This window comes from Panulirus ornatus, chromosome 1, assembly GCF_036320965.1.
Source record: "Panulirus ornatus isolate Po-2019 chromosome 1, ASM3632096v1, whole genome shotgun sequence".
NCBI lineage: Eukaryota > Metazoa > Arthropoda > Malacostraca > Decapoda > Palinuridae > Panulirus > Panulirus ornatus.
Window position 1 is genome coordinate 75435217 of NC_092224.1, and position 144179 is coordinate 75579395.

The window sequence follows — 144179 nt, forward strand, 5'->3', positions numbered from 1 at the left end:
ACCATCAATATCTACACAAACTCTTCCTCAAAAAACTTTATATGAAAATCTAATCTTCAGGTGAACATTGACGTATTACACCTGAGTAGGAGGCAAGTGCAGCACGGGAGTGGCAAACTGTCGGCTGTACACACTGTGGACATTGGCAGATCAGTAAGCCAACCTGCTTCACACAGGTGCCATGTTAGTTACGGTTGTGTTGTCAGAGTCGTCAGACGTGCGCCTGGCATGGGACCTTGTCTGACGATCGTTGTGTCTGTTCTTCATTCTCGTGAGTTATTCATGAACTACGTATATACCAGAGTTGTAAAATATTTTATGAGACAGTTATGCTTACACTGTCAATGATCTTTGATAAATTTCATTTTCAAATACAAATATGATAAAGAATAACTTATTAACGAGCGACTTATTCTTGTTCAGGTTGAGGACAGGAGACTGACTGGGTCAAGCGTCATTCCTGACTAGCCCGTGTCACCCCCCAGACTGTAGCTGTTCCTGAGCCACCTGGGTACAGTCACTTGCTTCAACCCAATCATTACTTATGTAATCTGGATCTAAGAATTCTGCACGGCTGTGAATGTAATCTACGCTGTGGTCATGATATAAGTAAATGCTACACTAATTCCTCATGATTTCTTCCATACAGATAAGAAATGTGTTGTCATGATGGTAACTGTTGTGATGGACAGAATGAAGAACAGAGAGAGAGTCGTGACCAGGAGTAAGAGATCCACACACAGGGAGGAGGAAAGAGAAAGACGAAATATTCCATCATGCCGAACACGAAGGCATCATGGAGACGAGAACGTCTCGTCGACGAGATAAGGTGATGATATGAAGACTGCACAGGACTGTGGTCACCTGCTGGTCTGGACACACACACACACACACACACACACACACACACACACACACACACACACACACACACACACACACACACACACACTACCGAGGAAAGTTATAGACGGCTGACAATAGTTTAAACCTCTTGCCTCAGTATATGTCAGGTGGAACAGACATAAGACAAACAGCTGCTGTCACCACTGATGAGACAGTGTCTTCTCGTCACGGAGGGAGTGACAGATGACCAGGTTGTACACTGCGGAACAAACTAGGTACAACGTCTTTCAGAAGTCTAGACTCACAGATGAAATAAACTATTTACTTACTGTACAACTCATGTTCACACTACATGACAAACCCGCATACATATATACCCATGGATCCGTAGGAAACAAGGGCATGTGTGACCGAGTTTGTGTGTCACACAGTTTCTAGATTTGAAAGGAAAACAACGAATGGTCTGAGCCAGAACTCATGTGACACCTTGTAGACTCTCTCTGTCACTGGTAAACAGAGGGAAACCTCGGGCCGGCAGACACAGCCTACCTACTGTCGCTTGACGAGGAAGGTTGTCACGTTCCCCGACCACCAGCCCGACAACAACACCACACAACAACCTTCATGATCACTGGAGATATGACACACACGAGTCCAGGTTGTGGGGAGACCTTTTGGTCCTCAGACATTCAAGATCTTGGCTGATGTCTGTCAGCAGATCATAAACTAATATCTTCAGTTGAACGGAGCAAGAGATGTAGAGGACTACCAGTAACAGGAAATTGATCAAATATGTTATCATCAAGTGATGAGTTGGAGTGGATGTAGACATCAGATGAAGCACCAGTAAGTAGAAAATGTGTTGACTGGCCAGACTTGTAAAATATCCCTGATGTTATTACTGAAGGAACAGCTGTTGACAGAGGTACCAACAGGGAACAAAGGGCCACACTTAGGAAGATGAGTAACCTGTGTGTCACGCCTCTGAATCAAATACCGTCACTGATCTCCGTGCCATCTCCCACTTCACTAATCTACAACTATTTACACTAACGAGATTACTTATCGTTTCTCCGAGCCAAACATCATCATCTCCGGAGCTTAGCGTCTTATTCAGTGGTTCCCCAGTTACTTTCACTCATTCATCTCTAACGTTCTACACCTGCAATAATCCACTGTCGTTCTCGACCCTCAGCTCCCTTTAATATTTTCTCTGAGATTGTATCTACAGTTCTGTTAATCTCTCCACCGCCTGATACTTCTGTACACTCTCTCACTGCTCAGCCCGCTCCACCCTGTCCTCAACTGCGTTACTCGTGACCCACCTTTCTGTGGGATGAATCCTCTCCATCTCCTGACCTTAGCACTTCATGGCTCAGTTCTCTTGGCTATCAAGTCTACCTTTAGGCATCATGATATCCCCTCATGTTCCTCTCTCTCTCTCTCTCTCTCTCTCTCTCTCTCTCTCTCTCTCTCTCTCTCTCTCTCTCTCTCTCTCTCTCTCTCTCTCTCTCTCTCTCTCTCTCTCTCCTCTAAGTTCCACTCACAGCGTCGTCGATCCAGAGATCAAGTTCCATCCAGTCTGCCACTCGTCCATCAACCTCTGCAACCCATGATGCACGGTTATGTGTGACGACTTGCCAACATAGTATGCACTATGACTTTACCCTCCCAGCCAGAGCTCACACCTCAGCCTCCCATGTGGAGGGTGAGGATACATACCACTGTACCGCCGGAGGCCCCTCATCCCCTGCTGGTGCAGGTTAGGGAAGGGGCAATTTCACGCTCGTGCGGCGGGCTGTCTGCGAGAAACTGAAGCTGCTGTTCGCATCCAGGTATAACTGACTGTCCTGATCTGCGCTGATGTGCTGCATGACGCCGATGATCTACTCTGATATACTGCATGACGCTGATGATCTGCTCTGATATACTGCATGACGCCGATGATCTGCTCTGATATACTGCATGGCGCTGATGATCTGCTCTGATATACTGCATGACGCTGATGATCTGCTCTGATATACTGCATGACGCTGATGATCTGCTCTGATATACTGCATGACGCCGATGATCTGCTCTGATATACTGCATGGCGCTGATGATCTGCTCTGATATACTGCATGGCGCTGATGATCTGCTCTGATATACTGCATGGCGCTGATGATCTACTACGAAGTGCTGCATGACGCTGATGTGACATTATCTACCATACAAGCCGCTGTAATCAACATCTATGCTGATGCTATGATAACCCTGTCGTTATAGCACACGTGACGAAGCTTAATAACATCCACTGAATGTCTATATAAGGTGTTCCATGATGTGTCACCCAGTCTAACTGAGGCAAGACAAAGGTATATAGCTGTCCTTATCAGTAGGATGTAACCAAGTTTTTTGGCAGTCTGGTCCTCTTCACTCCCATCGGCTGCCACACCTAGCTTACCGTAATCAACAGTATGATGACATCATGATGTAAACCACAACAAACTATATAACTTCAGGAAGTACGACACAAGTACACCGTAAAGTTATCTTGTCATTCAGAGAATATGAAGTGGAGACAGTTGACTATTTCTTCAGCAGACATAAGACTATGGCTAACACGTCGTCATAACCGAGACACTGTAATATTGATAGACTGAGTGATATCATAACGAGAAGGAATGAGTCCTTTTTATGAGTCTGCAACATCATAGCGCTTCACAGTATACGTCCTAGTCTGCCTCAGATATACGAAACATGTTAGGATCATTTCCATGCGACAACGACTGGTGTAAGAATGTGATAAGCTTAATGGCGAGCATTTCAAACTCAGGCGGCACGCACAGAATGCGCTTGTTTGTCACAGTGAACGCACACGCAGATTTAGCCGCTACGACACACGTTCCTCACACCTTCCCTGAGCCATTCCGTTCCACAGCGGAATTCCTGGCTCCCCGCCCGCTGCGCCTGTGGCGGGGAATTTCCTCGCCACTGGCGCGAGCGATGTACGTTTTCCCCCCAGGATGATCAACGTCACGATAACTGATCACCATTTCTAAAAGTACCCAGACAAACCGACCTTCATCCAGGGCAGGATTCACCAAGCGTGGTATTAAAGTATTAAGTATTAAGTACGCTTAAGCAATGGCTTGCTGTTGTAGAGTTTTAACTTCTATAAATATGTTTTGTCTTGGCATTGCATCATGTCTTCGCTTGTGCGGGAAACAATGAGAGCGAAGCGTTGGTCATCTCGGGGTATATACGTTCACACAGTATGTACTGCTCGACCTTGGCAGCATCCTGCAAACACGACCCTTGAGGGTAAAGTCAATGGCTAGGTCATCACACATATAGGTCGTACCATCGTGGCCAAGGGTAGTGTATATATATATATATATATATATATATATATATATATATATATATATATATATATATATATATATATATATTCAGAAACACCACTTGGAAAAGAAAAGAGGAAAATCCTGAGCACTTTCGTGTATTACCACATCTTCAGAGGACTATTTACAGACAGAGAATATAGATACAATACATGTTATATATGAAGAACTGGAGGAAACATGCAATGGCGTCAGGTGACCTTGTAATCACTGAGCGGTGAGGTTGGCACAAGCGTCTGTGTGACCCAACCTCAGTGCTTGCTAACCTAGACCTGACAACTCCAGGATAACCTCATTCGGGTAAAACTGGACACAAGGTTGACTTGCGTAATGCAACTTATACTCAAGACGGTTGATAAAATTTTGTACAATTTACGCTAAATGGATCTGATTTGTACATGTCTTGACTGATATTCAATGCATTATCATCATAGTGTTTAATGATGCTGGATTCTGTTGAATTTCTTTCACCCTTATCGCTACACTTAACAATAACCTCGGTATTTTTCCAATCAACTGAGTGATTATTTCACAAAGATGCACAAACAAAGCACTGGATTACTGACGAGGACGTATACTGTACTTAGGCTGTTTTATTCTAGTATCCGGTCTCTTGCCTGTTTCACCTCTGTAAAATTTGTTGCAATTTCTAAAATGGGATTTGATAAATACAACCAGTGACTGTAACAGGAGAATTATCGACTGGTATTTCACTAATCAATAGAGATTAGTACAAAATCACACTGAAATGAATTGAAAAGTATTCGACAACATCCACCCCCACCCGCTAGCCAAATCTCAAACTTCACTCTATATGACATACATGCATTGGAAACTGCACTTCCCAGACACATACGAGTCACACTATCTCGTCTGTGTTGCGGATATTATCCATTTCTCCAGCAGCACTTCAATATGTTACACACAAAAGCTTTTCATGCCCTAGACGCAGCTTCCTCACTGCCGAACACTGAACACCCGCCCCTCAGCTGTCCTGCACCCACCCGGCGGTGAAGACGAACACACAACACCACACTTCTTGACCGATGGTCTCGCTCGGGGGAAGACAGTTAGCTTCCGAGGCGATGCGACAGCTCCATAGACGAGGTGTTCTGGATCACACACACACAGACACACACACACACACACACACACACACACACAGACACACACACACAGACACACACACACAGACACACACACACACACACACACACACACACACACACACACACACACACATGAGGGAGCAACAGGAGTGTAGATCTCCCTCCTCATAATCCCACCCTCATACTGATATATAAATAAGACGCTAAGGTCACACTATCAAGCCACAAGTAGTCAAGCCAGGCTGGGTGAGCAGGTGGCAACCCCCAGCTGGAGGAGCTGCTCAGCAGCGCACAAATGTTGAACTTAACCACTGAGGAATGTACGGCTGGGACCACGGCCAGGTTGTGTTGACAACGACGCCGAGAAAAAGTGGTGGTGTGAGGGTGGTGGTGGCGGCGTGGTGCTGGGGATGTCGTCGTAGTCTAGTGATGGTGTGGTGGTAGTATGGTGATGGTGATGGTGATGGAGTGGTAGGTGGTGGTGTGGTGGTGGTGATGGAGTGGTGGTGATGATGGAGTGGTGGTGGTGATGATGGTGTGATGGTGATGATGGAGTGGTGGTGCTGATGGAGTGGTGGTGGTGATGATGGTGTGATGGTGATGATGGAGTGGTGGTGCTGATGGAGTGGTGGTGGTGATGATGGTGTGATGGTGATGATGGAGTGGTGGTGCTGATGGAGTGGTGGTGGTGATGATGGTGTGGTGTTGGTGTGCTGCAAATGGAAGGAAACCAGACGTGTATAGTGTATGTGTTCGTGCCTTCCTGTGTGGGTTTACATACATATATACTGGGGTCAGTACAGGGTAAGCTAGTATGTTGTCTACACACACTGGCTGAGTCCTGATTAACTTCCATTTTCTCTTTAACGTTTTCCTCTCCACCGAGATGGTCCTGCCTGAGGCATGTTGTCTGCACGTACCATGTTCATCACAATAATAAAACTGAATGTTGTCTCTGGAGTTGATGTGTAGCATATAATGTAACACGTTCATCCTGAATGCCGTATAACCTCACATACTGACTGACTCCTCACGCCTCACTCCGGGAACGCGAGAATCCCTGCCCACACAGCCTTGTTACCTCATCATTAGATCAATTAAGGATAAACCAGAATCTATCTTATGATCCACAAAATGTGAAAAAAAAAAAAACAGATTTTACCAGAGCATGGGATGTGGGTGCCCAGTGCCGGCCCCTAGCTTGTATGGGACCCGAGGCAAAACACTCACTGCCCTACACACACACACACACACACACACACACATACACACACACACACACACACACACACACACACACACGCCCTAAATTCCTTAACATACGTACATAATTTTTGTACGAACACACAGCGTCCGAGATTACTGCCTCAAAGGTCTTTTTATGATAACATTAATAGAATCAGCCACACACATGGTTGAAGCTATGCAGAGAACGTAAACACTCTACAAACAGCGGTGATGTAAGAAGTGGATGTGAAGAAAACTGTGTAGATGTTCTTCTGTTCAGGTGTAGGAGGACGCTACAGTCGACGCAGAATGTGTGGAGAGGACAGCTGGGGGAGGTGTAGCTGACACGTGTGTTCCTCCCAGGTGAATCTTCTGAAGAGGGACACCCAGAGGGTTGGTGGACCGATCAACCTGGAGGGGAATGTGACCCAGAGCCAAGGTTGGATGTAAGGTTGACCTCCACAACTGACGGAGGACAAGGTAAGCCCAGACGTCCGTGGGACACGGATGATGCAACACACACGAACTGTGCAACACCAACAGTAAACAAACCAGCCACAACAACGTTTGATACAGCACCACAGAACACACAACACTATTGGCAGACGACTTCGTTACGACAATCACAAAAAATGACGAAATACGAATGGAATATTGGCAAGCCTGAATGGACAATAGATAGGTCAAGAGGTTTCAATTCTACTTTCTTTATAGTGGGTAAGTATGGATTAGAACATTCTTTTTAAACAAACAGTTAAATAGAATGGACAAATTATTGGATGACGAAGAGAGCAATTTAACTGGCTGATTAGCCTCTGCGACATCTACAAACAAACAAAAGTTATAAGCAAACACATCAGAATCGATCACGCAATTATAAGCAAACAAACAAGAAATGATAATGAAAGTCATCTGATTTCTACAAATAGTACACATTTAATCACAGACGCCGAGGTCACAAGAACATGTATTTAGAACCATGATATATACTGAAGTGTTTACTAACTAAAGCGCTGAAATGTTTACGGGCAGACAGGATGAAATAAAAGATGTATGCTCGTATAACTCAAGGAACTTATACTCTAAAATAAATGTGTACCTAGATGGATAATTTAAGAGAGAATTTACGGTTGTTGGAGAGCGTGAGCAACGGTAGTACGACAACAAACATTGTACTCGTCTACCAGACCGTAGATGACACGGCCAGTAAACTTGTGCCAAGCTGAGGATACTTCAGGAGAATGGACGAGAAGCTAAGATGTGCAACAAGCAAAGATAAAATGGAAGAATTGCGCGGCAAAATGAAGAATGCAGACAAGGAATTAATGGAATCACATTGAAGAAAACAGAATTAAATAAGTAAAAGTAATAGAGTGAAGGGAACAAACTCTAAAAGTCCAATTTGCTAACATGAACAGAGAAAAGAACAAAATTCAGAGATCTGAACATTCATTGAAGGTGACATTTACGTAAATGACCCCAAACCAATACGTCAGACCTTAAACGAATATGTTAAATGTCAGTTAACTAATATAAGTCAAAGTTTAGTACAAGAGGGAACAATGAAATAGTTAATCGAATGTTTAATGATAAAAATGAACATACAATCACAGGTATAAACATATTAGAATATGATAAACTTGGAGCAGTTGATCAACTTAAATAACACTCCGCTCCAGATGCAATCTCAGTAATCTTTCTAAATAAGACGTGATAGACAACGGCCACACCTCATACAACGCCGCTGAGGCAAAGCATTAACCAAGCAACAACCATAACAGATACACACAAAGTGGCGGCGAACCGCAAGCAACAGTTCAGACCACAGGAAATCTTTGTTGTCACGATGGCAGTAAGAGAGAGAGAGAGAGAGAGAGAGAGAGAGAGAGAGAGAGAGAGAGAGAGAGAGAGAGAGAGAGAGAGTGTGTGTGTGTGTGTGTGTGTGTGTAGTGTGGTCCTTGGATGATGATGACACGAGATTAAGCCAAGCAACAGAGAGTGTGGAAGATCAAGGCAAACAAACTTCAAAGAGACGTGGATAACATCTACGTAAAGATGAGCAGGTGAGAACTAAATGCAATTTCGTGAAGAGAAGTTTGAACATATTAGTTTATGGAGAGCTAACGCTGTTGCACCGCCTGTATACAGAGGATTAGAGGGAAATGAAGTAAAGAGAGAAGCAAATGTCAGACAATTTGGAGTAATTCTCAATGAAAGAATTAGCATTCAAGGAACAACAAAAGACAGATAAATGAAATTTATATATAATATATATATATATATATATATATATATATATATATATATATATATATATATATATATATATATAGTGGAAAGGATCATAATTTTGCTCGTGATGGAGTATATTCTTATGAGTCCACGGGGGAAATGAAATACGGTAAGTTCCCAAGTGCACTTTCGTGTAATAATCACATCAGGGGAGACACAAGAGAGAAATATAACGGTCAGTTGATATACAACGAAGAGACGTAGCTAGGACGCCATTTGGTAAACATATATACATATATATATATATATATATATATATATATATATATATATATATATATATATATATATATATATGAGGAAAAAGAAGCAAATCTGAATACTACTCTGTTGTACGGTCAACAGTAAATGACACTCAAATAAACAAGATAGCGAGAATCAAGAAACATTCAAAAGAAAATGAGACAATGGCTGAAGACAATACCAGAGGACCCTATGCCAGAGGAGTATAACAGATGCTGCAGGAAAATAACATCACACATCACGTGGGACGAGTGAGGGGGACGAGGCCAGGCCGTCGAGAGAAAACGTTGTTCGTCATCACAGAAGTCAAGTGGAGAGCACAGCGTGCCAGCCGTCCTACCATGGTAAACACTCGTTGAAGTTACTCGTAGACAGGTAGGTCCTCCAGCCCTGATCCCTCTCCTCTGGTTATGATCTCCCCTCCCCTTACCCATTCCATCCCTGACCCCTGGCCTCACCCTTCTGTAGCCCTGACCGTCCCCTCCCACTCACCGTGCCTTGACCCTGACCCGTGGGTGGTGTTGTGGGTGGCAGGTGTCAAACGAGGCAGGTGGAGCCGCCTGGGTGGGGTGTGCCAGCTGAAGGGTGGGGGAGGGGGGGGTAGTGAGGGGTGCCAGCTTAGACCTTCCCAACGAGCGACCAAATTAGCCTGTGTGTGTGTGTGTGCACCACCAGTGAGGCCCTCGGTTAACGTACACAACACTGACATGATAAACGAGGGAGTAGAGGCGAAGTCATACACATAAGTTCCTCCTTGAAGGTTCCTCTTGGCTACAGGATACAGGGTTAATGGCCTCGTCTATTGAGGTCCTGATCCGTCTCGAAGGAAGTTCCCCTCCCTCCCTAACATGTCAGTCGGGGAAACACCACACTGCCTCCGACGATCCCTGGACCTCTGACTTACCGCTTGTGGTACCGGTTCCCTCTCAACCGGTACGTCAGAGTAACCAGCAGCCTGTGCGCGAGGCACTTTCGCTTCCTACACTGATCCCCAGAGACGAGAGCAAGGCTTGTCCTTACCCCCACACCCCACACACGAGGTAATTGGGGGACCTTACCTACGAGAAGCTTCATATAATGTTCAGATGCCTGCCATTCACTGCACACATTACACCTTTATGTTCCGCTACAAGATCACTGTTGATGATCTAATTCATAACATGTTGCACAACATTTTGGGGAGGCTGTGAAGTTCCCCACTGGATGGGGGCGATAAACGGGCACAAATTTCACCTTCGTGGCTTGGGATTTTACCCGTTCGCCCTTCGCAGTGTACTTACTTGACACTGTTCGTTACTTCCCCACATACAGCGTCGTGCCCACTGTACTTGTTCCTGTACACACAGGCAGAAATGGATGGTGGGGTCTTAATGATACATTTGATCCGTTGCTCCTACAGCTGGTCAGCAGATGAGCTTTACTTCATTGTACTCTCTTCAACAAGTCTAACTGTCAGTGAGTGATCCCTCAGCGTTAGGTACGGGGATCCTCCACCCTCAAAGTGTGATCTCGTGCTCAGACAACACGGACTCATGTGGACACAGCAGGCGACGCAGCAGTTCCCAGCAGGTACAGGTGTCTGTCTCCTCAGGCACGTGGTCCGCGAGACCCCTGCTTCCATTCACTCACCTCATGCACTATTCTCCTAGGTTCGACTCCTGACATGAACAGTTCACTGGATCCTCCTGTGGTGCGAGGAAAAAGAAAAAGCATCGTCCAAGATGTCAGATAACTCCATATCCTGAGAGCAACGCTATCCTCATGCTTCTCTCCTTTACCAGATGCTTGTTCATCACACGCAAGTTCTCGTCGTTCCTCTCCAACAGAGGCAAAGACTCAGGGATACCTACAATGCCCATTACCATGCCAGCCATCACTCACAACCAAGAAAATCAAATACGTGTCTTTAACGTCTTATTTGCACAGCTCGCTTTACGGTTGCATCGTAACCTACCAAAATCCCCTGGGGTCAACCCTCCGGTGAACTGCATCACCCGTCTACCCCGTGGGTCGTGAGGTGGTCGTGCCGGACACCGTGGGAGAGCCTCACTCGTGTCACAGAGCAGAGTGTCCATCCTTGTGGCACCCCGAGCTACTGACCCTCATCGTCTGATGGTCTCTGCCGTGTTGCTATGCTCGTGATGCCCACCCCGCCAGGTGACGACAAGCACTCTAGAGGCAACACGGCAGGTGAGGCACACCTCACGCAACGCTCAGGAGAGTTTTATAAATAACGGTCCGAGTGCAGCGAACCCCAGGTCACCAACACCTGCCCCGCTAGCACTTACCTGACACCCTGACAATGACTGACGGTTAGCGCTCCTGACCGTTACGCATGCACGGGCCGCCCAGGGTCGAGCACATAGATTCGAATCCTGGTTGCGGCAGTTGGTCCACAGTCAACCCAGCTGTTCATCCATCCCTAGGGGTTGGTCGATAAAATAGGTACCTGGTTCAAGCTAGGATATATATATATATATATATATATATATATATATATATATATATATATATATATATATATATATATATATATATATTCCTTTGAGTCCATGGGGACTCAAAGGAATATACTTGATCACGCACAAAATTGTGATCCTTTCCAATATATATATTATGTACACGTGTATATATATGTATATGTCTGAGTGTGTATCTACATGTATACGTTGAGATGTATAGGTATGTATATTTGCGTGTGTGGACGTGTATGTATATAAATGTGTATGTGGGTGGGTTGGCCATTCTTTCGTCTGTTTCCTTGCGCTACCTCGCTAACGGGGGAGACAGCGACAAAGCAAAATAAGTAAATATATAAATAAATAAATAAATAAGTAAATGTATATATATATATATATATATATATATATATATATATATATATATATATATATATATATATGTGTGTGTGTGTGTGTGTGTGTGTGTGTGTGTGTGTTAGTAAACGTTGGAATCTTGTATGAAAAAGTTAGGATTAAATAATCGCCAAAATGTAAGTTGTAAGTGAAGAAGGTAATAATCTCCACAAGCATATCTGTGTCTTATTCTTTGAGACTGGTTAGAATAAGTTTGTACTGTTTGTACAAATACTTCGGTATATCATCCTTTCACGATGACATTAAGACCATCAAACAAGAGCACTAATGGGTATGACTAGATATGAATGTAAAACCATTTGAAAGGTCACTGACCAGCCTCCTGGCGTCGGTGTGAGGGAGTTCATCTCTTGTCGCTGAACACGCCCACGAAATGCCCCTTGGCATACTTATACACCGATTCATTCTCGACGGAGAAATGTCACGATATATATGTGCTGTTGACAAGCAAAAAAGTTGACATCACAACGGAGCTGCTGGGAAACCCTGGACAAGTACAGAGACGGGATCATCCTTGATAAACCCACTGGGTCAAGGAAGAGTGACTTAACGAGTGATAGAAGAAGTTACCTAACGTTGTCCTGTGAGGCGGCGGCGGAGCTGCTCGTGTGCAACAACTGCCGCATCAGTCGTGAGCCACGTCTCTCCTCCGCCAGCCCGGCGACCGTTACGCCGACAATAACAATGCTACATAGGTGGCCAACCTAGCCATCACACGTGCATGCTGAGACCTCTTGCCTCACATTAACACTGCTTGTGAGTATCTGTAGCAGTTCACAGCGTCTTCCAACCATGACTGATATTTAACTGAGTTTTTGAGCAGATCAGACATTATCCTACGAAGATTTAACCTCACGGCAAAGTTCAGCCACACCACACCACGTTAGCCTCCGTTGCCTCACATGTTACAGAAACCAGAAGTTATTTATTCTATTCTTCGACGAACTAAAAGTTTATTCCATATGATGACATGTATATTTTCACGAGAAAGGGTTGCTTGGCTACTGAATCCTGGTGTGGTCTAACTTCAGATTTTTTTTTTCCTTCTAAACATTTCGAGTGGACTGGGAATACGGAAGGTTAGGTAAACATGGCTCGTCCTGCTAAAGACCAGACACTTTGTCCCTCTGTCTCTCCAGCAGACCTGGTATGAGGAAAGAACGGCCGAAGGGCTTCGTTTAACACAGACGTCACACAAGTGGAAAAGACGACGCTTTGATGAAAAAAAATTAATCATATATATATATATATATATATATATATATATATATATATATATATATATATATATATATATATATGTATATATATATATGAGGACAGGTAGTTGATTGCAGAAAGAGTTAGCCCGGCCTGAGTTTTACTTGTCTAACGATATAGAGAATGAATGATATACTGGGAAAAACACAAGCTAATGTGACCTCTGGATGACACTCCCTTACAGGCAACTAGCTGTTTCTTGAGTGGCTGGACTTGTTCATTGGCTCCCCCCTCCCCCTCCACCCGCACGCACACTCGTCGCTCACCTCTGCTGTTTACGGACATTTCCCTCCTGCTTGTGTGTGCCGCCTCTAGAACTTTTCCTAACGTCGTACTTAATCCTTCACGTATTACTTCAGCTTTTTTTCCGTTTTGGCAAATGCCCATCACGATTTGCGTGTGTAATACGAGAACACAGGAAGTTGTATGTTATCTCAAATAAGCTACGATTCTGTAGGTCAACCCACGTCTTGCGTCCCCGTAGGAGGAGGCCGACACCTCATTTTGAGAATTTCGCTTCTGGGCGCTGTATTTCCCCCACCTGTGCTTCAGAGGGGTTGGGTCTCACCTTTCTGGGGAGGAAAAAGCTCGAATTATTGCCTGGAGGCAAGACAATGTGGGTACACGTGAACTTCCACGGCGGACTTTGCGCTCAGAACGAACAATCAGGCGACTGTTTCCTGCAACACCTCACCAGTGCCTCGCCTCATTCCGGTCAAGACCCTATGGATAGTAATCAGGGCCAAAGGAAAGATGACAAAGTACTTATGTATAAGTGTGTCACCGTCTTTGAAAATGTGTGGAGAGGCGCGGACAAGGTACAAGGTGTTTTGCGAACACTGATGTTACTGATGTGTCCACTATCACAAACTGCATGGAAGGGATCCAGTGGTCTGTTGCATTTGAGTTCCTTTGTATTCTATCGTATTACGAGAAGTAAACAGACAACTGTCAAGACGGGACAAAGCTGAACTAACAGTATAATCTATATGTCGGGGGTGGCTTTTGGTGGCTAGTTTGGCCGCCAGAGTCTTGACAGTGGCACTGCTAGAAAATGGGAAACATGTTTACCTATGATTGAGATCCTCAGTGGACTGGATGATTTTGACGACGAGCAATTACTTGAAATGGAAACAAAACAGTAAAGACAGGAAACCAAGAAAGAGAAGTCAAAAAATTATGCCAAGAAAATGTCAATAATAACAACGTAACGGACCGCTGGAAGTAGGTAGGCAGGTGACTAATGAAGTTGTGAACGTGAGAACACCGAACACGTCAAGAAATTATGAGACATTAATATAAGCGACGAAGCCTGACAAGCATAAAACTTCCTTCTATAATCACATATATGAAATGAAAAATTGCGCGGTGCAATTTTCAGCGTTGAGACACCTTCCTAAAGAATCCGGATTCGAGTCCCGGCTAGGGTAGCCAACTCAGGTATTAGAATGTTATGTAGCGTATGTGACGTTCAGGGATAACATACAAGGTAAACTCCACGTCACACATTTGCAACTACTGCACACAATGCCGTCACCGGCCAGTGTAATGATATGGGAAACATACTTGTCTGTGGAATTCATAATATATAATTACCGAAGCTCATCTAGGTCTGCTCCAAAGAGGCGAAACGCTCTTAAGGATTCTGAGAAGTGTAAAGAAACGGGCAAATGATAACGATAATTATGACAATGATAATTATAATAATCATAATAACAATAATAATGATAATCATGATAATGATAATAATAAGTGGGGAAAGTTACTACAGTGCCCACAAGGAATAGGCTAGAGTTATGGGTCGTCATGATCCACGAAAATGAGCCACTGTTATCATTTGTCAGTGTGTACAAGTACTGTTATCAGTACTGACGCAGATGGTAATACTGATAATGATACTATTTCACAATTATGATACGTGGCAGTTTCTTAAACGCAATGTATTTTGGTATATTCATTTTTGAAAGAAAATGATAATGCTGTGTTATTGTACACTAACTTGGAAATTAAATGATGAATATACCAAGGTAAATCTGCTTGATATATTATATGAATAACGACCTGTTATGCACAGCATTTCTCGTTTCATGAGTTTACCGGACACTCTATAACAAGAGTCCACCAATATGTTTTTCACGAAACATTGCTCTAAATAAGTTAATGAGAAACACGACAGATAATATATATATATATATATATATATATATATATATATATATATATATATATATATATATTTTTTTTTTTTTTTTTTTTTTCATACTATTCGCTATTTCCCGCGATAGCGAGGTAGCGTTAAGAACAGAGGACTGGGCCTTTGAGGGAATATCCTCACCTGGACCTCTTCTCTGTTCCTTCTTTTGGAAAATTAAAAAAAAAAAAAAAAAAAAAAAAAAAAAATATATAAGCCTTTTTAGTAATTTCATTTCGTTATGTTCATTGTTATGACTACCCAATATTTACTGATTTCTGGAAACAATAATTAACCTTTTATAATATCCTTATATGAACAAAAGTATAGAGTTTGTAGTCTTTAGAGGCAGACTTATTTTCTTATCCCAGAGGTCTCGACGCTGATGTAGGTTGCAAGGTCTCCAAGTCTTGGCTGGGTAACGACATGGCCTAAAATAATCACGTACTTTATTGGTGGAGCCTCCGTTTGCCCGTGAGGCGGCCTCCATCCCCCAAGATACTTCTCACTCCTGCTTGGCACCGCAGTAACACACGTACACTCACCCCTGGCGAACCTTAGTCTACCCAGCAAACGGCGAGAGACTCACTTGCCTGACGGCTTTAGCGGTGAAACTGTTTTACTGGAGAGTGTTGGCGTTTACACACAATACGTTTGGAGTGTCGTGACCGTGAACATAGGAATATCGGCAGCTGGAGTTGTGCAAGTGCCTGACTGTCATGTTTCCATCAGTATTTGTACTATGTGCGGGTCTCCTGACCCTCAACAGTAAGTATAACCTTAGCCAGCATTAAGGATATTATATAACTGTAATCTTGCCATGTATTATTATCAGTGATATCATGTTTAAATATTCTTACAACTGTAGGATTTTTCAGTTTTATATATTCCCCTGAATGCTAAATATATTTCTCTGAATGCTGCTAGTTTCTACAATAATTCCGGTAAAGTCTTTTATATACGCTTTCAAAAAGCGTTTTTGAGCATATACAAAATATGTGTTGGTACAAAGTATGAGGCAACGAGCATACTTTACACACGCATGAAAATTGCTTAAGATTCATATTGCCGACTTTGCTTCCCAGCATATAAACGGCTCCTTTAATTAATGTTTTTACTTACTAATAAATAGTACCTTGTACGTCTGACGTACGGTGCAGATAATGCTATAAGGTCTTGTAGCCGCTGATAGCTAACAACAGACACACAAGTGATGCGGAAGCTCAGGGAGCCGAGTGTTGGGTGGGTGTCTGATACAATACTGTGCTCTGAGTAACGCTACAGGAATGTCTCTGCTACCTTGACTGCGGACCTGTTGCTGACGTTAAAGAAAAAGGCAAAAAGAAAAAAAATAATCAGGTTGGCCGTCCCACCCTAATATTTTTTGTGTCGACCTAAATCCCTACTTGACTATAGAATACAAGTACCCGTTTATGAGCTCCGTATACTTTAGCAGGTATATACCGTCCCTATTTATTTTCCGTAAAAATACCTACTTTTTCCTTCGTTTTAATTATGTTGTATCCAAGTTGGACATTGCTTCACTCAGGGACATTGTTCCCAGAGTATCGCTTAAGAAAACTGTTCTTCCTTTTCATTTTTCACAGCCATAACCAAATAAAAAAATTCACTTGATACAACACATATAAGATTTTACTGTTAACAATAAGCTCAAACTTTGCGTATACACTGTAACATGGAAATAAAGTTAGACACTCATAAAAGCTCTTACTGATTTCTTCTTTCTCCTTCATACCTTGTATTCCTTTCACACGAGACGGTCTTGATTAGGGCATTTTCTGCCTGTACTACGTCAGGCACAAGTGAAAATGAATTACCCCATCGATTTCCATCCATGTAATGTTAATCCTATATAGTGTATGGTTAATATTTATTTGAGTGGCCCGAGTCCTGCGTTAAGAGTCAAAGAGAGAAAGACAGACAGAGTCGAGAGAAATTGATTCCAGGAATTCGCCCCCCCCCCACCCCCAGCATCCAGGCTTCCACCACAGCCAGGAAACTAACGAGGAATATTAAGTGAGAAGAGCCGGTTTTCAGACGTCACTGCCTCTGTCTCCAAGTGGGATAGCGGGTTCTTATAATGAGTCCAGTCACTTATCACTTGATTAACGACGCCACTTCGCCTGGTCTGACTCTCACAGATTATCAGACAGGGCGTCCCTGCTCGCTCTCCACAGTTTCATCCTCATATGGAATAACAGGAAAAAAATGTATATGTATAAAAGATATTTAACAGGTTTTAGCAAAGTCGATGTGGACAGGCGAGCAGGGTTTCGGAGTACGGTAGTATTGGAGGTGTGACGGTGCTATATATATATATGTGTGATGGTACTGAACGTGTAATGGTGCTATATGTGTGATGGTGCTGCATGTATGATGGTGCTATATGTGTGACGGTGCTGGATGTATGACAGTGCTGGGTATGTGACGGTGCTGGATGTATGACAGTGCTGGGTATGTGACGGTGTGGATGTATGGTGGTAATAGAAGTGTGACGTACATGATAGCTGGGTGCATGAGGATACGTACATGAGAGGTTGGTGCGTGTGGTGGTGAACATGTGAGGTGGGTGCATGAGAAGACGTACATGAGAGGTTGGTACATGAGGTGGTGTACATGCGAGGTGTGTGTATGAGAAGCGTGTAAATAACCTATCAACCTATCTCCATCATACCGCTCCCGTCAGCCTATCTCTATTATGCCGCTCCCATTACCCTACCTTCATCATACCGGTCCCGGCAGCCTATCTCCAAATTACACTACATTAGGCGTAATCTTCGTCACAACCTTACCAGCAACTGTTTACAGTAGCTACCTTTTCTATTCATTCGTCTCTGACATACTAGTAATGTCATGAGTGAAAAATTTTTGGATCGAATACTACTGAAATTTTATAATTTCAGCTTTCGATTGTTATCCATTCTGAAAATTCACAAATTCCTCTCTATGGCATTATACACAAATATTTCTGTAAAACTAAAAAAAAGAATGTTAAAGCAACCAGTCTACCATCATATTTTCAATATGGATGAACTGTCTGGTGAACAGTTTGACATTTGCAACAATAATTACCATGAAGCCTTCCGAAATATGTATAAGGCTTTTGTATGTAAAGTCCAACAGGAGGACATAAGGGCATTCAACTTTGTGTTCTGGGAAAACAGCTGAAGTTATGACGGTGTGGGGGACGTTTAAAATTAAGCACAAGCAACTGATCTGGTGAATTTCTAGCCCCTCCCACAGAACTAGTGCTTAGAACCAAACTGCGCTTACGAGAGAATGGAACTGCGTACTTGCGTTAGGCTATAGCAGCATGATAAAAGGCTATATCAAAGTTATTGTGGGTAGGATATAGCAAAGTGGTTGAAATAATTTATGATGATGTTACAAAGGAAAGTTATGTAACAGCGCGGCTTACTTGAATGAGGACCAGTGGTTTACAGTGCGTTTGTATCCTGAGGGGCGCTGCCAAGCCATTCAGTTGTAAGAAAATTGTCAGTGAGGGAGGTGCCAGGGACACGTGAGGAGCGCCAGGGAATGTTTACGGTGCAGGGTTTTGTGTAATACTCGGAACATAATGGGTTACAGAAGAGTTCTGGCGGTGGTGAGGATATTGCTGAGCTCTAGAAGACTACGTTTACCGTCTTGTGAATAGTTTCTCACACCATTTAACACGTTAGCTCTCGATCTAGTATGATTTATGGCTTCATTATTTCTCATACAAGAATTTTTTAAATTAATGATAAAAAGAAACTTTCCGTTTATATCCAGTGTCGGAAATCAAAATAGGAATAAAACTGTTCTTAAAGAATTGTACGCAAACGCCGTTGTTTTCAAAAAGTATAAAAGGCACAATGTAGATACAGCAATGTATGGTTACAAATGTAATGAAAAATGTCATTAATTTGTTCATACTGGACTTACGCACTTTTCATGTTCGCCCAGTAAAGAATCTGGGTAAAAGAAAGTAATTAAAAAGATAGCTTACTTTTGGTCTTTCTGATAGTCAGAAGCCATTTGTTTCATTTAGTAAAATAATTTCTGAATCCGACATCGTTTGCCAGTCGTCAAGGCAGATCAGATCTGAAAATTTTGAGCAGGGAATTAAATCTCGTATTGGGAAGGTTTATATATTTTTTTCTTCGACGATTTTGCGATGTATTTTACGTACGCGACAAGCTTTCTGATCGGCGAACATTTCAAACAGTTCATTCTAACAAATTCTGAATTAAAACCAAAGTTTCCAGTAACTGTCTGGAAGTGACACAGTGTTTTACATCAAACTGGCAGCATCAATTAAACAAACTGATAATGTCTGCATTTTATCACCTCGCTGGTAAATCCCCTTAAATCATCATAGCGTGTCTTAAGTCCCAATCACCAATTATCTCTATCATTGCCTTAACTGTCATATAATCATAATTCAACTATCAATCATGGAATAGTAAAATTAATTTCATCAACCGTAAGCAAATTTTTCCACACTTCTTAAGATAAATCAATGAGTACGCGCAATTCCTTATATAACACCCTTACCAAATTCTACACATAAACAGTTGCTAGCAATGCTATGAATAATAATTATAAGACAGAGTGAACACGCTACATGTGGTGATTTATTTACCTGGCTTTCGGTCGAGCCGCGAGCAGTGCAATTGCGACAGTCCACCAGAACCTGTCACAACGAAGCGTCACACCCACTAGTCATCAAGCCTTTCAACGTCTCTATAGACGCTGACTCTATTAAAGGCGTCGAAAAAAAGAAACTAGAACTAACGAAGTTCTGAAAGGAAATGAATAACACGAGGCATTTATTTTTCCACTTCGTTATTGTTAATTTCAACCATGGAGACGTCTAGTCGCACACGATCCCTCGGGGAAGAGAACAGACGCAAGTAATAACTTGTCCTCACTCAAACCCTGTGACTCTGAGTTCAAAAGGAAAAATCGTGGGCTTGAATATGAATACTTTACACTAATCTCAATTATCTTTACGATGATTGCCATGATATAAATACCTTCACACACATTCAACGCCCCTAAAACAGCGTGAGTCTTCTCATTTTTATTCACTTGCACCCCGGGTGCCTGTGGTAGGACGCCATACCAAGGGATCGTCTGTGAGTTCGCACGTCACGAATCAGCGACTTGCAGGCACTAATTTCTCGCTGCAGAATTCAAGCAGTTCACTCTGAATCCTACAGCCAAATGATCCGATGAACAACGACAATATTCAACCTGTGGATGTGTCATATTCAACACACTTGGCAGAGATATACCTAATATCAAATACTTCTATTTGGGTATCAAGACTCCTATACCTTCCAAGCACGTAAAAACGATTTACCCGTATATTGAACTTCATGATTTGATTATCAAACGTACACACTAGTATAACTTCGTCTAAATAGGGAGACATTTGACTGTAAACTTTAATCCCACAATACAATATGACGAAGCGTAGCTCCGATCCAAGCGTATTGCCACAATTCAGTTTCTCGTATTTACGCACGGGGGCGAATACAAACGAACTAGAGGCGAATTTAAACAAGCCTATTCTAGAGATAAATTAAAATACAAACCAGTTCAATCATAAAGTAACACATCACAATAACAAAGGAAACCCTTTGCTCTAGAACGAGTATTAATTTATACATGAATTTGATCCCCTGAGACAGGACCATAGATCGATTACAGAAATGTTTGCGAGGGGTAACACATACATGTCTAGAGATTGGTTTTTACACTGCAAGTCAGTAGACTAAAGAAAAAAAATGTCTTACGTGTACTTAAACGTAAAACACAAATTAAGTTTTGATATTACTGTAGTATAAGTCACTAAACGGAGCTGGGAAATAAGTCACTAAGCAAAGATGGAAAAAAAAGTTACGTGTACTAGGTGGAAACAGGAAAGTCACGAAGCAGAGCTGGGAAATAAGGCATGAAGTATAGCTGCGAAGTAAGTTAATAAGTCACTGGGAGGAGATGGGAAATAAGTCACTAAGCAGGGCTGGGAAATAAAGCATTAAGTATAGCTGGGAAATAAGGATCATGTGGAGTTCGAAAGTAAGTTACTAGGCACGGCTGGGAAATAAGTAACTAAGCAGAGCTGGAAAATGAGTCACTTGGTACGGCTGGAAAAATGTCACTTGGCAAACTTGTGGGGCTGGGGAAACAAGCACAAGGCGGACCTCGTAAATAATTCACCTGGCAAACCGGGGAAATGAGTCACAAAAATAAGTCACCTGGCAGAGCTGCAAAATAGATTACTAGCTGAGTTGGGAAATAAGTAACTAGGCGTAGCTGAAGAATATATCTACACCGGGGTCGCGGGTTCGATCTTGGCTGTTGGAGATTTGTATATGTATATGATCACATTTGTCCGTGACGATAGTATGGTGAAATCGCACCAGCAGGAGTACATAAATTTCGTTCAACATGTAATTTTTCTATACATGTGGCACGACATGTTTCGTGGAGATAATCCACCTCATCAGGTGCCAGTACTTAACAGAGTTATTTAAATCCCAACATCACACTTGGTTCCCACCGTCCAACACCAATCTTGCTAGGCCAAGCACTGTGTGCTATATCTGGTCGTAACCTTTGTAAGGGTGAGTGATCAAGGAGGGTCAGGTGGCGGGGGTTGACCTGGGTAGCTGGGTGTGTCATGTATTTCTTTATGTTTTCATGTTTTGTCAATTCTCTCCTAATTATTTGGTTAATGCCAGAATGGGCTTTAAAATTGCCTGGGGACAAATAAAAGTTTTTTGTATTAGCAATTAAAACAGTCACAGTGACGCTGTGTGTGGCATAATCCACAGAGTAGTATAAGATAACGGGATTTTCAAGATCTATAAGGTGATCATTTTCATGACAATGTTTAGCGATCGCATTTTTGTGGTCACCTCTCCGGACTGGCTGTCTATGCCAATAACGCCTCTCCGTTACAGCCTTACCAGTCTGGCCTACATAAACATATTTACATGCCTTGCATTGGACGGCGTAAACACTCCCAATTGTTGCATGATTTGGCCTATTATTCTATAAGGTCTCGCTGATGGTGTTGTAATGGACTGCAACATTATAAGAACTGTTTTTAGAACATGTCTTAAATTAGCTAAGTTGGGAGAATAGGGCAACAATAAACTTTTAGACTTATCCTTATTTGTCACATCTTCGTTACGTGAAGCATGAAATGGCCTCCTAGCTTTCCAGTAAGCTTTATTCATATATATATATATATATATATATATATATATATATATATATATATATATATAGAGAGAGAGAGAGAGAGAGAGAGAGAGAGAGAGAGAGAGAGAGAGAGAGAGAGAGAGAGAAATACGCACATATAGTCATAATTTCAAGTAACTGATGTCGACAGGTGCGTCAGCAGCGAGAGGGCGGGAGCGGGTCGCCGCCAGGATGCTGACTGAGCCTGGCCACTTCGAGGGCGAGGTGGGCCACTCCGTCACCCTCCCGTGTTCCATCAGTGACGTCGGTAAGTGTAGCCCGCGCCATATATATATATATATATATATATATATATATATATGAAGCAGACATGTAACGATTACAGATGAACTTGTAGACCCGAGGGAAAATCAAAGCAGGAAAATATGCGCTTTCGTGTCTTTTGCTTCATCTGTGATTTGTTACTATTTGCTTCTGAAGATGTGTTGATATATATGAAAGCGTTTAAGCAAATTTTCCAGCTTTGATTTTCCTTCGTGATTTACAAGGTCACACACATATATATATATATATATATATATATATATATATATATATATATATATATATATATATATATATATATATATATATATATGAAGGTGAAATCGCACATCAGTAGGAGTTCATACAATTTTATCTAACATGTAATTTTTATATACATGTGGCACGACATGTTTCATGGAGACAATGCACCTCATTTGGTGCCAGTACTTAAAATTGTTTAAATCCAAACATCACACTTGATTCCCGCCGTCTAACACCAATCTGTTTAGGCCAAGCACTGTCTACTATGTCTAGTCGTAACTCTTATAAGGGAGAGTGATTAAGGAGGGTCAAGAGGCGGGGGTTGACCTGTGTAGCTGGGTGTGTCATGAACAACTTTTTTTGTTTTCGTGTTTTGTTAATTCTCTCATGATAATTTGGTTAATGCTAGGATGGGCTTTGAAATTGCCTAGGGAGAAATTAAAGTTCTTAGTATTAGCAATTAAGAAAGATTCAATGACGTTATGTGTGACATAATCAGCAGAGGGTTATAAAATAAAGGGATTTTCAAGATCTATGTAGTGATCATTTTCATGACAATGTTTAACGATCGCATTTTTGTGGTCATCCCTGCGTACTGAATGTCTATGCCAATAACACCTCTCCGGTACAGTCTTACCCGTCTGGCCACATCTACTCGACAGAAAGATAGACAGATAGATAAACAGATTGAGAGAAAGTATAAATCAAATATATTTTAACACAGGTGCTTCAGGAAGGTCATTGTCCCTATGTCGAGGTAACCACATAGTTAAGGGTTGTTGACTGTGTAGCTACACCTGATGATATATGTGATTTGGGTCTCAGGCCGCAGGTCGGTGTTCTGGTTCAAGGGCGAGGCGCCCAACGATCGCGAGCTGATCATGCAGCAGAAGAACACCCGAGGTCGCTTTGTGGTGCCTCGCCAGTTCCACGACATACTGCGGTCCGGGAAGCTGGGCATGCATGGCAACAACCTCACCATCTACGACCTGACCTTCGAGGACGAGGACAGCTACACCTGTAGCATGGCCTGGGCCCGCCAGACCGTCACCCACACCCTGGATGTCATCGGTGAGTGGTGGTATAATACTGTAATGCCTTACACTGTGTCTCGCTGCAGCCCTCACACTGACCCCTCCCTGTAGCCCTCACACTGTGCCTCCCTGCAGCCCTTACACTTTGTCTCCCTGCAGCCCTCACACTGACCCTCCTTGTAGCCCTTTCACTGTACCGCTTCTGTTGGCTTTCGTTCCACACTGTATATTCGTAGCAACTTACACAAAGCATCTCTATGAACCTCATAATGCGCTTTTTACAGATCCATAAATACCACATACACATCCTTATCTCTCTCTAAGCACATCTCCCACAAATTCTTTCAAAGGAAACGGCTGGTCCACACATCCTCCGCCACTGCTTGAGCCACATTGAACCCCTCTAACCTGATGCTCTTTACATGCCATCATCACTTCAGTTACCACTCTCCCATACAACGTACCAGGTATACTCAACCAGTCTTATACCTCTTTAATTCGAACATTCACTTTTGTCTCTCTTGTCATTAGATAATGGCACGATGTAAGCATTCTGCCTATCCCGAGGGACCAAACCTGGAGCCACACATACACTGGAAATGTCATCCCCTTTCTTGAAAACTTCAATTGCAATTCCATCCACTCCAGCCGCTTTACCACGCCTTATATCGTGAAAGGCTTTCAACAACTCTTCTGTTTTCATCAAAATATTCATTGTGAAACTATTGCCCTATATACGTCTACCTCTCTTTCTTAACCTCCTCTCTCTACTTAATGTCATCAGTATCCATATATTAAACCCGTCATTACATATGTCACAAAATCTTCCATAAAAATGTTATATATTCCTCTTGTGAAATTCCGTTTTCCCAGCTCACTTTCCCGAAGACTGTTGATTCTCTCGACTTTATCTTCTCTGTGTGTGTAGCCAGCGTCTGCTCTGATCTGTTCCATGTCCTCACCTACCAATCAGATAAGTTTAATCACCTTTTTTTTTTTGGAGTGGCTTATCGTTTATAACATTTTCTACTTCTATATTATCGTACAAAAAGATAAAATCTAATACTGATGGTGTACTACTCCCTCTGACTACACCGTGGTCACCGATATGTTCATAGAGGAAATTTGTATATACTCTAAGGATTTGTGCCTCCCTGTAAGATCCTGACTGTGTTTCCCATATATTCATTAAATAGTTGTTCTGGTTCATCAATATTCTCTAGAGGACTCTAGATCAACACTACCATGCAAAGTTCACCAGTTGATCTTCTCTCATTACGAAGTATTCAAATATTTCATACGTTATTATTTCTTGGAACATTAAGTTGTCACATCTTGGGAAAGCCAAACCCCGACACCCTGTGACGCCTGCCTTCATCCTTGATAACATGTATAGCCTTACAGAGACACCTGTTATTTCTTACATCTTTGGTATATAAGTCTCGTGTGTTCATGACCAACATTTCCACTTGGTCGCCCATATTTCACTTGTCTCTACATTCGGTGTATAAACTTCAGCTCTTCTCCGTTCACTAACAATCCCTCAACACTAACACACGGATCTTCCAGTCTTGCTGCGACACTTCCTCGTATCCTCTCTGTGTGGGTGTTGAGGTCGAGCTTCTCTCGTGTCACTCATGATGTCCCTCATTCTTTAGCTTCTGAACGTTTTCTTTACCTCTTGTTCGTCCTTCTCTTGATCTGTCTCAGTTGATGACAATACCCATGACTGGTTCAAGGTTAACATCTTTCTTCACGTAGGTTACTAAACCAATCGTCAACGCATCTCCATTTTCAATGTAACTCTCACCAGTCGTCCCCTTTTACCCTAATCATATCTTACTGATCACTTCATTTTTTTTTTCACTACGCCTTTAAATAATCCTCTTCCCTGAATACATTCCTCTACTACCGTTTCTTCCTTTGTTGCAATGTGATCTCCTGGTCTACAGTCATCGCCGGCTTATCTGCCTCCCACTTACTAACTTCTGATCTCGGTGCAGCCCACACGTCAGGCGAGCCCTGCAGTAGGAAATCGTCCACCCTCACTCCTCTGGTTCTCTCTAAAGTCTCCATCTTCCTCTTCATGCCTTGATCTCCAGTACCCTTCACCTTACTAAACCTGCCAACATACAGTCCATACATCCTCCTGTGTATGTGTTCATATATGTATATATATATATATATATATATATATATATATATATATATATATAGATAGATAGATAGATAGATAGATAGATAGATAGATAGATAGATAGATAGATAGATAGGTAGATAGATAGATATAGATATAGATATATTCCTGAGTCCACGGGGAAAATGAGAAGTTTCTCCCGTGGCCATGAGGACCATTGTGTTAACGATCGTTGCTACATGTGCACGGCAGAGAGGAGGGAGATTCAGGTGACGTACGAGCCGTCCAACATGAGGGCCTCGGTCACCGTCGGCGACACCATCATCCTCACCTGCAACGCCACCGGCGACCCGCTCCCCACCGTCATCTGGTACAAGGAGGTCAGTCCACACCTGCTGCTCCCCTTCCCTGGGCCATTTTCTCATTGATTTCCAGTTTTACTGATTCCCACGTTAGCGCCAGGAACAGACGAAGAAATGGCCTCATTTGCTCACCCACTCTCTAGCTGTTATATCTAATACACCGAAACCAGAGCCCCTTATTCACGACCATGTCCCCCACCAAAACCTTTCCGTGGTTCCCCTGACGGCTTCGTATGTCTTGAGTCTGTCCACTGAAAGAACATCTTCCCCTGTGCACCACATCGTTCCAATTCACTCAGTCCCGTGCACGCCTCACATCCTCCTGCATGTTCAGACCCCGATCCCTCAAAGCATCTTTCACTCCATCCTTCCACCTCCTCCATAGTTTCCTTCTTTTCCTTGTTCCTCCCACTTTGAACATGTACACCCTCTTAGTCATCCTCTCCTCACTCATTCTCTCCATGTCCATATAATTGCAGCGCAGATTTCTCTTCTTATTACCACACTTCTCTCTTACTCTTTTCATTTCTTATTCGGTCAACTCACCTCACACCACACATATTCCTCAAACATTCGCACATTCCCACAACTCTTACATCAGTAATAGTGCTACCCCATCCTTAGGTCTCGCCCTCGCACTAACCCCTGACTTTATCCCCTGAGAGAGAGAGAGAGAGAGAGAGAGAGAGAGAGAGAGAGAGAGAGAGAGTTAATGGGAGGGAGGGGGAAATGATGAGGATTCTGACTAATTACGCAGAATGAGTCATGATAATCTAGGCCAAAGGGAACAGTGTTGGCACAGGTGGTGGTAGACAACTGCCTCATGATGTAGGCATGTGGTCGGAAGGTTGTCACCGCCTCTGTGTCATAATCCTGGTTACACAAGGAGTGAGAGGAGACCTGGTTCATGAGGTAGACCTTTACCTCCTGCGGGTAGCGTCTTGGTTAGTTCGTCCATCACTTACCAGAAAGATAGAGTTTCAGGGAACCGAGAAGGTCCACAACCTTATCATTTCTTGTTTTTACATTTCCATCATTTTGATGTGGTTGTCTGACTCCTCCTTCGTCATGTTTCCTTCTCCTCGAGCAGGACTTCCTCCATGAGGGCCCCATGCTGACCCTGAGCGACGTGCGCCGGGAGGACGCTGGTCAATACACCTGCCTTTCAGCCAACAGCCTCGCCCCAGACGAGGAGGGAGTCTTCGAAGTGCAAGTGCCCTGTGAGTTGCTCCCTGTTACCCTCAGGGGAAGGACCATCGACTCAGGAGAGAGAGAGAGAGAGAGAGAGAGAGAGAGAGAGAGAGAGAGAGAGAGAGAGAGAGAGAAGAGAGCGAAGGGCAAGGAGTTTAGAAAGAGCGTGAAGATAGGAGAAGGATATATATTGAAGGAGAACGAGGAAGGGAGGAGATACAGGGTGAAAGGAGAGACGTGGAGCGTAAGGGAGGAGCATCCCCGGGGATGGTAAGGGAGGAGGAAAGTGAGGTTGGTACTGAAGGGAAGTGACGTGACACGGAAGGGGCAGGAGGGGAGGAGCATGATGCAGAACAAAGGAGGAAATGTAGGGAGCGAGAAATGTTAGGGAGAGGGAGTGACAGAGAGACGTAGTGAGAACACCTGCCGAGGAAGGGAGATATGGATGGAGGAGGAGGGAGGCGACGAGATGAGAGTGGAAGGGAAGAGATGTGAGGGACAGGGAAGAGACGTAAGGAGATGTGGGAGAGAAACGAAGGGGCAGAGACAGAGATTGTTAGCCACCCGGACGGTAGGGGACAGATGTGGAGGGAAAGCTTCGAGACATGAATGAGACGGAAAGACAGAAGACACATGACAGTGAAGGGCAGGAGGTACTGGGGAAGCTGGAGATCTGGGTGGGAGGGGAGGGGAGAAAAGGGGAACGAAAGAGGGGAGGCAGGTGGAAGTCGTGGCCTATCTCCCCGGGTGTCGGTGAGAATGAGGAAGGTTGCAGATGACGTAGATCAGCTGCCACTCCAGCCACTACGGACACACCGTCAGACAGACCCGGGGTAATGCAAGTGTTCACAATGATTTCATCCAGAATAACACAACAGCTTAATCACAGGTACAGAGGTGTACACTTGATGTAGCAGGGGAGCTGGGCTTGCCTGGAGGCGTGTCTCCCATGGTGAGCGTCGCAGGTTGTAACTGGGTTGATACCATAACATTTACACTGTACACAGGAGGTTTGTTTCTCCTGCACTGTGGCGATCTTGACTGCGAAGGCTGTGTGTATACACGCCTCACTGCTGGCCATCATTCTCATCACTATCAATGTGGTCGTAAATATTACTATCTTCATCACTATTACCTTGATGATGATAATCACTGTAGTCATTATGTAATCGTATGTCATTATCACAAGGTCTGTGATCATCAAGATCATCATCATCATCATCATCACTATCATGCTCACTACTAACACTGTTCTTCTGTTCTGTTCTTGCAGATGTGGAGGTCAAGGCCGAGATGACCAAGGTGGAGGCGCAGAGTGACCTGCGCCAGGCCTTGCTGGCTTGCCGGATCAACGGTGAACCCCAGCCAGAGGTCAGTATCTCCCTGTGCTGACCTCAGCCTCAGGTCATTGTCCTCCCCGTGTTGATCTCAGCCCCAGGTCAGTGTCACCCTGTGTTGACCACAGCCCCAGGTCAGTGTCCCCCTATATTGACCTCAGCCTCAGGTCACTGTCCTCCCCGTGTTGACCTCAGCCCCAGGTCAGTGTCACCCTGTGTTGACCACAGCCCCAGGTCAGGGTGAGCACCAGGTCAGGGTCTTCACGTACAATATCCTCTCCCTCTGGTATGACCAGCTTCAGGTCAGCGTCCTCCTTGTGTTGCTCTCAGGGCGCAGGTCAGTCTTCCCAGGGACTTTCTTCCCCCCAGGATGATCACCATTCCGTCCGGTGCGTCATTCTACATTAGCTTCATTTTGATCAGTGAAGCAGATCATTTTTTTTACCAGTGGAGGCGGACGGACCTGGGCCGCCTGCCGTTGCGCTTCTCGCCCGGACTCTCCGCCACTCACGCCACACATCGCAGCGGTCACTCACACTCCTTTGACATATTTTTCTTCTATAATTTCAGCTTTCATACTGTTCGTTCGATTCTATGCACTATATGGGTAATATTCCTTCGTTTATCATTCCCACATTGTATCGTATCCCGTGTTCTCAAGTATCCGGGCAGGGACGTCTCCCGTGTGATCTGAAAGTGGCTTTGGATAAGCCTAAGGTGAAGTGAAGGATGGTCAGCCACGGCCCGCTTCACCAGGCCAACCTACAGACACTTGACCCAACACCTGCACCTCTACACATTGAGTTGATTTGTGCTGGCAACCCCAGCAAGTTTATTGTACACCCCCTGCTCATCCTGTGAGCTGTAGCGCAAAAGGATTACATGGGTCAGAAAGGGTCTTAACCAGACCCCAGTGGGCTGACGTACACCAAGTCCGTCATCCGGACGCTCAGTGTCGTCTACCACAAGCTGGACTACCCAACACTAACTTTACCCCAGTGTTGTCTGACGGATGATGATCGCCTTCACAACTGGCTCTCCTGACACATGGTCGTCACCCATACGTATAGTAGCGTCAACTGTCACCTACTGGTCGTCCCTACACCAGTGTCGTACACAGTTCAAGCTCGTCAGCTCTGAACAAGTTTCGTCTAACACAAACTGGTCCCCACTGCAACTGCGTCGATTAATGCAAGTTGGCCATTCCTACACAAGCGTCAATAAACTCGAGATGTTTACGTCTACGATCTAGTGTTGACCCGTTGACCCATTGCCAATTTCATCCAAGAGAGCCACCCTTGTGTTCGTGCCACGTAGCGCCTAGTGGTCGTAACACACACATACGAATGTCGTCTGAAATGATCTGGTTACCCTTACATTCTAGTGACGTCTAACGTAATGTCATGTGGCACTTAATACTGAAGTCCAAAACAGACAACGAAGACATGGGCCAACGAGCCCTCTGTAATCTTGTCTTTCCCATGTAATGCAATGGACGTGTAAGAAACTAGACACATTAGTCACCTCGAAGGTAAACCACTCTCCTTTAAGCTAATGTCTTTATAACACAAGTTGGCCACTCCTATTCTAAAGTCGCCTAACACAAGCTGGTCACCACTCACTTGTGTCGTCTGATGCCAGCTGGTAAATCCTACACAAGGGTCGTTGAACGCATACTAGCAGCCCCTAACCTTGGGTCGTCTAACGGTACATGAACAGTATCTACTCCTCTCTCCAGCTGATGAACCTTAGAGTCTAAGAACATTTGACGCAAGCCAGCCAACCCTGACAGCAGTGTTATATTACGTACGCTCGTCACAACTATCTGGGGTCGTCTGGGCGATGATGGTCACAATATTCCTTTAATGTAAATTGGTGACTCCGACAAACTGGTCGTCTGCTAACGCTCGGTGGTCACCACTACACGAGTGTTGTGGAAATCAAGCCCGTCACCTCTGCAACAGTACCGTCTAACATCAGGTAGTCACTACTGTTGATGTCTAATGGAATATGGCCACCGCCATCCCTCTACCAACGACGTCTAACGCAACCTGGTCACCCCTGCAGTCGCGTCCTCCAACGTTAGTTACTCCCTCCTACACTAGCGTCACCTAACGCAAGAGGGTCGTCCATATATCATTGTTGCCTAACACGAGCTGGTCACCCTTACGCTAGAGCCGGATGACACATGATGGTGACCCGTGTGTTAGCGTCGCCTCCTCACCCTAACGCCAGTGTTACCAAGCAAGGTGGTACAATTTGTATAACCATAATCTAATGCAGTGGTTTGCAGCCTCCTCGAGGGGCATACCATTAACATGCCTGTCCTTCACCCTGTGGATCACCTCCAGCCTCACACCTAAAATCTTAGTCTTGCACTGGAAATCGCAACTTGACCTTGCGGTTTTGAGGTGACTGAAGCACAGAGGATTATATACATGTTTTTAAACATTACTGGAAGATCTAGTTCACGGCCTTCTGTCACTGAAGATGTTCAGAACATGTAAGATTAACCTTAGGTATGATCTGCACGGCTCACACACACTACTGGGAGGAAACCACTCATCTAGTGCATCCTGGTGACCGGTCTTAACTCTCAGAAATATTTTGTTGAAATGACATTTATCTAGATTGTTGCATAATAGTTTTCGACGAGCGGGTCTAACTGTTGACAGTAGTAAGTATAAGTGTGATAACTCATCAAGTCTGCGATATAACCAAAGAGTAATGAAGGGTATACTACAAGACGCACTGGAACAGAACCTGGTGCCAAGGTTTATTGTATACTCGAAGAGAAAGAAGAAAGTGTAGACGGATGAACGGGTCCGGCGTGAGGAGTGGTGTGAGGTGGTGGTGTGAGGTGGTGGTGTGAGGTAGTTGTGTGAGGTGGTGGTGTCAGGTGGTGGTGTTAGGTGATGGTGAGGAGTGGTGTGAGGTGGTGGTGTCAGGTGGTGGTGTCAGGTGGTGGTGTCAGGTGGCGGTGTCAGGTGGTGGTGTTAGGTGATGGTGAGGATTGGTGTGAGGTGGTGGTGTGAGGAGTGGTGTGAGGTAGAAATATAAAGTCGTGGAGGGATGGTGCTTGTAAAGGTTCTTTTAGACGTTTATATGTGTTCGATGCGGTTTCGGTGGGGAACTGCAACCTGGGAACGAGGAGTTTAGGGAGTAGGCAGGAGGTGACCCTGGCAAAGATGGTACAGCGGCTTCATCCCGAACCGTCGGCTGAGGTCCAGGAGATGGATGGTGGTAGTCGAGAAGACCAAGTGTTGAGCGCTTCATGATACAGTGGTGTAGCAGAGACCAAGGATAATCAGATATGCCCTCTTTAATATCCTTTCCAGTAGATCCTGTTATGTGGTAGATAAGGAGGAAGACTAGGTTGGGAGGCATAGGTGAGCCGGGGAAATGGAAACTGAGCAAATGTTCTTGAGTTCAGGCGCAGGGAGTCGGTCTTCAGCCGTAGAAGAAAGTAGAAACCAAAACTTTGAAGTCACCGAAGATGGGACTTACAGAGGTCTTGCGGTTTCTTATGATGCAATAGATGAAGTCCAGTAAGCTGACGAGGTAAACGAGATCTTCATATTACTGGGTTGCTGAATGTCTATCAAGCTGCAGTGTCTCTGTAACCTCCAGCTAGATACACAACTCTCATATAGTCGGCTGGGGGTCGGTGTGATGGTGGTGAGTTCTAACTTACTGGAAGACTGTGTTTGTTGACTTCTGTGCTGGGGAAGCCTATGGCGTCTTCCAGTCAACGGGTCATCGGGTCATATTTGATTGCTGGAGAAAACACTAGATGATGGTGCAGCGGAGCCTGACTAGTTCCGAGCGCTGCTGAGTTTCATATTTAATGCACTACAGTGGAGACCTTTACCTCGAGGATGTGTAGCGTCTGAAGACTTCAAGTGCCTCCACTGACTCAGGAGTGTTGGTGCTGGGAAGCAGACGGTGTCAAGGCGTGAGAGTCTGTGGCATGTGGTAGCGAAGTGATTGTTGATGAGTTGGGCTGAATGTTCCCTGAAGAGGTGCGTGATGCAGTGAAGAGGGTCACCTTGTTCAAGTTTCCCAAGTCCCTGGTGAGAACTTCAGTACCTTCTTGGGTTATTACTGTATTTGGTTCCTGCAGGTGTTGTGGTCAGGTGACACGAGTGGCAGACTAACGATGTGATCTGTTGCAGGTGGTGTGGTACAACAGCGAGGGGCCCGTCCCTAATGACGATACTCACCGGTACTTCTCTCGCAACGACATCCACTACCTGCAGGTGAGGCCTCTTACACCACCTCCAGGTAATGTTCCTACACTAGCTACCTCCAGGTAATGTTCCTGCTACTACCTACCTCCAGGTAATGTCCCCACACTAGCTACCTCCAGGTAATGTCCCCACACTAGCTACCTCCAAGTAATGTTCCTGCTACTACCTACCTCCAGGTAATGTCCCCACACTAGCTACCTCCAAGTAATGTTCCTGCTACTACCTACCTCCAGATAAGTCTCCAACACTAATCGCAAGTAATGCCTCTAACACTACTAGTAGTTAACGCCTATACTACTACCTACACGTAATGCCTCTACCACGACATGCAGGCAATGCCTCTAACATTAACAGTAGGTAATGCCTCTTATGCTACTTGCTAGTAATGACTCCTAACACTGCCTGTAGGTCATGCCTCTAACACCATCAGCAGGTAATGTACTGTGTATGTACTGCTAACTCGTGTCTTTATTGCTAACTCGTTTCTTTCCTGCTAACTTGTGTCTGTGTTTGCTAACTCGTGTCTGCTCTGCTGACTAGTGGCTGTGCTGCTGACCTGTGTCTTCACTGCTATTTCGTGTCTGTACCGCTGACTCGTGTATATACGACCGACTCGTGAATTATAACTCGTTAATTTAACATTATTTTTGTTAAAAAAATATACATATATTTCTCATCAACTGTGTACTGGGAGAGACTGTATCAGTTGGTAAATCTAGCGTCTAAGCCGTTGATCCTGAGAGTGTCCGAATGCCGTATGCTGGCGAACCCTGCAGGAGTGACCCGGGCACACACGTAATGGTTTCCTAAAGGAAACTGTTGCCATCAACAACTGAAAACTTCGGCTCACCGACAGATTATGTCCTATGTATACCTCTCGCTACCAATTACATGTGTCCTAGTCGCTGGAAAATATGTCCTAGTCCCTGCACCACATGTCCTCGTCCCTGGATCACATTCTTAGTCACTGGACCACACATTCTAGTCCCTGGACCACAAGCCGATGGTAAAAGTTGCTCCCAGGTGGATAAAGTAAGATATTATCTTTCCCTTAATGAAGACTGTGATTTGATTCAGATAAATCCATCAGCTACCTTACAAACGTTGACCTCCTTCAGGATCATCAGGTACAGCTTCTAACTACACCTCTCTGTGATCATTTCCTTCAGGATCTTCAGGTACAGCTTCTAACTACACCTTACTGTGATCATTGCCATCGAGATCGTACCATGTGTGGTCATGCGCACTGAGTCTTCGTCACTTTCTAGATCTGTGGACTGTGGTCCCTCTCACGAACAAGCCTGCTCATGTCTCCCTCCCTATTTTCTTTCCCTCTCCCTCAACTCACCTAAGTCTCTCTTCTCCTACCACAGCTGCAGCAGTTGACCCCGAGCGACCTGGGTAACTACCAGTGCTACGTGTACAACCAGTGGTCACGGGACCTGGCCACGGTGACGGTGGTGGCCGCCCCAGGACCCGTCCATGTGGTGGGGGTCACACCCACACAAGACCCCCTCACCTACAACTTCACCTGGGAGGTGGAGAGCCTGGCGCCCATCAGCTTCTACTACTTCACCTACAAGGAGGTGAGGCGCTCACTGTGCCCTTTACAGATACCTGATGAACTGGTACGTCCCGAAATGCGTCAAGAAGGGGCCAAAAAACTAGGAATATAAGAGACTGTAGAAGGCCCTATGACCCACTCGTGGCAGCCATATTAAGCCAAGTATTCATCTATATCTCATGTTTGAAATTTTCCAGCAAGTTAGTGTTTATGATCCAGGATCGAACCCTGAGGCACCTCGCTAATCACTGAACTCCGTCTGAGCTGCTCTGGCACTTGGCAGTTGTGGGTCGTGCACAGCAGAATGTGTTGAAAAAAAAAGTTCTCCAGTATCCATACAATACAGATGTGAAATGAAAATTTGGCATTACAATATGTGGTATTTCAACTCATTATTGGAATCGTTTATTTTGGTGTGTTTTTCTGGTGTCTTAAACTATTCTAAGACATTTTACTTCTGCTGCTAGTTAATAAACCCCTTCCTCAAAGAAATTATATAGAATAACGCCTTAGAATTATCATAAACTTCAGAATAACACACCGAAATAATCCAGGAAAATTATGAGCGGAAATTTGAATTTATATAAATTCTTAGATCGAACGGAAACCTGCGCATTAACTTACAGCCACTCTCTTATGTTTGTCTGCCCCAGCCTGTCTTACTCTATCATATGACAGGAAGCAACAAGAAATATATATATATATATATATATATATATATATATATATATATATATATATATATATATATATACATACCGTACTTTCAGCTGTATTCACAACCTTCACAACCTGTCGCACGTCATAAACAATGAAGGTAGCATTTCCTCACTGTATGGTGAGTGTAGCGCCCTGTTCGCCGATCCTTATGATGGCGATGTGGACGATTGTTTACAGCCGATGGTTGGTCAGGCTGGTCGAGACGTGCCCTCTGCTGGTTGTACTGGTTGATCCGCAGCAAGGTGAAGGTCATGTTACCAGGTCACATGCTCTGTCCAGTGGCCCCCATGTGGTGTACACACATTCATAGTTACTGACCATTCTGACACCAGTTATCAGCCGTTTAACCTCGTCTCTTCAATAAGGTTTATTCCGTCAATATCAACATCTAAATTCTACATCAGATTCACATCCACAATATACATCATATCCACATGATACATTACAGACTGACGTATGTAAATCCGGTCTAGAAGATCCACACTCAGGCACTGGTAGATATGATGTATGTCTGCAGTTCTTACCACACAAACCGACCTTACATGACGTGCTGGGAGACCTCTCACACGTCATCGCTGTGTCATGACACTCACACGTCACCGCTGTGTCATGACGCTCACATGTCACCGCTGTGTCATGACACTCACACGGGGTGTGTCATGACACTCACACGTCACCGCTGTGTCATGACACTCACACGGGGTGTGTCATGACACTCACACGTCACCGCTGTGTCATGACACTCACACGTCACCGCTGTGTCATGACACTCACACGGGGTGTGTCATGACACTCACACGTCACCGCTGTGTCATGACACACGTCATCGCTGTGTCATGATACTCACACGTCACCGCTGTGTCATGACACAAACTCTCCGTCCCTCTGTGTTATCACACGCGTCACACATGACACATATTAAGGCGCCAGTTACTATCCTTCCAGCCATGCGTGTTGGAAACCATTCTCTCCCGCAAGTGTTCCATCATGCCTGTTAGAGGCCCTATGTAACGTGCTTAGTTGATGTATACGCTGTACATATTTCACAGGAGTTGCAATACGACGCCCACGTGCTCCTCTTTTTCCCTTCTGCAGGAGGGATCGGATGAGGTGGTGAGCAGCAGCGTGGAGGGTTCGCCCGAGCCCCAGGGCAACGCCACGCACTACGTGAAGAGCACCTTCCTCACCCTCAACCCAGCCACTACCTACCAGGTGTTCATCCGCGCCGTGGCCGAGGAGTACCAGCCCGGCCCAGAGATGATCCACCCCTTCAACGTGACGGTGCCCGAGCAGCGGACCTGGGGTGAGTCTGGCTAGCCCTCACTTGTCTTGTACATTCACTGAGCATAATGGTCCACGTACACTTACTCAACATGATGGTCCACGTACACTTACTGAGCATAACGGTCCACGTACACTTACTGAGCATAATGGTCCACGTACACTTACTGAGCATAATGGTCCACGTACACTCACTGAGCATAATGGTCCACGTACACTTACCGAGCATAATGGTCCACTTTCACTCACTGAGCATAATAATTCACGTACACTTACTGAGCATGAATGGTTCACGTACACATACTGAGCATAGATGGTTTAAGTGCCCGCTTCTCTCAAAGGTAGATTGACTGATTGGTCTCTGTCGATAACCGTAAAACAGTCACTACCTCACGCACCAATGTCTTCCCCAAAAGCCCGAAGGATTCCAATACTACGGTGTCGAGGTACACGTCGGCAATTGTACACTCAGAGGGAGAGAACACGTTGATGCCATCAGTGTAGCACGTATCACAGACCTGTTGTTGCTTAGTCTCGTGTGGCTAGAATTCTTGCTCATCCCTTCAGAAGAAGTTGCAGAGGGAGACACACCCTCCCGGAGCATGCTAGAGATCCGTCGACTAGCGAACAGGTTAGTCTCGTTCGCTCCAGCAACTAAGAACGGTCATGTGCGTGCTGGACGCATCATGTGTGAGGCCAACGCTGCGAGTGAAGAGCCACTCTGGCGAGGCTTTTATCTTTGCCGAACTGAGTTCGTTTCAAAGGACTGTATCTGATCCTGTTACTAAGTGTAGCGCAGTTAGAGCTGCAGGAGGTTCTGGGAAAGATGTCCTGGGATGCGCATGTGCAACCTAGCCCACCACATGTCCCAGGGTCGTGGGATATGCTCGTGCAGTCACGCCCACCAGATATTCCAGGGTTCTGGGTTGTGCATGTGCAGCCTAGCCCACTACATGTCCCAGCCGGCATCACACATTACACATCTGCAGTGATGTCAGTGTTGACAAACACATCAAGAATCACCAGGTAATCAGGGATCAGTGACGTGTTGAAATAACCAGAAATGTGCTCATGTCAATAAGATGACACATCCAGCCATACACACCCACGTTACCGTGTTACAAATGTTCATCTCTCGAGCGCGAGCTTTGAAAACGTAGCAGGGATCATGGCAGGTATGCGAGTGTAGGTGAGGTGTAGGGAGGCAAACAACCCAGCGACCCTGTACCTGGTACCGCCAGAGCCCTCCATCCCTCCCTCCCTCGGTCATTTATCTAACTAATGAACAACACCGACACGCAAATCCCATTAGTTTAAGAGCGCTTCCTTCTTCGTCTGTCTACTGTGCTCTGTGTTTTCCCCAATACAGAATCGAGAAAAAAGTTTGTGTTGATCGTCGGCGTGTTGTACGAGGGTACTGAGAGGTCTGTGTGACGTTATACGAGGCTGATAAAGTTACAAAAAGATTAAAAAAATTGAAAAGGTATTTTTCATGAGTCATATAACACAATGCTGTAGTAAATAAATCATTAAGGAAGACAATACCTTAACTTTACGTGTATGAAAATAGTTAATGTATCGTTCTACTTGTATAAAAAGAAGTGTGAAATTTCGGTCGAACGCAGCGCAAGATGAAGTCTGTTTGAGACCAGAGCCTGGCACGTCCTCACATACGCACGCACCATGTTACACCTTATACCTCAACTGCTTTCCAGACGCCACTTCGTCCCTCGTGCACGTGATCCTTGATTTATATGACAACTAGCGGCTGACCAGCGATGCCTGACCAGGACGTGCCTCAGGAGAGAAGGCCTGGAGTCCATCAGTCAAGTGATATATAATCCCTTTTCAAGCTGGTATCTGCCCATACCTGTTATCTGCCTACACCTGGTATCTACCTATACCTGGTATCTGCCCATACCTGTTATCTGCCTATACCTGGTATCTGCCCATACCTGTTATCTGACTATACCGGGTATTTGCTAATACCTGGGATTTTTCTTTAGATAACAAAAACATGGACAATGTTAACATTACTGTGAACTCTTTGGTGAATGTGTACATAGTTCGCGTGGGCAACTGATCCACCGTCATCCCGACACACAGTGTGTGATGCACTTGGTTAGACCCTCTCTTGTGGTTCTGTGTCATCTCTAGGGTGAGGGAACTCTACTGATGACTCATGTATTAGCTTGGGTCAGACACACGTCGTAAACACCTAGTTGAACATCTTAACATACTTGAGTTTGGACAATTGCCATGATAGATTTATCTCACGACTCTCCTAATGTGATTCTCTGGTAAATAACTTGGGTATAGTGTCATTTTAGCAAGCCCCTTCTGCAGGTTGATTTTCGTCACTTGTTTCCTTCCTGTTTGCTCTTCAGAGCCCAATCAGTTTTCAGCCCTTGCATCTCCATAACACTTGGTTTTCATTTCAGTTGACATATACGTGATCATTACCGCATTTGCTCCGTCTTCTTACACCGTGTTGCACTCTCATGTGTTATGGATTTCTTTCATAAGCTTGGCATTGTCTTCAGACATATTTACGCATACGTCAGGTTTGTTTTGTTAAGTCATTTACATCAGTCAGGTTTTATCTTGTAAGTCATTTACATCAGTCAGTTTTTATCTTGTAAGTCATTTACATCAGCCAATTTTTATATTGTAAGTCATTTACATCAGTCAGTTTTTATCTTGTAAGTCATTTACATCAGTCAGTTTTTATCTTGTAAGTCATTTACATCAGTCGGTTTTTACCTTGTAAGTCATTTACATCTGCTAATTTCTATCTTGTAAGTCATTAACATAAGCCAGAAACAGCGGCGTTCCTAGTACTGAGTCCTGGAGGACCCCACTTGTCACATTTACACAACATGACAAGGAATCTCCGAGCTGTGTCGTCATCTCTTTCCCCTTTGCGTAAAACTCGACGAACTGAAGTTGATGACTAACACCAACCTGGACTTTCAACATCTTTATCGGTCTATTGTGACGGACAGCATCAAAGGATAAAAGTTGTGGAAAGATATAATGACCACAATCAGCTATACCATAAATCTATCAAGGGATAACCTATCAACGAAGAACTCAGTGTACAAGGTTACTAACCCAAATGACAATGACATGCGAGGAGCAGAACGCTATGTTTCAAAGCATGTTTAGCGCAGTGGATTCACGATCTAAACCCAACTCTTGTTTACCAAAATGTTGCTTCCTTTCCAAAACAACCGTTGGGCAGGATCTACAGTTCGATCCTGCTGTCCAAGGTGTCAGCTGCCTACTTCTTGCTCATCACTCCAGTGGTTTGTAGTACACCACAGTCGCTTCCCTCCCAGTATTACCAAAGACAGAAACTGCATTTGCTCCTCCTTGCCAGAATAATCAGAACATGTTCAGTCTAGTGGCTTTATTGGGGTAATAGTCCTTCAATAAATGTCCCTACATCCATCTCCCAACCCAGTCTGGTAGTGCTGGATGTTGAGAATACTGTGTGCTAAACATACTTGGAAACTTAGCATTCTACCCCTCACGTACATTCTCATATGTGTTGATAAATGTGTATGTTGAAGTCTCAAATCTACCCTCACTTGATATATCGCCCTCGAAAGGTTTGTGGAACAGTCTAAGATGATCCTTAGATTTATCTATACTTTATTTCTTATTCATTTTCTTCTTATCTTACTTTATTATGTCCTTTGCTTCCCCTCTCCTACCCTGAATCCATCCACATGTTACGCCTCTGGTGCAATTCCATTTTACTCTCTTCTGATATTTGTTTAGCCATTCATTTTCCTTCTGTTGTATGTTTTCTTCACCACACACTGCCATCACCCACCAACCTACGTCTTGGTTGTGGTTCTCACAGGTTCTGCTATAACGGTGTCTTGTCATCACGATATCATATTCTGTAATCTGATCTGTGCCCCTCGAAAAGTTGTTTGCCTCCCATAGTTCCCTTCCCTGTACTCTTTTTTGTTGTTGTTGATCGGGCTCTGTTCCTGCTCCTTCAACACATCTTTCATTACGCGTCACATCTAAGGCACTAACTACCACCTGGACTACAAAGGTAATGTTTTCGTTTATACAATCTCAGAACTTGTACCTCCATATGTTTTCAATTGTATACGGATCTCCGTTTAACCAGTCCACTTCCCTGAAGTTAAATTCCCCTGTTGAGCCAACAATTCCCCTGTTGAGCCAACAGTTCCACTGATGAGCCAACAAATCCACTGTTGAGCCAATAATTCCCCGGTTGAGACAACAATTCCTCTGCCGTGATAACCATTTCACTGTATTGCGTGGCTAACCAGATTCCATTTCCAGCATCAACCTGGTCGTTCCCATCAATATTCTCGGCACAGTTTGTTCTCGTCCGTCAGACCTCTGTAGAATCATGTATTATGCAGGTAATTAAGCAAGTTTTGTCAGGCACAACATTGCCTTATACATATACATCAGCCATGAAGGATCTGTCGTCTGTCCTCACTACGCGTAGCTTGGCGATTTCTCTCTTCACAAGGGCTAGTCAGGCCTCCTTCGTGGAATAATTCATTTTCTCTGTTCTCCTTCTGCCTCCTTCTGTCTCTGCCCTTGAACTGTCTGCAGTGGTCATCCCAGACAGCGCGGCGTCGGTCTTATCTCAAAATACCATCACAAGTCCTATAGTGTTACTGCCGTGGGAGGCCAGGGCGGGTGGAGGCCCTGCTGCTGGAGGGAGGGAGGGAGAGAGGGAGAAGCGGTGCTGATGGTGTTGCCAGGTCAGAGGGTTCGCCCTAAGAACACCAGCCAACACTTTCGCAATAACGTGAATATATGGATTACCTGTGTCTCACCATTTCCCCCAGATGTGTGGACACGCGTCAGCTCCCCATTTCACATTTCCGGGAGGTAGGGAGGAGGTAGACGCAACAATTCCAAGAGCTAATTAAAGGCATTTTTTCTTTCTCAGACAAACAGACGACAGGAAAAAGAGCTTCATGTAGCCGGAGACAAACATGCATACATACAGATACAAATACACAGACAAAACACATATAAATAAACATATGCGTCCACATACACGCACACAAAGGACCATAAGCACTTACAAACATACCAGCATGCACGGTACATCCACTAGGGATGTGCTGTGAGGGAGGCACACACGACACTGCAGCCAGCCAGCATTAGAAGGATATACGAGAGCAAAGAATGAGCGTTGCAGGGTGAGGAGAGAGGAGCAGAGAGAGGGTTTGATAAGATCATTGTGCACAAGGCAAAGACAATCTGAATGTTTCCCATACGTTCATCATGACCAAACTATCGGGGACTCAGAGAGAAGGATTCCCGAGGAAGACAACAAAATGTACGAGGAAAAAAGTAGGAAGTATATAAGTGTTTTTAAAGTAGAGGATGATATAGTATACCAGTGTTAGGGGGCGTGAGAGGGAGAAAAGTCTTGGGAAGTATGAAGATTAGCAGAGAGGATACAAACAGCTATTAAAACAAACTGACCGATATAACCCACATGAACCAGATGATGTCTCCAAATACTTATTTTCCCCGTTCATAATTCTCTCTATGTCTCATTTATGAGCTGGCCTTGATGTGGACTTTTGTTCGTGGCTGGAGCCTCCTACGTAAAAAAAAAAAAAAAAAAGGGAAAAAAGTGCGCCCTGAAGGAATGCGGCGAAGAACTTGCTCAGTCTCTCGAAAAGAAATATTCAGCAGGACACTAGACGAAGGTGTAGTTCCAGAGATGTGGAAAAGGACTGAACCACAGGCCTGTTTCCTTGACGTGTGCGGTTTGTAGCATCATGGAGAAGATGATAAGTGGGTATACACATGACTTCCCACAAAAGAGGAACTTCACAACCTGGAGACAACACGTCTGGAAATTGTTAGATTTTTACGACAGTGTCAGCTCGGAAAGAGACTCTACCTCACCGGAGGTTGATCAAGACGCTACAGCTACTACAGCTGGGAGGAGGATCACCTATGTAGTAGGAAAATTCGTAAATCCTTTCCTTTGTTTCTTTTTTTTTTTTCGTTTCATAATCCTCTCTATATTTCAATTAAGGCCCGGCTTTGATGTGGGCTTCTGTCCGTGACTGAAGCCTTTAACACAAAGGACGCAGGTAAGATGCACGCTCTCAAAAGTGGCTGAGGTTACGAGTGGAGTGCCGCAGGGGTCGGTCTTGGGCCCACTGCTATTCTTGGCGTATGTAAACGACTTGACGAAGGACTACACTCGTACCTAAAACATTTTTGTGGTGGATGCAGACGTCATGAGAGAAATAAAGAATGAAATCGATTGTATCAGCGTACAGGGGAACCTGAACAAACTCCAGAGCTGGTGTGATAAATGGGATCATGAATTTCAGTCCAAGTAAGAGCAGTGTAATGAGGATGGGACACTGTGAACGAAGGATCCTGTGTGAACTTTACTTCCCGGGAAGTAAGTCACAGCAATCAATGTGTGAGAGAGACCTAAGGGCCGATATTGTACATAATCTGTCGCCAGAATTTCTTCTAATCAGGAGAATCATGAAAGGAGTAAATTGTCTGATGGCAAATATCAAAATTGCATTCAAGGATACGTTTGGCAAGCTATTCACGACTAGACCAAAATTGGATTATGTCTCTCCTGTCTGGTAACCAGACCTTAAGAAACATAAAGTTATGATGGGGAAGGTCCAGAGATGAGCAGCCAAGACGGTACCAGAATCAGGAGAGCTGAGCCACAGTGAAAGGTTGAGTGAGGGCTATACACACCTAGGAGAAGAAAAGAGAGTGGTAGGGAGGAGGCGGGACTTCATAACCATCATGGATGATGTTGAGAGTCGACAGTTCCTCACGAGGCGCAGCACTACAGTCACCAAAGACGAGCTGAGAAACACGATGGTTAAGGATGAGGTAAAGAACTGCTGGTTTAGTGTGAGGGTGGTGGATGGCTGCAATGATCTAAGCAAGAGATTCTAAAAGGCAGCAACTTACAAAGATTGAAGTCTTCTTGACGGTATACAAAATTGCAAGAGACGGGGTCCCTCGTACTGTCCAACTAGGTACACATACACACACACACATACACACACACACACACACACACACACACACACACACCACGAGAGAGACACCATCAGTATCTAGATATTATATGAGGTACGATGATATGTCTCGTTGGCACATGAGGGCTTTGTTATCAGGTGGATGGATGATGAGGCGAGTGTGAGAGGTGTGTAGATGGTGAGGACAGTGTGAGAAGTGCGCATGGTGAGGAAAGTGTGAGAGGTGTGTGGACGGAAGAAAGTGTACGAGGTGTGTGGATGGTGAGGCGAGTGTGTAGATGGTGAGGAGAATGTGAGAGGTGTGGACGGTGAGGTGAGTGTGAAAGGTGTGGACGGTGAGGCGAGTGTGTAGATGGTGAGGAGAATGTGAGAGGTGTGGACGGTGAGGCGAGTGTGAGAGGTGTGGACGGTGAGGTGAGTGTGAGAGGTGTTGACGGTGAGGTGAGTGTGAGAGGTGTGGACGGTGAGGCGAGTGTGAGAGGTGTGGACGGTGAGGTGAGTGTGAGAGGTGTGGACGGTGAGGCGAGTGTGAGACGTGTGGACGGTGAGGTGAGTGTGAGAGGTGTGGACGGTATTGTTGGTGTCTTATCTGTACGGAACATGAGAGCAGGGAGGTTGCTACGTGAAAACACAGAAAACGGGAATGTCTACTTTCCAGAACCAGAGATATGGGAGTCAAGTCACGTGACCGCTGAGGGTGAGGTAGTTGTTAAACCTTAAGGTGGGCGGGTCAGTGGCCGCTCCCTCATTCCCTAGGCCAGGAGCTTGCCACTTGATTAATAAGCCAATGGAAATGTCCAGATAAGAGACTACCAAGTTAGGAATGGCCGGCGCGCCATTCATCGTGCTACAAGGAAAATAAGCAACAGGTTCACCTGGGTCACTAATGAACATGGTATAGATGTGGCAAGCTTTGGTCTCCATCGAGATACAGCACACGAAAGCCTGGCTGATCCCCTTCATTTGGCATTACAAAATCTACAAGAACAGCCACACGATTTTCCTGTGCAATTAATTCAGATTCATTTTTGTTTACCATGAAGTCTTGTGAGACTCAAGAAAGGGTTAAGTTGTCGTTGAGATCTAGAGATGAACAGGACCAAATCAGCGATGTTACGACCTACATTCTCTGACTCACTGATACAAAAATACGAGTCACCTTATTCAGTTGGGGTTGATATATATATTGTTGGTACAATCATTCTTTTCTTCTGAGCTGTTGTAGTGCGTCTACAGGGGTTTCATTTCTCCCAGTGTAGTGTACTGTGCTGCTTGTATGAGTCAGCTTCCTCATATATTTCAGCCGGTAGAGGATCACAAGCCTTCCTCCGCCTTATAAGCTGTCTTGATATCAACTTTTTCTTAAACCATTCCTCTCTGTCTGCCGCCATGTTGCTTGTCTTTCTTTGTTCTACCGGTAACATTTTCGCCACTACGCTCGTGAGCTGTGTGACTCTGTGTGTGTGTGTGTGTGTGTGTGTGTGTGTTCCAACCCCTATGACCTGGACCCGCGGCGCCTAAGTGGCTGCTGGTTCCCATAGCTTGTGTGCGCAGACCAGCACACGAGGAATGTCCGTTATGCTACCTCCTTTTTTCTTGGTAGCACCGCAAAGCTGTCGAATTCTGCTTCTTCTTTCGTCATCATCTTCACTGTAACTTTTCCTCCTTAAGGGTTGTGGCTCCTTCGGTCAACATGACAGCCAGCAGGGCCTACTTTTCCACGCCACATCGGCCACCATTAAGAAGGAATAGACTCGAGTCAACTGTGAAGCAGTGGGCGGGGTATAGCTGTATGGGCTTAACACAATCCTCTTCTTGATCAACAGCAGTGTTAACATGTGACTATATGCACGTATGTCTCTCCTGTATATTACAATGACTATAATATTAGCATTAAGATAGGAAATAAGCTGACGCGCGTGAGTTTGATGGGACGCGTGTTGAAGAATTACCCCTCCCAGAAGTGGAACATCAAGGGGAGGAATTACCTCATACATGTTGTGGTTTTCCTTGATCATACTCGCATAGCCTCAGCGGGAATCTTGTCTCTTTACTACACCCTCCTCCCTCAGTGTCTGTTTACCTCAATATGTTAGTGTTTGTCTTCCTCCGTCTCCCTTCCTCCTCCCTGTGTGTGTGTGTGTGTGTGTGTGTGTGTGTGTGTGTGCCGGACACCCTAAGCAGTGGTCGTCCCAGACAGCGCGGCGTCGGGTTTTATCAGGACATTTCATCACGAGTCCTAGTGTTCCTCGGGTGGGTGTCGGGAGGGCTGGCGGGAGGCTGGGTGTGTGTGAGGGAGTGTTGGTGGCAGGAACCTGTACAGGCGGGGGCATTGGGTACATGGCGGCGCGCGGCTGGCGGCTCGGGACGTTCTGGAAGGCATCAGGGAGGGAGGTGGTGACGAAAACAGAAAACGGGCATAACATGCCTCTCCGCCCCTTCAAGAATGGCAGGTCAGGTCCTAAGCAGTCTTGTGGGACGGAGGAGACTTGGGACAATATTTCTGGAAAAGTAGTTCCCCAGAACATTCGGTTTCGTACAGCCGATACTGATGGACCCACAGATATACAATAGGAAAGATTGTCCAGTGGTGATAAGGGTTAGTAAAGTAGAATACGAGGCGGGGGAATACCTGTACGGGACAGAGTGAGGGGTGTGCTCAGCTGTGCGAGAGGTGGGAAGTTTTTGTTGAAAGTTTGAGTGGTTTGAAGAGATGAAAGGGCAGAGATATAAGTCGTGGGTCGTTACATACGGACCGCAAGTTTAATGAGTTGATAATGGCTTTAATAGTGCCATCATTATCTTTGTCATCCAAGTAATATTAGGCAGGGAAGACCATGGTTTATTTCTGGCTAGACATGTGAAAAATTTTTGGTTAGAAAGAATAGGATGGATTGTGTATACGATGACCCCCACTTAATTGCATCGTAACGATGCATATTAAGTGGGAATCATATCAAGTGGGTCATATCAAGTGGGAGTCATCTTAAGTGGGAGTAATATATAATATGATTAGTAAAACATAAGAGGTAATTAAAAACTGGAACTGTGACTCAGAATAATGGTGGATGAAAATTACAGATCAAGGAACGAAGCTGACACAGATACTTGGGGCAAACGTACGGATGATGGAGACAATGAGTATGAATCATAACGAGTTAGTGTATCATGATTGGTGGGAACAGTAATGACGATATGGGAGAAAATATGATTAACAATCTACGGGAGAACGAAAAACAACTTTCCTAAGAAAGAAACAGATATAGAATAAAGTCTGTGTGGGACGTAGGTGTGCTATAGACAAGTCTAGAAGATAACCGTTAACAAAAGATTAGGTTTGTTTGAAGAGAACAGAGAGCGAATACTTTAAGGAAATCATAAAAGATAAGGACATGACGGAGGTATTAATTGGTAGGTTAGAACTGGAGGTCTGGAGAATAAGTATGGAGGAGAGCAAGACATTATGGAGGTGGTGGTGAGGAAAACAGTAATATAAGTACAAATGAAAAACAGAATATAGACGAGGTGGGGAGTGAGTCAGTGAGGGATGGCGCTGAGCTACACTGGAGTTATTGGATCTGTAAAGTGGTGTACAATAGAATGAAGAAGTGGTCACTTGTGTCTCTATGACTCCCTGTTAGCATGAGAATCCATATTACCCAAGTCTGTCTCTATATCACTGAAATGCTCCATTATCAATACTTTGCCGCCTCTAAGCAGTACGTGTTTTTCTGCTTCGTGCACGATCCTGATTGTGTGTTCATTGTTATCATTGTATATTTGTTCTGGGTCATCAGAATTCTTGGGAGAATCATATAATATTAACACCACTAACTATCCACTTACACTATCCATATGTATCGTCTGAATGGGTCATCTGCGACTGTCCTGGAACTTGTGGTTATCTTTTATTAATAAGGCCAATCCTGCCCTACTTAGCCTTCTCCTTCCCTGCGTACTGTCATATATCTCTCTGGTTAGAACAGGCGAGATCTTATCTCTTTAGTAAGCTTTGATACCACAGCTCCAACAACATAAGGTGCACTTTCTACCGAGCCATATTGAAATTCCAGCCCTTTACCATCAGCATCGATCGCTTTCAGTCTCAAACTGCCATCTGACTTCCCTGCCCTCACCTGCAGTGCTGGCGGGGCTGCTACCGTCCTCTTGAATCATTTGGAGTCTCCAGTTCTTTTTCCCCTCTGACTATCTTTTGCTTTTCTCCCTCTCCTCCTGTGAACGATCATATCTGATGAATATGCCACTGAGCTCCACAGTTCTTTAGTTGACTCCAAATCAGACGTAACCATAACTGGCCGTCTGTTTTCTTTAATCATAACCATTAATTTTCATAATTTCTTTTGTCACAATCTGCGTCTGGCAGTTCTGTAGCCTCCAGTAATCTTTTTATGAGCATTCCTTCTTTCTTTCCCTTTTCTTTGTCATCTTAGACAAATATAGTCAGTGATTTACGTCTATCAACCGCTCTATATCTAAACATTTAAGGGTTGATATGTCAGCCTCTGTGTCTCTGACCCTCTGAAATCTTCTACTTAGCTCTGTGTAATTACCTATCACATCTATGTACTGTATGGGGAGGGAGTTGTACACTCGTGGGACCCCCATCTCTTGAACATTCTCCATTATCATAGAGAATGTGATGTCCACATTAACTAATATTTTTTTTCTTAACAAGTCTCTTACTTAATTTCATGTTATGTTCTCAGGTAGCTCTGTCCCGACATCTCTTGCAGAACTGTTCATTGTCCACATTATCAGTCTGTTTAAAAACTTAGAGTTCTGATCAGCTCGCCCCTCCCTCTTCCCTCTTCCAAAGTGGGAAAAATCTAAAGCCTTTAGCCTCTCCCGGTATCACAGCTTTCTTAATTGCTACCATTTTGCTGCCTTCTTCGGGACTTTATTAGCTCTCTGTGCTTCTTTAGGTACGGTGACCACACTCAAATAGCATGTTCTAATTTTGGTCTCAAGTTGGACATGAAACTAGTCTCCTCATATGGGACTCTGGTCATAGGTGAGAGATGTTGTCGACTCCCGAGTCTTTCACACATATAATCTTGAAGTTTAGTTCCTGCCAGACGATAGTCATACTGAGGCCGACTCTCACTTCGTCCTGTCTTCATGGCTTTTCATTCACTCGGATGAATTTCATCAACCATGTATCACACTAACTCTGATGTGTGTTTAGGTCCCCTTGTAAGTTCACTGACTAGGTGTGAGAAAACCATTAAACTCTGTACGAAGTGTATGTGTTGGAAGGGTACATGGGAGCGGGGTCAACCATCCTGTATCGCTGAAATTTGACCCAAAGCTTGGGTGGGCGGGTCAGTGCCCGCTCTCTCATTCTGAAGGCAAGGGGGGTTACCGGCTGACGGCTCGCCCAGTGGCAGTCGTAAGATAGGGATATGTAAATTAGGAATGGGCGGCGCGCCATTCATTGTCCCTCAGAGCTGAATGAAATGGGCACAGGCGAACCTCCCGAGGATGTCTCAGTTGCTTGATGCTATACCCGTGTGGAGGGTGAGGGTGGAGGGCAGCAGGTGGTGGTGGTGGAGTGGAGAATGCATGGTCCTGGGGTGTGCACCGGCACACTACGTGACTCCCTAGCAACAGGGCCCCAGGTTCGGGTCCCGGCTGGCGATAACGATGGCTGCGACGAGACCTTCCCTGACATGCATGCCTGATGGACCTAATTATCATGCGCTCTCTCTCTCTCTCTCTCTCTCTCTCTCTCTCTCTCTCTCTCTCTCTCTCTCTCTCTCTCTCTCTCTCTCTCTCTCGTACCTGTCTGTGTCAGGTTATCGCCACTAATCTATGTACTTTCCAAAGGTCTAGCAGTCTCGCCACCTCCCACACCCACGACACACTTCAGTACACTTTCCCAGTGTGTCAGTATCTACGTGCCGCCACATCAACACCTGCACCGTCACGACCGCTGTGTGTCGGACGTATTGCTCTGGTGCTGGAAGTATGGTAGAGCAGCGCGTCCACCAGGCTCTCACCTCATAAAATTATGTAGGAGTATCGATGCTGTTCTCATCAGGTGCTGTGAGAAGGCAAAGATACCACAGAAAATAGTGGGTTCGCTGACCATTTGTTTACCACAGTCTCCCAGAGGTATACATCACCGGGGCTTATCTATCTGTCTGGGGACATCAATCTTCAGTGCCGCATTTTTTTTTCAGAAGAAACGTGGCTATGATAATGTTTGCCGGGCCTGTCAGGTGATCAGAAACCTCTATATCGAATGAAAGACACACACAAAACATAAACAGTGTGGGAACATCATTGTTGATCCACTACTGCAGTGTGATGATGCTGGATACTGGAGAAAGCTTTGAGGTACTCACGCGAGTTGTAAAAGTAAGGAATATGAACTTATTAGGTCACAAGATAACGTGTACACAGAACGCGCACTACAATCCATATTTTCTTCCTATTGTCCTTTTAGGAAAACTATCTTGTTTTAAACCTGGACAACACTGTGCTACACAGGTTAAGTAGAAACGCCCTTAAGTTATTTACAAATATAAGGACATGTAAGAGGCCACATCAGGTCAGTTGAGAGCCAGGTTACAGCAAGGGGTATGTTAGGTTACGTGAGGAACCAACGATTTCTGTGTTATCTTGTTGTTTGCTATGATGTGGCGACTTACGTACCTACGATGGTCATCAAACCCTTCATTCAGATGTTTGGTCACGGAAGCTGTGCTGGTGACGTGGTGTAAAAGCTGAATTGTAAATGAAGACGGTAAATGTCAAAGATCACCTGAAGAACACCCACTCCCAACACGCACACAAAGGTTGTATAGGTTAGTTTAAGTCAGGTCAGGTTTGTACCCTAACGTAACCTAACCAAACCTAACTTAACCTAACCAAACCTAACTTAACCTAACCTAACCTAACTTAACCTAACCTAACCTAACCTTACAACCTGTCTTAATCTAGCCCAGCCTAGAAAAACTGGGGGAGGGGGTATATGGAAAGCGAATCCTGGGTGCTCCAGTGTGTGTATCTGGGCAGGTGACCGATGGTGATGATCCTCATCGCTCCTCCCCATGATGGCTCCCCACCTCGAGCTAGGAGGGCCGGCCGCGCGAGCAGGTGGCAGGCACCTTCCTCGGTGGGGTCAGCGGCAGCTGCGCTACCAGACAGCCTGGCGACAGTGGTATCTTAGCATACCATCGTGAGGCCTACCAGCCGTGTGGAGCAGGTAGAGAGGCAGGTGACACGGTACAACCTACACTGACTGATGTCTCCTCCTGCCTCAAACCCTGGATAATGAGGACACAAAACACAATAACTCAAGTGTGGAGCGTGGGAAGGTAGGAACCACCTGAAGAAGGTGGGTTAACGTGGGGCTTGGCAAGGCAGGACCCACCTGAAGAAGGTTAAGGTAGAGTGTCACTAGGTTTCAGAGCGTATGGTTGAGGTGGTGCCGGCAGGCTACACCTGCCCCGGGCTGGGTCATGATGATCGACGGTATCTTGTGATACCTCGAGCGGTCGCCTCTCCCTCACCTTGTCTTAGGTCCCACACCTCTCCCCTCCACCACACCTGGCCCCCTCCCTACACCACACCTGCCCCCCTCCCTACACCACTCCCCTCCCCCTCGCCGCCCACCCTCTTTACACCTCTGCCCTCACCTCCGCCACACCTCTGCCCTCCTCCCACCACACTGCCTCTCCCACACCTCTTCCCTACTTCATTCCTCAGTCTCCATCGAGAATGGGGTCCCCTCACCTCTGTGCCTCCATCCACACAGGGGTCCCCTCATCCCTCAGCTTCCATCCACACTGGGGTCCCCTCACCCCTGCGTCTCCATCCACAGTGGTGTCCCCTCACCCCTCAGCCTCCATCCACAGCAGGGTCCCCTCACCCCTCAGCCTCCATCCACAGCAGGGTCCCCTCACCCCTGTGCCTCGATCTAGTTTGGGATTCCCTCACCCCTCAGCCTCCTCCATCCACAGTGGGGTATCCTCACCCCGTTTCAGGCGGGTTATGTACAAGTTCAGGTGGGTTATATACAGGTTCAGGTGGGTTACGTACAGGTTCAGGTGGGTTATTGTACAGGCTCAGGTGGGTTATGTACAGATTCAGGTGGGTTATGTACAGGTTCAGGTGGGTTATGTACAGGTTCAGGTGGGTTATGTACAGGTTCAGGTGGGTTATTGTACAGGTTCAGGTGGGTTATGTACAGATTCAGGTGGGTTATTGTACAGGTTCAGGTGGGTTATGTACAGGCTCAGGTGGGTTATGTACAGGTTCAGGCGGGTTATGTACAGGTTCAGGCGGGTTATGTACAGGTTCAGGTGGGTTATGTACAGGTTCAGGTGGGTTATGTACAGGTTCAGGTGGGTTAGGTTCTCTGAAAGCTTCATCTGTGAGGCGGGTCCAGGCCTGTGATGGTTGGCCAGGCTGGACGTGTGATACCTCACGTCCACTGGCTTGTATCCGACGCTCGCAGCAACTACCAATGACGTACTATGTGGCCAGGAAGATCTTGGCTTAACGACCATCGAGCGGCTGATGGTCGTTAGATCCAACAGCAGAACAACGAGCCTATGATAATTCTCACACTAGAAACTGAACTTCTAACTTAATGTTCATTGGTCACTAAAATATTGGTCTCATTCCTTCCATGAAGCTGTCACTCTCCGTGTAAGTTCTCGTTCTCTCTCCTCCTCCTCCTCCTCCTTCCATCGTTTTCTATGTAGCCTCGCGTTAGCCAAACGCTTCAACTGGAAAGGATTTGCCGGGAGAGTTGCCGGTTATTTACTTGAGCGTTGACTCCACCCAGCTGTCTCGAGTGTTTGAGTTTCTTGTTCAACACCTGACGGGGACGTAATGTGTTACTGGGAGTCTTGTTTACATAATACAGTTACCTCATTTCACTCTACTATATATCAACTGTCTCATGTCGACCGCCTCATGTAAACGTGCCTACTGTTTCATGCATACATGTCGGCTGTGTCATGTATACGCAGCCAGTGGCACATGTATACATGTTAACTATCCCGTAAGGGTGTCCACTCTCTGGATGTGTGGCCACTGCAGTGTGAGGCGTAACCACTCTGTGGAAACTTATGTTTACATAAATGTTTGTTCTGCTCTGTGTACGTATCACTACTGACCTTGTGTGTACGTATCCTCTATGTTGTGTTCACGTGAATACTGTACACATGACTCTAGATATCTACTGCGTTATATATATGTATGTATGTATGTATGTATGTATCTGCCGTGTTGTGTGTCTATAGTTCTAAAGTGCAAGATCTGTCGTGCGTCTCTCTCTCTCTCTCTCTCTCTCTCTCTCTCTCTCTCTCTCTCTCTCTCTCTCTCTCTCTCTCTCTCTCTCTCTCCTGCCTTGTCCACAATTCCCCTCAAAGATACGCTATTCCTCCACTCTTAATCCTGCTGTGCTCATCCCTTGCTCCATTCTTCCTTACAGATGCTGTCTTGCTGTAGTGTGACATGTCTCTTGTAAGGGACGTCCCGAAGCTATTTAGCATTTCACTAACTGTCACCGCACCACATCTATCTCCGTCTTACTTTTCCTCCGGTTTTAAAGCTAGTGTTGCCCATCCTACAACTTCATTGCAAACTTCACAAAAACTTCCATAACAATGGAGAAATGTGCGCGAATGATATCAAAAGGGAGTCTCACCTGTTTACTAATACATTCTTGATTCTTACGTGATAATCATGTGTTTAGACTGGTGGTCATTCAAGCAAACACTCCGTGTGATGAACACGGAGGCATCATGAGATCACCTCAAATCTTACGTTACACCGTAGGTTAGACACGAAAACGGACACGAACACGGATAAGCCTACACATACAACTCACGGACACTCCTACTCATACACCTCACTGACACGCTCACACATTCAACTCAAACAGAGGGCTCGTATACTGATGTGGTCAACTCCAGACGCCAACTGGGGCTCATTTTTTACTGATTTCACACCACCCTGGCGTTTGCCCGGCCCTCTGTCAGTCCCCAGAAAGCTGACGCCTGACTCCTCCTCCTCCTACAGATACGGTGGACAAGGAGGACCTCTGGAAGGTGCTGAAGAGGACACTCAACATCATTTCCAAGCTGCCGCAGGTGGCCAGGGCCATCCAGTAGGGCACAGGTAAGGGAAGTAGAGGGAAAATGCAAGCCATAAATCTATATCACAATGAGCTAAATCCCCCATACTACGAGTAGTTAAATCATAAGATGTAATATTTTCTAGACGACACATTGCTAACATTATCCTTCTCTTTCTAGGTTAACTGATGAGTCAGGAGCGCATGGACGACGACGACTGCGAATGTCTGTAAAGTGAAGCCGTGTATTATGATGTAAAGTGTGACACTGTGCCACACCGTTCAGTGAAACTCTACGCCAAGGTGTAAAGTGGTGCATTGTGCCGCATCATTAAGTGTAGCTCTACTTCAGGGTGTAGAGTGTGGCTCTGTGCCACATGGTTAACTGTAGCTCTACGCCGGGGTGTAAAGTGTGGCACTGTGCCACATCGTGAAGTGTAACTCTACGCAGGGGTGTACAGTGTGGCACTCTTTCAAGGCGGAGTGTGTGTCCGGATGTATGGAGGTGGCACTGTGTCTGTGTAAGGTCTGTCACAGTGCCACGGTGTGATGTGTTAAGACGTACAGTACAGCGGTGTGCAGATGTAGGGTGTGGCCTTGGGTCCCTGTGTGTCGTGAGGCACTAGGGGTGTGTAAAGGTCATCCTAGGGGCTTTACCCTTACCTGGCCTATGATGATGATGATGATGGTTATGACTGCTAAAGCTAATGTGAGTTAAGTCTCGTCATGACCCTAGTCGTAGGTGAGCGTCTCCCGTCATTACTAGCACAGTCCGTTGTGGCTACATGCATGTGTCAGGTTCCCTCACCAGAGTAGAGCCAGACGTCGTCCCCAGCACAGGGCGGGAGAACACACAACATCACAAGACCTGCACGGTCACCACCAGCCTGACTACACAGCTGATCATATGATACAGGCGTGCACCAGCTGGCGATGGTAGAGCCCCGGCCAGGCAGGTGGTGGTGCCATGAGAGGCAGCTGGGCAAGAGGGCATCACCCGCCCATCTAGAGCAGTTTTGGGTTAGATAAGACATCACATTACCTTGCCTCGTGTGGTATTACGTTACGCTACATGTTTTCCCTTACCCAGCTCTTAATGGAAGTTATCCCTGTAAAATATACTTATATTGTTTTGGTTAAGCTTGGTATGTATTCTTAGTGTGTATGGCTGTTAATGTATGAATGTAGGGATTCATGATTATGTTATTATCAGAGAAAGTTTCCCCGGAAAGATTCTCCTGTTAGTAAGGTAACCCTCACAGCCAGATACCAAGTGTGTCACTGCAACATGTTGTGGCTCCGACCTGGCCCAGACTCACGTCTTCAACAGAATTTGTTATTCATGCGAATAGACATAAGGGTCCATGTGACCGTGTGGTGTTCTTTTATGCCTTGATGTCTGGTGCTGTATGACCAGAAGTGGACCCCTGGTCGACGGGTCGTTGGTCGTGACACTGGTCGCTCTCTAGAACAACAGCTGTCTGGTCTGGACACACACACACACACACACACACACACACACACACACTGTGTCGCTGACACGGTTCTGACAGGAGTGTTTGTACGGATGAGACACATGATTTTCAGAGCTCCTCCGTCGAGGACAGTGTCTCACTAAGTGTTCCTAACGGTTCTGCTCCAGAGCCAAAGACTGAGGTAAATCCTCATCCTCATCTATCAGCCACGTTGTTATCATTCGCAAGTATTGTTGCAGACTGATGAATACAAAATGGTGTCTGAAAACACTGATTTAAAGAGAATAACGTAGAGAAAACAGAGCCAAGTCTTCAACCGTGAGGGCTGGTGGTGTGGACGCACGAACACATACACACACACACACACACACACACACACACATACACACACACACACACCCTTGCCTGCCTCTCTGTGTTATAACAGGGAGGAGGACAGGTTGTGATGGATGCCAGATATACAATCACAAGTCGTCCCCGCTGTGATCTGTGTGGAACCTGACTCCTCCATGATCAGACATGTGTACTTGATGACCTGACTCCTCCACCTGACTCGTCCATGATCAGCCATGTGTGCTTGATAACCTGACTCATGATCGTGCTGACATATCATGGCATTACTGTGTTCAGTGAATACATTGTTCTATCATATATCCTACATATATATAGTTAGTCATTAGTTATATCATGACTGTAAGAAGAGGACGACGCCCGGTAGTGTGTTCCTCGGAGATATTTACTTTATGGATAATCTTTTTCCTCTAAATAAAGGTATATAATGATACGTCCCATTTTTCATTAACCCAGTACAAATTGCTTACTTCTGATATTTTTTTTGACTCACATGTACCTCACACGGGCCCAGATGGGTTCGAATTCTGGGCGCGTTAGTCGGCCTACACCCAACCCAGGTGTTCATCCTTCCCTTAGGGCTGGTCAGTTAATGGGTACTTGGTTTAGGCTGGTGTGTGTGTGTAACGTTAATGAGACGGCCTTGACAGCAATACCACAACAACCAACCAACGGAGGAGTAAGTGTAATATATATATATATATATATATATATATATATATATATATATATATATATATATATATATATATATATATATGTGTGTGTGTGTGTGTGTGTGTGTGTGTGTATAAGCTAATTAACTGGTAGTGACCAGGAAGGACACACAGTGCAGACAGAATATCTTAATGTAGTTAGCTAGACGGAAATAACCAAAGTGGCAGGCACACCCACCTGATGCTAAGGTATACACTATGATACAGGAGGAGAGAAAGGACAGGGGAAGAACTTGGGATTCAGGAGCAGCCGCTGGAGGATAGTCCTTTTTGTCCTTGATAGAATCCCTGGTGTTGGGGGGAAAGAACTCCTTTTACGTATTCCTTGCATGTAGAAGAAGGCGACTAACAAGGGCGGGAACAAGGGTCTGGAACCCCTCTTCTTGTATTCTAACTTCTGAAAAAGTTGGAACAGAAGGAGTCAAGCGGGGAGTGCTCATCCTCCTCCAAGGCTCAGGCCGTAATGTCTGAACGTGTGTGGATGTAACCAACGTAAAAAGAAAAGAGAAATAGGTACACGATATGTTTGAGGAATTGAACCTGGATGTTCTGACTCTGAGTGAAACAAAACAAGAGGGTAAGTGGGAAGAATGGTGTGGCAGTGTCTTAGGGGTAAAGTCAGGGGTTGGTGTCAGGGCAAAAGCTAAGGAAAGGGTAGTGCTACTACTGAGGCAGGAGTTGTGGGAAGTGTAAAAGAGTGTAAGGAAGTGAGCTCCAGACTAATGAGGGTAAAAACGAAAGTTTGATATGAGAGATGGATGCTTATGTGCTCAGCCATAAGAAGAATGTATTGGGGAGCAGCTGAGTGGACGTGTCAGCAGTTTTAATGCAAGATATTGCACGTGTAAGCGCTGTTTCACTAACAAACTCCCACTCTTCACCCACTCCCCTAGCTTAATTTACTTTCATCTTTTGCCATTCTGCACTCAGTCTCTCCTGTTATTTCTTCACACAAGCCTCTTTTTCAAGTTCACCTACTTTCACCACCTTCTTCCCACCCATATCATTTCCTCATTTCATCCACTCCACCAAGACGATGGTCAGACATCCCACCAGCTTCCACTCTTAGCACATCCACATTCCAGTCTCTCTCTCTTTTGTACATGGTCTAATAACGCCATCTACCCTACTTACCACCTACCATCTATCCTACTCATCCACATATGATTATCTCTGCTTTTAAACCAGGTCCTCCCAATCACCACTCCTTTTGTATCGTAACTCAACAAGCTGTTGGCCATCTTCACAACTTCACAGATCATCCTGATGTCCTCTACAAATATATACCCATCTCTGGCTTTAACGACAATAACCTCTCTGTTCCACACATTCTTCAATGCCCCTAGGACCTTTGCCCACTCCTCACCCGCCCTATGGTTTACTGCAGCTCCCTTGGTTCCATTCGTGTCAAGTCTACTCCAAGGTATGAAAAAAAAACTTCCTCCCAGCTCTCTTCATTCAAACTCGCACTCGGATCACCCGTCTTTCTTCACTGTTGAACCTGATGATGTTTTTATTCACATTCATTCTCGACTTTCTTCTCTCACAAATACCGACACCAGCTTCTACAGTTTCTCACTCGATTCTGCCACCAGCAAACAACAAATGACTCGCCACCAAGGTCCCTCCTCCACCCCATTCTCACCCATAACAGATGGCACACCTGCTCCTCTCTTCAAGACCCTTGCATTCATCTTCTTAACCGTCTCATCCATAAACAAATCAAACAGCCATGGTGACATCACACATCCTGACGCAGGCGATCCCTCACCTGTAACCACTCACTCTCCTCTCTTCCGACTCGCAACATGTCAATCTTGTAAAAAAAAAAAAAAATCACTGCCAGTGGCAGCTTTCTCACACATCATATGGTCCCTGAGGAACACCGCTGGCTACATCTCCCCAGACCGATGCGACTCCGTTGATGCATACAGTCTATTTTCTGTCAGGGAGCCACGCTCTAATCCAATCAAATACACAAGCCCCGATGATGCTGTGTGCCGCTATTTTTCCAAGCAGACGCTCATGAGGCACTCTGTCAAAAGCGCTACTTAAGTCTATGCATACAATATCATAGCTCTTACCCTGATCAACAGTTTCAAATACCTTATTAACGCTAAAGTCTTCCAGGAATCCCCCGGATGGGCCATACCTCGACCTGTTACAAGTGGGATTTGTGAGAACCAAGGTTGGTCCAGGCGTCACCCTGACCCTTGCCTTTACTTGCGACTTGACCTGACCTCACATAAAAAGGTGGGGTGTGTGTGTGTGTGTGGGGGGGGGGGGGGGCCACAAGATTGACATACTGCTTACACTGAGAAAGATTTGAACAATATTTTCTACAATAGTATGAGCCAAATACGCCTCTTGCAGTGTTTTACTTTTTATCTGTTTAGGTTATCAGTTATCTCTCGATGCGTGCGTAGGGCGTGGTGCTTCATAACCTTGCCGACACAGGCTGCACTGAGGTAGGACTAATGTTTACACACACAGACACACACACACACACATACACGCAAGCTCTTTATCTCCTAGCCTGTGCCGTCCTGTATATATATATATATATATATATATATATATATATATATATATATATATATATATATATATATATATATATAACATTAATCACACTAGCCCAGACAGTAAGGAGCTCCTGCAGCTTCGAGGCTGCACTTCACACAGTAGCAGGGAAATGATCGACTCCTTTGTAACAAGAAAGTTCTTGACAAGAGAACACTGTCCGTTCATTATGATAAAACTATATTAAAGATGACTTTTCGCTCGCAGTGTACCTAGCAGACATCTACGCTACAAACTGAGGTGTCAGCCGTACTTATCGCTCTTAAGCAAGTAGAAATCACTGCTACAGACATAAATGATCTCTCGTTCTTTATCTTCACCAACCTCACAACTCAGTCTCAAACACCAGACCGCCAGTTACACACGTAGCAGAGTCTGCACTTCCCAGACAAAGACGAATCACACTCCCTCGCCTACGCTACAGACTTCATCCATTGCTCCAACGCAACAAACGTTTGTTTCAACATACTCCATGATCCTCCATGCCTATGATGCAACTACCATCAAGAAGACAGCAAGCAGTTACTACTGTATTGCCCTGCACTCTCTGCTTGTAGACGGACCCCCAACATCACAACACAGTCTGACCTGTGGGCCCGACAGGTGGACAGTAAACGTTTGGCATGTTTACCCGCCTCTGGTGCAGACTCGAGCCATATCCCGTCTGTCACTGCAAGGTCACGCACTCCATCCGACCGTCTAAGAAGGCCTGATGTACCTCAACTCTTACATAACAGTTACTACATAACTCATCACACCAGCCAGCAGACCCCCTTCCATCTGAACCCAAGCTGTACTTCCTTCCCGACGAAGAATCATCCAGTTGCAACTCATTATATTTCTTAGTCTAAGACAGACGACGTTCATCACAAATGCCTGCTACTCTCTCTCTCTCTCTCTCTCTCTCTCTCTCTCTCTCTCTCTCTCTCTCTCTCTCTCTCTCTCTCTACTTCCTTAGAAAATAGGTACGACGATCGATCTCCCGCACTTCCCCGAGGGTGAGACCTACTTCACTGATTTTCTGAACGGCAGCTCAGATGGTTATGCTGAGCGTGTCCGCGCACAGGGAGAAATTTTATTGACGTCTCTGCACCATACATGTCGCCAGATCAGTCCACAGCCTCACGATATCTCGCTGGACAGCGTCAACGCTCTTCATATCTCGCTGGACAGCGTCAACGCTCTTCATGATATCTTCCCAAGTCTAGTCGAGCTGGGATGACGTAATTCGTCAGTAACTGCCAACAAATGCAATAAGGATATGTCATGCGGTAGTGAGAACGGATCACACCTACTCATTGAATATATCAACGTCGAAGTGAAATTATGATTTTACAACAGTAATGATAATGCTGCTGCTGCTTAATCTTCACATTTGAGTAAAAATGATACTATTTTTTCCTATTATATTAATTATCATAATTCCAATATAGCAGGTGGGTCAAGTGCACACACACACACACACACACACACACACACACACCGTCGTGACATCATTAACACACATTCTCAAGCCGTGACCAGTAAATACATTTTAGCTAAACAAGGACCTCCACACTTTCAGGAATGTTTCTTACTTCTTCACTTCACACATTTAGTTGACACTCGTCATGTGAGAGTAATGTACGCTGTAGTATGCGAGTGATCACCACAGTGAGAGGAATTACGACAGAACTGCAAATATTAACCACCGCTGGAAACTGGGAGATTAATGACATGATTATTATCAGGTGGAAAATGTCCCGTGGGGAGTTGTGTATAGTATCCGTGGGAAGTTGTGTGGTGGAGTTGTGTCTCGTGTCTGGGCGATAGGTGATGGCTCGCCTGCCTCGTCGTGTCTGGGTGTTAGGTGATGGCTCGCCTGCCTCGTCCAGCGAGGTGATGATTTAGTATCTGTACGTTGTGTTGTCACCAGCTGCCTAGTGCTGCCTTGCCTAGTGTTGCCCTGCCTGGTGCTGACCTGCCTGGTGCTGACCTGCCTGGTGCTGACCTGCCTGGTGCTGGGCTGCCTCGTGCTGGGCTGCCTGGTAATGGGCTACCTGGTAATGGGCTGCCTGGTAATGGGCTGCTCATGTGAAGTGGTTTGGTATTGGGGTCTATTACGTCGAGCTGTTACTGTCGAGTCTTTCTGTGGACGGCTGTCTTGCTGGGCGTTAAGAGACGACTAAAGTGACGGGTGTCAACTGATTTGGTGTTAAGACGTCTGGCGCTGTGTTTCCTGTTGTCTAGTATGTTTCGAACACGTGCGCCGTCGCCAGGCTCTCCATACTGATGTATGAGTTGTCTGGCGTCTGGCCGCTCTTTGAGGAAGTAACGTGGCGTCAGTGTGACACTGTGTTCCTGCCGCGAACTTGTAGATGAGGGAATGAATGGAGTGGACGTGGGCTGGGGGACGACTTGTGCTGTGGATCACAGATGGTGGGACATTTCATCCATTGTTTCCTGATGGGTGTCGTTTAAAGCTGTAATCTGCGAGATATTTTTAGTCATTATTTTTCCATATTTTCCAGACTCATACGACAATGTCCCGGTGTTCTCCTGTCATGCCTCGATAGTCTAAGGCCTAAATGAGGCGATAAGCTCCGCCTTTCCCTGGTCCTCCTCCTCCTACTCCTCCTCCCCGGCTGCTTGGGCATATATAAGCCGACGCCACTTGACGATGACCATCATTTCCTCGAGCAGCTCCACAGCAGGTCACATGGCCCAGCCTGCCTCCCAGGTTAGTCCCTCGCCACCCCACCTGTGGTGGTACAGCCGTCTCAGCTACACTCTCACCTGGAGTAATGTTAGGTATTCTTGATGTTACAGATATACCCGAAGTTGTGGGAGGAGGTTCACTCTCCAGAAGAAGAATAAATGAAGACGTGGGAGATGTGTACAGATATTTGAAGACGTGGGAGATATATACAGATATCTGAAGACGTGGAAGATGTATATAGTATACATATATCTGCAGATGTGCGATATGTATTCAGTATACAGATATCTGAAGACGTGGGAGATTTATACAGTATACAGATATCTAACAAAAATTGTATGATAGTAGAAAACTTTAACAGATGGGGGGGGCCCCATGAGTGTGCAGCCCCCTTCCCGCACAGTACAAATTACAAGTGGCAGAAGATGATTTAAGATGGAATAAAGTATATGAAAAGAGTGAAAGAATGGAATACTTTGTTCATGTTATTATGAACATAGATTTTTACAAACGGGGGAAGGTAGGATGGAGTGGAAATAGTCCGTGCACTTCAAGCTAAGATTTGGACATTAGTGGCAGCTGTGAGCTGAGAAAAGTGAGTCAAATCAAGTGTACAACACCCACATCCCACACCGCGGAACATGCTGTACCAGAATGTGTATTACATGATGAATACAGAAATACCCAGCTAGGTTATGTAACGTAACAGATAGGCGGGATTTGTCATAACGGTGAAATAGATGAAATGTCTAAGAAACACGTACAGTCTGCACCTAGAATCTACTCTTGTGGAAAATAAGGGAAGGTAATCAACCACTACCGAAAAATTACCGTCCACATAGCTAAACGTCTGTGGTCGATACATTTATAGAAATCGTCTGTCCGGCGTAATCGTCTATCCGGCGTAAGACTGTGAAGCATTTAGAGGATCATGGCTTCCGACAATATCGCATCATGACTGACAAATCTCCTTCACTTACTTCATAATGCAATCAAGGTGCATGATGATAGTAAAGTGCATGATAACAGTAAAGTGCATGATGGATGAGCGTAAAGAGCATGATGACCGTAAAGTGCATGATGACCGTAAAGTACATGATGCCATGTGTTCAGATTCTCTTACAAACATTCGACAGAGATTCACATCAGAGGTTAGCAGACGACTGAAGACTGGCTGTTCTGATGATGCCTCCTCCTCCTCCTCCCCTGGAACAGCTAAACTGTGGAATTCTCATTCTTTTGTCTTTCCTTCCTCTTCCCTTAAGAGTCAAGTGTACTTATCTCCTTTCACTTTTTTTTCTGTAATCTGAGACGACCTTGATTAGGGCATGTTTAGCCCGCGCCATGTTGGTCGCTGTGACAAATAAGATATCACATGGTATACAGACGGGGATGGACTTAGATGCTAGCAAATTGGTTGACAGGCCGTCAACAAAGAGCAGCAAGTAATGGTCAAGCCTCAAATGGTTAGACGTAACAAGTGGCGTGCCGCAAGGATCACAAAGACCTACTCTCTCTATATATCAACGATAGTGATAATGGAATGTGTTGTAGAATTTCGAATTCCGCAGGCGATGATAAGTTGGGAAGTAAATCTACAACAGAAATTAAACTTTGCAGCTTCAGACTCACACTGATGGGCTTGGCGCACACGTGGCAAAGGAATTATAAAATCGATAGGGACAAAGTTTGACATACCGGTAGTTAAAGCGAGAAGGCAAGCTACAGTGGTAAATTCTTGTTGAGCTACAACAGGTATGAATGGAAAAATATTTGGGTAGATCTCCGGTGACTTCAAACCAAGTCAGCAGTGTAGGGAAGCAGTGAACAAGAAAGAACAAATTTCTTAGATTCATGTTTAGGGATTTTGTATTTAACTCAAGGGATATCATCCTCAAACTTGACAAGTTACTGTTGGGTCCTCGTTTTGAATCTACACTCACCTTCAGTCAACCTACTTAAAAAAAAGATAAATGTAGAGAGTAGAGACAGCGTTGAGTTACCGAGATGATTCCCCGTGTAAGACATAGATCCTCTGACAGCCAACTAAAGGACTTAAATAGAATTAGCTTAGAAAACAAAAGGCTTAGAAGTGATCCTTTACAGATATTGAAAGTTATCAAGGGCTTCGATAATCTTAATAGTGCTGTAGTTCTTGTTTCTCTTTTAACTTTAACTTGGATGACTCTAACATTCCTTCTCCCCGCAATCTCTTTCCACAAGCAAGGCTTTTGGATTCCCTCCCTCACTTTGCCCCCTCTCATATCTAGCTTCCTCTAAAGCCAGTCTATCTCTGTGGTTGTTCACGGATCACTTCTCCCCCTTTCTCCATCAACAGTAGTGTCCCTCAAGGTTCTATCCTGTCACACGTTTTTTCTCCTTTCTTTCAACGGTTTCTCTCTTCCACAAATAACCAAATGCACTCTTGCACCGACCACTCAACACTGCATTCCTCCACATCCTTTAATTCTGCTGCTTCTCTCACACGACCTGCATCTCGTCTCGACGACACTTCCTCTGTAAACTTAGACTCGGACAGGATATCTCAGTGGGGTAGACGAAATCTGGTTAGGTTTCGATGCCTCCAAGACCCATTTTCTGACCATCTATCAAAAATTCCTCAAAACTTTCCTCTCTCCTTCGACTGTACCGTATTTCCACATTTCAAACAATGAACAAATTTGGTATTGCTGCATATCCACTCTATCTCGAAACCCCAACTTTACGGAAATAGCTAAGTCTGCCTCTACGAAACTGGGTGTCCTGTTTGGTTGTCGAGATTTCTTTTCTTTCGAGCAGTTGCTCCGTTTAAAAAAAGAATTAATTCACTCTTGTAATGTTCTCACATCTGAGGTGGTTCTAGCTCTGCATTTTTACCTGACAGTGTTGAAGCGAAAGCGGTCTGACTTATCATCTTTGCTAGATTAAAGCTTAACCCATTTGCCCTACGCTGCAATGTTGTTTCACTTTCCCTCTTCCATAGGTATTACTTTGGTTTTTGCTCTCAAGAGCTGGCTGCTTGGGTGCTCCTACCACCAGCTAGACCACGCAATACTCAGCAAGCCGCTGCGTCATATGGTTACTGTATGGCCGTCGGTAACTCAAGGATGGGACGTTGTGATAACTATTTCTTTCCCTATACCTCGAAGCTTTGGAACTCTCTTCCCTCTCATGTCTTCCCCAATAACTATGACCGGGCACATTTTAAAAAGACAGGTCTCTTTCACTTCCTCCAAAATTCGTAAATACTTCTTGTTTCTTCGTTTTCCCTCTCTGTATTAAGGTGGACCAGTAGACCAGGACAGCATCGATAGGTACCAGCAGACTAGAACAGCATCACCAGGTAGGTATCAGTAGGCCAGGACAGCTTCACCAGGTACCAGTAGAGCAGGACAGCAACACCAAGTACCAGTAGGCCAGGACAGCATCACCAAGTAGGTACCAGTAGGTCGGGACAGCATCACCAGGTACCAGTAGGCCAGGACAGCATCACCAGGTACCAGTAGGCCAGGACAGCATCACCAGGTAGGTACCAGTAGGCCAGGACAGCATCACCAGGTACCAGTAGGTCAGGATGTTGTTAATATCATATAATTCCTAACGTTTGGCCACAGATACATTTGTATACATGTCGTATTGTAGTGTTCGTAACCTTACCCACCTTCTGATGATGATGATGACCCCGAGCCATGAGAGAAGCTTGGGGAGAATGTGCCTTACTGTGTACTGTGCGGGGAGATATCTCTCTTCTGGTGGGGCCTTATCTCTTGACGTTTCTCTCTTATACGACTTCTTGATCTTGTGTGTGTGTGTGTGTGTGTGTGTGTGTGTGTGTGTGTGTGTTTTAACTATCGCCTGACACAAACGTATGAATGAAAACTCATGTTTCTTTCGCCCCTCAGCCTGAGAGAGGGGCCCAAGTGGCCCCGGATACTCAGAAGACGATGACGACCAGCGGGAAGGACCACCTGTGGAAACCCGTGGCCCGCGTGGTGTCCAGGTGGGTCGGGGCTGTGAGGCTGGCCACCCTGGAGCCCGTCATGCTCCTGGACGGAGCGTGCAACCAAGCCATGCTCATCATCATGGAGAACGTCCAGATGCAGAAGATATGCTCCCTCAAGCTCGGCCTGTCGCCTGAGGTCAGTTCTATTCACCATACGTCAGGGTTTTCATGGGTTAAAGGAAGTGGGAAGGATGTGCTGGAGGGCTCGTGAGAGTGTAGGGATGAGGACAATGTTAGAATGGATACAAACGAGTACGAGAGACACGTAACCTTACTAATGAAGTCCCCTGAGTTAGTCAGTCAGTCAGTCAAGAATCTATATGACTTGTGCAGTTGAGTCATTGATTCCTTTATGTGAAGTACTTTCCCTAAGTTTTCATACTCATGCTTGATGATGATATGTGTCGTGTTCCAAACTGTCGTCGACTGTCGACAGCGTGGCGAGAAGTTTCGTGTATGTTGTGAAGCATCGCATCCAGAGTGGCACTTCCCCCGCCAACTCTTGTCTCACATACGACTCATGGGTCTACCTTGAAATGGTCCATAACCGACCATGGTCGGGGGACACGACGGTGGCACCTTGATCATGACCATAACACACTCTGGACGACAGGTATTGGCCGACGGTCTTTCTCCCCAACAGTAACATGGCAAGAGCCGATATCACGCCTCATATACAATCTACACTACACAACACCACACAAGTCCCATCTAATCCTTCGTGCAACACGTGTGTACCAGTGCAACAGTCACCCACACCAGGCACTGAACCCCTCACCATAACCCTGCAGACTGCTCCAGTGGCACGACAGATTCGACCAGGTCAAACTGGTCCACACCTGGACTAGCTATAAGCAGACGTGTCATGATCCACACTCACCTCACTCACCAGTATAACATTATCGTCCAGCTGAACGTATGAGTGTATGGGCACCCCCGTCATTCCCCTCTACAAGTAACTTGCCACACTACAAACCAACACAACGTAGAGGATTTTTACAACTGAAGTGGTTTACAGAACCACCGTTCCACCAACCGGGCTTATCGTGCGGTAGTTTAAAGATACGTGCCAAATAACGGGACTGTAGTGGTCAGCGATACTGACTACTGGATTTGAGTCCTGGGTACGGAAGTCGGCCTACACCGAACCCAGGTGTTGTTCATCCTCCCCTCTGGGTAGGTCGATATATGGGTATCTGGCCTAGGCTATGGTGAGTATGTGTGTGTATATACACACACGAGTAAAAACACATATTTACACATATACAAAGTTAGAAGACGGGGCAACACGAGCGTAACACTCTCCCCGTAACACACATATGGTAATCTCAAATAACAATCACCCCATCTGTTCCTCATAGCTGCATTGACGCGCCTACCGTTACCATGCAACTGTCTCTGGTCTAACGAAGGTGTGCTCTCCGTCCTGCAGGTGTGTCAGAACCTGTCCATGTACGAGGAGGAGACCATCCAGGTGCAGCAGGCCTTCACGAGGTTCTCCCTCTACAACTCCATCCTCATGTCCCTCCTGCCAGCCTTCGTGGGCATCTTCCTGGGCGCCTGGAGTGACAAGTACGGCAGGAAGGTACGTCTCTGGCAGCTCTCTAACACTTGATTATGACAACCAACATAAGTATTAAGTGTATATGTTCATACATACACACACACACAATATATATATATATATATATATATATATATATATATATATATATATATATATATATATATATACCTCAAACACAAGAATGTCCATAGATATACACAGTGTGGGGGAAGAAGGCAAGACAAAATTATATGCGATATGTTTGTGGTAAGAGAGAACATGGTTGGTAGTGTGGACGATGTGCGGTGGCTGAGGAGAGTTTGTCATAATTATGTAAGTCAGCTTTATACTGTAGACAGATGTGGACTTAAAATGAGAACAAAACCAAGGAGAATAAAAGTCAAAGAACTGAAATATATGATTCAACTTACAACAGAAGTTAATGAAGGTCTGAAACAAGGATTAAACACCTGAGGGTGAGAGTGAGGTGATGTGAAGGAGGTTTGAGTGGACATTACTAGCGGCTGCCATGCAGGTGCTCAAGGTGGTGGAGAGCGAGGCATAACGCGGGAGAATGAAGACTTAAGGAAGTTGGTTGAGAAGACAAAACGACTGGATGGGAAAATATGATAATCTGAGGGTAAGGAGTATAGAATCTAGTCTTGAACAGAAAGTGGAAAAACTGTGTATAAAAACACCAGACATGTGAACATCTCACAGGAAGGACGAATGAAAATCTGAGGACGATCAGAGGTGTAGAGAATGGGTATATCACAAGCAATGGTGAACATAATGGCGAAATTTTTGACAAATGATAAAGACTGTAAGAGGAGTAAAGAGTTCCTGCAATTTCTTATCTGGATGATGATGTTAGATATGAGGGTCTTGGTACAGGACTTTTATCAGTCCGACAAACGTGATCCTCACTGGCCGTCTCTGATCTGTGTCTGACGCACGCCACCCGCTGTCCATCTTACCCGTTCCCTCTGCTGTACGCATCATACACTCCTCCTGCTCTGCTTCTCTTGTGGTCTCCTCTCCTTGTTTGATGCTCACATCCCACGTTGCGTCATGCAGTAATCATACAGTAAGTCTCATGCACCCTCGCGCTACACTGGCTCTACTGTATGTTTCTTCCTTTCTCATAACTGTATATCTCCCATACACTTGCCACTGTACGTTCCGCACGTTTCCACCGTGCGTCTCACTCACACTACCCACTGTATACCTCTGTTATCATACACGCTCGCATAATCCCTGCCCTACCACGTTCTCTGTTGTTACACACACACACCACATACACTCCCTAGTCACCGTGTGAGAGCCTCTCTCTCTCTGCCCGCCAGATCCCGCTCCTGGTCACCCTCCTGGCACATGTGGCCAACGCCGCCGGCTACCTCCTGAACCACTACATGACAACCTGGCCGCTGGAAGTCTTGTTTATCGTGACGTTCCTGGAGTCCATAGGGGGAGGGAACGCCTCCTTCCTGTCGATGGGGACGTGCTACACCAGCGACCTGAGCTCCCTCAAGAGCCACACCTCCCGCGTCAGCACCAACAACTCCCTGTGGTACCTGGGCGGACCGCTGGGCACCCTCATCTGTGGCCTCCTCCTCAGGAACGGCAACTTCGCCGTCCCCCTCATGCTGGCCATGATGACCTACATCGGCGCCGTTTTCTACATCTGTTTCTTCATCAAGGAGACTCACGGACCGTTTATGCACGAGTCGTTTAAGCGACACGACTCACCAGACGACACCAATATCACAAAAGCAGAGGTCACCAAGAAGCAGATGGTGAGGGACTTCTTCCAGCTCAGGCACGTGCGGGACGCGTACAAGACAGTCCTGAAGAGGCGTGAGGGGAACACGCGCCTTATCCTTGTAGCCGTCGTGGTCTCCAACATGATCCGTCGTGTGGCCAGAGGTAAGGTAAACACAGGCTGAAACAGGGTCGGGCTATCTATCTAGATCCATAGGTGTTACCAAGAAGCAACATTCTGTAAAGTTCTAGCATTGTCGAATTGTTATATATATGTCAAATTGATGAAGTGGTAATTCCATCTATAATTTTATTTTTGTCACTGTTGCAAGGTATTGCGGCATTAGTATAGTTACCCAAGATGGTCTTGTGATCGGCAGGGTTCTTCATGTACATGTTCGTGCGACGCGCCCTCCTGTGGGAGGCAGACGACTACAGCTACTGGATGACTTACCGCAGCCTGGTAGCCGCCCTAGGTCAGTGCATCCGTTAAGCAAAAATGTGTCTACAGGTAGATGTACAGTGTTCGCAAAAGCCATTGTCCTCTCACACTTCCCCTTCCCATATATTTTCAAAGGCGATACACGGCTAGGTTTATTGTAGGTACAAGCATGACTTTCTTCGGTTGAAATCAACGTACATTTGATCGCTGACACGAGTGTTTCTAACGATATGAGCACCAGCAACCCGCCTCAGCGTGCCACAGGCTATCTTGAGGAAAGGTGTTCTTTCTTTACTCTTTCTGTCTGGCACTTCATTCTCTTCAAATTTCGCCTCTGGGCGCTGTATCTTTTCAATCTGTTTCAAGATGGTTGGCTCTTACCTTTCTAAAGGGAAGAAAGCCAGAATTCTTGCATGAAACAAGAAAAAGGAAGGTACACATGAGATTTCTAGGCGCCCAGAACGCACGATCAGGCGGCTGCTTCCTGCAACACCTTATCAGTGCCTCGCTTTATCTAGGAGCTGAAGACCCTACAGACTCTAATCATGGACTTAGAATACTTCAGGAACCTTGCCAGTTCCATGCCCAGACGTCTGCAGATGGTAATCACTACCTAAGAAGAGATGAAAAAGTACTAAAACGTAAGCGTAACACCACCTTTGAAAATGTATGAGGGAGGGACAAGTTTCTTTTCTTTTCTTACGACACTATAATTGTAAAGATGTTCTAACTAACACACAGAAGCAGTGAGATGGTGTTAACTAGATATGACACATTTGGTTCAATCTTTTCTCATGACATACATTTACCCAAACCCTGCTTGGGGTGTAATAATGATGTTTAGATCTACTGTCACCATCCTCTGAAGGTGTAATACATGTTCCCTTCTTATAGACAATGTCTCCTGTACCGTCTGTAGAACTCACTTCAACGACTGACTGTCTCTCTTCCCTCTAGCTCAAGTGTTGATCTGATACAGCCCTTAAGTGGCACTCAACAGAGGCACTAACCTAGCCTCTCGTACACAGGTTCCCTCTCCCTCGTGCCGACACTCTCCAAGTGGATGACCTTCTCGGACTCGGCGCTGGCGCTGCTGGGCACCGTCTCTATCATGCTCGAGTACATTTGCTACGGTCTGGTCAACGCCGACCGGGTGTTCTTCATGTGGCTGGGGCCGCCCCTCGGTATCCTCGCCAACGCCAACGTCATCGCCATCAGGTCCTCAGCCACTAAGCTCGTACGGAAAGAGGAGAAAGGTGAGTCCAAGACAGTCGGGTATAACATTCTTACAGGATATTTTTCTTTATGTCAATTCGATTTTCCATAGGACCTCAGGAGTATCCTGGTAGGACTGATTACAATCCTTATCTTGACAACTTTGGCCCAGGGAGCAGTAGTGCCACGCAGTGATAGGATCAAACAGCGACGTAGTTACAAATGCTTTGCCGTCACAAGCCACTTCGCCCCTAGGTAGCTTCTGACACGTCTTACCAACTCATAAATGTCAAAAGAAACGACGTTTCTGCTTTTGTGGTCATGTTCATCACTGAAAATTGGGATTAAACCAGCATATGTTCTACCTTAATCGAGAAATCTGTCCACACTGAGCTACCGTGTAATATGAGGGTGTTCCGACCCAGTCAAATATTCACCTGATGATATTTGAATCATCTTGCGATGGGTGCGACCACTTTAGGCCGTCGGCAGTAGCGGTAAGGCAGTCATACACCAACCACGCCACCCACCGGCCAACGCCTTTGCGCCGACTGGGGCCGGAAACCTAGTGTTCCCGCGCGTAGCCCCAACTTGCATGAAACAAGAAAAAGGAAGGTACACATGAGATTTCTAGGCGCCCAGAACGCACGATCAGGCGGCTGCTTCCTGCAACACCTTATCAGTGCCTCTCTAACACACAGCGCTAGAGTTCAACTGAACGATTTTCTCCCCGCAGTGTTCATCGTAGGTCCCAACTATGGGTTCACGAGACAGTAGACAGAAAACAGTGTAGGATCTCGTCACTCCTTCCCTGTACCTCAGTGATTACATGACCAAACTTTGAGATTTTCTCTTCTTTCCACTCGTGGTCCTTGGGCACACAGTCTCACACATACGTACGTACTTACTGTAGGGTCCTACATGTCGAACGAAACTAACAGATATGTGATGAATGGCTATATGGCTGATAACATTAAGCGGCCATACGACTGATAACACTAAAGTGTCAAATTCTCTTGACAGCCACCTACGACAATGAATGTTATCATATCTTTTTTCTTACACACATCAGATCTGACACTTTAGCGACTATGGTTGCTGAAGATCTTATGTCGCACTTTAGCAACTATGGCTGCTGAAGATCTTATGTCGCAGCCCGACGTGGGCACATGATTGATATGATCTGTGCCGGTAAACCCGGCAAATGTATCGTGCTCCCCATGCTCAACCTGTGAGCGGTAGCGCAAAAGGATTACAGGGGTCAAGAAAGGTCTTCTTCGTCAGGCTCCAGTGGGCTTACATGATTACATAAGTTGTTACAAAACTGGACCATTACATAGTCATTCATATGAGGTCGTTGTTATCCTGTATTCATTAAGTTTTATGGATTTGGAAGTTTAAGGATCATTACAGTGAGGTTTGCGTACAAAGTTAAGCAACATTCCTGCGACCAAACGTACCTAAATCAACCATCGTCCACGAAACTTCTCAGGATCGACTTGAGGAGCAGAAGCGTTCCGCCGTCAGGTCCTGAGCAGGAATACTTAACGTCCTCACGAGGTTTCCGAACTTTTCTTTAGTAAATGAACGTGAGTGGTCTTACATCTTTGGTTCTTGGTCACCAATGGTGGCGCTCATCGGGTTCAGACACCCAGAAGAAACAATATATCCTTAGAGAGGGAAGAGGAGGTCTGGTCCTACTGCAGAAGGCCACTGCTGCCCTCCTCCTCCTCCTCCTCCTCCTCCTCCTCCTCCTCCTCCTCCTCCTCCTCCTCCTCCTCCTCCTCCTCCTCCTCCTCCTCCTCCTCCTCCTCCTCCTCCTCCTCCTCCTCCTCCTCCTCCTCCTCCTCCTCCTCCTCCTCCTCCTCCTCCTCCTCCTCCTCCTCCTCCTCCTCCTCCTCCTCCTCCTCCTCCTCCTCCTCCTCCTCCTCCTCCTCCTCCTCCTCCTCCTCCTCCTCCTCCTCCTCCTCCTCCTCCTCCTCCTCCTCCTCCTCCTCCTCCTCCTCCTCCTCCTCCTCCTCCTCCTCCTCCTCCTCCTCCTCCTCCTCCTCCTCCTCCTCCTCCTCCTCCTCCTCCTCCTCCTCCTCCTCCTCCTCCTCCTCCTCCTCCTCCTCCTCCTCCTCCTCCTCCTCCTCCTCCTCCTCCTCCTCCTCCTCCTCCTCCTCCTCCTCCTCCTCCTCCTCCTCCTCCTCCTCCTCCTCCTCCTCCTCCTCCTCCTCCTCCTCCTCCTCCTCCTCCTCCTCCTCCTCCTCCTCCTCCTCCTCCTCCTCCTCCTCCTCCTCCTCCTCCTCCTCCTCCTCCTCCTCCTCCTCCTCCTCCTCCTCCTCCTCCTCCTCCTCCTCCTCCTCCTCCTCCTCCTCCTCCTCCTCCTCCTCCTCCTCCTCCTCCTCCTCCTCCTCCTCCTCCTCCTCCTCCTCCTCCTCCTCCTCCTCCTCCTCCTCCTCCTCCTCCTCCTCCTCCTCCTCCTCCTCCTCCTCCTCCTCCTCCTCCTCCTCCTCCTCCTCCTCCTCCTCCTCCTCCTCCTCCTCCTCCTCCTCCTCCTCCTCCTCCTCCTCCTCCTCCTCCTCCTCCTCCTCCTCCTCCTCCTCCTCCTCCTCCTCCTCCTCCTCCTCCTCCTCCTCCTCCTCCTCCTCCTCCTCCTCCTCCTCCTCCTCCTCCTCCTCCTCCTCCTCCTCCTCCTCCTCCTCCTCCTCCTCCTCCTCCTCCTCCTCCTCCTCCTCCTCCTCCTCCTCCTCCTCCTCCTCCTCCTCCTCCTCCTCCTCCTCCTCCTCCTCCTCCTCCTCCTCCTCCTCCTCCTCCTCCTCCTCCTCCTCCTCCTCCTCCTCCTCCTCCTCCTCCTCCTCCTCCTCCTCCTCCTCCTCCTCCTCCTCCTCCTCCTCCTCCTCCTCCTCCTCCTCCTCCTCCTCCTCCTCCTCCTCCTCCTCCTCCTCCTCCTCCTCCTCCTCCTCCTCCTCCTCCTCCTCCTCCTCCTCCTCCTCCTCCTCCTCCTCCTCCTCCTCCTCCTCCTCCTCCTCCTCCTCCTCCTCCTCCTCCTCCTCCTCCTCCTCCTCCTCCTCCTCCTCCTCCTCCTCCTCCTCCTCCTCCTCCTCCTCCTCCTCCTCCTCCTCCTCCTCCTCCTCCTCCTCCTCCTCCTCCTCCTCCTCCTCCTCCTCCTCCTCCTCCTCCTCCTCCTCCTCCTCCTCCTCCTCCTCCTCCTCCTCCTCCTCCTCCTCCTCCTCCTCCTCCTCCTCCTCCTCCTCCTCCTCCTCCTCCTCCTCCTCCTCCTCCTCCTCCTCCTCCTCCTCCTCCTCCTCCTCCTCCTCCTCCTCCTCCTCCTCCTCCTCCTCCTCCTCCTCCTCCTCCTCCTCCTCCTCCTCCTCCTCCTCCTCCTCCTCCTCCTCCTCCTCCTCCTCCTCCTCCTCCTCCTCCTCCTCCTCCTCCTCCTCCTCCTCCTCCTCCTCCTCCTCCTCCTCCTCCTCCTCCTCCTCCTCCTCCTCCTCCTCCTCCTCCTCCTCCTCCTCCTCCTCCTCCTCCTCCTCCTCCTCCTCCTCCTCCTCCTCCTCCTCCTCCTCCTCCTCCTCCTCCTCCTCCTCCTCCTCCTCCTCCTCCTCCTCCTCCTCCTCCTCCTCCTCCTCCTCCTCCTCCTCCTCCTCCTCCTCCTCCTCCTCCTCCTCCTCCTCCTCCTCCTCCTCCTCCTCCTCCTCCTCCTCCTCCTCCTCCTCCTCCTCCTCCTCCTCCTCCTCCTCCTCCTCCTCCTCCTCCTCCTCCTCCTCCTCCTCCTCCTCCTCCTCCTCCTCCTCCTCCTCCTCCTCCTCCTCCTCCTCCTCCTCCTCCTCCTCCTCCTCCTCCTCCTCCTCCTCCTCCTCCTCCTCCTCCTCCTCCTCCTCCTCCTCCTCCTCCTCCTCCTCCTCCTCCTCCTCCTCCTCCTCCTCCTCCTCCTCCTCCTCCTCCTCCTCCTCCTCCTCCTCCTCCTCCTCCTCCTCCTCCTCCTCCTCCTCCTCCTCCTCCTCCTATCCTTCTTCCTTCCACATGTTACTTAGCCTCAAGTTTAACTTTAATAACTCTCATGGCTTGAATACCTCCATAACATGTTGATACCATTACCATACACATGTTGATACCATCACCATGCACGGTGATACCATCACCATACACATGTTGATACCATCACCATGCACGTTGATACCATCACCATACACATGTTGACACCATCACCTTACACATGGTGACACCATCACCATACACATGTTGACACCATCACCATACACATGTGATACCACCACCATACACATGTTGACACTCACCATACATATGTTGATACCATCACCATGCACATTGATACCATCACCATACACATGTGATACCATCACCTTACACATGGTGACACCATCACCATACATATGTTACCATCACCATGCACATGTTGATACCATCACCATACACATGTTGATACCATCACCATACATATGTTGATACCATCACCATACATATGTTGATACCATCACCATGCACATGTTGATACCATCACCATACACATGTTGATACCATCACCATACATATGTTGATACCATCACCATGCACATGTTGATACCATCACCATACACATGTTGATACCATCACCATACATATGTTGATACCATCACCATACACATGTTGATACCATCACCATACATATGTTGATACCATCACCATGCACATGTTGATACCATCACCTTACACATGGTGACACCATCACCATACATATATTGATACCATCACCATGCACATGTTGATACCATCACCATACACATGTTGATAGCATGATACAAATATCAATACCACCGTATATAATAGTATGAGCACCATATAGATGCTTAGAGAAAAGATGAATGAAATGAAACATCATTATTACCAAAACGAATTAAAATGATATTTGCAATAATGATCAAATTCTTAAACACAAAAATATAAATGGAATCTTTAAATGCCGCGGTTTTTTCTTAATACATAATGAATTTTCCCGTGGTTATCAAATGCTAATCTACACTCTCTGAAGATAATATAGATAAGATTATCATAATATTAATTCACAATTTAGTATATTACAGTCGTGTCGTATGTTATCTTCCTCACCGTGAGCGACCTGAAGTCAGCCGGGCTGGCCTGTAGCGACCCGTACTTCCGACCAGGTTTACTGTGAACTGCTTCATTTGCTCTCCTTTCAGATCTGATCATTGGAGTACCAACTGCCCTTTACTTCACTAATTACCCGTGCAAGATCTAATCACGAAAAAAATCTAATTCTATACCAAAACGAAATAGAAATCCCAGGATAAGATTCTTTAAAGAAATAATTTACATTAGAATATTTTCATGTAAAATGTACTGAGTGTATTAATGTGAGCCGTTCACATCAACAAATAGATATCGATTTGCACAGCTGGCAGTGTCGGCAGCCCACTGGCAGAGTTGCCAACCAGTGCCAGGAAGGAAACGTCCACTCGAGTCGTTCCTCCTTACCTCACAAGCTCAACACCAAGGGTGAGCCCATGAGTCGTGAGTGTGGCCGTCTCTCATAAATACGACTATCGCTCACAAGTGTAGCTGTGTATGACACGTGTGGCAGTTTCTTACATGTGTGGCCGTGTCTAAAAAGCGTGGCTTGCACTCACGTGAGGGGTGGCTGTCTCACATGCGTTGCTGTGCCTTACAAGTGTAGTTGTGTTCTCACAAGTTTGACTGTCTCACAAGTGAGGGTAATATGTCTCACAAAAGTCACACATATAAAATAATTTTTCAAATTTTAAATTTACCCGTCGCGTTTAATGTTAGATGGGTGTCTGTCTGGTCAATGTTCCAACTAAGATATCGGGACTTATCAGTCTAGTATTATTGACAACAAAGTTTACTACAGCGAATGAATAAATAAACAAGTAATATTCGCACACAAGTTACCTTAATAGCAAGAACCAGCTAGAAAACATGACATTGAATGTTACTGTTGCCTGAGGAAATTACCCAAAAAACGCATGTTCGGCATTCTGATGATAGGTAAACAAACATATGGGCCTCCTCCTCTGACTTAAGCCCTCCCAGCAGTTTTATGTGGATGTTGCGAATCATTACGCAGTTAAAACCGTTTCAATTCATAAACGCTTTGAAACTTTTTTAGGGGGAGACTGAAATTAATGCATTATTGCCTAGCGTCTGCAGTATAACAAGCACATGTGGGGCCCCTATTCCATAGTTATTTGCGTCCATGTGCGTAGGCATTAACACAGGCAGTCCTCATGGACTGGTCATTTATAAAGAGCATGACAGTTCACCCATATCTATGTAGCGTAGACTGCCAAAAGTAATCGATACCACGGTTTTGTAAATGTGCTGTGTTTCCTCCCAGGGTTATAGTGTTCAAGACGCCATCTACCATACAAGATATCGACGCCAGGGGTATGGAGGCGAACATAACGACCCCTTCCAGTGCAACGTCCAGTCCATGTTTTGAAGATGAAGACCAAAATATAGAAAAACAGAAACATCCTTATATTATAGAAAACGGTAAGGCTGTCGACGAAAACGTTTATTGCACAGTTACAAAGCGAGGGGTGACTGAGCCAAACCCAGAAGTGGTTGTAGCTATTGCATCTGTCATCCTCTCCAGAACTGTGAATGAATGCGAAGGTCGTGGAGAAGACAAAAGATTATCTTCATACTCTCGTTCGAACAAGGAATCACAGATCAAAGAAAGTGGCTGAACGTTTGAAGAGCAGGAAGATATACAAAAAATGTACACTGTGTAAATATCTTTCGTCTTGTATCATAATCTGTAAATATTTAATAATTACACTATAATCTTCTTTCTTAATTGATCTACAGTGTTCTAATCTACGAGTACAACATATTCTAACCTTATGATTACGTTCTTCGGTTTTTGTAAGTTTTATGTTTAGTCAGAACTAAACATACTCTAAAGTTAAGTGAGAATAAAATTCATTTCCTTCCCATTTTCCCTCCATGTCATAACCTGGGTCAATTCACGGGGGGGGGGGGGGGGGGGGTACCTGTGGTTCATCTACTGCTGGAGGGCAACTGAGATTAACGTCACTCTTAAAGCACCTGGGGTATAATTCCTCTTTCAGGAGACATTTAAGGAGCACTTCTTTTTCTGGGGGTACCTAAGGCACACACCTCTTTTCATGGAGGGACTCCCACGATGTATGGGGGTAACCTCATGATGTAAATAAAATGTTGCGTCAAAAGAGTAGCTTTTTTCCTCTCTCCCTCACTTTAAACCTATTAACAACAACAAAAATATTTTCATGCAACCATAAAAGTATATTCCTGCAAGTACAAAAGTGTTTCAGAGCCAGTATAACATACGCAGAAACAAATACAACAGACTAAATCTGATATGTGAAGTAGTGTCTGTTGGTATAAGGTCAGACAGTTACTTATAGCTAAATTAGATCTTGTAAGTGAGGCGACTCATACCATCTGCCTGCTAACCACAGCAACTTGACCAGATGAAGAATTGTACAGATGGTGACGAAGGAAACCTATACAGTAATGCCTGACACGGTGAACGGCTCTACATACAGTCCGCAGGAGCACACCACATTGTTGTGAGCACAACACGACATAAACTAGTACAGACGACCCATTACGTAACGCGTGTGTGTGTGTGTGTGTGTGTGTGTGTGTGTGTGTGTGTGTGTGTGTGTGTGTGTACTGTATGAATTCAAACCGGAGATGCTGCATGTTTAACATTATTTAATTTAAAGAAAAATGATTCTCTTGTTTTTACATCAAGTCACCGCGATCAAAAGGTTATATATAGAGTTAATGTGCAGGAAAAGAAAGTTGGTGATATAGTTACATGTTTCTCAGACGAATGAATCAAGCGAGGGAAAGATTTCATTCAAATATCAATGAACCAAAGTCCATGAGTACTTTGGTCAACACAACATGTGGGATTATGTTCGTCCTAGATCAGCACAGTTGACCCCAATCAGCTCCACAGGTCAACCAGCATCATACCACAAGACAGGTCAAACAAAAACATGAAGTCACGTGAACAGGATTATCTTCCTTGTCCACTGCAGTTCCCAGGACATGTACAGAACCCACAGCGTCTGACGTCAGGCCGGAAACTTTTACCTGTTCCTCCACAACTCTTCCTTCACCCAAAATGTACACGCTCACTACACTCATCACCAGCCTGTCCACCTCTGGTCACCAGCCGATCCCAGTCACCAGGTGGCTGGGGAAGGTTTGGCTCTGTCCATCGTCTAAACGAGACATAAACAACCTGACGACACAGTGCCTCAATGTGTTGTGTTAATACTCCTCAAGGCTGGCAGAATGTTCGCAAAGTTTTCTCATCCCTACAACAGTGGCTTCATCGAGAATCACAACAGCGACATTAGGAGGAGACTCACTCCCATTACTGTCCATTACTTTATACAGGCGGCTCTACCCCGAGAGCACCGTCTTACACTGTTGCCAAACACGAGTCTGTTGAACGCGGTCTGCAACTTTTTTTGTAACAGTCGAATCTGGATGCGAAGAACCTATTGCTGGTTCGTTGAGAACGACTGGAAAGTTGGAGTAAGAAGTTCTTAGAGAAAAAGGCAGCTCACATACCACAGGAGATTCATCTCACAAACCACAGCAGATTCATCTCACAAACCACAGCAGATTCATCTACAACGAATGAAAATCTTGTCTTGGGGACGGCTGCTCTGTGTGGGTCACAGTCAGCAGTGGTGTCCCACACGACTTTGTCTTTGTCTCTCCCAGGTACATCATTTACGTCAGTGATCTCCCAGGAAACATCACTAGTGACATTAAACTGTTTCCTGGCGACACCAAGCTATTCACCAGCGTCACGGGGAGTCAGGTGAAAGACTTAACTCAAAATGATCTGAAAATCCCAGGTACGTGGTCTGGTGAGTGGCTCCTGGCATGTGATGCTGAGTAGTGCAAGAGGATGCACATGAGAAATGGTAATGACATTTACGAGTAAACGATGACTTGCCAGTCACGATGGAACATTACATATATCAAAGGAAATAAGAGAAGAGAAAGACTTGGGCTTGTGGAACAGGAATGACCTGGAACTAAGTCTACAGTGTGCAAAAGCTGCAACTAAAGGCCATAAGTGTCTTCAGACATCAGGAAATCTCTTGCATATATAATCTTTAAACTATTTATGACCCTGTATAAAAGTATAAAAACCTATATGAGAGCACACGTGGAGTATCGTGTCCAGGTGTGGAACCCATGTCTCACTAAAGATATTCAGCATGTGAAGGGAGTGCAGGGAGGAGCCAACAAAATAGTTCCCAGCCTCAGACAGTATTCCTGTGATGAGCGACTCCACCGTCTGAAACTACTGCCATTTCAAAATGAAGGAAACCCTCACTCATGTGCTTATTCAGTCTAGTAATATACAGCTTCATCTTTGGCTCTTTTATGATTAGTTAACTAGTTACTAAATGACCCCCCCCCCCCCAGTTCTGTAATATCTCGACTGTGTATTTTTAGCCGAATGGCTGCTTAACTTCAAGTAAACCGTTCATTATTAATATCATCATGACAACCACATGCATTGCCATCACCATGACAACTGTAGGCAATCCAAGTCAAGCTTACCAGATGAATGCAGATAAATAACCTCAAATACACACACTGCACAAAAGGGCAGAGTGACCGATTGTTAAGGATCAATATACCTGCACTATACCAATGATTGTAAAACAAGGCCTATCTGGGCGATAACTGAAATCACAGATAACGTGGCTTAAGAAGAAAAGAAAAAAAAATAGTATAGCATCATATACGTTAAAATCCGCACCGAACTGTGAAGAATAAATACATCAATCTCGCCACTGTGCCAGACCTTCAATAGCTAGGCTACTTACACTGGCCCCCTGGTAACAGTTGCCATGTTACAAGATTTCTTTTCTAGGCCCCTAAGCTGACTTACCTAACAACGTGATAAAACTAGCTCCATCATCTATCACTAACATCCTATATAACAGCTGCAACCAAATTGTTAGGAGTAAGCGACTTGTCCTGCAATGCACCCACACAGCTCGACAACAAGACGAGCGTCCTCATCTTACCAGCATCCCGTGCGCGGTGTACATACTGCACTCCCTCGAGATCCAACGGTTTCATATAGTTTTCCTGACTGAATATTGATGTTTAGGGAAACATTTAGAGTACGACTAAGTGCTGGCAGACCAATCTAATCCCACTAACCATACCTAACTTGCCCCAAAAATAAGTACGACCAGTCAATGCAGCAGAAAAAAAAAAAACTTAGGAGAGGTAAGTCTGAGTTCTGTTTATTCGCCAGCACTTACTCAGTCCTAGCCACTGTTTTGAGCGTTTTGTGAAAAATAATTTTCCTCCAATAAACTCACTGGAATACTGATTTTTTTTACTTGTCTGCCCTTATTCATTCCTTCGCCACCTCGCCACGCATGAAATGACAACCCCCTCCTCAAGCAAGGGCGCGAGGTTGCACTAGGAAAAGACAACAAAGGCCACATTCGTTCACACTCAGTCTCTAGCTGTCATTTATAATGCACCGAAACCTATGGATGACGGACCCCAAAGAGCGTGGAGCCCGTAATATTTGCTACTTATGCTAACAAGTTAATCCTAACACACAGGTGTTAAAGTTCAGAAATATTTCTCATATAATATTTCTCATATAAATGACGCAGTCAAACTGCGTCATTTATATGAGAATAATCAATTGTTTCAATAAATTCACGTGAATTTTACCTCAGTGTACATGTTCATGTCACGATGAAACATACCAAAAATAACCAAACATTCTGATTTCGGCGGAACGTAAGTTAATCATAATTGTCGGCCTTTATCAAAATTGTTACAAGTAAATTACATTAACGTACGGAATTTTTGGTGTCGTTCAATGTGGATTATGGACATAAGAAGAGTTTACATATATAGCCGACCCAAGCACCATCATCACATTTTGTTATACTAACGTTTAGATACGAGACTTCATATTTTTTCTTGAGGATGCATTATGAAATTACTTTGATTAATAATGACTTAATAATAATGATAAAAGTTGGCCACTGACCTAGTTCCTAGTTCCTCTACTGAAAGGAAATAAGACTAGACTTTTACTTAAAATGTATATTGAATATCATATAACTGTATATTGAATGTCTGTTGCCCCCTATAGACAAAGCCCACATAAGGGTAGGGTGGGTGTGTAAGAGCACCAGTGGTTTACTGAATATGGAATTGATTTTTTTTCCTCTGCTGTTCCAAGCCCCGGTAATACGATTCCTTTTTCATTATGTCCTAGTTCTAGCTCCAGATTTGGTTGACTGATTGATTACTTAGAACAATCCGCCGCTCCAACAACAAAAATCATTAACGGAGGATTCCTTTAACAAAATAGCTACAGCTGTAAAACTGAAATTATCTAAGCAAATACAAAATTATATATTTTTTTTGCAAAATTTTAGATAGATTCCTTATATTTACAAGAAAAAGAATATTCAAAACATATTGTGTGTAAGATATTGATTTCCTTCAGTAAACCAATAAAAATAAAAAGTCAAATAATCTCTATACTTACTCTCGAGTGTAGGAAGGAGCAAGTCATTATGACCCGAGGTCAGGTCAACACCAGAATGTCGCGTGTTGCGTGGGTTTGCTACTCCCCACACACTGCTACTTCCGTCGCGATGATGTAAATGCTACGGCAATACACACGGAGGTCAGGGTCGGCCCGGCATCAGATTTTACGCCATTTTTCATTTTCCTAAGATATTTGTTCTGTACTCTATCATCAGTCGCGAGTGACGATGCTTACTGATTCACTTTTACAAATTTTCTATAAAATCACACTATGTCCACGTACTGTATGTGTTTAAAGGCCATACTATATTCAAGCCATTTACCATCACTATTTTGTAATCTTTCAAATCATATATTTTCTCATGATAACTACAGAACGTTGCAATATTCTAAAAAGAACAGTTTATCAGTCACTATCTAACAATATTTCACCATACTTATCACCAATCGCTATGTCACAATATTTCAACATATCACCACGTAGCAATATTTCACCATACCTATCACCAATCACTATGTGGCAATATTTCACCATTATTCACCATACTCATCACCAAACACTTCGTAGCAATATTTCACCATTTTTACCAACAACCAATATATTGAAATATTTCACCACATTCATCACTGATCACTATGTAGCAAAATTTCACCACCCTCATCACCAATCACTGTAGTAATGTTTCACCATGTTTTATATTTCTAGCGCCTCAAATTCCGAGTCACAACTGTTTTTGGTGTGGACGAGTAACACTTTAGAACAGAGTATCCAGATCTGGACTGGCAGCCAGGAATATTCGTTTACCATTTCCTTAACCCGGTCAAATGACCTCACAAACACACATTATTCATTGCATATATATATATATATATATATATATATATATATATATATATATATATATATATATATATATATATATATATTCGTATCGCCTCAGTCATATCAAATTTTCATCATATCACCCAGCTTCATGTTGACACTATATTAGTTAAACTATGATTTTCCCACGATTTTTCATCACGTATATCATCACGCCGGATCAGTCAAGCGGAGCGTCAGTGTACAGGAATACTAGTTAATAACATGATCATATTGACGTCAGTTTATCTTATAATTAGATTTACTTCACTTTGTCACCAGGTACAGAAGTACTATAGCACACACCAGCAGGACTGCATGTACCTCTTATTGCCATCTAGGTCAAGGCAAAACTGAGGGTCTTGCCCCGGTTGGTGGACGGAGTCAGACAAAATTGCGTCATGACCAACGACTATAAACGAAAAACAAAGTGGTTGTCTCGTCGTTTGACTTGACCAACGAAATACGTTTCAGCGGCGGACAAACGCTGGTTTTCACAAATTTTCTGCTAAACGAATGGTTGTATCACTATGATATTTCAGCACACTATCCTTAACACCCGGGCCTAATTTATGGCTCTGATACCACATTGCTGTAGATGCTATGTGAGGAGTTTACTGATATTAAATCATATCGAAGGCGTTATAGAGAATCGGACGAGTGTGGGGTACTCGTCTAACACTCCCTCACCACCTCGACCACTCCCCAGACCACTCCCCCCCCACCGCCCCTACCCCAATATCGCAGTATCTCCCTCCCCATTTCCGTCTTCACCCCCATATTTACACCATCCACTGACTATATTCAATTTTGTCGTATTCTAATTACGTACATAATAGTAGGTACGACAGTATGTATATACGTATCATACATTAGTAATAATATGTAATACAGTTATTGTGTGTGGAAGTGAAAACCAGATTGCGTCAAACGACCATAAAAGCAACAGGTAATCTCGTTGTTAATAACCGACGTGTCGACGGCGACCAGATGAGTGAAGTCAGTGTTGGTTCTGGACAACCAAATGAAAATCGTTTATGGGTACTTCATATGTTCTTTACGTTTTTGAATAATAAATATATGCCTTAATATAATATCCACAGTCCCCCATATCCCCTCCCCCTCTCTGAGGCATGGGATACCACCATCCCGAGGCTACAACTCTAGCGACTGCCGAGGCGCGGTCATCATCAGCAACAATGTTGTCCTTTTGCCCCCGTGGATGCAGGACAGCGTTTGTTCTTCGTCTTGTCACGGTGTACAAACGTGAATGCACCCGCGGTAGAACGTACATAGGTGCGTAGACAATATATATTCTAGTTCGAACATAATTACATTTATATACATATGAAATATGAAGGTAAAGCAGACTGTATTGTGTCGCAGTCATATTAATTATCATAATGAGGTGAGACGAAATGTGTAACATAACATTGATTTTTATGCACACAGGGCTTACGAGCGAGTTGTGCACATCGTGGGCATGACTGTGTCAAGAGTGAGGGACATAGTCAACACCACCACCACAGCCTCCTCCCCTTCCACACCGGCACCACCACCACCTACATCGGCTGTTTGTGATAACTTTACTGTCGGTGCAAGACGGCGCCACATCCACAAGTAGATACCACACAGGCTCCAAGCAACACCACGTAGAGTCGTCAGGTACCGCTTGGTGAAGGGGAGCGATTTGTAGTGGTCGCAGGTGACACGGACGAAGGCTTTGTTGACGGCTCATACCTGTGCTACCCAGGCAAGACCAACGAGGGTGATTCTCATGGAGAAATGAATGCCGAACTGTTCCTGCGATGGCTAAGAACGCAGCTCCTTCCGTCACTGCCAGAGCCGTCGGTACTTGTGCTAGACAATGCACCATACCACAGCCAGCTGACGGAGGAGAGTCGATGCCCTACCACAGCCACAAGGAAGGCGGACCTTATCAGGTGGCTGGAGCAGCGCAAGATTTCCATCCCACCTGCTGCCACTCGCCCTGAGCTGCTGGTCCTCTGCCAGTAGAACCGTCCACAGCCCCAGTACAAGATCGACAACACCATCAGTATGTGGGGCCACGAGGTCATACGGTTGCCACCTGGCCAACCCGAGCTTAACGCCATCGAGCAAATATGGGGATTTATGAAGCGTCATGTGCGCTCCACACACTCCAGCGGTTCATCCGGACGGACCTAAATTTAGGCACGGTTGGAAGAAGCCAGGCAATTGGTACACAAGGACGTGTGGGCGGAAGCTGTTCAGCACTCCCGTAAATATGAAGAAGAATACTGGAGGACTGACAACATACACGAGGGAGTCGAACCCGTTATCATTAACATCACTAGTGATAATGGAGACGATGACGTTTTCTTTGATAGTGATTACGAATAAATTTGGTTTTCTCATGTTGTCAACATTTTATTCCTACAGTAATATATATATATATATATATATATATATATATATATATATATATATATATATATATATATATATATATATATAGTGGGAGATGTTTAAAAGAAAGAGGCAGGAGGTCAAGAGAAAGGTGCAAGAGGTGAAAAAGAGGGCAAATGAGAGTTGGGGTGAGAGAGTATCATTAAATTTTAGGGAGAATGAAAAGATGTTTTGGATGGAAGTAAATAAAGTGCGTAAGACGAGGGAACAAATGGGAACTTCAGTGAAGGGGGCTAATGGGGAGGTGATAACAAGTAGTGGTGATGTGAGAAGGAGATGGAGTATTTTGAAGGTTTGTTGAATGTGTTTGATGATAGAGTGGCATATATAGGGTGTTTTGGTCGAGGTGGTGTGCAAAGTGAGAGGGTTAGAGAAAATGATCGGAGAAACAGAGAAGAGGTAGTAAAAGCTTTGCGGAAGATGAAAGCCGGCAAGGCAGCGGGTTTGGATGGTATTGCAGTGGAATTTATTGTTGACTGGTTGGTAAGGTTATTCACTGTATGTATGACTCATGGTGAGGTGCCTGAGGATTGGCGGAATGCTTGCATAGGGCCATTGTACAAAGGCAAAGGGGATAAAAGTAAGTGCTCAAATTACAGAGGTATAAGTTTGTTGAGTACTCCTGGGAAATTATATGGGAGGGTATTGATTGAGAGGGTGAAGGCACGTACAGAGCATCAGATTGGGGAAGAGCAGTGTGGTTTCAGAGGTGGTAGAGGATGTGTGGATCAGGTGTTTGCTTTGAAGAATGTGTGTGAGAAATACTTAGAAAGGCAAATGGATTTGTATGAAGCATTTATGGATCTGGAGAAGGCATATAACAGAGCTGATAGAGATGCTCTGTGGAAGGTATTAAGAATATATGGTGTGGGAGGCAAGTTATCAGAAGCAGTGAAAAGTCTTTATCGAGGATGTAAGGCATGTGTAAGTGTAGGAAGAGAGGAAAGTGATTGGTTCTCAGTGAATGTAGGTTTGCGGCAGGGGTGTGTGATGTCTCCATGGCTGTTTAATTTGTTTATGGATTGGGTTGTTAGGGAGGCGAATGCAAGAGTTTTGGAAAGAGGGGCAAGTATGCAGTCTGTTGTGGATGAGAGCTTGGGAAGTGAGTCAGTTGCTGTTCGCTGATGATACAGCGCTGGTGGCTGATTCATGTGAGAAACTGCAGAAGCTGGTGACTGAGTTTGGTAAAGTGTGTGAAAGAAGACAGCTGAGAGTAAATGTGAATAAGAGCAAGGTTATTAGGTACAGTAGGGTTGAGGGTCAAGTCAGTTGGGAGGTAAGTTTGAATGGAGAAAAACTGGAGGAAGTGAAGTGTTTTAGATATCTGGGAGTGGATTTGGCAGCGGATGGAACCATGGAAGCGGAAGTGAATCATAGGGTGGGGGAGGGGGCGAAAATTCTGGGAGCGTTGAAGAATGTGTGGAAGTCGAGAACATTATCTCGGAAAGCAAAAATGGGTATGTTTGAAGGAATAGTGGTTCCAACAATGTTGTATGGTTGCGAGGCGTGGGCTATGGATAGAGTTGTGCGCAGGAGGGATGGATGTGCTGGAAATGAGATGTTTGAGGACAATGTGTGTTGTGAGGTGGTTTGATCGAGTAAGTAACGTAAGGGTAAGAGAGATGTGTGGAAATAAAAAGAGCGTGGTTGAGAGAGCAGAAGAGGGTGTTTTGAAATGGTTCGGGCACATGGAGAGAATGAGTGAGGAAAGATTGACCAAGAGAATATATGTGTCGGAGGTGGAGGGAACGAGGAGAAGAGGGAGACCAAATTGGAGGTGGAAAGATGGAGTGAAAAAGATTTTGTGTGATCGGGGCCTGAACATGCAGGAGGGTGAAAGGAGGGCAAGGAATAGAGTGAATTGGAGCGATGTGGTATACCGGGGTTGACGTGCTGTCAGTGGAGTGAATCAAGGCATGTGAATCGACTGGGGTAAACCATGGAAAGCTGTGTAGGTATGTATATTTGCGTGTGTGGACGTATGTATATACATGTGTATGGGGGTGGGTTGGGCCATTTCTTTCGTCTGTTTCCTTGCGCTTCCTCGCAAACGCGGGAGACAGCGACAAAGCAAAAAAAAAAAAAAAAATATATATATATATATATATATATATATATATATATAGAGAGAGAGAGAGAGAGAGAGAGAGAGAGAGAGAGAATATATGCAGATTATAATTTCATGATAATATAAATATGAAAGAGACCACTCAACAAGCTGACAGTATATTAACTGGACTAGGTTAATAGTTTATGATGGGTAGGTACAGAGCATGTACTAATAACAGCAATAACATTTCCTAGAAGTTCCAGACCATAGGTAATGGCAGTACATCGTGTTCACTTGGTTGACCATAAGGACTGTAAAATCGACTTTCTACATACTACATGTAAATAAATATGTTGTACAGTAATTATCAACGTGAAATACGTCTTGCGTCTATGGAATTGTACCATACTGTTAGTTGATAATCATACCTATACATATACACTACATAACATTCTATCATAATTGTATACTAAAGTTGTAGGAAAATAGGGAGGGACACGAGGATGGGTGATGAGGAGTTAGGGGGAGAAGAGGGATAACGAAGGCGAGATGGGGGGGGGGGGGGATCGGGATGATCCTGGGGGTCCACACTTTCCTTCGAAAGCGTCAATATGACTACTCGGCTTTGTTTTTTTTTTTTTTTTTCACGAGTAAACTCCTCACTTAACACATATAGCAATGTGGTATGTCAGCCATACATTTAGCCCGGGTGTTAAAGATAGTGTGCTGAAATATCATAATGATACAACGAATCGTTTACGAGATATTTGCGAAAAACAGCGTTTGTCCGCCGCTGAAACGTATAGGTCAAACCTCTTAGTTCTGCCCTGAGCTGATGGCATGTAAGACGTTTGTTCAGTCCATCTGGTACGTGATACAGTACTTCTGTACCTCGCGCAAAGCGAACTCCAAGATAACATTGACAATACCGTAAATACGTTATTTACTCGGATTCCTGTAAGTTGTAAGTAACACTTGACTGATCCATCGTGGTTGTAAGCAAAATGTCATTCGTTGTCAACAAGAAAATAGAATACGATGAAATTAGATAAGTTTGAGGTGGTACAGAATTGTTTTGAAAAAATGACGTAGTGAATAATTTGTGCTTGTGAAGTCACTTAATTTGGAGTGGAAATGATAAAAAATATTAAGTACAACGTGATTTCAGACGTCTTCAAAATGGCCGCCGGACCAGAGTTTGTTTATCATGAGCACTCATTCACCAAACGCTGGGTTGTGATCTGGTTTTTGAGAATAAAGACCAGCATCTTGCAAGAATGTATGAAACTGGTGAACAATATGCCGGGATTGGTAAGCAATATGGTGGAAATATTACTACGTATAGCAAATGGCGAACTGTTGCTGGTGATCAGCTTTAGAAAATATTACACACTGTCGTGATGATGAACAACATGGTGCAAATATTGCAACTAATGATTGGTGATGATGTTGTGTAAGTGAATGACGATCAGTATGATGAAATATTGCATAACTCGTGAACGATGAACATTATGGTGAGAATATTGCAAAACTATAGTGATTGGTGAATAGATATGGTGCAAATATTGCGTGTGTAGTGAATTGTGAATACCATGAAAATAATGCAATAACTGTGATTTGTGAAAAGTAAGTTGGAAATATTGATACATATGAAACGTGAGCAGGACCATGAAATATCAATGCATGGTGAACAAAATGACTGGTAAACATGTTGAAAATAATTTGGTACCGATATATAGTGATGGTAAATGACATAAACACAATCTAGCAGCCTTCAGCTACATAGATGATGAATATCGTATGGTTGAAGAGAAAAAAATGTAAAAGTGATTGGTTTCCTGAAGCCTCGTCACTATGACTGACGGCTGTCCCAAGCGTACACCTGTCGGGCGGCGGAAGGTAAGTACACAATTACTTGTGGTTGTGTGTGATTGCACCTCACCAGGCAGGCGACGCAGATACTGGCCGTGGTATACCCACCTCACAAGTCATAGAGCTAATTACTAAGTCCGGTACTTGAGTATGTTTCCATTGTTTTTCGGTACAATATAGTATTTAGTTGTAACTCATTTTTCTCTTTAGACTGCCACTGAGGGTGGAAAGTCAAATCGTACTGATAAAATGTAAAACCAAGACATCATGCAAAAACTACACTTACTTACGTTAAGTGGCCTTTAGCTGACTGAATGGTAAACACATCCGAACCACATCAAACCTAACCTAACCAAACTGATCTTAATCTAACAAAACCTAACCTAACTTAGCCAAACCGAACTGAACCATACCTAACCAAACCAAACCTAATCTAATCATACCGAACCATACTTAAGCAAACCAAACCTAACTAAACCAAACTTAACCAGACCAAACTGAACCTAACTAAACCTAACATAACCAAACCAAACTGATCCTAACTAAACCTTACAACCAAACCAAACCAATCCTAACCTAACCATACCGCACCATACTTAACCCAACCAAATCAAACCAAACCTAGCATAACCAAACCTAACTCAAGACAAACTGATTCTGACGTAACCATAGCGAACTATACTTAACCAGACCAGTAGTAATCTAACCATACCTAACCAAACCAAATAACATAACCTAGTCTACTTACCCAAATTTAGCCGATCCTAACCCAACCATACCTAACCAAACCAAACCAGTCCTAAACTAACCATACCGAACCATACCTAACCAAATCAAACCAAGCCTAATTCAGCCAAACTAAACCATTCGTAACCGAACCATACCTACCAGATCAAATCAAATCATACCCAATCTAACCTTACCTAACCTAAGCAAACCTGACCATCAAAAGAAACCGATCCTCATATAACCATAATAAACTATAGCTACCAAATCAAATCAGACCAAAGCAGACTGATCCTAACCTAACCACCCAACCAAAATAAACTTAACCTAACGAAACCAAACTAGTCCTAACTTAACTAAACCTAGCTTATCTTAGCGTATCCTAACTAAACCAAACTAATCCTAACCTAACCTTAACGAACAGTACCAAACCAAATCAGATCAAACATAAGATGATGAAACGGAAATAATTTAACCTAATCTAAGGTAAGGGACGAACTGTCAGTAGGGGTATAAGTGTTGGCCCACCGTCTTGTCTGACCGGTTAAGGTGCAAATGCACACTCCGATTACTTATTCATTAACATGTTTGGATAATATGTGAACTGGTCACTGGTTTTGTTTGACCTGGGGAGTTCCGGCCACTTTTTAGGTCAATATGCTCGGTATGCCCTTTTTTTCAGCGGTATATGGTAAGTAGAGACTACTAATAGTACAAATATCTTCATAATTCTTCATTCAGTGGATGGCCAAAATTCTGATAACAGTATTCCTCAAAAAAAATTATTTATTTATTCATGACGCAATGGGTAAAGGTACTATAGGACTGTATGACGTAATGTGTAAATTACAGTAAAGCAGAATGACGGGGGTAAGATACAGTGACTGTATGATGATGGATGTGCTGCATTAAGACTCAGTATATGGTAGAATAAGGTACAGTAAGATTACAAGTCTTCATGGTGTAAGTAATAGATCGTAGATTATTTCTGGTCATCGTATCTCCATATAACATGAAGAAGTTATGAATTATAATGTCGAAATGATACTGAAACTTTTTCTTAAATCTCAGAGGATTCGAATACTTGCTGTCAGAGGGCATTGTGTGTTCCATGAAAGTGGGTTTTCATTGCACTATCTATATTCGTGTGTGTGTGTGAGTGTGTGTGTATGTATATTTGTATCATATATAGACAGCCCTAATTAGACCATTCTGTGACCGTGCCGCCGTCTCAGATGCCATAGAAAATACGGAGTGAGCATCAGATTCTTAAGCATGACTCTTAATGCCATACTTACTTATGAAGCATAGAATTTTATTCGCCTTTTCTTCTCTTTTTATATACACCGAAGTCTTCTTATATTACGTTATGTAGCTCAAAGGAACGCCAGTAGCTTGACTTTTCGGTATTACTTCCGTTGCTTAACATATCGATACAAAACTCATTTGCCTGATGTGAGCCCAGTCTATCAGTTTGCCTGTCAAGAACTGTACTTCTAGATGTCCAATTTCTGTTGTAGATTTATCTCCTAACCCACAGACGTATTGATTTTTTGATATCTTTAATGCTTCAGGTCTTCTTCATTGCGTATGTCAGTATGATGCAAAATGTCCTCAAGCAGTGGGACTGGGTATGGAACTAGAGATAGCTTCAGTTTCTTGAACCAGGTTGCCATTTTCTGTCAATAATGGACCTTTGGCGAGGTGATAACATCTCTTGGCATTCTTACATACAGGTATATATAAACTTCTTTTGGGTTTGCTTTGCTGGTTTCAGCGGTATACAAATCGTATTGATGTTTACTTTGACATAAAGTTTCCTTGTTTTCCAGTGCGGTCACATTATTTTTTGTCATGGTTATTTTTTTGTCATGTTGGTTATTGCTTTCCGTCAGTTTATTGTGTGCTATTTTCTTGGACATTAGGCAGTTTTTTGTTCCAGTGTTCCACCTTTATGGCTCAGTTTTATAGGAAGGTCGTATGCTACAAATTGACACATATGTAACCTTTGCTTCTTCAGATATTCTGTTGAATGCTTCTTCAAATATTATATTGAATCTTTTCCAAGCTAAGGCCATATATTTTCATTTTGAGTGTCATTTCAAAATTTTTTTGTTGAGAGTAGTGTTAGAGATTGTTATGATCTGTAAGTCTATAATCGGGCATTTATCACGACTGTTGTAGTAACCAGATTTACAAGCAGTATTAAAAGCCACCTCAGTCGTAGTTTTCTGTTAACAAATTCTTCTCTAGCCTCGATGGTGTTGACAAGATCTTCGTTTTCAGTAAGGAGTTTGTCGATCATATTCATATCAAGGACAAGTTTCTCAACGAATCTTATTAAGGAACTACCAAGAAATGTTAGCTGGAGTTCATGTCCGAGGTTTCTAGAAAGAGATTCTTCACATTTCACTCCTGGCATGTTAATGTCATGCGGCCGGCAGCCCATTGGGTCAGACACAAATATTAATCCCTGAACCTCACCCATCTTCTTACTCCCATTCTGTGATTGACATGCCTAAATCACCACGGCTTCCCTGACTATGAATCCCAAAAGAGAGAGACATGTGCCACACACAGCTCCCTCCTTGGGTTCACCAGAAGCAATCATCCCAGGCGCTTGAACTCAAGGCCTCCTTGAGAAAAGCCCACATAAGGGTGTCCGGTAAGACAGGCATGAGGGCCATAGATACAGTCCTGACGTGACCAGTCTCACTGGAAGGTCAGGTGCCATGCTTCTTGCTATAAGACATGGCTGCCGTGGCGGTAGTCATCATCACCTGTCAACATATGACCCTTCTGGTGCAGTCTTACTCCAGTGGTCATTATTGCCTGTCAGGTCTTCATATTTCCGACCTCCCGAATCCAAATTTGTGAAATTGTAGGGTGGTTCATCCGTGTGAGTTAGCGTGGGGTAGTCAGCTCAACTGCGGTGGCTTGTATCGAGGTGTGGTAAGCTGTACACGTCTATTTTTCCATGTAACCCCCAAGCGTTGTTTCCCCATCATCCCCAGTAGTGTGTATTACCCTGTGTCCTGCTGTATTAGTGTTCGATGTTTCTGTCATTACCTGCCTCACCATCATTTATAGTTAGCCCCTCATATATTGACGTCAGTTGCAGTTATTGGATAAACGTTGCATCTTGCCAACCATTCTTCTATTTCCCATCGCCTATTTCTTCAGACATAGCTAATGTTGTTAGTGTTATCTGACTACAGTGTCTGACTCATACTGCAGCAGAATAATTTCTGCTAACTGGACATTGTTTAGTGATCACACAGCCAGCTTGGTGGGGGTGAATTAATCCAACTTTTTCTCATAAAAAGATTACCCATATGAAGCCACGGGTGGGATAAAAGCGATGAATGGAAATTCGAATTTTGCCAGAATCATTATGAAAAGTGAAATGCATCTTAACAACTCAGCCCATGTGAGGCAGAGGATGGCGGTACTGGACAGTTGTTTGCATTCCATCCACTGCTGAACATCCCAGGTTTAGAGCAACCCACATGCCACATGTGTGCTCTCAGGAATATGAAAATTACTCCAGACGACTACGCTACACAGTGGTTGTGGAGGGGACAGGCACAAACTCTGACGCGGTAAATATTCAGAGATACCATGTGATGTTTCACTGTGTCACATTTTGCGTTTTTAGCTAGGTTATAAAACTCTCGGTAGCACTTCACATGTGATCTATTCCAACTTTGATGTAGCCTTTCTGTCGTTAACTGTAGATGAAATAAAACTTAGTGACAGGCCAACAATTGTGGTTACTATGGCAAGCAAATTATGACCAAGAATTATGTAAAAACAAAACGTTTGTCTCGCACGGATTAAGCATACCTTATGAGAGCCGTGCCCTGCATGGGAAGGGTTTCCACAAAAATGGAAGTGATACTTTCAATAGCCACGCCATCTCTCAGTCCAGATTTAACAGTAAGACACCACCGCCTCCTTTGTTTCCTCTGCCACTGTTGGATGAAGTGTACCCTATATTTGGTAAGGAAATACTTTGCTTTAATATGTAATCAACATAAGAAATACCAGTTATATGACAACTTTCTTATGCAGTTGTCTCTGATTGATAAGTTGTTTTATGCCCTGTGCACATTTATGAAAAAAAATACTAATTAATACCTGAGAAATTAGTGGAAGTACTTACGGTAGGAGTGGAGCTTGCTGCACAAAGGGCAAGATTTGTTTTGATGAAATGCACCAGCAGACTCGCCGAGAAACCTGCTGAATTGGACCACGCCTAAATCGTTCAGGTGAAGGCTGTCCACAGACACATCTCGCTGTGTGTAAACTGATGCAGTAAGTTTACGACCTTGGCTCCCTCGTGCCCACAGAGGTTGACTGGCTCGAGTCTAGACTATGCTGTAGTCTGCAGTGATGTTCATTCCCATGTCTTCCACCTGTGCATCGGCTTGCTTTTAATCCCTGTAAATCATGCTACAGTCTTTCTTTCGGCATTATCTACGAATTCCGCGTCATCAGCGATTTTTCATGTATTACTAGGGAATCCTGTGTCTACATGATTGATAAAGATAACAGGAAAAATGGGACGTATGTCTTATCATAATGGTACACTGCTTCTCATGCAAAGTCGAGTAAACCAGTCTGCTGTCCAGGCACATGTTTGATTTCGTATGACTTGTGATTTGATTTTCCATATGTATAGTGCAATACCATAAGTTTTTCTTTGGAGGAGTGTGTATATAGCGTCTGAGAATATATATATTTTTTTTATCCTAGTTCTTTAACATATGACTAAAGAACTCTCTTAGAGTTGAATGCCAGTTATCACTTTACTATCAAATTTACAGGTAAGAATTTTGTCCCTGATTATTGTTTCCAGAATTATACTTCAAAGGTAGACTAATGAATTAATGATTTGACGCACATTTGCTATCTCCTTTTTAGTGAATTGGTGTAATATTGCAAATTTCCTGTCATTCGAAACTTTTCTTTCTTGTATCAGTTAACTGAATACTGAAAATTATTGAAACTGCTCTTTGTTGGCTCTTGTTTCAGTACTTTCGTACGTAAGGTAATATCACTTTTTTTTTTATATAACTTTTAGGGGTTTGTATACTACTTCAAAGATTATTATAGTCGGACACGTTGATATCAGTTTTACGTCACCACGTTACATATAGGCTATTTTGCAAACATGGAATCGACTGCCTATTGAATCTCTCGTTATTGAAAACCCTATTATACCTTGTGATTGACAATTCTACTAATATAATTATCATCTGAAATATCTATTCAGGTTTCTGTTACTTGTGTGATATGAGGGCTCTCCTGAACGTGTGTAGACTGTCAGGTCATTGCACTTTTGAGTTTATACTTCCAGTGGGAGGGAGAGAGGACGAGCGGTTGCCATATGAGGAAATCGATCTCCTGGCATCTGTGTACATCTCTGGAGTTCAGGGAACACTCCACGATGTGTGTTTTCCAACCCTACTGTTATACATACTGGATATGTTCCAGGACAAGAAACCATGGCGTAAATTGATCGAGAATATTACAGTATATGGGGCAGTTAGACCTTAAAGGTGGCTACGCTTCAGACTAAACTCCCGATGACGGAGAGACTTAAACGTTTAGGTGTTCTTTATGTTAGTTGAGACGGCACCGTCAACTGAGGCCGGCCATGTCACTAACGACATATATATATATATATAAAAAAAAAAAAATATATATATATATATATATATATATATATATATATATATATATATATATATATATACATACATACATACATACATTAGCCTAAGTCTGGTGCCTATTTTATTGACCAACCCTTGGGGTAGATGAATAGGTGGAGTGACTGCGTACTGAGTGCCACATCACCCTTGGCGGCCAAGCGACTGCGGTACGGTTAAGGAAGGTAACGGCTGCACGACGGAGGTGCAGTTTGTAACGCCTCAGTGACTGGGAATAGGTTATCACAATCCGTTTTACATACATCTTATATGTTTCTAGATCTTCTTAAGGGAATGACGGCTTTCAATCGACAAAATTGGACAAAACTTCACCTGTACCAAAGTTGACACTTTTATTCTAACGTAAATTATATTTCTTTCTCTCTCTCTCTCTCTCTCTCTCTCTCTCTCTCTTGAGTCGTTGCCCGACAAAGACAGATAATTGTTACACAACACAGACACAAAGTTGTTGCTTCATATTTGCTTGGCCACCTGGTGTAGGATCCCAGGGTCTCCTGCAGACGTGTTGTCCCGCAGCTCGGCTGCAGTGGGGAGTCATCCACTCACTTGCCAGCTCAAGGCCTATGTTGATGATGGGTCTCTAAAGGTCAGGAGAGGCGTCCCTTATGATATTCATCACTGCTGCCATATTAACATAACTGATTTTTATAGTTTTTCCACAATGCAAATCGTTGTCAAAGGTCAGAGCTCAAGCCTCTCGCGGGCTGCCAACTGTAGTGGGCTGGGTCTAGAGGTGTTCACTTTTCCTTTTTTTTTTTTACTTTACGTCGGAGGATGTGGCCGGGGGTGGGTGCATACCTCCGGTGCGGCGGGGGGAATGGCCCCTGTGCCGCCCCTCGTGGTCTGGCCGCTGGTCTCGGACGACTTCCAACACAAGACACACCAGGAACTTCATGATATGATCTGCCAAATGGACTCCTCAGTAAACTGCATTATCAAGCTACGTAGATCCGTGAGAGGGACCAGCCAGAGACCATGTGAACCCTTGAGTGGGATCATTTGATGACCACGTGAACCCTTGAGTGGGATCATTCGAAGGCCACGTGCACCCTTGAGTGGGACCAGACTGAGGCAAAGTCTCAAGTGTGAATAGGTAAGGGCTACGTGAACCCCTCACTCTGACTAGTAAGGGCTGCGTGAACCCTTCGTTCTGACCAGCAAGGGCTTCGTGAACGCTTGAATTTGACCAGACTTTAGCTACGTGAACGCTTGAATTTGACCAGACATTGGCTACGTGAACTCTTGAATTTGACCAGACATTGGCTACGTGAACGCTTGAATTTGACTAGACATTGGCTACGTGAACTCTTGAATTTGACCAGACATTGGCTACGTGAACGCTTGAATTTGACCAGACATTGGCTACGTGAACTCTTGAATTTGACCAGACATTGGCTACGTGAACTCTTGAATTTGACCAGACATTGGCTACGTGAACTCTTGAATTTGATCAGACATTGGCTATGTGAACTCTTGAATTTGACCAGACATTGGCTACGTGAACTCTTGATTTTGACCAGACGTTGGCTACATGAACCCTTAGGTGTGACCTGGTAACATGAGACAGTAAATGTCAACGTGTGTAGGGTGAGTAAACGCCCCAAGATGATCATACAGAGGCAGCAAGAATGCTTCACTGTCAACATTCAGAAACTGCGTCATTATTCCTTGGGAGGGAACAGGCAGACGGCCCACGAGCGTTTGAAGACGACCACGCGGTGGCTCTGTGAAGGACACAGTGTGGACATGCAGAGGAACCGTGAACACCTGCTCTGGCCATGGACGGGTCCAGCGAACGCCCTCTTGTCAACGTGCAGAAGCAGAGTGAACGGCCTCAGTGTGAACAACTTTTTTCACCTGCCAGGCATACTTTGAAGCACGTCCACCCGGCGAAGGTTTAGAGAAAAAGAAAAAATATATATATAATGTCAGGGAGGCGGCGCTAACTTAGCTCCATTCTTCTCTTCCAGCAGGAGTTCAGTCGATTCACTTCGGAGGGAGGGAGGAGCCAACCCGGCCTGGCGGGTGGCTCCCCGGGCAGCGAGCGGCGGCGACGACCACCGAGTCTCCCCGCCAGAATCCGGGAGGTGTCGTGGGCCCGCCACACCTCTGACGTAGCCAACCTGTTCGGATATTGTCCGGGGGAGAAAAAATACAACCAGATTGACGTCAGCAGTTGAGAAAAATCACAATTGCATTAGATTATCAGAAGACGGAGTTATGCCAGGTGGCTTTGCTTGGTCTGGACTCTTGAAACGCTCCCGGGGAGGCGTCCTTGGTGCGGGACACCAGCGGAAAAAAAATGTATCAGCTAACGTGATGCAGACCAAGTCTCTGCCGTTATCTCGTGGTGTATCGTTCGGCGTTCCTGACCGTGACACATTCAAGGGCAACCCAAGCTAACAGTAAGAATAATAGAGGAAAAGCTTTGAATATGAAGATATTCATCACTTAATGCAATGTTCACCATTAAATACACACTGTATTTCAATGCAATGTTTAAGGAATTCAACCTGGTTATAACTCGCAGCGAAGAGGGTGCACAGGGAACTTGGGCCCGTCTTGTACACCACCCACCAAGACGCCTTCATCTTGCTGAACCTGTCCACCCTCTCCTCTCCGACCAACACCAGCAGCTCACACGGCAGTTTGGCAATCAACTGCTGTCACACCCCCGTCTCGGAGACCTCTTTCCCCACGGCGCTCCACCACCACCACCACTGACCGCTGTTCGTCACCGCAGTCGGCTCGTACTAATCAGAATCTCACAGACACGTAAGAACAGTCTTCTGCTTAACCTTTGTGAACATCATCAGCAATTCACGAACAAGTACATGGCTATGCAAGAAGATGTGTTATATCTACTACTGTATCACTGTAACTGGTCATTACATATGGCCAACAAAATATATAATGTATAAACCATGATATTTACACTGTAAACATTACTGTATATCTGCCATCCCAACTACCTAGATATGCCTCACTCACGTGCTTAGCCAAAACGTGGAAATGTCCAGCCCCACCTTGATTTTAAGCTATTGTATGAATAGTTAGCTAGCTACTGTTTTGACCTCCCAGTCATGTAATATCACTAAAATCTCAACTGTGTATTTTCAGCCGAATGGCTGCCTAGATATAGTAAGCTATTGTTTATATTCGCACAAACGCGCACACGTGAAAATATCATCACTTAATGTTCATTATTAAATACATAATGTGTGGCAACACGGTATCTTTAGAATTAAACCTTTATGTAAGAATGATGACACGATGTTTCACCAGTCATATACCCGCGCCCCAGCCTTCGTGATCACACTGAACTTCTTGGAACTCGATCATATCAGCCGCAAGTTTTAGGGGTGATCGAAAGATTGAGCTGCTGCCCATCCTGGCGCACGCTGGGGGAAGCATCTGGTGGTGTAGGCGTGACCAAAGCCTATCCCGGGTGACAACAGGAGCCCTCGTCTGTTTCCTCAATCAGTTGACAGTGTGTTATTTTCCCTCAGTACCTGTATCATGACTCTAACATGATTCGACCCCGAGCTCCTGCTTGTAAAAGGGACCGCTGCTTACCACACTCGATTGGATATTATTTTCCTGCAGCGATTCATTATTCTGTAAGAGGGGAAGACTGGCGTACGTCTGGCTGATGTTGCTGTAAGATACAGAGGAGGATCATCCTCTGTATCGTATGATGTTAGTGGTAAGGTTTTGTACATCGCTACAAGCTACACTTAGCATCACGACCTCATGAACTGAAGTGCCATGATACTCTTGTCCCAGGCTCAGATAGGACGCTGTAGCGCCATTTGCGTTTGACATTTCCAATCACACTCCTCAGATTTTGAGACTAATCTCCTTGACTACAAACTGGTCTCATATGTTTGCCGTCTGTTCTGCCGTTCCGAGCATATTTCATCTTTGGTAGAGGTGTGTAACATGAGCCATCCCGAGTCCCCCTCATAATGGGCCATATACACAGGGAAAGTGTTGTGGTGTTGTCAGTAGCGCCTGAAGAAGGTGTTCAGGATATTTCTGTTGGTGACTACCTGTTGACTTTGATGACCCTAGTAGTCTTGGCAGTTAATAGCCCTTAAGCCCACGTAGCCAGCCTACCAAACGAGTACCCGGTCCACAAGACATCAGTATGTGAGGTAAGTGTGTGTGGTGGTAGTTACCATGATAACCTGAAGAAGGTGTGCCAAGATAATGCAGTTGGTGGTTATCAGTTGACGTTGATACTGATCCTTGGAAGCACATAGGTGTAAAGTCCAATTAACCAGCGAACCAAATGTCCACCTTTTGATCATTCGTTCTTTGTAGTTATGACGTATGGTCATTTACCTTGGCTTAATGACCTTTGGCTGTTGATGGTCATTAAACCCTACAATATCCAAATTAGGTTCCTTAAGTGTCATCTGCAGTACACAGTGAGTGTATAATGGCCAGATAATTACTTTGAACACCTGACGGAGATTCGAATGTTCAGACTTGTTTCGCTTGTGTTAATATTTAAAGATGATGACCAGAATGACCCTGGCAGCTCACAGAGCATCGTAACCACAGACCAAGCAATGACACCGAGTCCGCTCCTGTTTACCCTAACGAGCAAAATCCTCTTCCACAAGTTTTCCTCAGAGGTCCAAGCTGTACTCTGGTCTGTATGATTACTGCCCATCTGAATACAGCACATGTAATTGGGGGTGTAGGGAACCGGTAAGATGGTGCCGGACATTGTCATATGTGATGTAGTCGGCCTACCATCTGTACTTGGATCACGCTACGGTAGGCGGAGAGATCAGTTGGGGAAGGGGGGTGGGGGTTTGTCTCCTGCCGGCAAACTGCTTGTTAAGATGGTGCAAGAAACTGGGGAAATGTCTAACATTGCATGTGATCAGCTTATGACGTCAACAGTACCGGTGGTGGCACGTGATGTGCAGCTGCCCCGCCTCCGTCCGTCTCGCCGCGAGACGATGCCCCAGAACAATGACCACAGCTCCGTGTTGGCGGCACGTAAGAACACGCTCACTTCAGCTCGCCTGGGTTTTGCAATTCAGTTCGTTGCGTGGACGCCGACCACTGGAAAACGGTGGTGATGATAATAAGAAATCAGTGTTGTCTGTGGAGGCAAGGGGCAACACAATGCTCGAGACCTCGCAACACTAGGTATCTCCAGAGACACATGCAGGAGTGAGTGTTGCGTTGAGCGGGAGGGTGAGCACGTCCTCCTGGGAAATGTATATGGACATAAACCGTAGCTTGGGTGGGTGGGAGACTTCACACAAGATCGAGAATCGGTTTTCAGATAAACAGGATCAGAACCTCCTGGAGAAAAAAAAAAAAAGAATCCTGCCATCCTTCCGTCCCATACACATTCCTGCACCTGACTCCATTATGCTACGTGCAAGCCATCCACGCAAACCGGGTAGTGAGGAACTGGCTTTAGGCACACCTCGAAGTGTACCTCCTGGACAGTGTAATCAATGGAAAAAAAAAAAAGAATTCTTAGCCACCGTATGTAGAGAGTGGGAAACAGAAGAACGTAGCTGCCAAGCTACCTTCATGCAGACATGTGCATAAACCTCCTCGAGTCGTTCCTCAAGTATGCTGGGCGGGCGGTGCATGTATGTACGGGAGGCTGTGGGGAGGTCGGGCGGTGGCTGCGCAGGGTGTGTTGGGATGATAGCTGCGCAGGGTATGTTGGGAGTGGTGGATGCGCAGGGTGTTTGGGGATGGGCCTCTTACTAAGACATTGTAAACAGGACGTGTATAAATAAGTCGAGGTTGAGGTGACTCAATCAATTTCGGAAATACGTCATGAGTGAAGGCCTGGCGGGGTGGGGACATGTGCTAGAGAGATTCATGGAAGGTAAAGTGGGAGTTGCTCTAGACTAATTAGAGGTTAGAAGAGAGGAAAAAGTAGTTCTTTTTTAAAAGATTCCTTGACTCAAGCGGATCATCCGTCATAGGATCTACATGGTCTTCATTGCGATCAGAAATCTAATGTTGTGGAAGTATGGTGTTTGCTGCTGCTTCTTGTGTTTGGAAAGACTAACCGGGTTCTTGTTGTGCTGACTATCGCCCCTCATTTTTCTTATCTTTTATTCTATTTTTGTTTAGAATTTGTTCCAGATATACTGCTGATTAGAAGGCCACGTTTTCTATGTTATCATATGTATGTAGTTCACTTTCGGCCTGAAGGAGTGTTAGTCCTACCAAGTCTGATGTGAACCTCAACCTTTGGTTAGTTCAAAAGTAAGAGTGGGATAGACGACCGCCGTGCGTAGTATAGCTAGGCTGGGAGAAGGATGTGCAGTGTGAAACAGAAGGGGATGCAGTGTGCGGTACAGAAAGACGAATAAATGTCTTCTTTTGGGATGGTATTGTTGTGTGGAGCTCGTGGCAAGTAATACATTGGCCAGGACGAGATATAGTACGGGAGGAGGAGAGGAAGACCGTGGAAGACGTGGGTAGATGTTGTGAGAGAACTGATTAGGGTCAAGGATGTTCCAGGCGATGGTGTCAGTAGTGTCAGAACTGACTAGGCTACGAGTGTTTCGGATGACGATGTCAGGAGTGATGTCAGAACTGACTAGGCTGGGTTTGTTTCGGATGACGATGTCAGGAGTGGTGTCAGAACTGACTGGGCTGGGTTTGTTTCGGATGACGATGGCAGGAGTGGTGTCAGAACTGACTAGGCTGGGTTTGTTTCGGATGAAGATGGCAGTAGTGGTGTCAGAACTGACTAGGCTAGGAGTGTTTCGGATGCCGATGTCAGGAGTGGTGTCAGAACTGACTAGGCTGGGTTTGTTTCGGATGACGATGGCAGTAGTGACAGAGCTGATCTATAGGCTAGGGGTGTTCCGGATGATGCTACCTCAAGAATGATTGGGGATTGGATGCAATGAATGCGTGTTGAGTATAGAGATGGTGTGAATGGAGACGCTGGTCTCAACCGGCGAATTAGTTAAGTGTACGAAGTGGAAATGTAAGAAGTCCCTTCATAAATACGTATGGAAGTCCACGTTTCATTTTCTTACGAGAGGTAAGGATTGAAGATGTGTGTGGGCGATATCAGGGGCTCTGACTCCCTCAGTCGCTCCATGGAAGGGGGGGGGGGGATCAAATGATGATTGATATATTTTTTCCCCAGTGTTGGCTGGGGAGGTAGAAGCCATGCCCGGATGCTGCAGGCTGGATTACCCCATCCCATTGTTTTTGTTACTTTAACCTTATTTCATACCTTTTTTTTTTATCTACCTTATTTTCCGGTTTGGGTTGTGGTAGAGGCCAACCGGATCCTTGCTTTACTGGCTTGTTTACCCCATCTTTATTCTTTCAGTTATTTTTATCTTATTTTCGCAGTTTTGCCTCATTATTTCTTTCTTTCGCAATTCTGTCCTCGGCGACATACGAGTGAGTTTGTTTTGCTTTGTTGCAATACTCTACTACTGGGTAAACCTATGTGATGATCGTGTGTGTTGCTGTTGTTTGGTGTGTTAGTATCCACTAACTTCATGTCTCGCTTGGTTAGTGTCTGTTCAGCTTTGTGTTCCATGTGTCGCTTGGTCTGTGTACTAGTTGGTTTACTGGTACCAAATTGGTACATTCTTGATCTATGACGTTTCCTGGATATTCGGCGCGATTCATAAAGCGGATGGCCAAGAGTTAGATGAACCGCTTGAAGACGATGAATAGCTTGATTCTTAATGTTTGGAGTGGCTGTGGAAACATTGCCATCACTGACCGTATCAGGACCAGGTTTAGTGTCATTTTCTTCCATTTGGTGAAAAGGCTCTTGGGTTTTCTTAGAGTCTCTCTTGCTTCTGCTGTTCTGAACTTTATAAGACTTTTATGTCCGATTGTTGTTAATGTCAAACAAGAAGGTTTGCGCTGCGAGTCCCTTCCGTGACTACTGCGTCAGTTTTGTGCATAGCTGTTGAAAAATTCTTTTCTTTGTGTACTGGTTGTGATTTTCCATTGTTGTGTGGATTTGTTCATAGTTTTTTGTATTACTACTGTGTGTGTGTGTGATTTGCCAGACGTGTCTGGGTATATATATCATGGACGAGAAAGATATATTCGTTGTTATGTTATAGGGGGAAGATGGGATGTTATATGCTACGATGTTATACGAAGCAAGTGAGAGACGTCTTTCTTGTGGACGTCCCGTGTTGCAGGTTCACTACCACTCCTGTGTCACTGCCCTTATGGAAGGTGCATGCCTGTCGTGGAGGTGGTCGTAAATAATTAATTCCAGATCCTTATATGTAATTAGAAATAAACCTGATGTATCGTAACCTTGAGTAGGTTTCTCGACTAATTGGATTAGGTCACTATCAAACAAATTCAGGTGGAGTCCTCGTCTGGAGATGCTGGAAAGGGATTGATTCCTCCTCTAGAGACTGCAGGTGTGTTAAACTCTACTGTGATCAACTCTTGCTCATCACAAATTTATGCTAAATGATCATTACATCTTTCGTTTGCCTCTGGTGTCTGTGGCAAGTTGGGGGGGGGGGGGGGGGTATAAACTAGTCCCACTATTAATTTCTTACGAAGTGTAGATTTAATTTCTACAAATTTTCAGCGGCTACAACTTATTTTACGACGGGATTTAGATGAGCTTGAAGAAAGAGCAGGGCACCACCGCCTACTTTGTTTATACTATCCCTACTAAACAGAGCGCACCCTGGAACTGCGTATTCATCGAGGGAATCTATGTTGTTTATATTTTAACCAAAATTCGGATGTCAATCATATTATAATTTCCTTCGAACACTTGTCTCGAACTCTTGAGATTTTACTGCATACACTCCGAGCGTCAACATAAATTTATTTTGGTGAGACTGAGACCTGTTTCGCAGGCTACTTACGTGTTCTATGATTATGTCTTGATTACTGTTCTGCGTACATGATTTAATCCCAACTGTTGCACGTTCAGGTCTTCTTGTCAACTACCGTATATGTTCATATCTTGATACGAACGATTCTATGTTCATGCATCAATCCAATTGTTTTATGATCATGACTTTGAAGTTAAATGCTCTGTGTTCATATCTTGATCTCAACTACTCTATCTGTGTCTTGATCCCAACTGTTCTTTGTTCCTGTCTTGATCAAAACTGTTATATATATTTTCATGTATTAATCCCACCTACTCTATGTCCAGCTCGTGATCCCTAACTCGTTTCTGTTCATCTTTTGTTCCTCTAGATCTCAAATGTTCTATTTTCATATATTGATTCCTACTACTCTATGTTCATGTCTTGATCCTAAGTACTCCATGTTCATGTTGTAATCCTTACCACTATGTGTTAATGTACAGTTGACTGTATACTAAGTATTGTTATACCTTCCAGTGAATTTCGTTTAGAAAGCGACATCTGGCAACTCCTCCACCGCGATTTTGAAATATTTATACCCTTTCGAAATGAGACTAGTGTTGTGATTTGTCACCACAGATGCAGCGTATCTAATTCATAAGATAGAAATGTATCAGTTGTGCATGTCGATTACGCTTTGATTAGGATATTTTTCTAAGCCCTATCGAAACTTTTTGGCACGGAATTTTTCGTTTCGTTCCAAGTCGTTCGTAACACTATTATACATTTTAAAATATAATGTAATTATTCGGGAAAAGTACTAGATAAGTTAATTTTCAGAATACGAAAGATTTTTGTGTATCTATATCTATTTATTATACTTAATTGCTGTTTCCGCATCAGGGAGGTAGCGCCAGGAAACAGACGAAGAATGGCCCATCCACTCATATACACATTAATATACATTAAAAAGATTAAAGATAATAACAACACATTAACCTTCGTTTGATGATAACGTCATCAAGCGCTATGTTCAGCGATGGACCGACACTACGGCCGGGGAAGTGAAATCACGCTTGAATAGCGACAGTCTATCAAAAGCTCTCAGTGATGTCTGAGGATATTCCACCAAGCTTACCACTGGGCGAAGAGGATTGAAGAAACGCACGACATAAGAAGCCTACTGAGAAGTGGTCGTCTGCGTCAAGTCACTGCAGTAGAACTCAAAAACAAAACAGGAAGTCGGTTTGGGGTCCAGGCAGTAAGAATAATATTACACAAAGCTGGAGTCCACCACAGGATCCCTGCTAACAAAGCCGTTCCTGACTAACGAAAACAAAGAGGAGCGCCTAGGTTTCGGATTTGAATGTCACTGCTGCAGCCGGGACGACGAGTTGTGTGTGTGTGTGTGTGTGTGTGTGTGTGTTATCTTCAAAATGAATAACTTGTATTTGAATTTTTTGCAGTCATAAGTACGCCTTGAAGACGAGAGGAAATAGTTCTCTCTGATTATTAATGATACTGAAGTGAAGGAAAGAGCCATTATTATACTGAGACAAAATAGATCGTTTAGATAATATTTCTATTATGGCATCACAGAAAATGACGGTTAGAATGGATCAGCTGACGGTTGGCCTGTCCTGCTGGTGCCTTTTCCTCGGTCAGTCTCTTTCTATAAGTTGCCTGAAGCAGTTACAGGTCGCGTGTTACATTGTTCCTCCCCTCACTATTGACATCTCAGAATATGATGGTTAGAATGTATCGTCAGCTAGCGGGTGGGCTGTCCGCTGGTGCCACTGCCTGTTTTTTGTTGTTTGTTGATTGTTTTACCGCAGTACGACACGGCCCCCATGCCCGTAGGCGGCCTGTTCCGTGTGTTCGATTGGGGAACCGGACTAGTGTTACCGTGTGTCTTGTGTGTGTGCATAGATCCCGCACCGTGGCTCAACAGGAGGCCCCCCCACCCGTGTGGCCACCTCAGTGTGACACCGGTTGGAAGAGCGCCCTCGCCAGTCTAGCAAAAACCATGAAGGGGGAATCGGATTGGACGATCTGGTTATCTAGGCAGCTGGTAATTCGTGGTCTTACTCTTGAAAGTCCGGGAAACTTCTTGTCCTGGATTGTCCTGGACACTTCGTGTCTCCTCGCAGTCAAGGGGTTGTGCTGCTGGTTCCTGACAGTATGGACACTCAATCAGGATTCCTGTCGATTTGTCAATTGCATTTGTACCTCAGTCGCAGTCGATGAAGACTGACTAGGGTCTGTCTTGAAATTTCTTTATCGGTGCATGGTGGCTCTCCTCGCGTGGCTGACTGAGATCCGGCATGCAAAACTTTGAGAAAGTTCTTTTATATGGAGTTTTGTCGTTCTCTTGAGGTGCAACTTGATCTCCTGTAGGCTAGCTGGAACTTTTGACTTGCACGGTGTCGAACCGCGTAGCAGCCTTGGCTGCCTCATCTGCGACTTCGTTCCCTTCCTCCCCTACGTGACTGGGGATCCAGTGTGGGATGATCTGCCGATATTGTCGCTGGAGGTCCTGGAGTTGGGCGAGGATCGAGGTGATGAGGTTGATGTTGTCCCTCGATTGAGTGCAGTAAAGCGCTTCAGTGACCGTTTTTGAATCAGTGTGGATAATAACGGATTATGTGTGTTCTGTGGCCGCACGTTTCAGGGCTTTGGAAATGGCTATTAGTTCGGTGTGTAGAGTGGAGCAGCCATCCGAGAGTCTCCAGAGAAGAGTCTCTCCTTGGGTGTGGAAAGCTGCTCCAGATCTTCCCTCATCCTGGTCTAACTGAGCGCCATCATCCGTGAAGTAAGAAGTGGCCTCAGTTCGTGTTAAGGCGGCCATAGCTTCCATGACTAGTCTCCTGTCGTCTTCTTTCCGGAGGTTGGACTTGCTGTCTCCAAGCTATATGACGACGAATTTGGTTGGCGGAGAGTTCCACGGTGGTGGATCCATGTACTCGGTTGTTGTAAGTGTCCTCATTTTGTAATACGAGTGCGTCTGCTCGTGAGTATCCCATGGCGTTAGTCACTATATTTGTCCAGGTATCTCCTCTGACCTTTTTCTCAAGGCGGAGAGCACTGGTGACCTTCCTTTTTGCCGCCGTAGGTTTGTTTGTCAGACCTGCAGATTTTTGCCAGGAGACCGGCTGTGGTCTGCTTGAGCCTTGTCGGTGGTGGTGGCTGCTCAGTCTCCATCTGCAGGTTGTAGATCCTGATCCACACAGGTACCCTGAGCATGGTCCTTAGAGCATTATTGTGGATGACTTCCAGTGTTTTCATTTGCTCTTCACGGAGACCGATGAGCGCCGGAGCGCAGTAGTCTGCTACAGACTGTGCTACATTATCATATGAATTCATTGGTGTTAACAGCTGCTGCCCCTCTAGGAATGTCTGATTGGACTTCCCATTCGTCTCTGCCGGGCCTCGAAATCCTGTAATGTAATAGTTGGCTCTGACTGGATATTTTCTTTCAGGTCTGCTATATTCAGCGATCCTGCTGGTGTATACAGATTTATAATGTTTATTGTGTTGTGACCTGCATGAACCCTTAAAGGTTATAGTTTCCTTGACATACAGTAAAAAATGAGGTAAATAACGAAGATGATAACAAAGGAAGCTAATTTTTAGTGGTACTGACCCAGCAGTATCTTTAGGCATACAACATCTGTGGGTTCCGTTGGTAGCTTTATGGTGAAGGTCAGGTGACCTCCCCCCTGTGGGAAACATTGACCCCTCTGTTATCTTGAGAGTAGTCCTGGTGTACTCCTGGGGTGACCAACACAGAAATGAGTGTGTCTGTGCCGATATAGAACGAAGTTTTCTGTTTTTTATCAACGTTATTATCAAAGTCTTGTAGGATGTTCCGCGTGCCAGCCTCAAGCATAAGCGTGGCTGAATTTGAGGGCGGCCGACCCACTCCGTGACAACCAGTTTGCAGTCGGGCAGTCGTCGAGGACTGTTGGCTGGGTTGGTCTCGAAGAAGGGAGGTTCCACATGCACATTACGTGGATGCCTTTCAGAGGTGCTGACTCAGACGAAGTAATGGTAACAAATGGGGACCCACATTTGTCCCTGGTTTGTCTCTCTAACTTTTTTTGTAGGATGAGATCTTACTTGAACATGTTTGAGAATGATGCTCAGGTCATGGAAGTTAAGAGTGTTCAGGTCTGTGAAGGCACGAAAGAGGCTTGGACATGTTCCAGCTATGGTTAGGTACGTGATGGAAGTGTTCCAACGACCGTAGTCAACGTAAGGTGAAGGTGGGGCAGTCTGGAAGGCAGACTCGATATGATTATCGTCTTGTACGAAATTAGATAGCAGAAATCACCATAGGAAATGAGTCAGGGGGATGATCCACTACCAACTTATTATCTCTGTAACATCGTATCAAGGGCGTTGTTATGGATGCAAATAACTTGTTACTCAACATCGTAATTACCTTTAAGTACTTTGATATGGAGAAGGTCAGGAGAACTACACATCATATATATATATGACCCAAACTAGAATACATAATGCCAGTCTGGTCTCCCACTTACTACAGAAGGTCCAGAGGCCAACAACAAACACTGTATCAGAAGACGAGCAGCCAAGCTGGACGAGAGGAAGAAGAGCAGCCAAGTTGGACGAGACAAGGACAAGGGAAGACATGTTCACGCCGTACAAGTTTCTGAACTGGTTTGTTGATACACGATTTTTTTTTTTTTTTTTGATGTTTAAGTCTCCAGTCACGGACAAAAGTCTACATCAAGGCCGGGCCTTAATTGAAGTAAAGAGAGACTTACGAAGCGGAAGAAGAAAAGACAGGGGAAAGTATTTATGAATTTTGAGGACGTGAAATACCTGTCTTTTGAAATATGCCAAGTCATAGTTATTGGGAAAGACATGAGAAGGTAGAGAGTTCCAAAGCTCCGACTTGAAGGGAAAGAAGCAGTTATCAAAACTGCCCACCTTTGAGTTGTTGATGGCCACACAATAATCATGTGACACAGCAGCTTGCCGAGTATTGCATGGTCTAGCTGGTGGTGGGGGCAACACAAGCAGCCAGGTCTCGGCAGCAAAAACGAAAGTAATACCTATAGGAGAGGAAAATTGAACCTACATTGCGGCGTAAGGCAAAGAGGTCAAGTTTGAAGTCAGCCTGGAAGAGTTTATAAGTCGGACCACTTTCGACTCAACTCTGTCAAGTTTATAAGTCGGACCACTTTCGACTCAACTCTGTCAAGTAAGGATGCAGAGCTAGAACCAACCCAAATGAAGATGGATCTCTTAGAAACGCTTGGTGTACAGGAGAACATAACAAGACGGCAAGGGGCAAATCACGAATCATGTGAAGAAATACTTCAACTGTACCCAAGTTGAGGGTAAATGGAACAAGCCAAGGGAGAAAACTGCAAATGCACACAGGAGAAATAAGCTGTATGATGAAGTGGAAGTGGAAGTATATATAGAATTACACACGTGTACAGATCCTTCCAAGGGGTGCATAAATGACACGCACACACACACACACACCTTTCATATGTTAACAATGTGCGGGAAAACATAGATAACTGTCAGCAGGGCAGTTGACGTATGATCATTGTCCTACTTTGACCATCCTACGGTAACATATAGAAGAAAGAAGTAGGTAGATTATATACCTGTACAGCAACAGGTCCATCCATATTTGTACTGTCTGATCCCCTGTGTCAAGTTGTTGGTGTCGTCTACACATCTGGACATCACTATCAGCGAGGCTGCATCACCGTCTCTTGACGAACAGGGGGGACTTGTCTCATTTCCCTGCTCATCACAGCTGAGGACCTGAAGAAGAAGGCGAGTCATTAAACAAACTGCATCAGTGTCTCCAGTGGACGAGAGAGACCGTGTGGAGGTGGATGATGCATGTGGGCCAGTGGAGCCTCCTGCGACCGCTCAGTTCACAGGTGGAGCCTCCTGCGACCGCTCAGTTCACAGGTGGAGCCTCCCTCCTGCTACTGAGTTCATTGATGGAACCTCTCCCAGCCGCTCAGTCCACTGGTGGAGCCTTCTACTGCTGCCCAGTTCACTGGTGAAGCCTCTCCCTGCCTAACAGTTCACTGGTAGAGACTCCTGTCAATCACATCACTGTTGGAACCTTCCTCCTGCCGCTCAGTTCACTGGTGGAGCCTCCTTCAACTAGGTCACTGGTGGAGCCTGCTTCAACTAGGTCACTGGTAGACCCTCTCCCTGTCGCTCAGTTCACTGGGGAGCCTCCTGTCAAGCAGGTCACTGTTGGAGCCTCCCTCCTGTCTCTCAGTTCACTGGTGGAGACTCTTCCCTGCCGTTCAGTTCACTGGTGGAGCCCCCTGTCAATCACGTCACTGTTGGAGCCTCTCTCCTGCCGCTCACTTCACTGGTGGAGCCTCCCTCCTGCCGCTCAGTTCACTGGTAGTGCCTCCTTCAACTAGGTCACTGGTGGAGGCCTCCTCTTGCCGCTCAGTTTACTAATGGAGGCTCCCTGCCGCTCATTTTACTGGTGGAGTCTCGCTTCTGCCTCTTTTCACTGGTGGAGCCTCGCTCCTGCCGCTCAGTTCACTGATGGAGCCTCCTCCATGCCACTTAGGTCACTGTGGAGCCTCCTACATGCCACCCAGGTCAATGGTGAAGGCTCCCCTCTTCGACTCAGGTCACTGATGGAGCCTCCTCCCTGCCACTCAGGTCACTGATGGAGCCTCCTCCCTACCACTCAGGTCACTGATGGAGCCTCCTCCCTGCCACTCAGGTCACTGATGGAGCCTCCTCCCTGCCACTCAGGTCACTGATGGAGCCTCCTCCCTGCCACTCAGGTCACTGATGGAGCCTCCTCCCCTGCCACTCAGGTCACTGATGGAGCCTCCCCTCTCTGCCACTCAGGTCACTGATGGAGCCTCCTCCCTGCCATTCAGGTTACCAGTAACAATCCTGTAGTGGAGGCGCCATCCAGCCTTCTACTACCCGAGTGGTCGTCAGCAGGCAGCTTGAAGTCTCGGTTGTTAAGATCCAGAGATGAACGATGGATGTACACAGTGTGATGACCACCCTGGAGAAAATGGTTAGCAGGGAGCAGGGTGGGCCTGGCTCCACTGTGGGACCTCACTGATACTGGAGAACCTGGAGCCACTGTAGGGGAAGGTGGGCATTTTGACCTTCAGGTGGAACATATTATTTTCATCTGACATACAGGAGGTTGTGGCCCGCCAAGACATTACGGTTGTAGATGTTACAACTATGCCAGTAATATGACGATAGATGAATACTGTAGACGGTAACGATGTGATGATAATTACTGTGGATGATAACGATGTGATCAGATAATTACTGTGGATGATAACGATGTGATCAGATAATTACTGTAGATGATAACGATGTGATCAGATAATTACTGTGGATGATAATGATGTGATCAGATAATTGCTGTGGATGATAATGATGTGATCAGATAATTACTGTAGATGATGATGATGTGATCAGATAATTACTGTGGATGATAATGATGTGATCAGATAATTACTGTGGAGGATAACGCTGTGATCAGATAATTACTGTAGATGATGATGTGATCAGATAATTACTGTGGATGATAATGATGTGATCAGATAATTACTGTAGATGATGATATCAGATAATTACTGTAGATGATAATGATGTAATCAGATAATTATTGTAGACGATAACGATGTGATCAGATAATTACTGTAGATGATGATGATATCAGATAATTACTGTAGATGATAATGATGTGATCAGATAATTACTGTAGATGATAACGATGTGATCAGATAATTACTGTAGATGATAATGATGTGATCAGATAATTACTGTAGATGATGATGATATCAGATAATTACTGTAGATAATGATGTGATCAGATAATTATTGTAGACGATAACGATGTGATCAGATAATTACTGTAGATGATAATGATGTGAACAGATAATTACTGTAGATGATAATGATGTGATCAGATAATTACTGTAGATGATAATGATGTGATCAGATAATTACTGTAGATGATAATGATGTGATCAGATAATTACTGTAGATGATAATGATGTGATCAGATAATTACTGTAGATGATCATGATGTGATCAGATAATTACTGTAGATGATAATGATGTTATCAGATAATTACTGTAGATGATAATGATGTGATCAGATAATTATTGTAGATGATGATAATGAGATCAGATAATTACTGTAGATGATAACGATGTGATCAGATAATTACTGTAGATGATGATAATGAGATCAGATAATTACTGTAGATGATAACGATGTGATCAGATAATTACTGTAGATGATGATGATGTGATCAGATAATTACTGTGGATGATAATGATGTGATCAGATAATTACTGCAGATGTTGATGATGTGATCAGATAATTACTGTGGATGATAATGATGTGATCAGATAATTACTGTGGATGATAATGATGTGATCAGATAATTACTGTGGATGATGATCAGATAATTACTGTAGATGATAATGATGTGATCAGATAATTACTGTGGATGATAATGATGTGATCAGATAATTACTGTAGATGATGATGATGTGATCAGATAATTACTGTAGATGATGACGATGTGATCAGATAATTACTGTAGATGATAATGATGTGATCAGATAATTACTGTGGATGATAACGATGTGATCAGATAATTACTGTAGATGATAATGATGTGATCAGATAATTACTGTGGATGATAATGATGTGATCAGATAATTACTGTAGATGATGATGATGTGATCAGATAATTACTGTAGATGATGACGATGTGATCAGATAATTACTGTAGATGATAATGATGTGATCAGATAATTACTGTGGATGATAACGATGTGATCAGATAATTATTGTACATGATAACGATGTGATCTTCTAAGAAAGGCGAGTACGAGTGATTAGTTTGGACAGACCAGTGATGCATGATTTACAGGTCGTGTTCATGAACGTACTGTTAAGTGTCCCCTTATGAAAAGACTTTGATTGTTTCCTCTGTTGAAATAATGAATCAGAAGAGCGGGAGACGGTGTTCAGGTGGTGTGGGGAAGGTGTTCGTGGAAAGCAGCGGTGATTTCGCGGGAGGCAAGATGTACGTGGGGTTAACCATGATGATTTCAGGTTATACCCAGATGTAGGAAGAATAACTTGCCCAAAACTCGTGTCATTATACAATATCATGAGGTTTATGCAACGCTCGGGGAACACCCGACCACAGCACTAGGGGAACACCCGACCACTCGTAACTTTTTACAAGTGGACAGTTGTCCCGACACTCCCAGCCCCTTACATAAGTCAGTCTTCGGAGGCCGTAGTGACTCATGGATGGACAGGAGTAGCAGTGTTTATCATCAGCGGCGACCGACACGTGCCCATGACGCCCGTTACCCACCGCCACTGCTGGCACGTCTGGTCCGGCCAGGTGGTGGGCGCGCTGGACGTCCACACCAAGGTGACCATTGCTCCCCCCAGTGTAAACCACAAGTTTTAAGGAAGAGATCAGATCGTCAGGGGGGGGGGGCGGCCAGGCATGAGCCAGTGGTCAGTCAAGGTTGTGGCCAGCAGGTAGGATCGGTCGGTCGGTCGGCCCCCGTGCAGCAGCTACCCTCTCCCACCCTCAACACGACCCTCGACTGATCATACAAAGCCTGTCTTTCTGTTTACCTGGTCAGCTCATAAAGTGACCGCCGCGTTTTTACGTGTTTTCTCCCGCGTAGCCCGACCCTGAAGTGACACTGGGACACCACCTTTTTGACACCGGCGCGAGCCTTCTTACAGCCTGGTGACCCTGCGAGCGATCTTTGTCTGCCTCGTGCTTACCCCACCCATCAACCACACGGAACCTTTTACACCGTTATCAGGTATGGGAACATACGTACACTGTGGCGTGGCGACACTCGTGTTCTCTCTCTCTCTCTCTCTCTCTCTCTCTCTCTCTCTCTCTCTCTCTCTCTCTCTCTCTCTCTCTCTCTCTCTCTCTCTCTCTCTCTCTCTCGCCTGACTGCCTCACCCACACGTGAGTTGCTGGCATTCAGTCCACAACCACACGTGTCACTTGGCCACATGTAACGCACACGACTCGTTAATGTTAATCTGAACTTTCCCTGCGCTGAGTGCTACGCGCTAGTCCTACCTGACGAACAACGTCTCATCGTTGATGGGTCGGTCCTCGCCCTCTGTTGCAGCCCTGCCTCGGGCAGATCCTCGCGATAGGCGACATGGCGAGGCGTCACGCGCACAGACATCTTTCCCGGGCCAGCCTCTGCTGCAACCACGATCACCTGCTGACCCACGTACCGAGGTTCCACTTGTATATCCGCCACATACACGTCTGCTCTTAGCAGACGTCTTCCGCTGATCATGTTTTGCTCGCGTTATTTCCTGTTACTACCTTGACCGTTGACATGTACGCAAGGACCCCAGTTCCTGGCATTCATGTTACTTGCAGTCACAAGTTCTCGAGGATACATCTTGGCCAACGTTGGCGAGGAAGTCTGTTGGTGTGTGTGTGTGTGTGTGTACGTCTACAGCCCCGTCATCCAAGCCAGCCAGCTAGTGATGACCACGCCAAACACACACACACACACACACACACACACACACACACACACACACACACACATACACACACACACCACAAGATCAGACCCCTTGCCTCCGCCCTCTTGTACCATCCATGCCGTAGTCTTACCGCAGGAACCTGCCCATCCGCCCCCAGGCCTAACTGAGGCTCCCATACCACCCCACCTCTCACCCCAGGGACCTGTGCCATCTCCCCGGCCTCCCTGTGCCGCCCACGCCACCCTCGCGCCCCAGGGACCATAACTGTCATTTCCATCAGTGCGGAACCCACACGTTATTCTCATCGTTGAAGAAGGGACGTCCAGCCGAGAGAAAAAAAAAAAAAGATATGAACCTTATGCAACAGGATGAAGAGCCTGGCAGTGTTGTGAACAATGAATGGTCATCCCTCCATCACGCTCGGTCGCCAGCAACATGATCCTGTCTAGGTGGAACCTCAGGACTGGGCCCGGAGGCCGTCTTCTGCTGCGTTCGAGGGTTCTCAAGGATCCCTTCCAGGTCGGATCATGTCTTCCAGCTATGGAGCCCACACAAAGGCCAGACGTAAGACGCACACTCACAGCCGCTGGAGGCGGCTCAGGCCCCCGCTGATTCTGCTCACTGGGGTGAAGATGATGGCTGAGGCGCTCATGGTGATCTACGCGTCCAAGATCCATGAGAACCTAGGGCCAAACTAGGGATGAAGCAGAGTCCTGGGACACCCCCCTTAGACCACCGCCCTCCGGCTTTGGCTACCAGGGTCGCACCTCTATACAGAGTCTGGCTGGCATCTTCCGGGAAGCCAAAAATTGATGCATGTTCACAGCCACGATAGCACCTCTCTTCCACCACTCACCTGAACCAACACTCATCGAGTCGAGAATCACGCACGTTGAAGTGACAGACGATACAGAATGAGGTTCACGGATTCGTCACAGATGGAAAATAATACATCCAAAACATCGCAGAACAGCACGAACGACTAAAGATTCGTCCGGTTGGCATATACCCGGGAGAAACCACGCAAAAACGTATGACAGACTCGAAGACAACGATTATACAAACTGTAAACAAATCGAGGACCTCGACAACAGTATAAACATGGATCATCCTTGGTTCCCTCGGAGACCCAAAGCACTTCGAGAGGCTCCAGTCATCCATCGATGTGCACAAGGAACAGTATTTAGCTTAGCATTGTGAATCATCTTTCATAAACCAACAAAATACAACGTGAGTACATACACATCCCAGTCTGCCGGGGTATATGAATAAGCCATCGAAACCAACGCCTACAAAAAATCAGCCACATGGATGAAAAACACACCTGCACACACTCCCGTCGTCTCTTCCGTATCAGACTATCCCATCCCCTGTCCCACCTCTTCTCCCTCTCCCCAGTGACCTTATCGAAAGGAAAAACAGCGGCGTGCTGAAAATAAACCAGCTACGTACAGCCATCACACTCCTTCCGTGTGAGAATTAGCGAGTATGTTTTTTGTCTCATTACGCTACTGATCTCGTCTCATCGTCTTCCTAGATGCACAAAACACATACCCTTCTTATTCCTACTTCCTGTTTGTCTTCACGATCTTCCGCTGCCACCAGCTGTCCTCATTACAAACCTTTAAATGTGAACATAGAAAAGTGTATCAAGCTAATGGCCGCTAGTCCTAGGGATCAAGGAGGAGGCAGGTTTAGGCAATAGAGGTAGTGCTGGTCCCTCGCTCAAGCCCCTTTGCCACAAGCAGAGACCCCATGTGTTCATTCCACCAACATTCGTGGTCTTTGTACTTGTTCCAACATCAACGTGTTGCCTTTGCCTCCAAAGTGTGGCTAAAGGTTCTTTTCCTGGCTGATATACCAGTGTTTTCGTCTGTTTCTCCAACCGTTAAGCAGACTACGAACTCTATAACTTTCCTTCCGTTCATATCCTCGCCTCAAGGCTCTGGGGTACTGTCGTCCTCTACCTGAGGCCTTCTACTGTGTGGGTTTCAACATACACTGCAGGTTATGGTTCAAACCTCCTCACAGGGTTGGGTGAAGGGAGGGGGATGAAACCCTCACATTTTCCATTTTCTGTGACCAGTTTTTCTTTCTTTTACTAATAATCGTCGTAGCATGTGCCTACAACATGCCCATATGAAGGCCATCTCCGGTAAAAAAAAAAAAAGAAGTTGAAGATAAAGTAGAAATTAATCATGGCGGCTTTGCATGTGTCTATGGACATGATTTTTACAGGAGGAAAGGTTATATGAAGAGGTGTAGAACAGGAGGAGGAGGAGGAGATTGCTCCAGGTCGGCTGTTCCAGGGAGAAGGAGGTATCATAACAGCCAGTCCTCGAGTTGGCCGGTCTCCACATAGAAACTGTGGGAAGCAGCAGTCAGAATGCGTGTCACGAGTCCACACCTTGTGGGTGGGGACGCATGCAGCCAGTTCGCGAGAACGATGGGCAAAATGATACCTATAGAATAGAGAGAGAGAGAGAGAGAGAGAGAGAGAGGCGGAGGAGAGAGCAGCAACTTGGTGACGTACGGAAGAGAAGGTTGAAGAGAAGTGATGCCAGGAGAACCAAATGAGACGGAAGGCTTTTGATTCCATATGGATGGATAAATCTCTTGTCGATGTGAAACAGCCGCTTACGGGGAAGTGATAACAGCACCTGTACAACATCCCCTCACTTTTTGGGAGGCAGACTTTGTGATGATGATTGTGTGGGGTTTTCAAGACACAGTAGAGGATATGGTCACGTTCAACATGTTTATACTATTACAGGATCATATTGTGGTGTTTTGAAATCTTATACAGAGGTGAAACAAATGATTCTTAAATAGGGGAAAATTTTGCGTTTTAGATCTTAGATTTTACTAGGTTACGGGTCCCTCACTCCGAAAATGCTGTACGGTTGAGAGAGGGAATATGATCAGTACGAGACAGAGAACGAGTAGTAAAGGAAGGAGGGAAGGAAAGCGAGTTGAAGTATGTAACCAGGAATCATTAGCCTAAGAGTGAATAGGATCAGAAGCAGAAGAGATTAGATCATTTATTGAGAGAAGGACGAGAGTAGGTGATAGGACAGACCCTTGAGGAACACCACTGTTGATAGGATAGGATGAGGAACTCGCCCCATCGACGACTACCACGATGGAGCGGCCTGAGAGGACACTATGCATGACAGAACATTGAGAGAAGCAGAGACACCAAAGGAAGGGAGTTTAGGAAACAAAAACTTATGCCACACTCTGTCAGATTAACGACAAACGGTTCACCCAAACCCCTGAGAGAGGAGGACCAGAGGTGAGTCAAACTGGAGAGATCACCACTATACTGAGCACTAGGAAATCCATACTGGTGACCTGAAAGAAGGGAGTAGGATTCTGTTTGAGAAAATGAGAGTTTCAGGGGAATTTCCAAGCTTGAAGGGAAAGGCTTGGTTTTTGGACAGAGGCGAAATAGGCGAACAAGGAAGGTTGTTAGCTCAGAGGCACACACTCCACATGTTCGACATGATGTGATTTTGTGGACTGACTATTCAGCTCCTTTTAGATACATTCGGAAACTTAGAAATATTTATTACACGACCATTCAACCAACACTTCTGATCTGTGTTTCATCTATAATCCATCATGATACGTGTCTGTACAACGTCACCTTATTTGATATCTTAAAGTAGCATATAAAGTTCCAAATCCTGCTATGTTATCCTTATTCTGTTCCGTAAACATTACTCCTCCACTGCTGAACAAAATCACTCAGTATCCACAGTTATAACCTCTGCGTGGCCAAAAATTTTACTTAACCTACTTTGCATATAAACATTTGCATAATGTTAGTCTGTGACGATGTTAATTGTCGAGGTTCATCCCTCATGCTAACCTAATATGTTTTGGCTTTTAGAATTTTCGATCTTAGTTGAATCGCCAGTGACAGAGTCCACTGCAAAGCCTGTGTGGTCTTTAGGATACAAGTGAGATTATTAACCAAATAACGAAGTTCAATGATATATAGATGAAGACCAACCAATGTACTTATATTGGTTTTGATCACCAGTGAACACGATCTTCAGGACGTACAAAAGCAATCTGATTATTTAAAGGAAATAAGCCGTTTCCTGCAGGAAAATTTAAACCTTTGTATATCCATAAACAGGTCAGTAGTAACGGCTCGTAATGTCTGGCTGAGTGTGCCGCCTGCCGGCGAACGTGGGTACTTCACCCCGCTGTGATTTAGCAGCCTAGGCTACAGGTCATCGATGCGGGGTGAAGTATGTTGCATACAAGATCATGAACCCAGTATAGGGACCAGACTCTTTGATGTGGAACTTTGTTTGCCCTAAGGATATATTAGCACACACACACACACACACACACACACACACACACACAGCCTCCGAAGAGAGGCTTGGGCCTTCCTGTAAAATCACATGCCTCCCAAGGAGTCAGGTCTGGCTGTGTGCTTGATAGACAGAACTCCTTTGATGATGATGTGAACGAGGTGGCTGATTGGAGGAACAATGCATTATGATAGCTTTCACACGACTGAAGTAGTTTCACCATGGCATTAGCTACCGTGTTACCGGGTGCTGCATGACGCCCTACGAAGAGGGCAAGTGCCTGTGCATGATATACATAGCAGCAGTTTGAGGGAGGTATGTCCATATGAAACGAACACCTTTTTGAAAAAAAGATTGAATTAACTATTTTTCTATTTTGAATTAACTGTTATTCTGTTTAGATGGAATTAACTATTTTTCTATTTTGAATAAACTGTTATTCTGTTTAGATGAACGTCTAATGGTATGAAATCAGTGTGTCTAAATGAACACTTGGCCCCCAGTGGTTCATTTAACTGGGGGAGGGGAGAGTATCCTTGTCCCTGGGGAATATTAATTTTAACCTCTGTATCCAATTCAGCCATGTGCTGTAGCATAAGGTATTAGGTGCTATAATAAAACATGGTGTACTGTATTTCAAATCATAGAAAATGGGATTATTCCTAGTATTTCAGTGCAACAGATTGATTGTAACATCTGACAACAGGACGTGCCACTTGGTCATTCAAACTGTTAGTTCCCGTCTTTTGTGCCTCCCCGACCCCTTCCCCCAGAGATGGTGTGGCTGTCTTGGGTGCATCGGGGACGTGAAATTAGCATATGGGTACACTGGAAGCGAGTGTTTACGACGAGAGGATCTGTCAACTCTCAGTACAACGATGAATTAACAAGAACCACACGTAACAGGACACAGGATGGAGTGAAAAGCTTCTCGATGCCCAACGTTATATCCACCATGAGAGAAAAGGATGTACGCTTAAAAGAAACAACGTCTCCTGTGATGTCCTTCCTCAGCCATAGTCTTGCCTGTGGTATTTCCATTTTCTATGGACGGGGTGCGTGAGCTGAGATCGTACCTGGTGATCGCCACACAGCCGTGCTTTCTTCTTTCGGTAAGCCATTATGGAATCACTGTCATCCCTCCTGGTCTTGATGATCCATGCTCTACGTCTGGAAAACCCAGGGAACATGCCCTACGTAATGATACACGGTGGAAGTGCACGAAGAACACGCAGAGAAATGGAATTCCAGCTGGAATGTGGTCAGCCGGCGACAACCCTTGAACTGATTTCCCTTCATATTTTGATCCAGCTTTGTGGTCTGTGTTGCCAAAATATCAAACCAGCTATAAGAATGCAAATTCATGTCTTCTTCCTTGATCAAGAATGAGAGGAAAAATGATTCTGGATTCCCTCCGCATCCAGGCATGTTCCAGGTTTGGTTCTCGTGGGTCATGAACGTTGTCTTAGAAGTGTGTTATTGTTCTGTCTTGGGTTGTAGTTTGGGTGTTGTTTTGATGAACTTGGTCTCAGGGATGTAGATGGTTTCTGGTCACATTGAGTCATGTTTGATCCTAACAACACTTTATCAATTTGGTGTTGGTGGTGAGATGTTGTTGATTCAGGAGATGTTCTCTCATATCTTCCTTTATTGATTCTTGTAGCAAATATTTTGTAATTTCCATTATAGTGAAGTATACGACCTTTTCAGCATGGTGTGAGTAAAGTACATTGGTGTGTTGTGGAGGGTCGGTATTCGGAGCAACGTTGTATATCATGATTAAATTGCTGGCCTGTTGGTTCTTGATGATGGCGATTAGCCTGCGTTTCTACATGTGGAGTTTGTCTTCATTATTCCCTAAAGAAGTGTCTCATCGACCTGGTATACAGGGATCATGTAGTTCCTGTGGATCACTTTGTGGTTGGGACGTTGTTGGTGTGTACGTGTGAGAAGTTCTTTTTGGTGAAACTTTATTATCTCGCTGTCACGTGAAGGCTTGATGGAGCCATTGTCTACCAGGACCTATTGAGGTATTTGAATCTCGCGATGGAGGAGATCCAAGTTCATCGAATGACAGCGAAGTGAGGAAAGTTCCTCTGAACAAAACTCTTAACATACACACTAGCAACAGTCCTGCCATCTACAAAGTGTTCTCGTAGGATCAGATGGCCCCTACATACCAGGCTACATACCAGGCAGGTGAGAGAATTGTGGAGAAAATAACACAAAGACTTACCTCATGAAGAACAGCAGAAGACAAGTCGAACCTGATTATCTACTCCAAGAGCACTGTTAGTAGGTGGCAGGCGTCCACCCACCGGGGAAGTACTCCCTGTCTGGGTGTCGGGAGGATTAGTGTTAGCGAAGCAGTCAGCCAGAACTGTGCTGCTTGTCATGTACCCATCCTGACCCAAGCAGATGTCTTCTCTCCTTGCTTCATCTACTCGTGGGTCCCTGGCACCCTAGCCACGGTTCACAGCCTCTCCGTCTCATACATAACATTTACCAACATATAACTATCTCATTTTTCTCGTGTCCTCTTTAGATTTTCCTCCACTTTGTAAAAATATGGCAGAGCACCTTTCACCGTGTTCTCCGGTGTCGCATCAGACGGCGCCGCTGGTCAAGGAAGGCTGGATGGTTCCCAGGGCCCTCCTTGACTGGCGCCAAGCGATTGAGGTTTACCCCATTCCTTCAAAAATAGCTCTCAGACTTAGGATTTTTTTTTTTTCATTTCTGCTGCATTTATGGTCTGAAATTTAACCTTCCCTTTGTGGAACACCATCTGTCCACTTGCTTCCTTGATCGTATTGTTCTCTCTAACACCAACTGACCAAGGCTGCGGCATCTCACTGACAGACATCTGACCTTAACCTCTACCATGGTTTCCGCTGCAGTCCTGGTGTCTGTGCCTAATGTAACACCACAGATCACACTCCTCGCCTCGCGCAACTTGAGTCTCCCAACATGAAAGCTGTTTGGCTTAACAATGTTCTAATTTTTAAGATTTTGCTTATATTTTGTGTATTTCTCTCCCGTCCTCCTCCCCTCAATTCCTTCAATTATGTTCAAGACTCCTACTGTTTGACATTCTTCGGCGATGCGCTGCTGTCTTCACGTTCATGTACAGTAACAATCCATTCAGATGTTAGTGTACACTACAAGGATTAGTTAGGGTCTGCCTCAGGGTGAGGCCCTTTCTTTTTCCCTCCTTAACGGTTGAAACAAATGATTAAACATCCAACATGAGTTCCTGACCGTCACGACCACTCTCCCAACACACTCGACCTCCTTTTAACTACCGATCCCTCCCTTCATGCATTTCTGCCCCCCTGAGATTCCTCCAACCACCGTCTTACTTCTGTTGCTTCTGATTGGGCGCGGACACCCCTTTGCCCCTCCTCGAAATACCACCTGTGGTTCTTTGGGCGTGCTCAGCAGTCATCCCTGTGTGGCTTGTTTACTAACCATCCTTAGGATGTGTGCAGCTTTGCTGGTCAGGATGCCGTATCATGTGCTGAACGTATAGCGGAGGTTATCTTGGCCAGTATGAAGGCCTACGTTCCTTTTTCACCTCGGTCTTCTCACCACTCGTCATAGTTTAATCGTTCCAGCCCTGAGCTTTGAGGTTGTTCCCTTGTTCTAAATCCTACTGTTTTGATTTCTGCTCAGAGTCAGTGTAGACGTGTTCTTCATGAAGTCAAGTAAACTTTCATGGAAAGAAAGTGAGATAATTTGACTTTTTCCTCCACTAACAAAAAACTTTCTGAAAAGAGAGTCAGTCAGGATTGTGTGTGTAAGAAGGACTTGGAAATCAACATCGTCCCAAACCTCTGACTAGTCCCATATTAGGAGAACACTTGAGGAGACCAACTGTCTGCTGGCACATATTACAATAACTTTCAAGTGTACAGATGATGAAGTAACATATAGCAAGCTGTTCACATCCTACGTAAGGTCAATACTAAAATAAGCTTCTCAGGTTTGGTCACCGCACTTGAAGAAGCACAAAGGGCTATCAGAGAAAGAGAAGGTCCAGAGGAAGGCAACGAAGATGATACCAAAATTAACAGAGATGAGTTATAGGGAAAGGCTAGAGGCTTTATATTCGCCCACCTTAGAAAGGAGTGAGGAGTGACCTGACCACAGCCTTTCACAATTTCAAAAAGCAGAGCTATGACGTGGACAGTGGAAAATTCTTCGAGAGATAAGTGGATAGAGCAACCAGTGGAAGTACCGTAAAATTAAGGAAGAAGCTTGTTGATGAAGATGTAAAAGCATTATCTTTATAGTAAACAGAATGACTGAGGACATGATTACTACAGACATCATACATAAGTTGAAGAAGTTGTCTGATGGTAGAGAATGTTCAAGAGTTTGGGCCCCACGAAGGTAAAAATCCTTCCCCATACAGAAGTAGGTGATGACGAATAGGTAATTACACACGCACTCGTAAACACACACAAGTACTCCGTTCATGTGTTTATGAAAAGCGTAGAAGTATCCAGCTGTACTCTGACCTAAACTCTTTTTTGGTTAATTTCACTAATCACTATAATGATCCCTTAGTTCTGAAACATCTCAACTGAGTATTTCCAGCCGACTGACTGACTGCCTCTAAGCCTCAAGTACAGAGAGAACGGTCGGGAAGAGAGACCGTGAAGTGATGGTTTAATAAACGTCAAAAATAGAAGATTCGAGATGCTCTGTGATGAAGATACAGACGACACTCGAGCCTACCAGCATTTGCAAGGTATATCTAAGCAAGGAGCAAGTACAGCAGGATACGACAAGTACAGCAGGATACGACAAGTACAGCAGGATACGACAAGTACAGCAGGATACGACAAGTACAGCAGGATACGGCAAATACAGCAGGATACGACAAGTACAGCAGGATACGACAAGTACAGCAGGATACGGCAAATACAGCAGGATACGACAAGTACAGCAGGATACGACAAGTACAGCAGGATACGAAAAGTACAGCAGGATACAACAAGTACTGCAGGATACGATAAGTACAGCAGGATACGACAAGTACAGCAGGATACGACAAGTACAGCAGGGTACGACAAGTACAGCAGGATACGACAAGTACAGCAGGATACGACAAGTACAGCAGGGTACGACAAGTACAGCAGGATACAAAAGGAAGAACAAAGATGCTTTGAAAAAGACTACAGTAGACAAGGCGGGAGGATAACCCCAACGTTTTCCATCAATCCATCAGGAGTCAGACGTCAGCTGAGGAACAGCTCATCAGACTGTAGTCTTTTTCAAAGCTTCTTTGTTCCTCCTTTTGTACCCTGCTGTACTTGTCGTATCCTGCTGTATTTGCCGTATCCTGCTGTACTTGTCGTATCCTGCTGTACTTGTCGTATCCTGCTGTATTTGCCGTATCCTGCTGTACTTGTCGTATCCTGCTGTACTTGTCGTATCCTGCTGTATTTGCCGTATCCTGCTGTACTTGTCGTATCCTGCTGTACTTGTCGTATCCTGCTGTATTTGCCGTATCCTGCTGTACTTGTCGTATCCTGCTGTACTTGTCGTATCCTGCTATATTTGTCGTATCCTGCTGTACTTGTCGTATCCTGCTGTACCTGTCGTATCCTGCTGTACTTGTCGTATCCTGCCGTATTTGCCGTATCCTGCTGTACTTGTCGTATCCTGCTGTACTTGTCGTATCCTGCTGTACTTGTCGTATCCTGATGTACTTGTCGTATCCTGCTGTACTTGTTCCTTGCTTTGGTATACCCTGCAAATGCTGGTTGGCTCGAGTGTCGTCTGTATCTTCATCACAGAACATCTCGAATCTTCTATTTTTGACGTTTATTAAACCATCACTTCACGGTCTCTCTTCCCGACCGTTCTCTCTGTACTTGAGGCTTAGAGGCAGTCAGTCAGTCGGCTGGAAATATTCAGTTGAGATGTTTCAGAACTAAGAGATCATTATGGTGATTAGTGAAATTAACCATAAAAGAGTTAAGGTCAGAGTACAGCTGGATACTTCTACGTTTTTGATAAACATGAACGGAGTACCTGTGTGAATTTACGAGTGCGTGTGTAATTACCTATTCGTTATCACCTACTTCTGTATGGGGAAGGATTTTTACCTTCGTGGGGCCCCAACTCTTGAACATTCTCTATCATCAGATAACTTCTTCAACTTATGTATGATGTCTGTAGTAATCATGTCCTCAGTCATTCTGTTTACTATAAAGATAATGCTTTTACATCTACATCAACAAGCTTCTTCCTTTATTTCACGGTACTTCCTCTGGTTGCTCTATCCACTCATCTCTCGAAGAATTTTCCACTGTCCACGTCATAGATCTGCTTTTTGAAATTGTGAAAGGCTGTGGTCAGGTCACTCCTCACTCCTTTCTCTTCTAAGGTGGGCGAATATAAAACCTCTAGCCTTTCCCTATAACTCATCTCTGTTAATTTTGGTATCATCTTCGTTGCCTTCCTCTGGACCTTCTCTTTCTCTGATAGCCCTTTGTGCTTCTTCAGGTGCGGTGACCAAACTTGAGAAGCTTATTTTAGTATTGACCTTACGTAGGATGTGAACAGCTTGCTATATGTTACTTCATCATCTGTACACTTGAAAGTTATTGTAATATGTGCCAGCAGACAGTTGGTCTCCTCAAGTGTTCTCCTAATATGGGACTAGTCAGAGGTTTGGGACGATGTTGATTTGCAAGTCCTTCTTACACACACAATCCTGACTGACTCTTTTTTCCTGCAACATGATAATAAGCTGAGGCATGTGTTTGTTTACTATTTCTGTGTTGAGGGGAGAGAATTTTACACTCGTGTTGCCCCGTCTCTTAAACTTGTGTATACGTACCATGTGTATACTCTTATTAATACACACACACACACATACACACACACACACACACACACACACACACACACACACACACACACACACACACACACACACACACACAGCAGCGTAGGCCAGATACCCAATCATCGACCAGCCTCGAGGGGAGGATGAACAGCTGGGATTGTTCATGGGCGACTGCTGCACCCAGGAGTCGAACCCACTCAGGCGGCTCGACCCTGGGGGGAGCCCCGTGCTGATTCACAGTCACTGTATGTGTGTGTGTGTGTGTGTGTGTGTGTGTGTGTGTGTGTGTGTGTGTGTGTGTGTGTGCGTGTGTGTGTCATCAGGGGAAAAATGACTTTGAATTCGCTTCTGGGAGTTGTTGACGAAGGCAGTGATGTAAGCGGCAGTGCCCGGCTGACACTTCCTGCAGCCGGAGCGACTACGTTCCCGCCGCCCTGGGCTCAAACCTCCTCCCTCTGTCCCTATGAGGGCGGTGCTCATATGAGCAAAGTATGAGGGACGTTGAACATAGTGAACAACTGTTCACTTGATGATAACTTCTGAGCTTCATGAAATTTTGGTGGGCTCTGGTGAGGATGAACTTCATTCTCTGCCTCCCAACCTGGTCCTTCCGCTGCAGAGAGAGAGAGAGAGAGAGAGAGAGAGAGAGAGAGAGAGAGAGAGAGAGAGAGAGAGAGAGAGAGAGATGGTTTCTTTGTACCTGTTGTTAATGTATCATTGGGAGTAGAGGCTTGCAGAAAAAAAAATAATCTTTCACTTTAAAGGAGTCCTTCATTTCCCTGCCACTGGAAGTAGCGCAGGCTGGGGGCAACAAGAGCCTCTTGGGAAGGATGGTCGTAGTTAGCAACAGGGCCCTCACCCAGAAGACGGCCCCCGAGGGGAGGCTGTAGAGATCTGCCAGCGACGAGATGTTACCAAAATGTCAAGGTTAACCCGAAGCTGTAGCCACACACACACACACACACACACACACACACACACACACACTCAGAGAGAGAGAGAGAGAGAGAGAGAGAGAGAGAGAGAGAGAGAGAGAGAGAGAGAGAGAGAGAGAGGTAAATGTTCATGAGTGAAGGTGAGACAGGAGTCCATGGTGGCGGCCCTAGACCACACGGTGCTCAGTCGTCCACTGTGTTCTAGCCACAGTTGGATCTAACAACTCCATCACACCGGTGACCCACACAACACGACCTACGTACGCCCTGTATATTGCGTAATTCTTGGTCCGCTCCTGAAGTGTACCGTCTCCTGTCCAGTCACTTCCTTCTTCCTTGCCCACCCTCAGCCACCCACATGAAAAAGAAGTGGGTGGGAGGGATGGTAGGTGGGTGCGGGGTGGATAGGTGGGTGGTTGGGTGCGGAAGGTACCATCTTGGCGAGAGATTTTTCCCCGTTGGGTGTATACCGTGCGAGGGGTTCACCTCTACGGGCACACCAGGCGGAAACTTCCCTTACGACGGGATCCCACTAAGGTCGCTTTACCCCTGCCTCGACCTGAGCCAGGTAAAAAGTGGTTGACCTTCTTAAAGTCGACCGTTGAACGTTCGAGAAGACAACGCGTCCAGCGTGAATTGCTGGGCGAGTCGGGTGGCGTCCGTAACAACGCTGCTGCCGACGCCGCGCTGTTTGTGGCGGTTGGTAGCCTGTGTCGTCTTGCCGGGAACCAGTTCGGGGAGAAGGTGGAGGAAACTGACGGCCAGTCATCTGTGGGGACGGGAGGGAGCACCGGGGCTTACAGTACAGAGACACACTTGTGGTGGACATGCTTGGGGGAGGGAGGAACGCATTGAAGCAACAACCTCACTTGATTCTTCCGGACCAGTTTTTCTTTGGTGTTATCAGTCTTAACATCGCGATACGTTGTCCTGAGTCTTGCAGAGGGTTTCTTGTCTTACGTGAAGGACGCGAAATGATGATGTCTTACACTGGTAATGCTCAAGCTGGCATGGTCACGGCTGAGGGACCTGGTTTTTTTTTTTTTTTTTTGGTAGTGCTGGGGGGTCAGGTGTGCACGCTCAGGAACACATCTGTGTTGACTCGAACATCTGATGTTGTGTGACACGAAAATAGAAAGCTGAGGTGAAGTTTCTCCACTTGCAGACATGTGACCCCCACTCGCTGTGAACTGTGCCCAAGGGGAATCACTTTTCTTACGGAGGGAATCGAATGCCTCTTGACTGAAAGATCATGTCGGTCAACTGCACCATCTCACCTCGTACAAAAATGCCTCGAGAGTGTTCCTGTGACTCACTAACTGGTGTCGTAACCCTACCACCACTCGCCCCTGACACCAGCCTCTACATGTTGTAGGGTAGGAAGGAGCTGCTGCCTCCAGGAAGCGCTCTCTTCCACAAAGCATTTAGGGCACCGCTCGCAAAGAGGAAGCAGAGCCCGGCCGAGGGAAGTTGCAGTTCATTATCTAATCTGAGGTATTTGTTGTATGCAGTAATATCTCTGGCAACATGTACTAGTTACCTGTATCAAGGTAAGTAAGAAATGGCAACAAGATCACCTCCTGCCACGTGAACAAGAATTCATATATACGTAGATATATATATATATATATATATATATATATATAGTAAGCAGAGTCGTCAGGTCAGACGTGAATAGGCCCAAGGATCCTCAGATACCAACAGATTATGTTATATATTTCTCCGATATATTCAATTATGATCTAATTTTAGGAGGAAAAGAAAGAGGAACAGAGAGAGAAAGAGTTACAGGAAGGTAAACAGCAGGCAATGAAAAACCGCAAGAAAGAAGGGAGAAAGGACACAGAAACAAGCAGAGACGCAGAGAGAAGTCAGAAAGCAGGGATTGAGAGGAGAGAGGTAGGGAGAGAGGCAGACATTTCCATAGAACAAGAAGTAAGGAGAGAGTTAGATAGAGGCAGGAGGGGAGACTGCAGGAGAGAAACAAATATAACTACACACACACACACACACACACACACACACACACACACACACACACACACACACACACACACACACACACACACACACACACACACTTTCAGAGGGAGAGAGAGAAGCAGACGTCGACGGGACTGTACCGCCAGAGAGGCAGATACAGCAGAGATCCGCTCCACGGGAAGGGGGATATCATGACGTCAATCGTCGCAAGGGAAGGGCGATTATCATGACGTTAAACCGGAGTGACAAACAAACCTCCAGACTTACATGGTTGTCGATGCTCAGGTCCGTTGCTGGACAGCAGTGTCTCCCTTTCCCCTCACGGTGGTGTAGAGGAACTTGACACAAAGATGTATTTTGCACCATAGTCAAGGTTGGCTTGCCTCTGGTAGAAGCCGTAAGCAAAGTTACCTTGAGGGAAGGCTAGATCTGAGGTGGGTGTCAGACTCGTGCGTGGGACAACAGTGTCTCCTGCAGTAAACAATGATGAAAGACCCAGATGGAACTGGTCGTCTCGGGCGCTCTCTGGTGTCAGCCAGGACCCGCAGTGGAGGGCAACATCCCGTGATGAGGACTGAAACCACATCACACAGTGTGGCAGAAATGTGCACACACTGTCATTCTTCAGTTATGGTCTTGGGTTAATGTTAGATAAATGAATAAATAGATAAGTGAATGAAATGTATATATATTTTTTCCTCTCAGACTCAGTCATGTGTTCTTGACGCAGCACTCGGGAAGCTGGCCACGTCCACCGTTCGAGATCATAGGTTATAGTGTTGTGCTTGTGTGTGCGTCTCTTTCCATAAAGTGCAAGGCGGTTGACCAATGAATGGTCAGTGTCTTCTTTATGGTAGTTGCATCATGGGCATGATAGGTCTTGGCATATGTTGAAACTGTATTTGTAGTTTTGTAGTGATGGGTGATGTCCCAAAAAGTAATTCGTGTTTGTCTAGGGAGTGTGGTTTCTAATAGGCATATGTCCGGAGGGCCGGAGTTTAAGACTGAAGTAGGAGGTTGGTTGTTTAGTGCTTGCCGGGTTATTTCAGTGTGCATGTATTTTGTTTTTTGTGTTCTGTTGTCGGAAAGTGTGTGTGTGTGGGGGGGGGAGGGTGTCTGTGAGTCCAGGATACTGAGGTGTGAGGCAGGAATTAGCTCTTCATTTCTACCTGGATGTTGGTAGTTAGTTGTGGAGTGGTTCAGGTAGTAATGGTCTAGTGCTGTTGCATAGAAATGAGTGCCAAGTATGTTGAAGTGGGACTGTACCTGGGAGGATCTTTGCTACACTGTGAAGGTGTTGAGTGTTTGTGGATACTAAGCAGCCAGTAACTGATCTAAATGCACTCGCTATTCTGTGTGGTTTGCAGCTGTGTTGTATCTGCTTTTGAAAGGATGGAAGACCAAGCAGGTTAGGCGCAGTTTAAAGTGGATGAATTGTCTTTATAGGATGTTTTCTGAGGACATCAAATGTTATGGGGGCGTTTAGATAGTGTTGTTGTTTTTGTTGTTCATAGTTTGGCGAGTAAATGCCATGTGACGCCTCAAATGATTGTTGATTTGTTCAGAGGGAGTGACTGTGGAAATGTAGGCATTCTGTTATGAGTGAGCTATTGTTCCAGTTGTGTAGCGTGGTACTGCATGATTGTTGTGCATACTTTGGTATCAGGGTGTTGTGATTCATGAGGTCGTCGTAGGTGAGGGTTCTGGGAGCACAGAAGAATGTTTGGAAAAAGATCGTTATCTGGGAGGCAAATATGGGTATGGTTGTAGGTATAGTAGTTCCTAGCAGTGTCGTATGGACGCAAGGACATGGGCTGTAGATCGGGATGTGCGGAGGAGGGTTGATGTTTTGGAAATGTATTGGTTGAGGACCATATATGGTGTGAGGTGGTTGGACAAGTAAGTAATAAAAGGGTATGAGAGATGTGTGGTAATAAAAAGAGCGTGGTAGAGAGAACTGAAAAGGATGTGTTGAGTTGGTTTGGACATATAGAGAGAAAAAGTGAGGAAAGGTTGACATAGAGAATATATGTGTCAGAGGTGGAGGGAAAAAAGAGAAGGGAAGACCAAATTAGAGGTGGTAGGATGAAGTGAAAAAGATTTTGAGTGATCGGGGCCTGAACATATATGAAGGTGACAGGCTTGCAGGGGATACAGTGAATTAGAATAATGTGGTATACTGCGGTCGACGTGATGTTAATGGACTGAACCACGGGATGTGAAGCGGCCCGGGGAAGCCATGGAAAGGTCTGTGGGGCCTGTATGTGGATAGAGAGCTGTGGTTTTGGTGCATTACACAAGACATTATATATATATATATATATATGATATTTCATACATTCTCGCCATTTCCCGCGTCAAGAACAAATGACACAACCTTAAAGGGAAAAATCCTCACTTGGCTCCTTGTCCTGTTCTTTCTTTTGAAAAATAATTAAGAAAGACAGGATTTCTTAGCCACCTTCTCCCGCTCTTCATAGTCGCCTTCTCCTACACGCTGGGAATACGTGAACAGTAATCTCACGTGTCCTCAGGGATTATATATATATATATATATATATATATATATATATATATATATATATATATTTTTTTTTTTTTTTTTTTTTTTTTTTTTTTTTATACTTTGTCGCTGTCTCCCGCGTTTGCGAGGTAGCGCAAGGAAACAGACGAAAGAAATGGCCCAACCCCCCCCCCCCCCATACACATGTACATACACACGTCCACACACGCAAATATTCATACCTACACAGCTTTCCATGGTTTACCCCAGACGCTTCACATGCCTTGATTCAATCCACTGACAGCACGTCAACCCCTGTATACCACATCGCTCCAATTCACTCTATTCCTTGCCCTCCTTTCACCCTCCTGCATGTTCAGGCCCCGATCACACAAAATCCTTTTCACTCCATCTTTCCACCTCCAATTTGGTCTCCCTCTTCTCCTCGTTCCCTCCACCTCCGACACATATATCCTCTTGGTCAATCTTTCCTCACTCATTCTCTCCATGTGCCCAAACCACTTCAAAACACCCTCTTCTGCTCTCTCAACCACGCTCTTTTTATTTCCACACATCTCTCTTACCCTTACGTTACTTACTCGATCAAACCACCTCACACCACACATTGTCCTCAAACATCTCATTTCCAGCACATCCATCCTCCTACGCACAACTCTATCCATAGCCCACGCCTCGCAACCATACAACATTGTTGGAACTACTATTCCTTCAAACATACCCATTTTTGCTTTCCGGGATAATGTTCTCGACTTCCACACATTTTTCAAGGCTCCCAAAATTTTCGCCCCCTCCCCCACCCTATGATCCACTTCCGCTTCCATGGTTCCATCCGCTGACAGATCCACTCCCAGATATCTAAAACACTTCACTTCCTCCAGCCTCTCACCATTCAAACTCACCTCCCAATTGACTTGACCCTCAACCCTACTGTACCTAATAACCTTGCTCTTATTGACATTTACTCTTAACTTTCTTCTTCCACACACTTTACCAAACTCCGTCACCAGCTTCTGCAGTTTCTCACATGAATCCGCCACCAGCGCTGTATCATCAGCGAACAACAACTGACTCACTTCCCAAGCTCTCTCATCCCCAACAGACTTCATACTTGCCCCTCTTTCCAAAACTCTTGCATTTACCTCCCTAACAACCCCATCCATAAACAAATTAAACAACCATGGAGACATCACACACCCCTGCCGCAAACCTACATTCACTGAGAACCAATCACTTTCCTCTCTTCCTACACGTACACATGCCTTACATCCTCGATAAAAACTTTTCACTGCTTCTAACAACTTTCCTCCCACACCATATATTCTTAATACCTTCCACAGAGCATCTCTATCAACTCTATCATATGCCTTCTCCAGATCCATAAATGCTACATACAAATCCATTTGCTTTTCTAAGTATTTCTCACATACATTCTTCAAAGCAAACACCTGATCCACACATCCTCTACCACTTCTGAAACCACACTGCTCTTCCCCAATCTGATGCTCTGTACATGCCTTCACCCTCTCAATCAATACCCTCCCATATAATTTACCAGGAATACTCAACAAACTTATACCTCTGTAATTTGAGCACTCACTCTTATCCCCTTTGCCTTTGTACAATGGCACTATGCAAGCATTCCGCCAATCCTCAGGCACCTCACCATGAGTCATACATACATTAAATAACCTTACCAACCAGTCAACAATACAGTCACCCCCTTTTTTAATAAATTCCACTGCAATACCATCCAAACCTGCTGCCTTGCCGGCTTTCATCTTCCGCAAAGCTTTTACTACCTCTTCTCTGTTTACCAAATCATTTTCCCTAACCCTCTCACTTTGCACACCACCTCGACCCAAACACCCTATATCTGCCACTCTGTCATCAGACACATTCAACAAACCTTCAAAATACTCATTCCATCTCCTTCTCACATCACCACTACTTGTTATCACCTCCCCATTTACGCCCTTCACTGAAGTTCCCATTTGCTCCCTTGTCTTACGCACCCTATTTACCTATTTATATATATAATATTACCCTATTTATATATTACCCTATTTATATATATATATATTTATATATATATTTATATATATTGTTCCTGGCCGTGTCTGTTACCGTGGTCACACCCACTAACACCAAGGACAAATTCCTCATAGTATCTGTGGCGAGTCTCGGTAACTATAGAGAACTAGATGACCAGAGAATTATAGGAATTAAGAAAGTACAGTAATGAGACGTGATTAATCTCTGACGTCGCACAAAAAGTGGGTTCATAATACCAGATGTATATGTTTTCGACGAGATATATGAGGCAGGTTTAGATCCTGCCTTAGTTATATATCATATATTACCATACAGCTCAACTGTTCAAGCTTTAGCTTTAGCCATACCACATCACTGTTCAAGCTGAAGCTCTAGATTACTCTTGGGTACAGACTACAGGTGTATTCCCTTCAAGTGTTGACGAATGAATATGTGCTTTTGCCATTAGCTTATCTACTCAGTACCAGCTTACTTTTTTATTTAATTCAGTACATTTGTATATCGCGACTATGTTACTCGTGATTAAGGAAAATCCTGAACATCTGACCGACATCTTTGAAGCACAGATGAAGCCAGTGTCCAGTACATCGTGGGATGGACCTTCTTGTTCCCGATGCGTCTCCGCTTCCTAGGTAGATCAGTCAGCAAGGTTATGAGTATATTCTTGAAACCTGTTCGCCGTTTCCTACTGTAGCGAGGGAATGCCAGGAGCAGGCGAAGAAAGGCCCGCATCCGCTCTCCACATCCATTCATTCCCCAGCTGTCGAGTGTGACGCTCCGAAGCCACAGCCCTCTATCCTCAGCCAGTCCTCCAGGACGTTATTATTATTTTTTTTTTTTTCGGGAGTTCGTTCATGTAGGTGCGAGGCTGGGACGCTGCCAGCCAGCCAGCAGGGCCAGGATGTACTCCTGCGGTGCGAGATGTTGTCGGACGAGACTGTTCTCTGTCTCGTCAACTGACGAACGATGAGGCAGCCCTGCCGAAGGTGACTTTCCACTGGCAGTATAACTTCAAGCAGGCGGAGTACGGTAACGCCTGTAATATATATATATATATATATATATATATATATATATATATATATATATATATATATATATATATATATATATGTGTGTGTGTGTGTTTGTGTGTGTGTGTGTGTGTGTGTGTGTGTGTGTGTGTGTGTGTGTGTGTAACAGCAGTAGACTTCTTTAACCCAAACCCATCCATAACTACCCACCAATCCCCACCCCAGCCTCACATCCCAGTAACTCCTACTCACACATTCCCTCCCTCCCCTTTCCCCTAACAAAACACATACACACTGAGACACCCCAGCAAGCTGAAAACGCCCCAGATGCCACACTCCCCACACAAACACGAATCACACTATCCCGCTCCCGTTCTGGACATGTTGAGTCACTGACGCACTGCATACACCGTATCAGCATAACCCAGAGCACTTCATTCTCACACTGCAGCTGCCACAACGAACACACCGAGCACTTACTACTCAGGCGCCTTGCACTCCCTGCACATAGACGCACACCCATCACCACACTATATAAACTGTGATCCCGTCAGTTGTATTTTTTTCTGTTTGTACGTTGGAAGCTCCAGTCACGGACGAAAGGCCACATCAAGGACGGGCCTTAATTAGAATATAGAGGAGATAATGAGAGGGAAAAAGTAGAGACAAGGGAAAGCATTTACGAATTTTGGAGGAAATGGAAAGCCTGTCTTGAAATGTTCCAGGCCATAATTGTGAGGGAAGACATGAGAGGGTAGGGAGTTCCAAAGCTTCGAGGTGTTGGGAAAGAAACAGTTATCAAACCGACCCACCTATATGTTACCAGCGGCCACACAGTTATCACGTGACGCAACAGCTTGCTGAGTATTGCGGGGTCTGATTAGTGGTGGGGGCACACAAGCAGCCAGCTCTCAGGAGCAAATACCAAAGTAGTACCTCTAGGAGAGGAAAAGTGATACAATGTTGCGGCGTAGGACAATCAGGTCAAGTTTGGAAGTTATCCTGGGACAATTTATAAGTCGGATCGCTTTCGACGCTGTTAAGTAAGGATGCAGAGCTAGAACCACCCTAGATGTGAGAGCAGTACTCTATACAAGGACGAATCAGTCATTTGTGTAAATGTAGTAGCTGTTCAGAAGAAATTTCGACATCTAAACAGGACTCCCAGTTTCTTAGTGGCAGACTTAATTATTTCTATCATGTGGGGTTTCAAAGAAAGAGCCGATGTTACAGTAATACCAAATATGTTCATTGAGTCAAGAGGTGGAATTACAGAACCGTCAAAGGAGAGACGAGATTTGTGAGAAGTTTTTCGATAGAGTGATGTTTACAAATCGGGTTTTGGAGGCATTAAATTTAAACAGGTTTCATCTACCCGACTAAGATATCCTGTGCAAGTCTTTCATTTTGGAAGCTGTCTCAGCACAAGATGCAGATCAGTTGTGGAAAAGAGGAAATCGTTTATGAAAAGGAGAAAAAGTGTAGGGGACATGACAGAGCCCTGGGGGACGCCACTGTTGACGGAGAAGAGAGGGGCTGATCCATCAACAAGCACAGAGACAGATCGGCCGGAGAGAAAGCTAGATATGAAGGAGCAAAGTATATAAGACTCCCCAAAATCATTCAGGGATGATGACCAGACATTAATAAGATAGGAAAGAATATCATCAGTGGATCTCGCCTTAAGGAAGCCATACTAGTGTCCAGAGAGAAGATTGTGAGATTGAAGATGTCTGAGGATATGGGAGCTGAGGAGGGATCCAGAGACGTTGGAAATAGTAGATGTCAAAGCAATAGGACGATAGTTAGAGAGGTCAGATCGGTCACCCTTCTTAGGGATGAAATATACCGACGCATGCATCCAAGAAGAAGGAAAAGCTCTGGTTGTTATGCAGAAACGGAACAGACGAGCAAGCACAGGTGCAAGTTCAGAGGCAAACTCTTTTAGTACACGGGATAAATGCCATCAGGCCCATGAGTCTTGCTTGTATCCAGAGAGAGAAGCGCTTTTCGGACAGTCCGAAAAGAGATAACGGGAAGAGGCATAGTATTAGTAAGAGGAGCTTCAGGGGGTGCCAGAATTTTTGAGTCATTCAAGGTGGAGTTAGTGGAGAAACGGGAACCAGAGTTCATTTGTCTGCCGGAGAGACAGCTGCAGGACCGTCAGAACGGAAAAGTGAAGGAAAGATAGAGCAACATAAGTTACCGACGCCCTTAATTAAAAACCAGGTAGACTTATCAGTGGATGACCAGAAATGTTTGTTTCACTTCCTTTGAATAAAGGAACGCTTCATCATCTTCATCATCACTACACAGTGGAGGTCTTCATCATCACTACATAGTGGAGGTCTTCATCATCACTACATAGTGGAGGTCTTCATCATCACTACATAGTGGAGGTCTTCATCATCACTACATTGTGGAGGTCTTCATCTTGTCAACAGTTTAAGTGATGATCTTGTCTCTTGGGCACATGCCAGTCAAGGCGAATGTAAACAATACAAAAAGTGGACAAGCATGCAAGGTATAAGAATCTCAGCCAAAGCACGTGATTAAAATGTTAATTTGAGCTGAGCTGGGGTAAGATAGAGGTAGACAGGAGCCGGTTAGAGCTGGGTTGGAGTAAGTTAGAGCTGGGCAGTAGGAAGAAGTAAGAACTGGGCAGGAGTAAGTTAGAGCTGGGCGGGAATGAGTTAGAGCTGGGCGGGAGTGAGTTAGAGCTGGGCAAGAGTAAGATAGAGATGGGCAGGAGTAAGTTAGAGCTGGGTAGAAGTAAGATAGAGCTGATCAGGACTAAGGTAGAGCTGAGCAGAAGTAAGTTATAGTTGGGCAAGAGTAAGTTAGTGTGCTGGGTAGGAGTAAGTTAGAGTTGGGCTGGAGGAAGTTAGAGTTGGGCTGAAGTAAGTTAGAGCTGGGCAGGAGTATGCTAGAGCTGGGCTTGAGTATGTTAGAGCTGGGTAGGAGTAAGTTAGAGCTGGGCCGTGGTAAGTTAGAGCTGGGCCGTAGTAAGTTAGAGCTGGGCAGGAGGAAGTTAGAGCTGGGCAGGAGTAAGTTAGAGCTGGGCAGGGGGAAGTTAGAGCTGGGCAGGAAAAAGTTAGGCTGGGCAGGAGGAAGTTAGAGCTGGGCAGATGTAAGTTAGAGCTGGGCAGGAGTAAGTTAGAGCTGGGCAGCACTTAGGGCAAGACTACGAAGTTATATATACATCGTTCATCACAGCCCTGCTGATGGCTGACGCGACAAGTGATCCCGTAATAATCTAAGCTGCGGCTGTGGGAGGAACTAGTGTCATTGACTCCTGGGTTGTCATGCATATTGTCATTGGTTCTTGTCAAGTATACTTCATTGGCTGCTGCCAGACACACTCTCCTTGGCTGTTGTCAGACACACAAGGTCACTGGTGCCATCTTCCCCAGCATGTGCCATCAGCCTCTGTCAACAAGGAAGAGTGTTGGCAGTGTTCAGCGTGGGTAAGGTCGGTCGTGTGTACATATATGACCCTTTCCGTGGTAGGTGGGCGGTGGCCGGCTCTCCCTCTTCCTGTACACGTAACTTTGTAGTTTGTGGCTCCTCCGTGTGGTACCACGCCGACTGACTTATGAACGTCTCCAACACGTGTGGGAGGTTCAGGTTTCCGTGTGACCATCTTTATGACACGCACACACACACACATACACACACACACACACACACACACACACACACACACACACACACACATATATATATATATATATATATATATATATATATATATATATATATATATTATTTATATTTATTTTATTATACTTTGTCGTTGTCTCCCGCGTTAGCGAGTTAGCGCAAGGAAATAGACGAAAGAATGGCCCAACCCACCCACATACACATGTATATACATATACATATGCAAGCGTCACACCTTCCTGCATGTTCATTTCCGGATAACAACTCCAAGCACCTTTGATTTCATCTTTCCACCTCGTCCTTGGTCTCCCACTATTCCTATTATATCTGATACGTATACCATACTCTTCTTGCTGCCACACTTCCCACTTATCCCCTCTTTACATCACCTGTTGTCCTTAAGCGTATATTTCCAACAGACTCACCCTCGTCCACACTAATGTACACTATTATACCATTGAAGATACCCTCACAGACAGCGACATATCTTTACACACTCCTCACTACATCCAGGACCTGAGCCACCTCACCCGCCCTATGGATCATTTTATCACCCATGGTCGCATGCACTGCCAGGTCCACTCCCGGGTATCTGACACATTTCAGTACCTTCAGGTCCTCTCCATTCAGACTCACCGTTCAGCTTCCTGTATCTGCCACTTGCATGACTCATTGACCTTACTTTTATTCACATTAACTTTCCACACACTCTCCCAGACACCAGCTTCTGTAATCTCTCGCTCGAGTCTGCGCCAGAACCTCGTCATATGAAGGCGGCAACTAACTCACCTCTCAGCCCCTCGCTGACCAGCCTCTTTCTCCAAGACCCTCGCATTTACCTCCCTCATCACTTCATCCAGAAACAGATTAAACAGCCATGGTGACATCACACACTTTCGCCATAGACCAGCCTCCCCGTGGAACAGCTTAACCTCATCTCTTCCTAATCGCATACATTCCTTACTCTCCTTATGGAAATTCCTCACTGCCTCTTGTAGCTCTCCTCCCACGTCATTTATTCGTAACACCTTCCACAAAACGTCAGCCCTATCATACGCTTTCTCTCTAGATCCATTTCTAGCCCATAGCGATCCATTTTTTTTTTTTATTGAGTATTCCTCACACAGGCTCTTCGAACACCTGATCCACACATCTACTATTCCTAAAGCCAAATTGTTTTTCTAGTCTTTTGCTCTGTACATGCTGCTACCCCATCAATCACCATTCCCAAATACAGCTTATCTGGTATATTCAAACATCTTATATCTCTGAAATTCGAACATTCACTTTTTCCCCTTTGTCTATAGACTAGCTCTGTGCAGGTATTCCACTGGTCCACAGGCACCTCTCCTTGAGCCATACATACAGTGAAAATCATAAGTAACCAACCCAGAACACTGTTACTCCTTTCTTGAGATATTTACCTGCAGTCCCATCCACTTCAGCCATTTTGCTGCACTTCATCTTACGCTAAGCTTTCACTACCTCCTCTTCTTTCAGCAAACCACTTGCCATGATTCTCTTGCTTCACATACCTCCACGACTCATACACCCCACATCTCACATCCTATCACCTGACATACATTCAGCAGTCTTTCAGAATACTCACTTTATCTCTTCTTTTTCACCTGTCACCAGCATCTTCTCCCCCGCTGATGCTCCAATTTGTTTGTTTCCCTCACAGTGTTCACCTCCTCTCAAAGCATTATATAATTCTCCCTAAAGTTTGCCGCTGCTCTCTGACCCAGCTTTCATTTTTCAGCTTTTTCATCACCCGCTCCTTCCCCTTAACCTCCTTTTGCTCCCTCTTGTACATCTCCCAGTCACACGCACGCCTTCCCTGCAGGTAACGCCCGGACATCTCTAATTTCTCTTTCACTAACTACGTAGCTTCCTCATTCCACCACTCATTACCCTTTCTCACATCCTCACATTCCATCTTTCGTATGTTGTACACTTCTCACGCATATATCAGCACTGCTTCCCAACATACCTCCCATTCCTCACCCACTCTCCAAGTTCCGTTTACTCTGAACTTTTGCAAATCTTTTCTTAGTGTTTTCTCTCACAGGCCTGTTTGAAGGAGTCATTAATTCTCACCACCCCCTACCCACCAATACCATTTCCTCTTTTCCCTTTGTCTCCACCAAGAAGTGATCAGACATCCTACCAACTGCTTCTGAGAGCATATTTACGTCCAATAAAGTCTCCCTTTAGCATACCTGTTTCAACGTATAATCCGATGATACTCGGTTACCATTAACCACACTCACCCACGTATGTGTCCCTTCGTTACAACCAGATATTTCCAATCACCAGTCCTTTTCCAGAACACAGTTTCACAAGCTGTTCACCATTTTCATTCACAGTGAATACATACCTCTCCCCCCATTATACCCTCACCCATTCTTCCATTCACATTACCCATCATTAGCAAGCGATCTCTTGCATCAGGATTACTGACGCACTCACTCACCTCCTCCCAAAACCGTTGCCTCTCTTCCTCACGCCTTACGCTAATCTGAGATAGTTTTATGAAGGAGAAGTCTTACTTCAGCCCGAGTTCAGATTATATAGTTTACTGAACCTTTACAATACACCACGTAACGTTCCACTGAAGAAATCTCCCTCATCAAGTGAGAACAATTCACAAAGTTTCCACTCCTAACACAAGCACATTGACCTGTACACTCCCTTACCCAGTCTGTGTGTTTTTGTTGAAAGCTTGTGAATGGTGTACACCTGATGGAGCAGGTTTCTTCCGTGAAACACGTAGTGTGTTGTAAAGTTTTGATAAACTATATTATCTGATCTTCAACTGAAGTGCGATTACCCCTTCTCATATATATATATATATATATATATATATATATATATATATATATATATATATATATATATATATATATATATATATATATAATGTCAGTATATTGATAGCCTTACTTTTACACAGATCCATAAACAAACAAGACATTTATTTCAAGTTTTTCCTCATCCATCACATTATGTAAGATGGAAAAAAGTAAAGTTAATGATATTTCGTGCGGGTGTTGGCGTGTCATTACGTAAGACAGTTGGGCTAGGCGTGTCCCGGCCGGCTGGCCACTCACGGCCACCAGCCGGTCTGGCCACGGTCACCCCACCAGTCTGCCTCGCCACCCACCCTCGCCTCCCCCAGGAAGGTTCTTGAGAAAACGGTCTACTATGAGACGCTACTGGGCATAGTTTAGCTTGACGCGCCTCGAGTGCACGCAAAAAGAAGCTGACATTCGCAAAGCTTAGCGATACCTGCCGCCCGAAGATGCATTATGGAGCACGTGTTTACCGCGTCCGAGTTCCGGCCCCACGCCCGGGAACAGTACGTGGCACGTGCGTCACACTCCAGGCCGGACTTTCACCACGCCAGTACGGAGTGACGGAGCAACATCTGCTCGACGTGGGAGTGTACACAAGACTCGTCCGGGTCCGCAACCATGGACCTGACAGCTTACCTCCCTGTGAGATAACTGACCTCTTGAACTGGCCTCTAGTCATACGTACACTCGCGCCCACGCACACAATCACATGCATGCTAATGGTACACAAATTCGCATGTGTACACAGATGTATGCGCGCACGCGCACACAGGCGGAGGAGGCGCTGAACGCCAGACCAGACGAGTGTGGTCTGTGAGGTTGCTGGAAAAGATGACCAGAAGGCTAATGAATGACTTCCTGCACATGAGAGACTGCTTAAATGAGGGACATCATGGTTTCAAGGAGAGGAAGTCATACGTAACAAACCTCTCAGATTTCTATGGGAGAGTGAGCTCTGTTATGGACGAAATTGAAGGATGGTTGGAATGTTTGTATCTGGACTAGCTGAAAGCATTTGACGCTATGCCACGAAAGTGCTTGACGCTGTGCCGCCTAGGAGGCTGGTTAAGAACCTGGATCTACAGGCCGGATTAACGGGGTAGACTCCTCAGATGGATGGAAGATTCTGTTGGAAGGAAACATAAGGTGCACATCTGGAAAGCCGTCTCCAAATACCGTGCCGTGGATCCTGACCATTACTTGCGGAGCGTCGCAACCGATTTAGAGGAGTTGGTCGGGTCACAGGGCCCACTTGACCGTCATCATGCGACCGGGATCCACTCCACTTCCATAGCTGCAGCTCCTGGACTTGGCTTTTCATCTATCCATCTCTGCAACATTCTCGGTTGTTCTTCTGTCCTTCCTTCTGTTCAAGACCACCTGTTCACCTCCTCCCCTGGTCTCCTCTCTCTGAAATCCAACTGCCCAGAGCTGCTTTTCTTTTGCATTGTCAGATCTGCAGCCATGATCCCTGTCGTCGCTTCCGCTCGAAGCGTGGAGTTTGTGTCTGTTGTGATGCAGAAACATCTATGACGTCCACGTGCTGAGATCTTCTATAAGGAGAGTTCACGTTACATCACGAGGAGTGCATAGGTCCTAACCCAGACGATCCTGCTGGAGTTGAGGCCATTCTTCCTTCTTCTTCTTCTTCTTCTTCTTCTTCTTCTTCTTCTTCTTCTTCTTCTTCTTCTTCTTCTTCTTCTTCATAATCTGGAACAATAAATTCAACATGGTACCCGAGTTCCCGACCCTCACTACCACCCTCCGAACACACTTGACCTCTTTTTACCTCTGACCCTCCGACGATTCATGAACCATTTTTGTCCCCTTAGGGTCCTCCGACCACATCCTTATTTCTTTTCATTCTTACTGGCCACGCCCGTCCTCTATAACCCCCCCCCCCCCCCCCCCCCCCCCCCCCCCTCCCCCGCCCACGCCCGTCCTCTACACCCCCCCGCCCACGCCCGTCCTCTACACCCCCCCGCCCACGCCCGTCCTCTACACCCCCCTCAGAAACGCCAATTTTGGCACTTTGGGAGATCTCAAAGGTCATCCTGGCGCAGCCTTTTTTATTGACTTTTCCCAAGAGAGAGATACAGCTTCTCTGGTCGGGATGTTGTGCTGAACGTATAGTAAAGGTTATCTTGTCTGAAATAAGATTCTACTTCCTGTCTTGTATCTTTTCCACGTCTGTTATGGCTTGATCGTTTGTACTCTGATGTGTA

The 144179-nt window shown here is 45.1% G+C and overlaps 2 protein-coding genes across 2 annotated transcripts; both read left to right on the forward strand.

Annotated features, from left to right (window-relative positions):
* Nucleotides 1-16010: 16010 nt before the first annotated feature.
* Nucleotides 16011-56516, forward strand: LOC139749738 (protein amalgam-like). Its single transcript, XM_071663936.1, has 11 exons — nucleotides 16011-16198; nucleotides 22839-22955; nucleotides 24041-24286; nucleotides 26639-26766; nucleotides 27839-27968; nucleotides 29213-29310; nucleotides 33452-33535; nucleotides 34900-35112; nucleotides 36906-37113; nucleotides 54203-54301; nucleotides 54439-56516. Exons 1-10 carry the CDS (start codon nucleotides 16150-16152, stop codon nucleotides 54292-54294), a joined length of 1365 nt encoding a protein of 454 aa, XP_071520037.1. The 5' UTR covers nucleotides 16011-16149; the 3' UTR covers nucleotides 54295-54301; nucleotides 54439-56516.
* A 5453-nt stretch (nucleotides 56517-61969) lies between these two features.
* On the forward strand, nucleotides 61970-71619 carry LOC139749745 (proton-coupled folate transporter-like). The gene is made up of 6 exons (XM_071663950.1): nucleotides 61970-62101; nucleotides 65983-66219; nucleotides 67516-67668; nucleotides 68976-69555; nucleotides 69771-69866; nucleotides 70861-71619. Exons 1-6 carry the CDS (start codon nucleotides 62042-62044, stop codon nucleotides 71157-71159), a joined length of 1425 nt encoding a protein of 474 aa, XP_071520051.1. The 5' UTR covers nucleotides 61970-62041; the 3' UTR covers nucleotides 71160-71619.
* The last annotated feature ends 72560 nt before the right edge of the window (nucleotides 71620-144179 follow it).

Excerpts from the sequence above, each read along its gene's own strand:
- LOC139749738 (XM_071663936.1), top strand. The coding sequence starts at position 16,150 with ATGTTTCCATCAGTATTTGTACTATGTGCGGGTCTCCTGACCCTCAAC. Across the intron at positions 22,956-24,040 it reads GTGTTCCATCAGTGACGTCG|GCCGCAGGTCGGTGTTCTGG; the intron begins GTAAGTGTAGCC and ends TTTGGGTCTCAG. Across the intron at positions 33,536-34,899 it reads ACGACATCCACTACCTGCAG|CTGCAGCAGTTGACCCCGAG; the intron begins GTGAGGCCTCTT and ends CTCCTACCACAG.
- LOC139749745 (XM_071663950.1), top strand. The coding sequence starts at position 62,042 with ATGACCATCATTTCCTCGAGCAGCTCCACAGCAGGTCACATGGCCCAG. Across the intron at positions 67,669-68,975 it reads GTGACAAGTACGGCAGGAAG|ATCCCGCTCCTGGTCACCCT; the intron begins GTACGTCTCTGG and ends TCTGCCCGCCAG. Across the intron at positions 69,556-69,770 it reads GATCCGTCGTGTGGCCAGAG|GGTTCTTCATGTACATGTTC; the intron begins GTAAGGTAAACA and ends TGTGATCGGCAG.